The 132,569-nt window shown below is 48.5% G+C and overlaps 6 protein-coding genes across 11 annotated transcripts; 5 read left to right on the forward strand and 1 right to left on the reverse strand.

Moving 5' to 3' along the window:
- Nucleotides 1-14,395: 14,395 nt before the first annotated feature.
- Nucleotides 14,396-26,844, forward strand: ZNF689 (zinc finger protein 689; the record flags this gene model as incomplete). Its single annotated transcript, XM_082644518.1, has 8 exons — nt 14,396-14,588; nt 14,703-15,017; nt 15,229-15,342; nt 16,886-16,907; nt 21,099-21,294; nt 21,337-21,823; nt 22,026-22,139; nt 23,928-26,844. The coding sequence occupies 8 exons, from the start codon at nt 14,396-14,398 to the stop codon at nt 25,109-25,111; spliced, it is 2,625 nt and encodes an 874-aa protein (XP_082500644.1). The 3' UTR covers nt 25,112-26,844.
- Nucleotides 26,845-40,596: 13,752 nt separating this feature from the next.
- Nucleotides 40,597-43,928, forward strand: ZNF688 (zinc finger protein 688). Of its 2 annotated transcripts, XM_082644401.1 has the most exons (3): nt 40,811-41,215; nt 41,524-41,637; nt 42,790-43,926. In XM_082644401.1, exons 1-3 carry the CDS (start codon nt 40,990-40,992, stop codon nt 43,308-43,310), a joined length of 861 nt encoding a protein of 286 aa, XP_082500527.1. In that variant the 5' UTR covers nt 40,811-40,989; the 3' UTR covers nt 43,311-43,926. The 2 variants fall into 2 exon arrangements, with proteins under 2 accessions (XP_082500528.1, XP_082500527.1); XM_082644402.1 differs by lacking the exon at nt 41,524-41,637 and having other exon boundaries at nt 40,597-41,215; nt 42,790-43,928.
- Nucleotides 43,929-48,599: 4,671 nt separating this feature from the next.
- LOC309816642 (zinc finger protein 764-like) lies at nt 48,600-57,656 on the forward strand. Of its 3 annotated transcripts, none has more exons than XM_082644399.1 (3): nt 48,600-49,377; nt 53,576-53,689; nt 54,484-57,656. In XM_082644399.1, exons 1-3 carry the CDS (start codon nt 49,341-49,343, stop codon nt 55,398-55,400), a joined length of 1,068 nt encoding a protein of 355 aa, XP_082500525.1. In that variant the 5' UTR covers nt 48,600-49,340; the 3' UTR covers nt 55,401-57,656. The 3 variants fall into 3 exon arrangements, with proteins under 3 accessions (XP_082500525.1, XP_082500523.1, XP_082500524.1); XM_082644397.1 differs by lacking the exon at nt 48,600-49,377 and adding an exon at nt 53,201-53,427; XM_082644398.1 differs by lacking the exon at nt 48,600-49,377 and adding an exon at nt 53,201-53,427 and having other exon boundaries at nt 54,487-57,656.
- A 2,787-nt stretch (nt 57,657-60,443) lies between these two features.
- ZNF768 (zinc finger protein 768) lies at nt 60,444-63,875 on the forward strand. The gene is made up of 2 exons (XM_082645876.1): nt 60,444-61,460; nt 61,752-63,875. The coding sequence occupies exons 1-2, from the start codon at nt 61,373-61,375 to the stop codon at nt 63,347-63,349; spliced, it is 1,686 nt and encodes a 561-aa protein (XP_082502002.1). The 5' UTR covers nt 60,444-61,372; the 3' UTR covers nt 63,350-63,875.
- A 4,854-nt stretch (nt 63,876-68,729) lies between these two features.
- ITGAL (integrin subunit alpha L) lies at nt 68,730-109,539 on the reverse strand. 3 transcript variants are annotated; one of them, XM_082643920.1, is made up of 31 exons: nt 109,444-109,539; nt 108,264-108,366; nt 107,549-107,643; nt 107,372-107,439; nt 105,265-105,382; nt 105,010-105,140; nt 103,673-103,818; nt 100,264-100,396; nt 99,954-100,104; nt 96,466-96,539; nt 96,252-96,384; nt 91,969-92,120; nt 91,496-91,633; nt 90,903-91,100; nt 90,629-90,759; nt 88,725-88,885; nt 88,468-88,619; nt 86,541-86,630; nt 84,138-84,191; nt 83,972-84,042; nt 83,502-83,643; nt 81,712-81,822; nt 81,226-81,305; nt 81,013-81,099; nt 79,403-79,478; nt 74,432-74,545; nt 74,136-74,192; nt 73,942-74,040; nt 73,430-73,525; nt 72,298-72,408; nt 68,730-70,284 (listed from the first exon to the last, which is right to left on the reverse strand). In XM_082643920.1, the coding sequence occupies exons 1-31, from the start codon at nt 109,496-109,498 to the stop codon at nt 70,111-70,113; spliced, it is 3,501 nt and encodes a 1,166-aa protein (XP_082500046.1). In that variant the 5' UTR covers nt 109,499-109,539; the 3' UTR covers nt 68,730-70,110. The 3 variants fall into 3 exon arrangements, with proteins under 3 accessions (XP_082500046.1, XP_082500045.1, XP_082500047.1); XM_082643919.1 differs by having other exon boundaries at nt 84,138-84,194; XM_082643921.1 differs by lacking the exons at nt 68,730-70,284; nt 72,298-72,408 and adding an exon at nt 72,839-73,232 and having other exon boundaries at nt 84,138-84,194.
- An 18,689-nt stretch (nt 109,540-128,228) lies between these two features.
- On the forward strand, nt 128,229-130,494 carry SEPHS2 (selenophosphate synthetase 2). The gene has a single exon (XM_082643432.1). The coding sequence runs from the start codon at nt 128,391-128,393 to the stop codon at nt 129,744-129,746; it is 1,356 nt and encodes a 451-aa protein (XP_082499558.1). The 5' UTR covers nt 128,229-128,390; the 3' UTR covers nt 129,747-130,494.
- Nucleotides 130,495-132,569: the final 2,075 nt, after the last annotated feature.

Consider the following 132,569-nt stretch of genomic DNA (forward strand, 5'->3'; position numbering starts at 1 on the left):
CTCTCACGGTGTCCTGGAGAGACTGGGCTCAGTCAAAGCGGTGAAGAGGGTGGGGCATTGAGCTTCACTTTACCCGAGTGTTGTGTATCTCTTCCTGGAGGAGCGGGGTTTCTATAGAGGGCTCAGTACAGAGGCGTCATTGCAGGAGACCAGTAACCACCTTGGCGTGCTTGATGGGTCCGCTTTTCTCTGGGGCTCCCACGAGCCCTCTTTCAAGAGGGGCCTGGCTGATGTGGTGTGTAAATAGTCCTTAGTAGTAGGGGATCGGGGATGGAATCCTACTGCTTAGAGAGGCTGCGTCACGGAACTTTTATACCAGGAGCCTGCTGTTGGTGGGGAGGTAGTGGGCATGTACTGGCTTCTTGTACTGTGAAGGCGCCCTCACTGCCTAACCAAAGCCCATGCCTCCACTAGTTCTCCTTCCCCAGGATTCCCTGGTCCAAACTAGTACTCTTCTTTTTTTTCTTTATTTAAAAAAATTTTTTATTTTGGGCCACGCTCCCAGGGCATGCGGGATCTTAATTCCCCGACCAGGGATCGAACCCCTGCCCCCTACAGTGGAAGCTGGGAGTCCTAACCACTAGACCGCCAGGGGATTCCCTTGTGTTTATTTTCTTGATAGAACAAAAAAGCCTGAAGCCTAGAATCCTGGGTCTGAGATGAAGGTGCAGAGTGACCTACTCAGCCCAGCATAATTCTCTTTTATGGGATTGAGTGATAAGATTAATGATCCAGAAAGGAAGATATGGAAAGAACAGCATCGGTAAGAGTTGGTGTGGAAAATGAAGACTCCCCACTGAAACCAAGGACTCATCCAGATAGGTCTCTGGGACTACTACAGTGATCCTCTGTAGCACAGGCCTGCTGGGTCCTCTGGAAATGCATGGTGAGACTTCTGGTGCGAATAAGCAGCAACTCTTCCAACTAGAAGTGTTCTCTCTCCCCCTTGGAGCAGGGCTGGCTACACAGGTGCCTGAGGATGTTCCCTGCTGGTATGGTGATGCTTCCAGCTGTGAGTAGAGAGCCCTCTCAACTTTGGTGAGTTGAGAGGGCCCCTGTAGGCTTTCACTTTCCTGCTTAAATACACAGGTGTTTCCCAGACTCCAGGGCAATGAAAACCTTTCACGGGCCGAGCAAGCCTGATCTGAGTTTTGAGGGCAAAGGAAGTAGCCTAAAGAAAGGGCCTGAGAATCTGGCGGGGAGGGCCCAGCCCTACGACCCTAACTTGGGGTGCTGGAGCTCATCAAATTGAATAAGGTAGGCTGCAGTTTCTTGGCCCTCAGCCCAGGCCAGCAGTGATGAGCCTTCACACCCTCACGGCCTTGCCTCTGGAAATAACCCTAGAGGGAGGATTTCCAGTCACCTCTTTGTGACTACCATTTCAAAAACTCTTACCTTATCCACCACCTGTGTACACACCCCAGGCATGGCCAATGTGTGCTGATCCAGTGGCAAAAGGCCTCATCCAGCCTCCTACGGGACAGGTGATGTGGCTGGAGATTGGCACATCCATGTATCTATTCTTCAGAAACTCTGGACCCCTTTAGGCTCTGGGCTCACATCTGCTTAACTGTTCCTGGCCTTAGTGGTCTCATTTGTAAAATGGGAACAATAAACCCTGTCGTGCCTGCCTCAAAATAGAAGATCAAGTGAGAAGGCACATCTGAAAGCGCCTGATAAGTAAGTTAAGTCTCAGGCTGCAGGTAAAAAGAGGAGGATGAAAACTGCCTCTGTCTCTCAGACTGCTCTATCCCTTCTGGTCCTCAAGCCAGCTACTCTGTTCAGTATCTTTCTCTGTAGAAGCCTCTAGCCTGAGCTCTAGATCAGCCAGGGAGGATTGGGTTGGGTTGTGGCTGCAGGGTGTTGAGATGGAGGGATGTTCAGTTATAGCCCTTTGCCAAGAACCACCCCTGAGAAATGACAGGAAGTCTTGGGTTTGGGTTGCTACTCTGGTTCGCATCAACCATTCAACAAAATTTCATTACCTGTGTGCCATGCTGTGGGAACAGACGGGTGCCTGTCCCTAGGAGTTTGGAGTTTATATGCCTGTGTACAAGGTTGCCGTTGCCTCTGCTGCTTCCCTCAGCCTCAGTCCCCTCCACCCTGAAGTATTTAGTCCACCAGGTGCCAGCACACTCCTGTCCAATTTAGTTCCCCTGGTGAGGAGCTTTCAAGACCACCTCTGGGGGCTCTTCCACTCTGGTCAGCTACTTGCTAGAATTTTTATTTATCTGGGGAAACTGGTCCTGCCCATGGTCTAACTCGTCTTCCCCAGTCTAGAACCATCTGCCACCACTACTATCCTCACCTCCTTTTTTTTTTTTTTTTTTTTTTTAGGTGGGTATGATAAGCAGGTGTCAAGTTTGGAGGAACTGAATGGTAAAGTGATAGGGCCTGGACTTCCCTGGCAGTCCAGTGGTTAAGACTCCGCACTTCCCGTGCAGGGGGCACGGGTTCAATCCCTGGTCAGGGAACTAAGATGCCACTTACCCCACAGTGCGGCCAGAAAAAAAGTGATAGGGCTTGGGCTTCCCTGGTGGCGCAGTGGTTGAGGGTCTGCCTGCTGATGCAGGGGACACGGGTTCGTGCCCCGGTCCGGGAAGATCCCACATACCGCGGAGCGGCTAGGCCCGTGAGCCATGGCCGCTGAGCCTGCGCGTCCAGAGCCTGTGGCCGGGAGAGGCCACAACAGTGAGAGGCCCGCGTACAGCAAAAAAAAAAAAAGTGATAAGGCTTATGGTGAGGATGTTAGGGGGAGGAAGAACGTTGGGAGGATTAGAGAGAGAGTCAAGAAGTGTAAAGGGAGCTACCTATTAGTATCTGAAACAGATGTATGTCACTGTGCCAGTTATTCATTTATTACCTCTTGGAAAAAAAAATCATTATTTTTGCCTGCTCTGTGAAAATGGATCTGGGCCGTTTAACTACTTTTTCTTTGCCAGCTGGCACAATTAATGTTTTGTCAGTAGAGAGCTGGGGAGACATTGCAGGATGGAAGGACTTTGCTTCCTGGTTCCCGTGAGCCCTATTGGCAGGCTCCTGAAGTACGTAGTGGCCAGCGGCACCCAAATGCCAGCAGCTTCCCCTGGTACACCCATTGGACAGTTTAGTGGTAGAGTGCCTCTGGTGAGACACCTTCCCATGAACAGTTTTCCCTGGCACCCTAGAGGGAAGATTTCCAGCACGTTCCACCAGAGTAGCACTCCAGTGACTTCTGTGTTCTCCCCCCAAAATTCTGGATCTCAGCCCCAGGGAGGCCCAGGTAGAGGCTCTTTCTTAGGTGCAGTATCTCCAGCTGAGGGGTAGTGGCTGCTCTTATAGCTGCTACTCCTGCATTCTTTAGAATTCTCTTTACTTCTTACTATCTATAGCAGGCAGAATTGTGTCCCTCAGAATTGTGTCCCAGTTCCTGTGACTGTGACCTTATTTGGAAATAGAGTCTTGCAGACATAATCATTGAAATCATACTGTATTTGGTTGGGCCTCAATCCAATGACTGGTGTCCTTGTAAGAAGAAGGAAATTTGGACACAGACTCATGGAAAGGAGAAGGCCATGTGAAGACATGCAAAGAGATACGCAGGAAGAATGCCATGTGGTAACAGAGGCAGATTAGAGTGATGCATCTACAAATCTAAGGAATGCCAGAGATCACCAGCAAACCACCAGAAGCTAGGAAGAGGCAAGGAAAGATTCCCCCTAGGGTCTCAAAGGGAGTATGGCCCTGCTGATGCCTTGATTTCAGGATTCTAGTCTCCAGAACTATGAGAGAATAGATTTACGTTGTCTTAAGGCACCCAATTTGTGGTAATTTGTCATGGCAGCCCTAGGAAACTAATACACAATCCAATCCCTCATTTCTCTAATTCCCTTTTATAGTTGATCATTCTTTTTTTTAAGTATTTTAAAATTTTATTTATTTATTTATTTGGCTGAATCAGGTCCTAGTCATGGCACACAGGATCTTCGTTGCAGTGCGTGGGCTTTTCTCTAGTTGTGGTGCATGGGCTCCAGAGCATAGAGGCTTGGTTGTTCCAGAGTGCAGGGGCTTAGTTGCCCCGTGGCATGTGGGATCCCAGTTCCCCAACCAGAGGCTGAACCTGTGTCCCCTGCATTGGGAGGCAGATTCTTAACCACTGGACCACCCGGAAAGTCCCAATAATTCTTTTTTTTTTTTTGGCTGCGCCGCATGGCTTGCGGGATCTCAGTTCCCTGACCAGGGATTGAATCTGGGCCACAGCAGTGAAAGCCCAGAATCCTAACCACTAGGCCACCCCAATTATTGGGAACTCCCAATAATTCTGTTTAATAAACTTCTGCTTGTTTAAATTGCTATGTGGATTCTCCCAATTGCACCCACACTTATACCATCACCAACAAAAATACTAGTGTTTTAGCACTAAAGAAAATGGAATATCCAAATCTTGAAAGTTCCTACTGCAATTACTATGCAGATATTTCAGAGAGTAGGCCATTTTTGAGAGAGGTTTAAAATCTGCATTGCAGACATATTCCTTAAATGCATTTTGAATGCTCCTATCGCACCTGAGAAAAAAATAATAAATGAGAGCAGATGGTGCCTGTGAGGACAGCTGGCTCAACCAAAGCGGAGAAAGTTGGGCTAGACAGCTGCCATGTTATCTAAAGGCCATTCCTGACATCCTGTGGTTTCAGGTGGAGGCCAGCTCTAGACAACACTCAGAAAACAAGTCCAGGTAGAGGCTTCTAGAAATGACTGTACCTGATACTATAGGCTGAGAAGGCAGAGGGACAGTGGTATCAGTGGCAATGCTGGGGCAGGGAGGTCCATGATACACACAAAACACATTCACCTGGCTATGACCTTTCCTCCAGAGAAAGAGGCCTAGACATGGGAGACAAGGGCCCTGGCTGGTCAAGAACGCTCTAGGACTTCCCTGGTGGCGCAGTGGTTAAGAATCTGCCTGCCAAGGCAGGGGTCATGGGTTCGAGCCCTGGCCCGGGAGAATCCCACATGCTGCGGAGCAACTGGGCCCACGCGCCACAACTGCTAAGCCTGCACTCTAGAACCCACGAGCCACAACTACTGAAGCCTGTGCTCCTAGAGCCCATGCTCCACAACAAGAGAAGCCACCGCAATGAGAAGCCCACACACTGCAACTAGAGAAAAGCTGTGCACAGCAAAGAAGACCCAACGCAGCCAAAAATAAATAAATAAGGCTATAAATATGCGATGACATGTCCATTTATTTGCTCAACACATTTTTAAAACTCAAACCACATGCCAGACACAAAAAATATTATGGTGAGCAAGACAGTGAGAGTCCTTGTCCACAGAGAGGCAAATAAACAGACCAGGGCATAGTGAGATAAATGCTAAATTCAGCTTATATGCAGGTTCCCAAAAGAGCACATAAGCAGAGCTAGAGAAACCTCAGAGAAGGTGATGAATCATCTAAGAACTGAGGGAAAGGGGGTCGGTGGGGAGACTGCATGGGTCATCACAACTGTGCAAAGGACCACAGGACAAAACTCAGGAGGCTGCAAATAATTGGGTGTCAGCCTCTCAGAACTAATGCATGCCTTTTAGAATAAATATGTTGGGGCTTCCCTGATGGCGCAGTGGTTAAGAATCCGCCTGCCGATGCTGGGGACATGGGTTCGAGCCCTGGTCCGGGAAGATCCCACATGCTGCAGAGCAGCTGGGCCCATGCACCACAGCTACTGAGCCTGCACTCTAGAGCCTGCGAGCCACAACTGCTGAGGCCCATGTGCCTAGAGCCCGTGCTCCGCAACAAGAGAAGCCACCGCCATGAGAAGCCGGCACACTGCAATGAAGAGGTTGGATGCCTGATGCAGCCAAAAATAAATAAATTAATTAGTAGAATAAATATGTTGAATGCTCCTTTTATTACAATGAAATAAATAAATAGAGAAATAAGCCATCTACAGTCCTACTTTTTGAAAATCACTATAACCCTTACTATAATTTAAAGGACAAATAAAGTCATTTAAAAAAATGTGTATCCAATGGTAACCTATAAGTAACTTGGAATAAAAATTACAACTATAGGCAACAATATGAGTGAATTTTAGACGCAAAAGAAGACGGGCACCAAAAAATGTGTGTATATATATACAGTGATTCCATTTGTATTATGTTCAAAAAGAGGCAAAACTAATCTGTAATGTTAGAACTTGGACTAGTGGTTATCTTTGGGAAGGGTGGTGACTGGAAGGTGCATGACGGGTATCTAGGGTTAGGGTGCTGGAAATGTTTTGGTTTCTGCATCTGGGTACTGGTTATGTGGGTGTGTTCACTTTATGAAAATTCATTGAGCTGATACTTAAGATTTGTGCACTTTCATATATTATTCTTTAAAAAAAAAGTAATGTATATCTCAATATGTAAATGCTTGGGCAGGGCTTTGCCAAAGGATTTAGTGAAGCAATCATATGGAAATATGCTTGCACTACATATAGGATTTCTATGAACACAGCAGCTACAAACTCAGGCTGTCACAGATGGGTTGTGTTGCTGATTCAAATTCAAGTGTGGCCATCTGTGTAATGATTTTTCAAAATGGCAAATAATTCTTGGCAAAGTTCCAAACAAAACAAAATACAGTCTTTCCTCCGTTTATACAGGCCTTTCTGGAAAAGTCAGGATTAAAACTGTACTTGTAAGTTTGTGCTTCTATATAAAATAAATATAGGTTCTGTACTCAGATAATTACAAACCTGTTTTCACCTACACGCATGTCCACGGGGCATTTTGAGCATGGTAGAGGACAAGGGACACTTTTTCACTGAGCGGGGCTGGCTGGTTTTGAGCAAGACAGCTGATACCCCTGGGCCCACCCATTAAACCGAAGGATCCCTTATCTATGTCGATTAGAAATTGTCCATTCTCCCACTTTGGAAGGTAAGCTCCTTGAGGAGAGAACCTTTGCCTGTTTTTTCCCCATGGATTTGTCCTAAACTACTGGTACATAATAGACTCGGGACTGGCATGGGAAAACCATGAGAAGGAAGGACTCGGGTAACAGGATTTTAGGTCATATGCTAGCAACAGGAGTAAAGTGTAGTTGAATAGTCAACTAAAATATCTAGAAAAAAATAAGCTCTCGGCTCAACAACCACGTGAAAATGTTTAGCAGCCAGTTAGATGTGCAGGCCTAGAGGGGGGTTTCTCAATCGCAGCACTACTACTATTAATATTTTGAGTCAGGGAATTCTTTGTTGTGAGGCGCTGTCCTGTGCCTGGTAGGATGGTTTGTGGAAGCATCCCTAGCCTCTACCCACTAGATGTCAGTAGCGCACACATACCCCTCCCCGGACCCTCCCTTCCCCCGCCTCCACCCCCATGCTGGACAACCAAAAAATGTCTCTATACATTGCCAAACACCCCCTGAGGGGTGGGGTAGTGGGGAGTCACCCCCCCCAAGTGGGGAATCACTGGCCTAGAGGATATAATGACAGTTGGAACCAAGGGAAAGAGGTTGGATGCCTGAACCTTGGGAAAATGTACTTTTTATTTAAATTAAAAAAATTATTTTTGGCTGCGTTGGGTCTTCGTTGCTGCGCGCGGGCATTCTTTAGTTGCGGCGAGCGGGGGCTACTCTTCGTTGCGGCGCACGGGCTTCTCCTTGCGGTGGCTTCTCCTGTTGCGGAGCACGGGCTCTAGGCGCGCAGGCTCAGGAGTTGTGGCGCACGGGCTTAGTTGCTCTGTGGCACGTGGGGATCTTCGGCACTGGCAGTCGGATTCTAAGCACTGCGCCACCAGGGAAGTCCCCGGGAAAATGTACTTTAAAAATGGGGGATGTAACAAAGAAGACAAAGATGAGCCAAAAAAACAAAACAAAAAGGGATTCAGAAGCCACTGGAAGAAAGTAGCAGAGAGTTTTAACAAGGAGGTTAGCAGGTCTTGGAGAGAATTGTTTCAGCGGAACAGCAGGACAAGAGCCTGGTTGGCATGGGTTTAGGTGTGTGTGTGTGCACACGTACATGTCCTAGGTGGGACAGGTGATGAAAATGTAGATGCAGTCCAGTAGCCAGTAAAAACGGGAAAGCAAAGAAAACTTTTTTTCATTAGTTCAATATTTTTGAAAAATTGCTCTGCCAGCTGTAGCTGTATAGCACAATGGTTAGGATACATGGGCTTCAAAGTCAGATACATTGGGGGCTTCCCTGGTGGCGCAGTGGTTGAGAGTCCGCCTGCCGGTGCACGGGGCGCGGGTTCGTGCCCCGGTCCGGGAGGATCCCGCGTGCCGCGGAGCGGCTGGGCCCGTGAGCCATGGCCGCTGGGCCTGCGCGTCCGGAGCCTGTGCTCCGCGACGGGAGAGGCCGCGGCGGTGAGAGGCCCACGTAACGCCAAAAAAAAAAAAAAAAAAGTCAGATACATTGGATTCTATTGCTGGCTCCTTAATTTAGCGGTGTTCATGTTACAGCGGAGAGCTTCTTACTGGATTGAGCCTGAGCACCCCCATTCGGAAAGTGAGATGATCAGCCTCATGGGGTTGTTTCAAGGATTAAATGAGACAATGTATTTGAAGTGTTTCACACCGTTCCTGGCCCATGGTGTGGGTTGTTGTTTTTTTTGTTACACTACAGTTATTAGATGCTTAGCAGCAACAGAGAATAAAATTATGACGTTGCCCACTCAGCCCTCAGAGCGATGGAGAAAAGGGAAGAGGGTGCTTCTGTAAGTCACTGAAATCCAGCTGGTGGTCAGGGACTCTATGCCAGGAGTGTGTGTGAGCTGGTTACGTGCCAAGATGGCTCAGAAGGAAAAGCCCTAGTGATTAGGTTAGAAAGACCACTGGACTTGGAGCCAGAGAGACCTGGGTACCAGCCACCCAGTCTCAGTGTTCTTATTCTCCCCCCGCAACCCCGCAATGTTCTTATTCTTAAACTCCCTACCCTCACATGGAGCGTTGATCAGGGTTAGATGATTCTAAGAAGGTTGTTGTGCACCTGGGGCAATGTAGAAATTCCACAAAGGTGCTCAGCTCCCTACTGGCTTCTCTCAGGACAGGAACCCAGTTAATTTTGCGGCCAGGACGCACTCTCCGAGGCCTTGTGGGTCAGCAGAACAGAAGGAGCTGAGGTGGAATAGCCCAGAGGACGCTGACCAATGCGGGCTCGCTACATGGTAATCTCCAGGGACTCCGATTCTGTGCTCGCGAACCCGGCCTCCTGTCAGGCGTTACCTAGCAACAGCGTCCTAGAGTCTGGCCCAAGAGGCCAATCAGCACGTACTTAGTTATTTCAGTGATGGGAACAGTCCAGTCACCGGGCGCTGTCAAAAGCCACCTCCTCAAGCTAATCTCCGCAAGCACCAATGAGGGGTTAGGAATTTTAAGAGCTGGAGCTGAGTATTCGGAGCTGGCTCTTATTTGATAAGACCAACTGGGGGGAAAGAATGACCAGCTTCCGACTGCATCTGAATGATGGTTGTGAAGGCAGGTCGCCGCCATATTCTCTTAGGGCGTTTTCCGGTACCGTTGTCCACTCTGAGTACCAGAGTGACCCATGACGTTGTGATTCCTCTGTTTGGGCCGCAGCTTGGCCCCACGCAAAGCCAAATCCGGGCTGGCTCAGACACCGGGTCTAGCAGGGCAGTGTCTCCTTGGTCCGGAAAAGAGAGTGGCCCTTGGATTGGGGCATCTAGGACCTGGGGACTGGAAGAATTCAAGCGCCGCCCTAGTCCCGTTCCCCATCTGCAGCCCGGAGCCTGGATCCGAGCCGAGGAGGCTGTGAGCTGTGTAGCTTTGCCGCGTGGCGGAGTATTTCTTCTTGGAGAAGTGAAATCCGAGGCGCAGAAGGCCCTTTACCGAAAGTGATACTAGAGACCTATGGCCACCTGAGGGCGCTCCGTGAGGCCCTTTCGTGGTCTCCTCCATTTGCCCATTTTTGCTCACTCTTTATTCATCTATTCACGATGTACGTAAGCCAGTTCTTGGGCTAGAACTGCAGATGCGGACTACTCAGGGCAAAATGCCTGGAGCTGAGGGGAACAGAGGGGATAGTGGGCTGAGGCTTGGGGAGGGGCTGTCCTAGAGTGTCTCTTGAAAGCCTTCTTTTTTCTTTTTTTAAATAATTTACTATGACCATCTTGCTGTGTCTATGACTACAAAATAGTTTTTTTTTAAACGGCTTTATTGAAATGTTATTCACATACCATGTAATTCACCCATTTAAAGTGTAAAATTCAACGTTCTTTAGTACATTTAGAGTTATGAAACCATCACCACAATCAACTAAACACATTGTCATCACTCCAGAAAGAAACTCCCCAGCCATCACTCCCCATTCTCCTCTCCTCCAGCCCCTGGCAACCACTGATCTACTTTATCTCTCTGTAGATTTGCCTTTTCTGGACATTTCATGTAAATGGAATCATAAGACATGTGGTCTTTTTTTTTTTTTTTTTGGCGATACGCGGACCTCTCACTGCTGTGGCCTCTCCCGTTGCGGAGCACAGGCTCCGGACGCGCAGGCTCAGCGGCCATGGCTCACGGGCCCAGCCGCTCCGCAGCATGTGGGATCCTCCCGGACCGGGGCACGAACCCGTGTCCCCTGCATTGGCAGGCGGACTCTCAACCACTGCACCACCAGGGAAGCCCCATGTGGTCTTTTTTTATCTGGCTTATTTCACTTGGCATGTTTTTAAAGTTCATCCGTGTTATAACATGAATCATTATTTAGAATTTTTTAAATAGATTTTATTTTTAGAGTAGTTTATAGAGTTCACAGTAGAATTGAGCTGAATGTACAGAGTTCCCATATTCCTCTGCCCTCCCCCCAGCCTCCCCCACTATCAACAACCCATACCAGAGTGGCACATTTGTTACAATCTATGAACCTACATTGACTCATCATTATCACTCAAAGTCCATAGTTTACATTAGGATTCACTTTTGGTGTTGTACTTCTATGACTTTTGACAAATGCATAATGATGTGTATCCACCATTATTATAGTATCATGTGCAATAGTTTCATTACCCTAAAAATCCTCTGTGCTCCAACTATTCATTCCTCCTTTTCCCAACCCCTGGAAACCACCGATCTTTTTATTGTCTCCATGGTTTTGCCTTTTCCAGAATGTCATATAGTTGGAATCATACAATAATCACAAATATGCATTTGAGGTCTCTGTATATCTTTTCATGGCCTGATAGCTCATTACTTTTTAGCGCTAATATTTCACTGTATGGATGTACCACAGTTTATTTATCCATTCACTTACTGAAGGGCATCTTGGTTGCTTCCAAGCTTTGGCAATTATGAATACAGTTGCTGTAAACATCCGTGTGCAGGTTTTTGTGTGGATGTAAGTTATCAACTCCTTTGGGTAAATACCAAGAAGCATAATTGCTGGATCATATAATAAGAGTATGTTTATTTTTCTAAGGAATTGACAGTCTTACAAAATGGCTGTACTAATTTTTTTCAATGAATTCCTTAGGAGTTTGTATATCATGTCACCTACATATAGCAAGAGTTTTACATCTCTCCAATCTGCATGGCTTTTATTTCGTATTCTTGTCTAATTGTTCTGCCTAGAACAGTATAATGTAACAGAATAAAATGGAAGTGATGAGAAAAATATACATATATTATAGTATGTAATAATGAGAATAATATTGGTGAATAGAATAGAAATGAAAAGAGTGGGCCTCCTTATCTTGTTCTTGATCTTATGGGAAAAGCATTCAGTCTTTCATCAAGTTGAGGACTTTCCTTTTTATTTCTAGTTGTTGAGTGTTTTTATTATGAAGGGGTGTTGGATGTTGTGAAGTTCTTTTTTCATATCTGTTAAGATGATCCTGTGGTTTTTGTCCTTATTTTATTGACATATGATGTATTACATGAATTGATTTTCAGATGTTAAACCAAGCTTGCACGCCTGGGCTAACTCCCATCCAATCATGCTATATAACCCTTTCTGTGTGTTGCTGGATTTGGTCTTCTCTTGTATTTTGTTAGGTATTGGTTTTTATTTTTATTTGTGGTAAAATTCACACAACATAATATTTACCATCTTAACCATTTTTAAGTGTACAGTTCAGTAGTGTTAAGAATACTCACACTGTTGTGCAACCAATCTCCAGACCTTTCTCATCCTGCAAAACTGGAACTCTGTATGTAATAAGGAAGAACCTTTTGTGTTCTATCACAAGTTAATCACTAAAGAGATGTTGCCTCTAAGCTTACATTATACATAATGGCCCATCTCTGGGAACCCTGCTTCCCAGGTAATGGGCATTAATCTAAATACCTTTGTTTAGCTCACAGGAAACATCCTGACCAGGCCTACCTGTGAATGACTGTGGGAGGAAGAAATTAACACATCCCCTCTGGAGGCAGATAGGAATCAGGAAGTGTTTTGCTTTACTCCCTCCCATTTTTGTATAAAAGGAGCCTGAGTTCTAACTCAGGCAAGATGGTTCTTTGGGCACAAACCCACCATCTTCTCGGTCAGCTGGCTTTCTGAATAAAGTCGTTATTCCTTGCCCCAGCAACTCCTCTCTCGATTATTGGCCTCTCCTGTGGTGAGCAGTATGAGCTTAGCCTCAGTAACATATACTCATTAAAAAACTCCCCATATTCCCCCCTCCTCAGTCCATGGTAATCACCCAACCACCATTCTACTTTCTGTTTCTATGAAATTGGCTACTTTAGACACCTCATATAAGTGGAATCATACGTATTTATCATTTTGTGACTGGCTTATTTCACTTAATGTCCTCAAGTTTCCTCCAAGTTGTAGTACGTGTCATGTTTCCTAACTTTTCATGGCTGGATAATATTCAATTGTATGTAAACACCACATTTTCTTTATCCATTCATTGGTCCATGGACACCGGGGTTGCTTCCACCTCTTGACTATTGTGAATAATGCTGCCATAAACGTGTGTGCATCAATATCTCCTCAAGACACTGCTTTGAATTCTTTGGGGTATATACCCAAAGTGGAATTTTTGGATCATAAAGTAATTCTATTTTTAATTTTTTGATGAACCACTATAATGTTTTCCAGAGCAACTGCACCATTTTACATTCCCACCAACAGTGCACAAGAATACCAGTTACTCCACATCCTCACCTGCACTTGTTCTTTTTTTTTTTATAATAGTAGCCATCTTAATGTGTGTGAGGACAGTAGAGTCTTTTGAATATTGAAGACAGGCTTATCTAATCATCTGTTTTAAACACCTGCTTTTTAGTGCAATTTCTCTAGCTCTTTATGTTTCAGCCAGCTTTTTTCCCTTTCTTCTTTTTAAAATTAATTAATTATTTTATTTATTAATTTATTTTTGCCTGTGTTGGGTCTTTGTTTCAGGCTTTCTCTAGTTGTGACGAGCTGGGGCTACTCTTCGTTGCGGTGTGCGGGCTTCTCATTGTGGTGGCTTCTCTTGTTGTAGCTCACAGGCTCTAGAGCGCAGGCTCAGTAGTTGTGGCACATGGGCTTAGTTGCTCTGCGGCATGTGGAATCTTCCTGGACCAGGGCTGGAACCCGTGTCTCCTGCATTGGCAGGCAGATTCTTAACCACTGCGCCACCAGGGAAGTCCTCGCTTTCTTCTTAATTGTTTCACAATGGTTATCTTTTTCTGTGCTCAACTCGGAGGTGAGAGATTATCTTATTCCCTGGGGTGTGTCACTGTGCCCTTCTCATGGTAGATTCCATATAAATCTTAACAGGTAAATACATTGGAAATACGACCATCATCTGAGGTGAAATATGCAAGAGGCCTACTGTCATACTCTCAGATGCTTATAGGAGACACTACTAAGCTAGAAGTGAAGTCTGTGCTGCAGTATGATGCCTTTACTACCTGGGGACTGCTGGCTCCACTGGGGGCTTTTCCAGTGCCTTAGGCAACTAGACCTGTGTATTTGTGTCTCCCTCAGTAGGTTGTAAGCACCACTGGGAGAAGGCACCCTTAGAGCCACCTCTTTCTGGTCCCAAGCATTATATTTGGAGATGCCATGTTAAATCACTTCAGACATGGAGAGCCTCAGGTGCTCCAGAACTAAACCTTGAATCAAGTCCAGTGGAGACCTGAGCATCTGGAAGGCTGTGGAGAGGAATGTAACCTCCACGGCCGAGCCCACTTTGAGTAGCTCCCTGCTCTCTACCCAGCGCCTACAACTGTGCTCAACCCAGTGGGTGCTCAATAAATGTTTGACCATCGTCCAAGTCTGTGTGTAAAGGAGGCAGGGAATCCTACTAGAGCAACGCAGACGAGGCTCTGGCGAGAGCGGGGCCGAGCACCGGGCCAGGGAGGAGGCCGGTGCTGTGAGCTCTTGGGCAGCAGGGCTGCGCCGCTGTCCCTTGGCACGTACACCCAACACAGCGCCTGGCGCCGAGCAGGTGCTGAAAAGTGGCTGGCTGGGGCTCCAGGAAGATGGCCTGCCCTCAACGCTATTGCTGGCTTCCTTCCAACCGGAACGACTCTCTCAGACCCAATCAGGACGCTGGCTCTTTGCCTTCTGCCGGACACCACCCAATCACAGTGCGCGGGCGGGAGAAGGGCGTGAAGTTCAGCAGCGCCATGACACTTCAGGGCGAAGAGTTTAGGGCCCCGGCGCCGCCTAGCGGTAGGTGAGATTCAGCCGCGCTTCCACTGTGCCCGAAGGCATCTTCCCAGGCTCTAACCCCGGTCCTTGCAGGACCCGTGAGAATAATATCGGAGGGGGTTTCACTGGCTCCAGGAGAGGCTGGTCGCGGAGCCTTTCGGGCCTCCTCGGCGGCGCTTTGCGTCCGAGCAGAGGCCGGCGTCAGCCCCGCTGCGTCCAGAACCCGGCGCCCAGCGGCGAACCCGGGGAAAAGCGCTGGACCCACGGCGCCGCCCCCGGACCCGCTCCCTGCCGGCGGGCAGGGGGAGGCCCGGCCCGGGCGAGGGAGGCCGGGCGCCGTGAGCTTCGCGGACGTGGCCGTGTACTTCTTCCCGGAGGAGTGGGGGTGTCTGCGGCCAGCGCAGAGGGCCCTGTATCGGGACGTGATGCGGGAGACCTGCGGCCACCTGGGCGCGCTCTGAGGCCCGGCCCTCCCGTTTAACCTTTTTCTTGTGACCGGGGGACCCTTAGGCTTCGGTCCGGGCGCTCCTGAGAGTGTGTCTGTTGTTGGGAAGGGTCTTCTCTCCGAGTGATCGGGAGGCTGCACCCCACCCCTGCAGAGGAAGCACCTTCTCTAGGCTCCATCCTCTCACCCTGTCCGCTGTTCGCCCTTCTCCCCTAGGATTTGCAGGCCCCAAACCGGCCCTCATCTCCTGGATGGAGGGAAGGAAGGAGGCATGGAGCTCGGAGGCCAAGGATCCCGAGGAGGGGCCGAGGGGCCCAGGATCTGGGATAGGTGAGGAAAACTGAGCTGAGCTGGAAGTCAGCCTCTCTTGGGAGTGAGCCGGGCGGCCCTTTCTCCCAGGAGCCCCTCCCCCTACCTTCCCCAGCCCTTCTCTTTAAAGACCCCAGTTAGTACGAATCCAGTGAACCCTCTCTTCCCAAGTTCTCTTTACCACACCTGGCGTCCTCCTTGCCTTCAAGGGAAGCTGGTCCCACTGGTCCGCACTGTGGGTTTGGGGTGAGGCAGCTCTGTTGGGGATTGAGATCTTTTGCCTTCTTTCTGCTTAGAGTACTTAGAGCATTGCTGTCCAACAGAGCTTTCTACAGTTATGAGGATGTGCTGTATCTATGCTGTCCAACATAGAAGCCACTATCCACATGTGGCTATTTAGAACTTAAAATGTGGCTAGTGTGCCTGAGGAAGGGAATTTTAACTTTTAGCTAATTTAAGCCTAGACGCCGCCATATTTCTGATTGGCCTTGCAGAGGGGCCAGTTCACTTGGTCAGGTTTCTTGGCCCGCCTTTGGCTCTAAGGAAGTACCCTGCCATTTGAAGCTGCCTAGACCCCTCAATATAAGTAATTTAATGACTTGCCACCTTCCAATTAAGATGGCAACAAGTGTTTTTGTGTGCTTAAAAGGCACTGAGGGGCTTCCCTGGTGGCGCAGTGGTTGAGAGTCTGCCTGCCAATGCAGGGGACACGGGTTCGTGCCCCGGTCCGGGAAGATCCCACATGCCGCGGAGCGGCTGGGCCCGTGAGCCGTGGCTGCTGGGCCTGCGCGTCCGGAGTCTGTGCTCCGCAACGGGAGAGGCCACAACAATGAGAGGCCCACGTACCACCAAAAAAAAAAAAAAAAAAAAAAAAAAGGCACTGAGGTCTCAGTTTGAGAAATGTTTTCACTGAAATGCTCACATCTAAGGTCTTTAACCAGGGAGAGGTGTTAGCTTCCCTATGAAAAGAATTCAGCACTTTCTTATGAGAACACTATACAGTTTTGGAGGCCCTGAGTGAGGAAGAAGGGATGGTACTTTTTCTGAAAAGGGGAAACTTGTGCCTGAGGCAGGTGGGGTATCTCTGGATGAGGGGGTCACACTCAGACCCCTGTGCCTCGGATGAATGGGTACTCAGTCTCATGTGCTGCTCCATCTCCATACACAACTGCCTGCTTCCCAGAGAGAGAGAGAGCTATGTGGTTCACAGCACCCTGCAATCTTCCCCTGGCTCCAGTGTAGCTGTTGCTTTTGAATAATTAGGGCACTGGCCACCCACAGAAGGAGAAGTCCTATTCATGTCTGGACTGTGGGCAGCTCTTTGCCTTCCCCACACCGTTAGACGCAGGTAGGTCCACTCTGGTTACCGTTCCCATGGTTATGGTCATGTGGCATCCACTTTTCCCAGAGGGCTCACCTAGGCTAGCACCAGCTGCTCCACGCAGGACACACCTGTGCCCTATGACCGCCACTTCCACCCGAGCAGGTCCTCTGTATCCACAAGTGCAGACGTACTTGCACAGACTGTGGGTGCCGCTTTGCATACGCCCATCCCCCCCCCCAGCCAACATGGGCTCGTGCATTGGGTAAGCACCGCCACTACTGCCTACAAAGTGCTCGCCAGGAAAACGTGCTCTGGAACCAGCTCACCCACACGGGAAAGAAGCCCTGCTGGTGTTGTGACTGGGGGCGGTGCTTCTGCCAGAGGCTTCCTTGGGCATTTACAGCCAGGCGCACACACAGGCGAGAAGCGTTCTCCCTGCAGTTGGCATCTGCTTCTACTCCTCCCTCCTGCTCAGCCAAGGGCGCATCCACTCTGCTGAGAGGCCTTTTCCCTGCACTGAGAGTGGGGAAAGATTCAAGAGAAAGTATGCCCTGAAAGCCAACCAGTGGATCCATCAGACAAACAGGAAGAGGCAAAGGTGTGGGAGAGCTGGGTAGTCCCTGTGTCAGGCTCCATCCCTGGGGATCAGGCCCCCCCAGTTCAAATCCACTATTTCTCAGACAGATTCCAGGAGTATGGGGGACCTGGGTCACATGCTGTGAAGGCTTATGATGGAAGATATCTCTTTTCATCCGAGTGTTGGCCATGCAGGGTGAGCAGAGGCATGAGAGGGGGAAAAAAAGGGGGAGATGTACTAAGTGATAAGGTGTGTGCCTGCCTTCAAGTCCCCCTTCAGAGAGCAGGATATAGAATTAATCAGGAAGGTGCCTGTGAATTACTTTACTTAGAAAGGGACAGGTTGGGGACTTCCCTGGTGGCGCACTGGTTAAGAATCCGCCTGCCAATGCAGGGGACATGGGTTCTAGTCCTGGTCCAGGAAGATCCCACATGCTGCCAAGCAACTAAGCCTGTGCGCCACAACTAAGCCTGCGCTCTAGAGCCCACGAGCCACAACTACTGAGCCTGCGTGCTGCAACTACTGAAGCCTGCGAGCCTAGAGCCCGTGCTCCGCACCAAGAGAAGCCACCACAGTGAGAAGCCTGCGCACGACGAAGAGTAGCCCCCACTCTCTGCAACTAGAGAAAGCCCGCGCAGCAACGAAGACCCAACACAGCCAAAAATAAAATAAATAATTTAAAAAAAAAAAAAGTGGGGGCTTCCCTGGTGGCGCAGTGGTTGAGAGTCCGCCTGCCAATGCAGGGGATGCGGGTTCATGTCCCGGTCCGGGAGGATCCCACATGCCATGGAGCGGCTGGGCCCGTAGGCCTGCGCATCTGGAGCCTGTGCTCCGCAACCGGAGAGGCCGCAGCGGTGAGAGGCCTGAGAGGCCCACGTACCGCAAAAAAAAAAAAAAAAAAAGGACAGGTTGGAACTAGCCTACATGAATCTGTTAAGTCCTTCAGGACTCATTACCCTCTCCCAGGATTAAGTACACTGCTTGCTCGAGTCTTGGGTTTATGGTGCAATGACATCTTAGGCAAAGGTGAGGTTTGTCAGTCTATAAGGTGAAGTCCACGTGTACTAACTATAATTGGAAGTTGTACTTTCAGGCATTGCCTCTCACTGAGCATGAAACAAGGAGAAATTAACTCGAAGACTTTCAAAACCCAATTTAGAGCTGCCAGTGCAACACAGGGGACATTCCAGGTTCAAATCTCATCCCTGCCTTTACTAACAGGTTCTGGGCAAGCTGCTCAACCTTCTGAAATGTCCTCATAATGACTCTGGAAGGATAATCATCCTCATAGGGACTCTGAAGATGAGTTTCAACTGAGATTATTTATATCAATTTCAACCATGCCATTTTTAAAAATAAATTTATATTTTTATTTTTGGCTGCATTGGGTCTTCGTTGCTGTGTGCGGGCTTTCTCTAGTTGTGGCAAGCGGGGGCTACTCTTTGTTGCGGTCTGTGGGCTTCTCATTGCGGTGGCTTCTCTTGTTGCGGAGCACGGGCTCTAGGTGCACAGGCTTCAGTAGTTGTGGCACGCGGGCCCAGTAGTTGTGGCTCGCGGGCTCTAGAGCGCAGGCTCAGTAGTTGTGGTGCACGAGCTTAGTTGCTCTGCAGCATGTGGGATCTTCCTGGACCAGGGCTCGAATCCGTGTCCCCTGCATTGGCAGCTGGATTCTTAACCACTGCACCACCAGGGAAGTACCTCAACCATGCCATTTTAAGTCTTCTGTCACTTATAGACATTGTTTTACTCTGATGCTTTTATAAAATGAAGATCTTCAAGGAGATTCATAAAAAGGACTTTTTGACAAATAAGACTTTTGATGACTTTTAGATCTTACCACTGAACTGGATAAAAAATTACAAAACTCTTAACAGGAAACCTGATGGCTTCTTCCAGATTAACAGGAATTAATTACATGGGACTGAATGAACTGATAAATATGATTTATAATTTTATGACTTTTTGTCTAAAATATTACTGGCTGGCTTTTAATCTCTGTTTTCCAGAAAACCTTTCCTCTTATGCTATGACCTACAACAAGTTGATAAAGTATACCTCTGTATTGTAAATGAAGATGAAACATTGCTCTTTTTCTCTCTGCCTGATCCCTCCAGGATTTGGCTTCTCTAGCTAGCTCCCCTCTGGACTTGATGGCTTCTTGCGACCAGGTTACAACTAGTTATACTAATCATTGAAATTTGTTCTCTTTTTGTTGTTCTCAAATTGCTTATGCTTTGTGTCTCTCTCTGCTGTACTATGACCTTATTAATGTTACTAGCTATATTACTTATATCCTGTCTATTTTATAAGATTGTTACCTCTTGCATTACCTAATGTATCATCAGGCCTCCAACAAAATTAATGATGGCTAAATGTCTTGAGGCAATTGATCATATATATAACTCTATGTAAAATAATTTTAACAGTGAGACTCTAGATATGGAGAAGCAAAAAGGGAAAACATTTCCTGGATTATAGGAATAGACTAGTAAAACACACGATCCAGAGAATTTTAGGTTATTAACAGAGCCTAATCCAAAAATAATACATTGGGGGACCTCCCTGGTGGCACAGTGGTTAAGACTCTGTGTTCCCAATGCAGGGAGCCTGGGTTCAACCCCTGGTCAGGGAACTAAGATCCCACATGCATGCCGCAACTAAGAGTTCGCATGCCACAACTAAGGAGCCGGTGAGCCGCAACTAAGGAGCACATCTGCCCCAACTGGCACAACCAAATAAAATTTTTTTAAATTAAAAAAAAAATAAACAGAAACAGCACATTGGGTGGCTGATCAATGAAATCTTCCTCTGACCTAGGAATGAGAATTCCATGACAAATTGACCATGAAATGCCTCCCAAACCTTGGTCGAATTTATGACCAAGAGGGGCCCCTGTGTGGGAGCTCCCTGGTGGCCTAGTGGTTAGGATTCCGGGCTTTCACTGCCATGGCTTGGGTTCAATCCTTGGTCAGGGAACTGAGATCACACAAGCCGCTGGGCGTGGCCAAAAAAAAAAAAAAATAGAGGGGGCCCTGTGGAAAGGGAACCTTGCCTGACATTTGGTAAACAACAAATGCTGCCGGCCATCAAGTTATCAGCCACTGCAGCCACCAGGCCCTCCTACTCCCTACCAAGGTGTGCCTTGAGGGAAATTCAAGATGGAAAAATTCAGGAAACATTCTGTGCTCTGGATACTGGCTAGATAGTTAAGTTGCATATATAAAGAACAATTTCAACAAGCCCAGACTCTTGCATCTTCCCATATATAGAAAAGCCCTAAAATCATTAATTTGAAATGTCTGTTTTTTTGTAATTAGCAATAATGTTTTGATGTTCAAATATATATATATTTTTTTTTCCAGCAAAAACTGCTATATATCCTGGCTCCTCCCTTACCTCTTTGGAGCAGTTCCTCAGAGCTGAGAGGATAGTCCTCAGTAAGGTCCTGGAATAAAACTCAACTCGCAACTTTTAGGTTGTACGTTTTCTTCCGTTGGACAAAATGTTTGTTCTTCTCCTTACTAGCAAGTACCCTCTGAGATTTTCCTCATCAGTAGAACCAGGATGATAATCATCATTTCACACATGGTAGCAAAAAATAAATACGTTGAACGTGTAATATGTTGGGCATGGTACCTGCGCACAGGAAACGCTAACGTTAATTCCCTTCCCCAAAGTGCAAGGAGGGAGTTACCCACTATCGCAAGCGAAGGCTCCTCTGAGAAAGCCAGGAAAGGAGACCCAGGGATATTCCAGCCCCGGGTTGGCCAGAGTGGCTCCGTCGCTCAAATCCTTCCCTCCCTCGGCTAGGCTGCGCCTCCAAGAAACAGAGGATCATTACTGATCCCAGGCGGGGTCGTCCCTTCCCGCCTCCAGACTCCCGGGCAGTCACCCGACACCGAGGGTCCAGTTTTCTGCCCTTACGCTTCCGTTGGCTTCGTTCAAACAGGCCGCTTTTGGCAACACCCAATCAGAATACTCGATCTTGGGCCACCGCCCAATGACCGTGTGGAATAGGGGGGAAAAGGGCGTGAAGCCCAATCGCAGCGCCATCACACTTGAGGGCAAAGAGGTTAGGGAGCCGGCATGGCGCTCCGGTCAATAAAATCGATAGCTGGAAGCTGCCTGTGTTTCAGGCAAAGGCGGTGCAGTGGCGGCGCCGCCATTTTCCCCGAAGGCATCTTCCGGTGCCTTTCACCCAAGTTCGGGCAGGAGTTTCCTGAATAACAGCGAAAGGTTTCCGTTAGCCCCGCCGGCGGCCGATTCCTGTTCCCTCCTGATCTCCCCAGGCACGCTCCGCCCGGGTCCGGCTTGGGCTCCCAAATCCCGGGGCCCGCCAGCGCCCAGCGGCCAAGGCCGGGACCGGGAAAGCCGTGGCGCCGGCTTGTCGGGTCCAATGGCGCGGCCTTCGGCTCCGCTCCCCGCGCGGGGACCAGGAGAGGCCGGACCCGGCCGGAGAAGGGGAAGGAGGCCGAGGGCGGTGAAGTTCGGGGACGTGGCCGTGTACTTCTCCCCGGAGGAGTGGGAGTGTCTGCGGCCCGCGCAGAGGGCCCTGTACCGGGACGTGATGCAGGAGACCTACGGCCACCTGGGCGCGCTCGGTGAGGCCCGCCCCAATCCGCTTCCGCGGGACCCGAAGGGATGGAGGAACTGGGGGTGGGAGTCCAGAGCGTCCAGAGTCCTGGCCTGCGAAGAGGTTGTGTCGGGCGGGAGGACAGGGGCTTGGCAGGAGATGCCACCGGGTAGATAAGTCTACCCAGCGTTATGTACGAGCTGGGCCTCTGACTGATTCTCCTTCCCCAGGGTGCGCAGGTCCCAAACCAGCCCTCATCTCCTGGTTGGAACGAAATACCAATGATTGGGAACCGGCTGCTCTGGATCCACAGGAGTGCCCAAGGGGGGTAACAGTCCAAAGAAGTAAGTGAAAAATGCCTCGGAGGGCTTGCAGCCTCTAATGACTCAGTCCAGAGTTTCCGTGGCTAGGGGTACCTATGACCCACGCTCCATTTACCATGTTCGTTTTTACAACTTCAGGGTTCCTGTCTCTTTCATGGTGTCGAGTCCCTCTACCAGATTCACTTGTCAGTTTGTAAACTGACCACCTGCAGTTGTCTGTTGTGTAAATGGATCAGTGAGCTTTTCAAAAGAGCTACAACCCTCCTTCCTCCTTCCCAGGACTCTGTCTCCAGCATGCTTTGAATTGGGTTCTGACTGAGAGAGCCTATACCTCTGAGTTTTCCAGGTTTTGGTTGAAGGGATCTTACGGGGAACAGTGGCCTGGGGTGCAGGGGCCTCTTATTGCCCTTCTGGCAGAATGACCCCGATCAGTGCAGGAATCTGCAAGTCTCCTCAGAATCAAGCAAGGCTCTGATTAAGGCCCGAGGGGCCCCCCAGATCCACCTACAGGGGCAGATGCAACTGTCTGGGCTGGAGTTTCTGTGCCAGATTCTCTAAGAGCAGGGCTATCTTTCTAAGATTCAGATCGGACATGATATTTCCTTGCTTAAAACCTTTCATTTTTTGCCAAGGCAGGTTGTCAAATGGCTGTCAGTTATATCTAAGACACTTGGGGAACTTGGTGAAAATACAGATTCCTGGACCCCATCCCAGAACGACTCATTTACTCTTATGGATGTCTATGAACATATACATATTTTAATAGCCTCAGTTGATTCGGATGTACGTTTAGGTTTGGTTCTCACAGTGTGGTCCTCAGACCAGCAGCAGCAGGAGCAGCAGCAGCAGCATCACTCGGGAATGTATTAGAAAATGCAAATTCCTGGACCCCATCCTAGACATGTTGAATCTAAAACTGGGGGTAGGGCCCAGCAGTCTGTGTCATTAAACCCTCCAAATGATTCGGATAACAATAAAATTTGAGAAGCATTGGCTTAAAGGGCCTTATGACCTAGTCAATGCCAAATCATACCTCATTTGTTTCCACTTCCTGCCTTATACTTAACCTCTTCAAAAACTTAAAAAAAAATTTTTTTTAATTTTAATTTTTTTATTTTATTCATTTGTTTATTTTTGGCCACATTATGCGGCATGCGGGATCTTAGTTCCTGGACCAGGGATCGAATCCATACCCCCTGCAGTGGAAGTGCTGACCTCCAGGGAAGTCCCCAAAACTCTTTTTTTAATTAATTAATTAATTTATTTTTGGCTGAGTTGGGTCTTTTGCTGCACGCAGGCTTTCTCTAGTTGTGGCGAGCGGGGCTACTCTTCCTTGCAGTGCATGGGCTTCTCACTGCAGTGGCTTCTTTTGTTGCAGAGCTGGGGCACTAGACGTGCGGGCTTCAGTAGTTGAGGCTCACGGGCTCTAGAACGCAGGCTCAGTAGTTGTGGCGCACGGGCTTAGTTGCTCCGCAGCATGTGGGATCTTCCCGGTCCAGGACTCGAATCCGTGTCCCCTGCATTGGCAGGAGGATTCTTAACCACTGCGCCACCAGGGAAGCCCCCAAAACCTTTTTAAAGTCAGCTTAATCTCCTCCAAGAAACCTTCCCTGATTTCTCCAAGCTGGATTAGGGGCTCCTGTAATACCCTCCATATTTCCATAGCTGTATGTCACACCTGGTTGGCTGTCTTTGTCACTAACATTCCTTGAAGATGGGCCGAGTCTGTTTTATAACCTGTAACACTGTAATAGGAAAGAGTAGGAGCCCAGTGTTTGTTAAATTAATTTCTCCTTTGTGTTCCTGTAGAAACCAGAACCAGAAAGAAGAATGAAGAGAAGGAAGTATTCCCGCCTAAGGAGGCACCTCGAAAGGGGAAGCGAGGCCGCCGGCCCAGCAAACCCCGCCTGATCCCCAGGCAGACATCCGGAGGTCCCATCTGCCCTGACTGTGGTTGTACCTTTCCCGATCACCCGGCCCTGCAGAGCCACAAGTGTGCCCAGAATCTGAAAAAGCCTTACCCTTGCCCAGACTGTGGGCGCCGCTTTTCCTACCCGTCCCTGCTGGTCAGTCACCGGCGGGCACACTCTGGGGAGTGTCCCTACGTTTGTGACCAGTGTGGCAAGCGGTTCTCCCAGCGCAAGAATCTCTCCCAGCACCAGGTTATCCACACAGGCGAGAAGCCCTACCATTGTCCTGACTGTGGCCGCTGCTTCCGGAGGAGCAGGTCCTTGGCCAATCACCGGACCACACACACGGGTGAAAAACCCCACCAGTGCCCCAGCTGCGGGCGTCGCTTCGCCTACCCCTCCCTGCTCGCCATCCACCAGCGCACACACACCGGAGAGAAGCCCTATACCTGCCTGGAATGCAGCCGGCGCTTCCGCCAGCGCACTGCCCTGGTCATCCACCAGCGCATCCACACGGGCGAGAAGCCCTACCCGTGCCCGGACTGCGAGCGGCGCTTCTCCTCCTCCTCTCGCCTGGTCAGTCACCGGCGGGTGCACTCCGGAGAGCGTCCCTATGCCTGCGAGCACTGCGAGGCCCGCTTCTCCCAGCGCAGCACGCTGCTCCAGCACCAGCTCTTGCACACGGGAGAGAAGCCCTATCCCTGCCCGGACTGCGGACGTGCCTTCCGGCGGAGCGGTTCCCTCGCCATACACCGCAGCACGCACACCGAGGAGAAACTGCACGCGTGTGATGACTGTGGCCGCCGCTTTGCCTACCCCTCACTGCTGGCCAGTCACCGGCGCGTCCACTCGGGTGAGCGGCCCTATGCCTGCGACCTGTGCTCCAAGCGGTTCGCCCAGTGGAGCCACCTGGCTCAGCACCAGCTCCTGCACACTGGGGAGAAGCCCTTCCCCTGCCTCGAGTGTGGCCGTTGCTTCCGCCAGAGGTGGTCTCTGGCCGTCCACAAGTGTAGCCCCAGGGTCCAGAACTGTAGCCCTAGATCTGCTATAGGGGCGCCTAGCCAGAAAGGCAACGCCCTTTAGAATGGGAAGTACTGTGTAAGTTCTTTTCGCGGAGGGGCCCAGAAAAGGGAAGGAGCCCCCGGTCATACAGGGCAGAGTCAGAACTAAAACCCAGGTCTCTTGCTACACAGAGCTGAACTTTATTCTTCCACGCTGGCTGCCTTAATACATGTGTCTAGAACAGACAGTCCCAGTAGGAGAAGTGACATCATTTGGTTAAAGTTTTCCAAGCTACCCTATCCTAAAAGAATTTCTGTGTGTGGATATTGGGCTAAAAGTTCTCCCCATCTAATTTACGGGCTTTGTGTTTTCTAGTTTGTGCATGCAGGGATTACCTGTCCCCTTGCATGCAGTCAGGAGGATCCCGTTTATGGGGAGCAAGATCTCCTCCTCCTCTGCCTCTTCCTCCATGCCAGGTTTAAACAAACCTGGTTTAGCCCCCTTTTGACGATATTCCTGCCAAGTGGTCTTCTACCCTTTAAAACCTCCCTTGACAGGGAGCTCACTACCTCACAAGGCAGGTCATTTCACTGGGGGACAGCTCTGACAATTAGAAGGCCCTTAAGAACAACATTCTCCTTCCCTGGAAGCCTTGCCCAGAATATGTTTAAAACTTGATCTACATGGCAGCCTTTCAGAAAACTTAACCACAAATACTCTGCCCCCATGTTTTCAGGTTAATTAGCATTAATTTGGTCAGTCATTCCTTAAAGATAGGTTTTCAAGTCCCACACATGATCTCTCCCCAAACAGGTGCTGGTTTTTCAATGTCCTTTTTAAAGGATCATACAAAAGAAGCCAGCATCACAGTACACACTGTACCTCCTTGGTCTGTACTTGTTTTAACAGCTCTAGGTTGCATTGGATTTGGGGGTGGTAGCAGTGTACCAGGAATTTATTGGGTTTCAGACACCTAAATACCTAAGCTTTTTCTTTTGTTCTAAAACCACACGCTGTGAAGTAAGTTATCTGCATCCTGTGTTTGGAAAGTTGGTTCAAGGTGGGTCTGGGACGTAAGCGCAGTGAGCTTTGGGAGAAGATTAATTTTAAGGAAAAACAGGGGAGCTGTGGTCTAGGCAGCAAGAAGTAGAACCAGGACCAGCTTGTACTTTATCTGGTGGATTTGGATTCGTTCCAGGCAGCCAGTAGCTGGAAAACTCTTGAGACCTGGGTCTCACTCCTCCCCGAGGCTCATCAGAATCAGGAGACAGTAGCACGGAGCCTCCCGTGAGTCCCTCTGTGAACAGTTTGCACGAACTGAAGCGAGGCCATTCCAGGAGGTTAAAGAGTTAGGTCACTGAAGACAAAGCAGGAAGAGTCTAGTCATCAGGTTGTGTTCCTGCCCTGCCTCCCGAATAAAAGCTCCAGACAGCAGCAGCAGCAGCAATGTGTTTTAATCTTGCTACGCCTCCATGGCACCCATTCCTAAGTAGGTGCGCAGTAAAGCTTTACGGAATTAAGTAAACAAGGCCTACCACTTTGCCTTGGGTAGCTGCACCAAATTGGAATTTCTAAACGTGACATATCGCACATTCCAACAGCTGGTGTGGGTCATCCTCCTACCCCTGTTGCTTCTTCCCTCAGTCCGCCTGATATCAGCCCCGGGGGGGTGTAGCTGGGGCACAGGGTATTTGTAATTACCTGTTCTCATATTTTGCAAGTTGCATTGTAACTGTTTGTTTCTCCTTGGATTGATGGGCTACCCCAAAAGCAGGGGTCATACCAGATTGGGTTTCATTAAAATGTCTGATGAATGATTGTGTTCTGTGTGGAATTACTGTTTATAAAATGTAAATCTAGTTCCTTGACTAAGTAGACATTTTTACAGTTCTGATGGAAACCTGCCCTTTCCTAGCAGAAACCTATTAGAATTCTGCCTAACCTCCTGTTTTAGAACTGCCTCTTTGCCCTACCTCTATCACCAGGCTGACCCAACTACTTACTTACCTAGGAATTTTAGAAATTTCTTTGGGCCTGGATTGTAACTCATAAACTTGGGAGCCGTTGGTAGGCAAGTCCCAGTATGTGGTCTGTGGAGGGCCGAGATGACAGACAAGTTCTTAAGTTTCCTAATGCACTTCAGTCCCAGGATCCCTTTGACAATTAACTGTAGTCAGTGGGAGATCCCAGTATTCTTCCAAGTAATTCTCCCTTCTGCTTCAGGTAGTTTAAGGTGAGTTTCTGCTACTTGCAACCAAAAGAATTAACTAATCCACAGCCCCAACATGGGTATATCTCCCATCTGTCTTCATGCCTATATGTGAGCTATGAAGAAAAAAAAATCACAGTGCTGCTGAGAGGGGCTAGCCTTTCCACTCCATCCTCAGCTGAACCTTCAACATTGTTTATGTCTTTTATAGCCCCGAACCAGTGACTGCCTTCCCCTTCACCAAGAAAACACAGGATGTCAAATAGGACTCTCTTAACATTCCACTCCCTGCTGTGACTCCATATTTACCAGTGTGACCACTTGTACTTGCTTCCCCACCTCATGGGAAGTCCCTCATACGCAGAGCTTGTCAGTATAGGTGTGCCTGGATTTCATCTACTTATGCCCTCTCAGGGACTTTGCTCCATCTATTATTCTCTCTTAGTTTTATGGTTTCAGAGTCCCTCTCTTGCCTGGAATATATACATGCCAACCTATAAACATGGTAAAATCTGTCTTTGAAAACAAATTTCCCTTTGGCTTCTGTCCCCATCTCCTATTTTCAGCTAAGTTTTTTAAAACAACAGTAGCCTACATTCACTACATCCGCTCCGTTTATTCTTTGGCCTACTGCAATAGTATTCTAGCTATTTTGTTGAGCATTTATGATGTGCCATGTACCGTGGCATTAAGCATTTTATATACATGCCAATCTATAGTTGGTACGAGAACCCCATAAAGTCAATGTTAGGAGATGCTCCTCCATGGGTCTCTCATGTTGCTACACACCTTGCTGAGTATGCCAAAAAACACAAGGCTCTGCCCTCAGCAAATTCTCAGACTTGAGCCAATTCCAGACCTAGAGACCCTTGAATAAGGGAAGGTTGGGTCCCCTCGATGAAGGACCATGTTACATTGGCAAAACACTGTAAAACTTCTTCCTACCCTTTTCCAAATGTACCTACAGCCATCTACCAGGGTGGCTGGGCATGGGAGAAGGGAAGTAACTAGAGTTTTCAGGGATTCTAATTCTTAGAGATCCAAATGAGAGAAATGTATTAAATAAGACAAAATGTTCTTCCAGAAATAAACCCTTGTATTTATGATCAACTGATTTGCAACAAAGGTGCCAAGACACTACAAGGAAAGAAAGTCTTTTCAACAAGTGGTTCTGCGACATGAAAAAGAATGAAGCTGGGGACTTCCCTGGTGGTCCAGTCTGAACCTGCCTTAAGAATCTGCCTTCCAGTGCAGGGGGCGTGGGTTTGATCCCTGCTTGGGGAACTAAGATCTCACATGCCGCGCGGCCAAAAAAAAAAAGTAAAAAAGAGTAAAATAACTCAGGAAGGACATAAGAAACTGGTAACAGAAATTGCCTCTAGGGAGGGGAAAGGGACTAGAGGAGAGACTTTTTGTAAAAACTTGAAGCATAATACACAAATAAGTTCACATATCACAAGTGTATGGCTCAATTTTCACAAACTGAACACATCTGAGTAACCAGCACCTAGAACAGGAATCAGAATCTCATCAGCACCCTAGAAGCAAAAAAGGTAACCCTCTATCCCGCTTCTTAATAGCTTGCATTAGTTTTGCCTGTTTTTATACATTATATGAATAGAATCATGTATACTATTTTGTGTCTGGCTTCTTTTGCTCAACATTTGTCTATAAGATTCATCCATATTATGCATGTGGTTGTAGATGATTCATTCTCATTCCTGAATGGTATTCCATTTAGTGAATATCCCACTTTGATTATTCATTCTCCTGTTGTGGATAGTTTCCAGTTTTGAACTATTGAAACTCGTGTTGCTGTGAGCATATGTCTTTCAGTAAACATACATATTCATTTCTGTTGGGTATACACCTAGGAATGAAATTACTAGGTCATAGGGTATGGCATATTTTCAGCTTTAGTATATACTGCCAGCTTTCCAGAGTGACTGTACCAAGTGACACTCCACCAGTAGTATAAGAGTTCAACACTTGTGAAACTTACTTTTGACTATATATTCCTTTGCATTTGGTTATATTATGAAATAAAATGCAGGGACTTCCCTGGTGGTGCAGTGGTTAAGAATCCACCTGCCAATGCAGGGGACATGGGTTTGAGCCCTGGTCCAGGAAGATGGCATATGCCGTGGAGCAACTAAGCCCGTGCACCACAACTACTGAGCTTACGCTCTAGAGCCTGCGAGCCACAACTACTGAGCCTGCATGCCGCAACTACTGAAGCCCATGCTCCTAGAGTCCGTGCTCCGCAACGAGAAGCCACCGCAATGAGAAGCCCGCGCGCTGCAAGGAAGAGTAGCCCCTGCTCGCCACAACTAGATAAAGGTCGCGTGCAGCAGCGAAGACCCAAAGCAGCCAAAAAATAAATTAAATAAAAATTTAAAAATTCATGTGAATTTGCATTTTCTTTCTTTTTTAAAAAAATTTATTTATTTTTTGGCTGCTCGTGGCCTTTCTCTAGTTGCAGCGAGCAGGGGCTACTATTCCTTGTGGTGCACGGGCTTCTCATTGCAGTGGCTTCTCTTGTTGCGGAGCACAGGCTCTAGGAGCGCGGGCTTCAGTAGTTGTGGCCCACGAGCTCTAGAGCGCAGGCTCACTAGTTGTGGTGCACGGGCTTAGTTGCTCCGCGGCATGTGGGAACACTGTGCCACCAGGGAAGCCCCACGTGAATTTTAAAGGTAGATTTTCAAAGTGGTTTCACTGTGGGGATGGAGAGCTTTTTGTTACATCTCTAGAACTTTCCTTCCTTGATTTGTATGAATATTTTGTTGGAAAAGTTTGAAAATAGTCTTTAACTTTTGACATTTTAATTATGTGTCTTTGGTGTGGGTCTCTTTGGGTACATCTTTTTTGGGACTCAGTGCTTCCTGGACTTGGCTGTCTGGTTCCTTTGCCAGGTTAAGGAACTTTTCAGCCATTATTTCTTCAAATAGGTTTTCTGTCCCCTTCTCCCTCTCCTCCTTCTGGGACCCTACAATGCAAATGTTAGTCTGCTTGATGTCCTCTCAGTGGCCCCTTAAACTATCTTCATTTTTGTTTTGTTTTCTTTTCTTTCATAATTGAGATTTTATTGGTTGTTTTGAGGATCAGTACACAGGCATTTCAATTTGTACACAATTCATTTTTTTAAATAAATTAATTTAATTTATTTGTTTTTGGCTGTGTTGGGTCTTCGTTGCTGCGCGCGGGCTTTCTCTAGTTGCGGCAAGCGGGGGCTACTCTTCGTTGCAGTGCACGGGCTTCTCACTGCAGAGGCTTCTCTCATTGTGGAGCACGGGCTCCAGGCGCGCAGGCTTCAGTAGTTGCAGCACGTGGGCTCAGTAGTTGTGGCTCATGGGCTCTAGAGCACAGGCTCAGTAGTTGTGGTGCACGGGCTTAGTTGCTCCACGGCATGTGGGATCTTCCTGGACCACGGATCGAACCCATGTCCCCTGCATTGGCAGGCGGATTCTCAACCACTGCGCCACCAGGGAAGCTCTGTACACAATTCTTAACATACATACCAAAAACCTAAAAAATTATGTAGATGTGATTCTTTTTTTTTTTTTTTGGCTGCGCTGTGCAGCTTGTGGGATCTTAGTTCCCCAGCCAGGGATCGAACCTGTGCCCCCTACAGTGGAAGGACAGAGTCCTAACCGACTGGACAGCCAGGAAATTCCCATGATTCTTTTCTTTTCTTTTTTTAAGTTTATTAATTAATTTACTTAGGCTGCACCAGGGCTTAGTTGTGACATGTGGGATCTTTAGTTGCAGCATGAGGGCTTCTTAGTTGAGGCATGTGGACTCTTAGTTGTGGCATGAGGACTTCTTAGTTGCGGCATGTATGCAGGATCTAGTTCCCTCCCCAGGAATCGAACCCAGGCCCCCTGCATTGGGAGCGCAGTCTTACCCACTGGACCACCAGGGAAGTCCCCCATGATTGTTTTCTGAACAGTTATTCCAGTGCCTTTCCAGCTTAAAATTTGGAGGCAAATTTTCCTTAACAGGATATCAAGTACCCATATCTTCAAATGTTGATATGCTGTTACATCCTAAGTCCCACTAAATTCACAATTTAATATCGTATACACTACATACTCAAGTTTTCAATCATTCACAGCACATTAACAAGGTTATTAGGAAAACTGGACTACCAGGACCAAAGATGTTACACATCTTTGAGTGCACAAAATTCTGACCAGGAGAGCCAAGATCAAGGAGTGGTTTACTTTAGGAAACAATTCTACCAAAAACAACAAGGGAAGAGAAGTAATTTAAAGTGTTCAAGGGACCTCTCTGGTGGTCCAGTGGTAAATAATCCGCCTTCCAACGCAGGGGATGTGGGTTAGATTCCTGGTCGGGGAACTAAGATCCCACATGCCATGGGGCAAATAATCCCACATGCCACAACTACTGAGCTCTTGCGCCTCAACTAGAGAGCCTGCGTGCCACAAACTACAGGGCCCACATGCCCTGGAGCCCACTCTCCACAACTAGAGAGAGAAAACCCACATGCCACAACTAGAGAGAAGCCTAAGTAGACCACACGCTGTAACGAGAAAGATCCTGCATGCCTCAACAAAGATCCCGTGTGCCACAACTAAGACCCAACGCAGCCAACAAAAAAGGTAAATAAAATAAAATAAATATTTAAAAGAAAGTGTTCAAGACATTAAGTGTACAACTGACTCCAAATTGCCATTTAGTATGCTTTGTATTATAGGATAGAAAAGCTACCCCATATGGAATGTTAGGCTGACACCCAAGACAATCAGAACCTCCCATATTCAATATCCCACTACTTTCTGGTTGTACCAAAAAATAAACAACCAGCAAATGACTTCACCTCTTTAAAAAAAGCATTTACAGGGCTTCCCTGGTGGCGCAGTGGTTGAGAGTCCGCCTGCCGATGCAGGGGACGTGGGTTCGTGCCCCGGTCCGGGAGGATCCCGCATGCCGCGGAGCGGCTGGGCCCGTGAGCCATGGCCGCTGAGCCTGCGCGTCCAGATCCTGTGCTCCGCAACGGGAGAGGCCACAGCAGTGAGAGGCCCGCGTACAGCAAAAAAAAAAAAAAATTTACAGCAGCAACATGGATGGACCTACAGACTATCATACTGAGTGAAGTAAATCAGACAGAAACACAAATATCATATGATAGCACTTATATATGGAATCTAAAAAAATGGTACAAATGAACTTATTTACAAAACAGAAATAGAGTCACAGATGTAGAAAACAAACTTATGGTTACCAGGGGGAATGGGGGGGAGGGATAAATTGGGAGATTGGGATGGACATATACACACTATTATACATAAAATAGGTAACTAATAAGGACCTACTCTATAGCACAGGGAACTCTACTCAATACTCTGTAATGGCCTATATGGGAAAAGGATCTAAAAAAGAGTAAATAGGGACTTCTCTGGTGTGCCAGCCAGACTGCCAAGAGCCTTCTCGAAGCTGGGCCGCCTGGCTGCTGTCACTCTCCCCTGCACTGGAGCTGCTGGGACCTGCGGTGGGGACCCTATTGTTGTTTTTTGGGGATTCTTTTTTTTTTTTTTTTAATATTTATTTATTTATTTATTTGGCTGCTCCGGGTCTTAGTTGCAGCATGCAGGATCTAGCTCCCTGACCAGGGATTGAACCTGGACCCCCTACATTGGGAGCGCAGAGTCTTAACCAGCGAAGTCCCCCTTTTTGCTGTTCTGATCGGGCAACTTCCATTTGTCTTCTGGATCACTGGTCTGTTTTGGTTTTTTTGCATTCTCTGATTTCCTGCTGCTTTCCACTAGTGTATTTTTCATTTCAGTTAATAAATTCAAAAGTTCTAAATCTTTGTTTTTCATATCTTCTAGCCCTTTGATGATTTCCTCACAGATTACCTCTCCGGATTCATCCACTCTTCTCCTGAGTTTGATGAGCATTTTTATGACTGTTACTTTGAATTCTTTATCTGATAAACTGCTTGTCTCCACTTTGTTTAGTTCTTTTTCTGAGGTTTTGTCTTGTTCTTCCCTTCTGAAGATATTCTGTAGTTTCTTCATTTTGCCTAACCCTCTGTGTTCATTTCTACGTAAATCAGCTTCATCTCCCAGTCTTGAAAGAGTGGCCTTACGTAGGAGGTGTCCTGTGGGCTCAGTAGTGCAATCTCCCCTGATCAACAGAGCCAGGTGCTCCAGGGGTATCCCCTGTGTGGGCTGCATGTGCCCTCCTGTTGCGGTTGGGCAGCAAATGTTGCAGGTGTGCTGGTGGGTGCGGTTGGTCCCCTGGGTCCTCAGGGGAAAGCAGGGGCAGGGTGCGTGGTGTTAGCTAGGCTGATGGAGAGTGATAGAAATAGTGCTCACCAGCACCAGGCCAGCTACGTGGAAAGAAAGTAAAAACAAATGACGTCTGCCAGTGCTTCCATCCCCAGAGAAAATTCCACCAGACCCCTGCCCCTCCGGTGCATGCCCTGAAGTTAGTCAATGATCTCCTTCTTGTATGACCCAGGCGCTTTTCAAGCTGCTGCCTCTGTGCTAGGACTTGGAGCAAGTGAGTTTCTGCGAGAGTCCTTTAATAATTGAGTGTCTTCCCTTTCCCACGGCCCTCGGGCTCTCCCAGATGTAAGCCCTGCTGGTTTTCAAAGCCAGATGTTTTGGGGGCTTGGCTTCCCGGTGCAGGTCTCCCAGGTTGAGGAGCCTGATGTGGGACTTGGATCCCTTGCTCCTCAGGGGGAACCTTTGCGGTTGTGATATCCCTCCTGCTTGTGGATTGCCCCAGGGGAGTGGGGGAGGTTCTCACTAGACCAGGACTCTGCCCTTCCTACCTTTCTCGATGTGGCCTTTTCCTTATATCCTTAGTTGTAGAAAAACTGTTGTGCTAGTCTTCAGGTCAGTTCTCAGAGATAGTTGTTCTATATGTAGTTGTAGTTTTGGTGTGTCTGGAAGGAGGTGAGCTCAGGACCTTCCCACTCCACCACCTTGATCCAGAATTGAAAAAAATCTTAAGAGATGATCTGACTCATTCCTCAGTGTTATTACTCATTTATGAGCTGTAATTTGAACACAGGTTTTCTGATTGAGGCAGGGTCCAGATAGTGTTATAATTACAATAACAACTATAAGCTCCTATTTATTGAGTACTTTGTGCAAGGCGCTACCCTAAGCACTTAGCTGAACCTAACTAAGTTCAACCGAAACGGGAGCCAGAAGATGACTCTGAATCCGGCTCTGCTACCCCGTGAGCAGTCACCTGCCCCGTCACTCAGTTTCAGCGTCTGTAAAAGGGGAGACATCTGTGACCTTGGAGCACGGGCCAGATCAAATACTGGGTAGGAACCCATTTCCACAGCCCACGGGGCTAGCCCTGCCCGAGTACCAGAACTCACTCCCTTACCTCCAGAACCCGCCTCAGTCTTGCCCTTGGGCTTTTACTCACCTCCAAGCCCCGGACCTGCCCATAAGAGGTCTCATGTGAGTAGCAGAAATGAGTACCTTTACTCCGTTAGAACCTCTCTCTTAGATGCCAGACCCAGAAAAGCCAGATCAAGAGAAATCCTGCACCGCCGGCCACTTTCGGATATGCAGCTACTTCACTCTCGGCCTTTCAAACAGACCGCTCCGTAAAGACCAATCAGAGCCTTCCTTCTTCCCCCAGCGACCGGCGCTGTCCAATCAACGCACGCTATCTCTCCACGGTTACGCCGTGGAGTCCAACCTCCCTTCCGGTTTGCCCCTTGGCATGGAAGGGCAGATAAGAAAGGAGAGGGATGTTGAGGCCGGAGGGGCACCATCTTAGTTAAGGGCAGGACTGTGGACCTTCAGGACGTTTTCCAAGGAAGGGCGGAAACAGGTAAATTGCGTTTCCACATTTTCCGGAAGCCTCTCTGCTTAGCACAGAAGGGTTTCCCACGGCGCCGCCCCCGGTCCGGTTCCCGGTGGCGGATGTGCCCGGGGAGGCCGGGACCGGGCGGACGAGGGAAAGCAGCCCAGGCGCCGTGAGGTTCGTCGGATGTGGCCGTGTACTTCTCCCCGGAGGAGAGGGTGTGTCTGCGGCCCGCGCAGAGGGCCCTGAACCGGGACGTGACGCGGGAGACCTATGGCTTCCTGGGCGCGCTCGGTGAGGCCCGGCGGCCCAGCCAGGACCCAGTAATCTGTGGGAAGCGGGGACTGATGCGCCCAGCGGCGATGGGCTGGAAGTGTGGAGCATCGAGCAAGCGCCCTCAGTTCTCTTCTCGGGTTCTCAGCCGAGTCCAGTGTTTTCCTTTGTGAGGATTTTCAGGCCCCAAACCCGTGTTTATCTTTTAGGTGGAAAGAGAGGTGGAGGCGTGGAGCCCAGAGGCCCAGGATCCAGATCTCTGCAGCTGTGAGCAGAAACGAGGGAAAGGTCCTTCACTTCAAACCCCAGGTTGTGACCTTTGAGAACCTCCTCACCCACTCGGAGCCTCAGCACACACTGCCCACTTCAGAGCCCCTCCGTGTCTCCCTGCACCTCATCTGCAGAAAGGGCTCAACAGAACAGCTCAATTGAGACTGGTAGCACTCTTGGGGCCGCGTTGCCACCATCTCTTAGGAAGGCACGTTCCAGTTCTGGTTCTGGTGCACCTTCAGCCACCCTCAACTAGTGTTCAGTTCTCGGGCTGAGGCTCCTGGTCCCTCTTCCAAGTCCCACTTGAGGTTACTTCACTGAAAACCATTCACCTAACTGGCTTTTCTTTCTGGATTATTTTCTCCCTTAGTGCATTCTGTTTTCTGGACTGTATCTCTCCCGCTCCTCAGAGACGGAGTACCCTCGATGCAAGAGCCTATTAAAGGAGCTGGTGCTCCCTGGAATAGAGGGCACGCTTTGGGCCTGTCCACACTGGGGAAGCTCATCCAAGGATTCTGTCTTTTAGCCAGAGCAGGTCAAGTAGCTAGCAGGGACACACATGTGGTGTCAAGCCTCTGTTGGCATTGTTTGGTCTTGAAGACTAAGAGGTGGCCTTAAAGAGGACAGTGGCTTCAGGTGAGGAACTCTCCTGCCCCACACTTGCTCTGCACATAGTACACAAAGGTATCAAACTTAGTGAGCTTAAAGGGTTTTTTCTCCAAATTTTTATGAACTAGTAATTGCAGTGTGCTTTTTTTTCTTCCAGATATTTGCATGTTTCCTGGATTTTGCATCTTTTTTTTTTTTTGCAGTACGCGGGCCTCTCACTGTTGTGGCCTCTCCCGTTGCGGAGCACAGGCTCTGGACGTGCAGGCTCAGCGGCAATGGCTCACGGGCCGAGCCGCTCCGCGGCATGTGGGATCTTCCCGGACCGGGGCACAAACCCGTGTCCCCTGCATCGGCAGGCGGACTCTCCACCACTGCGCCACCAGGGAAGCCCTGGATTTTGCATCTTTTGAGTAAAGATGTATTCTTGGGCCACAGCAGCTGGAAATATGATGCTGGGGATTTTTTTTTTTTTTTTTTAAAGAAGGAGTATACTACTTGTGATTAGAGTCGAAATCAAGGCATAGTTATCTTCCGTCTTAATTTTTACTGTAATGTTTGTATGTGTCAACAGTTGAGAGGTCTTTCTGACCTATTTAGATTTGCTAGCCCTACTTTAGAACAGGAAACTCTTGAAGGAATAAAAGCAAGGAGGTGGGGGGGACTAAGCATGTCTGCATGTCAGGAGTGGTGCTAGGTGGCTCAAATATCTCTTGACCAAAAGACTGCTTCTTCAAATACCTGGATTCCAAAGATGATTATTAATGGGAACTGAGGGTTATTTTTACTTCACCACATAGCCTCTCCTGAATTGGTAGACCTGGATTCCAGGTTCAGCTCAGTCCCCACTAACTGTGTGGCCTTAAGCATATTATATTATTACATTATTCAGATGTAAACTGAGAAGTAAAATTTATGAACTATAATGACCTCCTGCGTGTTTCCTAACTTCTCATAATTATCTGATCAAGATTCTTCAACAAACATTTACAGTTTGGTGGGCAATAAAACAATTTGAAAGCATTTTTGTATTTTTATAACGATTGGCAGGAAAAACATGACACCAACCACTTACGAGCAAACAGGTTTAGTCTTGAACGTTGCAATCTGATGGTTAACAGCTAAGTGTACTGTACTTAGCTCCATCTTCTTAAGTTTTCTCCATCCCTAGTGCAAAGAGAAATGATTTACAACATAGTACCTGAATAAACAGAAGTATTTTTTTGGTCCAAGTGAAATGCTTTACTGCTTCTCTTTACATAAAGTTGATTCCCTGTTTTGTTTTTTTTTAAATAAATTTATTTATTTTTGGCTGCATTGGGTCTTTGTTGCTGTGCACGGGCTTCCTCTCATTGCGGCGAGCAGGGGCTACTCTTCATTGCAGTGCACGGGCTTCTCATTGTGGTGGCCTCTCTTGTTGCAGAGCACAGGCTCTAGGCACGCGAGCTTCAGTAGTTGTGGCACACGGGCTTAGTTGCTCCACGGCATGTGGGATCTTCCCAGACCAGGGCTCAAACCCATGTGCCCTGCATTGACAGGCAGATTCTTAACCACTGCACCACCAGGGAAGCCCCTGATTCCTTGTTTAAAAGGAGACTTATTTCTGAGGATCTGTTTTTTTCCTTACTCCATTTCTACACTGTTCATACAGTGAAGTACCTCCAGAACTCAAAAAGTTTTTAAATTAGCACATAATTGTTGAGGCAAAATCAGCAGAAGTCAGACTTAAAGCCAGAAAGTATTTCCGGTGAAAAACAGCAAGGACAAGGCCAGAAAATATAAAGACCGAAAAGGCACTAGCATGATCAGCAAAGAACATTTCTGAACACAAAGGGGAGATTCGGCATGTAGGGCAGGCAGGAGGGCAAGCAAGGAATTGTTCCAAGACCAGGCTGTGGGCTGCTGCCAACAGAGACCTGGTAGATCTCATCCGTCTGTTATCTCCAGTGACCGGCCCCACGCTTAGCAACTAGAGTCTGCATCCTACCTGACTGCAGAAATATTCCAAAGGTGGGAGTGAAAACATCTAGCACCTGTAGTCAGTCCAATGCAAGCCATTAAGATGACCCGTCTCAACTCAAAAATAGGAAGACACTGAGTCTAGGAAGCAGAGGATACAACCCAAGGGCAGGAGGGAAGACCCTGGATGACAGCTGAGGCCCAGTCTGTTTTGGAGAGAGGGCTGAGGGCCCAAGGAGGGAGATTTCCCAGGAAAAAAAAAAAGGGGATTTGAGATTTGATGCTCTTCTTGGTAATTTGCAACAACTTAAAGAAGAGCAGATAACACAAGGAGAAAAGACAATTATAAAATTGAAGAAAAGCAAACAGTTGACAAGAAAGGAAGTATAATAATAGCATATATAGGAAATGTTATTTACAATAATTTATTGCAATGGGCTTCCCTGGTGGCGCAGTGGTTAAGAATCCGCCTGCCAATGCAGGGAACACGGGTTCGAGCCCTGGTCTGGGAAGATTCCCACATGCCGCGGAGTAACTAAGCCTGTGTGCCACAACTACTGAAACTGTGCTCTAGAGCCTGCGAGGCACAACTACTGAGCCCACGTGCCACAACTACTGAAGCCCGCGCGCCTAGAGCCCGTGCTCCGCAACAAAAGCAGCCACTGCAATGAGAAGCCCACGCACCGCAATGAAGAGTAGCACCTGCTCGCCACAACTAGAGAAAGCCCGCATGCAGCAACAAAGACCCAACACAGCCATAAATAAATAAATAAATAAATATTTTATTGCATTAAGTATGTTGGGAAAAGAGGTCGAGGGAATGGGGCTAGAAATTAAGTATCAAGTATCATAGCAGGATGCCCATAGTGTCTAAAATGAGTATACCAAGAAAAAGCAAATTTTTAAAAAAAGTGTATTTTTAAATGAAAGCTCCAGAAGAAATGGCTAAGAGTGAAGTGTATTGAATCAGTTTAGGAAGATGAAAAATTTCCGGAATGGATGGTGGTGATGGTTGCATAACACTGTGAATGTACTTAATACCACTGAACTTAAAAATGGTTAAAATATTTTTTAAAAGAGATTAAAATAACTTTTATGTTATGTATATTTTATCACAATTTTTAAGAAAAGGGGGCTTCCCTGGTGGCGCAGTGGTTGAGAGTCCGCCTGCCGATGCAGGGGACACGGGTTCGTGCCCCGGTCTGGGAAGATCCCACATGCCGCGGAGCGGCTCGGCTTGTGAGCCATGGGCGCTGGGCCTGCGCGTCCGGAGCCTGTGCTCCACAACGGGAGAGGCCACAACAGTGAGAGGCCCGCGTACCGCAAAAAAAAAAGAAAAAAAAAAAGAAAAGGAATGATGTTCAGATACACATTACAACATGGATGAACCTTGGAAACATTATGTTAAGTGAAATAAGCCAAACACAAAAAGAGGAATAACTGTATGATTGATTCCACTTTTATGAGGTACCAAGAATAGTAAATTCCAAGAGAAAATGTAGATTGGAAGTTACCAGGGGTGGGGAGGGGGCTGGGGGTTGTGTGGGGGGGGAAGGAATGGGGAAGGACTGTTTAACGGGTTCCAGGTTTTCTTTTGTGAGGATGAAAATCATGTTTTGGAAAATGACACTGGTGATGGTCGCACAACATTGTGAATGTAATTAATGCTACTGAATTGAAAACTTAAAAATGGTTAAAATTTTGCCATATATCACAATAACAAAGTATGTATTGATTGGAAAGGAAACATTCAGGAAACATTGTCCTACATCTTGTTTTGGGTGATAGCGTACATTTGTCAAAGCTCGACGGATTTCACACGGAAGATCCGTGCATTTTACTGTATGTACAACATAAAGTTAATAAAAAGTTTAAAGTAGTTGTCTCTAGGGAACATGGGGAATGGGTAGGGAGGCTGCCTTTTTCATTACAAACCTTTTGTATTACTTTTTAAAAATCACGTACGTTAATTATTTTGGAAAAACTAAAAAGTAATTTAAAACTTCTCCACTCCAATTCCAGCCTCACCAAGCACCTTCCTTCGCCGGCGGCTCCAGTCCAGAAAATGAGCGAGCGGAACAGCCGGTGCAAGGAGTCGGGTCGGCTCCGCAGCTGTGCACCCGAGTGTAAACGTGTACCTGATCTCTACCTCGGCTGCCCCCAGGGTTTGGCCAGGTGTGTGCATCTTCCCGCAGGGGCCAGAGACCGGCTTGCGGATCCCGCTGCCGGGAGGCGCAGAGGCAGACCATCGAGTTCGAAGTCCCGAGCTCCACAAACGCCGAGATCGTTGGTGAGTTCCAGATCCCGCCTACAGAGACTTCCGGGCGAAAACGCCCCGCCAGTCCCGCCTCGCGGCACAGCCGCTTCCTGCTGTCGCGGCCAATCACCGGCGTGCAACGCGGCCTGCGGGAGTGCTGGAAGCCGCGGGACGTCCATCTTTCTTGATGGCAGGAAAGCTCCCCTAGACTCCCACCCGTTAAAACTCACCTGCACGGCCATTGTATTTAAGGGCAAGTGGACAATGAGAAGCCAGACCGGCGCCATCTTTGATACGGTCAAGGGACGGCGCCCTTAAGAGCAGCCAGTAACAACTGAAGCCCGGATGTCGCCATATTTTCTGAAGGCACCTTACGTGGGGCGGTGGTGGTGGTGGTGGTCCCTTAACCCGGAAGTGACTAAACGCCGAGGGTGTTTATTTGTCCCCATCAGAATCCCGAATCCCAAACAGCCAACCCTGCTACTTCGGTTCCCTCGGCTGAGGTCGGAGGCCAAGACTGGGCGGGGCCCCGGGCTCTGGAGCCCTTCCTGTGAACGACGAGTGCTGAGGCCAGACGAGGGGAGCATGCGGCCGCTGCTCCGGGCTGGAGGCCCCATGGCGCCGCCCTCGGCCCCGCTCCTGGTGCTGAGACCGAGGGAGACTGCACCTGGTTGCAAGAAGCCTACGGCCGTGAGCTTCGCGGATGTGGCCGTGTACTTCTCCCCGGAGGAGTGGGGGTGTCTGGGGCCCGCTCAGAGGGCCCTGTACCGGGACGTGATGCGGGAGACCTACGGCCACCTGGACGCGCTCGGTGAGGCCCCGGGTCAGAGTCCGCCTGCTCCTTCACTGGGGTTCACAGGGGAGATGACATAAGGACCCAGAGGATTGTGAGGCCTAATCCCGCACTATTCCACCAAGGACACCAGCCACCTCCCATCCCCAGCGCTTAAGGTACCTTCTCGGTAGCCCATCTCGCTTCCGCTTCCTTCAGGCAGGAGTACTGCAGACGCTGTCCAGGTTGAGCCTAAATTCTGAGGAGGTGACCTCACCCTGACAGGGGGATGCCATCTTCCCAGGGCAGCCTCTCAGGCCAGCACTGTGATCCCTGTTCTCTCCCAGGATTCCCAGGCCCCAAACCAGCCCTCATCTCTTGGATGGAACAGGAGAGTGAGGCTTGGAGCCCCGCCGCCCAGGATCCTGAGGAGGGGGAAAGCCTGGGAGGAGCTCTGAGAGGTGAGGGATGGTCCCAAGTTTCCTCCAACCCCAGTATTCCAGGGCTTCCTGTCTAGCAGTGTTTTCTTTCAGATCGCCACCTCCAGCATCCCTAAAGGAATGAAAGAGTCAACAGATGTTGGATACGGGAGAAGGAAAAGAGGCAGACCTGATACAAATTTTTCAGAATTTGGTACAGTAGTCAAGTTGAGACCAGAGTAAGATAATCAGGAGCCCAAGTCTGAGACTCCCTCTGGTAGAAGCGTTGTTCATTCTCCCCTTTTCAGGAACAACTAAAATCCCCTAAGAATGAAAGCAGCTTCAGGTCTGCCTTTCACATTCTCAAACACGGCAAAGCAGTAATTGGCCAGTAATTGACAACTTGGTTCTTCTCCTTTCACCATCCCTCAGCAGAGTGATCTTGAGCAAATACCTTTACTCCTCTGTAAATGTCTTAACCCTGCAAAAAATTGAGAATCCACAATAATAATAGCTACTGCTTGCTTATTTATTTATTTATTTATTTATTTATTTGCTTATTTATTTATTTATTTATTTATTTAGGCTGCATTGGGTTTTAATTGCTGCGCGCGGGCTTTCTCTAGTTGCAGCCAGCGGGGGCTACTTTTCCTTGCGGTGCGTGGGCTTCTCATTGCTGTGGCTTCTCTTGTTGCGGAGCAGGGGCTCTAGGTGTGCGGGCTTCAGTAGCTGGGCCACGTGGGCTCAGTAGTTGCGGCTTGCGGGCTCTAGCGCGCAGGCTTGGTAGTTGTAGTGCACAGGCTTAGTTGCTCCGGCATGTGGGATCTTCCCGGACCAGGGATGGAACCCGTGTCCCCTGCATTGACAGGCGGATTCTTAACCACTGCGCCACCAGGGAACTCCTGCTATTGCTTACTGAGCATTTACTAAGTACTTAAGATGCTTTTACTCATTTAATCCTCCCAAGAAACTTGTGAACTAAAGAAACCATTATGATTCCCATTTGACACATGAGGAAGCAAGGCCCAGATAAGTCACTCTTAAGAGATTTGAACCCTGTTTACCATCCTTTAGAGCCTGTGTGTTAATCACTGGGCAGTACTTTTCTGGCACTTCCTTAAGTAAAAGCATCCTATAACCTGAAATGATATAAGCGAATGTGTTTTAAAATGTAACTTGATTCCTGTTTCTTAGGAGATGCCCCAAACAAAAAGGAAGAGGAACCCGAGACAGGGCCAGGAGCCAAAGGATCCCAAAAGACTCCTAGGAAGGAGAGGCCTGAAGAGCTGGTTAAAAACAACCTTGACTCAACCATCAGCAAAACCTCGGCAAGTGCAGAGCCACCCAGGAAAGCTGCCTGTGACCAGAGCGCAGGTGCGCAGCCCCCGGTCCTGGTGCCCAGCGTAGATGCTCAGGCCAGCCAGCGGCGCCACGTGTGTGCAGACTGCGGCCGCCGCTTCACCTATCCCTCGCTGCTGGTCAGCCACCGGCGCATGCATTCGGGTGAGCGGCCCTTCCCCTGCCCCGAGTGTGGCATGCGTTTCAAGAGGAAGTTTGCCGTGGAAGCGCACCAGTGGATCCACCGCTCCTGCTCTGGGGGCCGGCGGGGCCGGAGGCCCGGAATCCGGGCTGTGCCTCGGGCCCCAGTCCGAGGTGACCGGGACCCGCCGGTGCTGTTCCGGCACTACCCAGACATCTTTAAAGAGTGCGGGTGAGCGGCTCTCATTGGCTGGGCTTGAGCCTGACCTCAGCGCTAAGGACAAACTGGGCCCTGAGGGAGGCTCCTGAGTCAGGGATTTGGGACCCAAAATTCATCCCTTGGTTTTCCCTCAAGGATCCCTCGAGTTTCCAAACTTGTAAAAATAAAAGTGCCTGTAAAGATTCAAAGAGATTAAACTTGACACCTCCTCTCCCTATTTTTTCTAAAAAAATGAAGAGAGTGAGATGCTGGACTTTTCTCAAAGTGTTATCTCAGTAGCAGGTGCAACCAAGATCATGTGCAAACAGTGTCTCCAAAAAAAATCCCCACTGCTTATCTGCAGCAGAGGTAAATGCTATGGGGGACTAAGGCCGAGGAGGAGGCCTCAGATGTAGGGCATGGTCTAGCCCCGGGTAAATGACACCAACAGGAGGCTCAGGCAGTGAAGTGGGTGGAAAGAATACAGAAGCACCGGGTGCAGACCTAGTCTCTGCAACTTGCCCCCAAGGCGTAGCTGGTAAGTCACATGCTTTCCCTGAGCCTCAGCTCCTTCATCTGTAAAATGAGGATCAATAATATCTACCTCAAAGGGTTAGTGTGAAGACTGACATTGTAACAAGATAATCTGTATGACACAATAAATGTGCAATAAACATTTGTTGAAACACAATTGAAAATGATAGTCGATATTTTACACTTCAGACCATGAAAAGAAGTCTGCCAAGGAGGCAGGAATGGATAGCAACAGCTGTGTTTCACAGATGAGTAAACTGAGGATCAAAGTTTCACCACTGCAAAGCAGCAAAGCTGGAAACTGGCACTGTGCCCACACATTATCTACTACTTCTATGAGCAGTCAGATCTGGGCAGAACAGGGGTTGGGCTCAGGTGAGGGTGAAGTGTGGGAGCCAGTCTCTCCTGTCTGGGGGAGTCTCAACAGGAAAATGAGAGCCCTGCCACGGCCAGAGACCTTTGGCAGTCAACATTCAGTGACCATATATTGAGTGGCTTCTGTTGGAGAGAATGCCAGGTGATAAGGGAATCCCAAGATGAGGAAGGCTAATTTCCTTTATTCAGCAAACACCGTCTGAAGACTCTGGGGTTTTGTGCAGGGCACCAGGGACACACTGACTCAAGTCCAATGTTCAAGACAGTGATTTGGGCTGTGATGGAGGAAGTCCAGAGGCACCACTTAACCCATCCTGGTTGGTGACATGCCAGGAAGTTTAGCTTGGAGAAGGAGGTGGTTGTGCTTCCCATAGTATTAAGAGGAATTGGTATGTAGTGAGATTTTCAGGCAGGGGAAGCAGCGAAGGAGCCTTATTTCCTAAAAAGGATAAAAGAGGGACACAGCATGGAGTAAACGTTAAGGGCATGGGTTCTGGAGTCAGACTGTCTGGGTTCAGATCCTGACTCAATTGCTTTATAGTCGTGGGCAAATCACTTCTTGCTCCAAGTTACCTCTCTCTGCCTTAGTTTCTTCATCTATAAAACCCGGATAATAATAGCACCTACCTCATAAGACTGACATAACGATTAAATGAGATAACACAGAAGATAACACAGAATGGTGCCTTGCATATTAGTGTTTAATAAACATTGGTTATTGTTATTATTCAAATACAACACAAAATAATATGTGAGGAGGACCAAGAGGAGACCAAGGAAGGTTTTCTGGAGGAGGTGGTTCAAACTAGCCTTGAAGGATGAGAAAGATTTCAGCCAGGATGGGCATGTATAGGGAATGGTTGGCAGTTCCACTTTATTGAAACATAAAGATTGAAAGTAAAGAATAATGGATGACAGATGCAGCCAGAGAAGTGGGACCAATCTGGGAGGACCAAAGATCCCAGCGGGGTCCTTGAAGTTCACCCTGTAGGCACTGAGGAGCCATAGAAAATCCCTGAGCAGTAGCAAGGCTGTTTGACAGGTCCCATCAGATGTCTTTGCCGGGACTTCCCTGGTGGTCCAGTGGTTAAGAATCCATCTTGCAATGCAGGGGACGCCGGTTTGATCCCTGGCCAGGGAACTAAGCTCCCGCGTGCTGTGGGGCAACTAAGCCCACGCGCCACAACTAGAGAGCCTGTGTACCACAAAGAAGAGCCTGCGTGCCGCAACTAAGACCCAATGAAGCCAATAAGTAAATATTTAAAAAAAGAAAGATTCTTAAAAAAAAAAAAATGATGTCTTTGTCAAACAGTGTGGAGTGTGTTCCGTGGGAAGAGCCTGGACAGAGATCTGTTTGGCGTTTGCCTCCAGGTAGAAGCGATCAGGAGTGGGACAAAGCTAGAAAGCAAGATTCTTTCTTGCAGTTGCTCTTGTTTGCTGACCTTGGAATTGGGAAGAAAGATACTCCTGAGAGGCTTCTGCCATAGAATTTGCATGGCTCAGTGAATGAACAACATGAGCTGTGAACAGGTAAGCAAGGGCCCTGGGCACTGGGCAAGGGGCAATCAGGAGTGGGAGGGTGTGATGGTCCAGGGGTGACCAGTACTGGAGGGGGCGGGTCAAAGAGGAGGGGGAGCTGGACAGTGGAGGAGCCACCAAGGAGGGGGGAGCAGAACCAGTCACAGTGTGTCAAGCAGAGCTGTCTCAGCACAGGGCACATGCTGTCTGCTCTTTCTCGTTTATCCAGTTAACAAATATCTACAGGGACTTCCCTGGTGGCACAGTGGTTAAGAACCCGCCTGCCAATGCAGGGGACACGGGTTCCATCCTGGTTCAGGAAGATCCCACATGCCGTGGAGCAACTAAGCCCGTGCGCCACAACTACTGAAGCTGGTGTGCCCTAGAGCCCGTGCACCGCAGCTACTGAACCTACATGCTGCAACTACTGAAGCCCACGTGCCTAGAGCCCGTGCTCCGCGACGAAGAGTAGCCCCTGCTCACCACAACTAGAGAAAGCCCACACCCAGCAACGAAGACCCAACGCAGCCAAAAAAAACAGAAAAAAGAAAAACCAACCAAACAAACAAAACAACAACAACAACAAAATATCTACTAAGCATTTACCATGTACTAGGTACTATTCTAAGTGCCAAGGTATAGCAAGGAAAATAGGCATAGGCATCCTCTTGGACTTTACATTCGGGTAGGGTGGGGAGAGACAAGTGATAAGCCAGTACATAAATAAGACAAGGTACAGTAATTGCAAATAACAAGCACTACAAAGGAACTAAAACAGAGGACATACTGGAAGTGCCTGTTGCGGGGGGATACCTAGGTCGGGCCTTGGTGAGGAGACGCTTGAGCTGAGATCCAAAGGATGAGAAGGAACCAAAGGGCCACTCAGCGTGGCCAGAAAAAAAAAAAAAAAGCCAAGGGGAACTCGGTAGGGTCACAGGATGTGGGAGTGGGGGAGGGCAAGGTTTCAGAGGCGGGGGTGGGTGAGTGCCGGGGCAGGGGGGCTGCTGGGGGCAGGGTGTGGGAGAGAGGGGTTTCTAAATGGACCAGCAAGTGCCAAGTTCTGAGGTAGGGATGAGTTTGGGTGAGGTGCCGAAAATGAGTTTGGAGGCAGGGGAAGGAGGGTGGGGAGTGGGAAAGGGGCAGGTCACAGAGCTCTTGCTTGCCATGATGCGAAGTTTGGATCTGATTCTAAATATACTGGGAAGCCACTGGATCATTTCTGTTTTTGTTTTGTGGTAAAATATATGTAACAAAATTTACCATTTTAAATATTTTTAAGTGTACAGTTTAGTGGCATTAACATTGCCCAACACTGCTCAACATTCACGATGTTGGGCAACCATCACCCCTGTCCCTCTCCAGAACTTTTTCATCTTCCCCAACTGAAACTCTGTACCCCTTAAACAATAATGCTCTATTCCCCCTTCCCCCAGCAACCACCATTCTACTTTCTGTCTTTGTGAATTTGACTACTTTAGGAACCTCATATAAACCACTCGGGGCTTTTAAGCAGAGTGTCAAGGGTCAAGGTAATCCGGTTTGCATTTTAAAAACCCACTCTGGGCTTCCCTGGTGGCGCAGCGGTTGAGAGTCCGCCTGCCGATGCAGGGGACGCGGGTTCGTGCCCCGGTCCGGGCGGATCCCACATGCCGCGGAGCAGCTGGGCCCGTGAGCTATGGCCGCTGAGCCTGCGCGTCCGGAGCCTGTGCTCCGCAACGGGAGAGGCCACAACAGTGAGGCCCGCGTACCGCAAACAAAACAAAACAAAACAAAAGCACTTAGAGTCTGGCATGCAATAAGTGATCGATCAAGATAAGCTAATATTATTAATGTCTTAGTCACATCACAGAACCAACTGCAGCTCTTGCATAGTCGGCCAGTGTTCTGTTAGGGGAGCTTGGAAATGGAAGCACATTCAGATGGAGCATGAAAGCAAACGAGTCCTGTCCTCCAGTAACTCATCTAACTTTTTTCTTTTTTTTAACATTTTTTTTTGGCTACACCCAACAGCATGTGGAACTTCCCCAACCAGGGATTGAACCTGTGCCCCCTGAATTGGAAGGTGAAGTCTTAACCACTGGACCATGAGGGAAGTCCTTAACCTTTTTTTTTTTTAAATAAGTTTATTTTAAAATTTTTATTTAGTTTTGGCTGCATTGGGTCTTCGTTGCTGTGCGCGGGTTTTTCTCTAGTTGTGGCGAGCTGGGGCTACGCTTCGTTGCGGTACGCGGGCTTCTCATTGTCGTGGCTTCTCTTGTTGCAGAGCACAGGCTCCAGGCACCCGGGCTTCAGTAGTTGTGGCACGTGGGCTCGGAAGTTGTGGCTCGTGGGCTCTAGAGCGCAGGCTCAGTAGTTGTGGCACACGGGCTTAGTTGCTCCGCGGCATGTGGGATCTTCCCGGACCAGGGATCGAACCCGTGTTCCCTGCATTGGCAGGCGGATTCTTAATCACTGCACCACCAGGGAAGTCCCTCGTCTAACTTTTTATACTACAATAATGACTTAATAACGAGAATCCAGTTTGTTTCACAATGTCAACAGGGGCCAGTAAATTTGAAGCGTTCATGTTACTTTTCTAGGAGCCTGGAGGAGGCAGCGCCAGGAGGCGGTGGAAAGGCTCGCATTAGGAGTCTGAAAACCCCGAGTCACTAATGGGCTGCCTGACCTTGGGTCATAACTGGGTTTCAGTTCCCTTCTGTAAAATGACTGAACTCTAAGGGACTGAGAGGCATTCGGCCCAGTGTCCTCAGTGAGAGCTAGTAAATGTGTGGAAGTACTATAGACAAACAGACTGACTATAAGGCACAATCACTGTAGGGATATTTAAGAAACTATTAGAGGAATGGTGGGGGGCTGGGGGAGAGGACATTCACTGAATATTCTTATGTACCTTGTAAATGAAAACACAAAAAACCAAAAACCTGAGGAATGAATTAGTTTGCCAATAATAGAAACATATATTTTAATGACCGGGTCACTGAGTGGGCCTTCTTGCGGGGATTGGGAAGAAGACATTTGGCCGGACAGCCCCTCACTCCAAGCCCGGCGTCCCCGTCTCCCCAACCCCTCGCCGCCGCCAGCCCTCCCTCACCCGCGCCCGCACCCGCGCCTCACCTTTCACCCACCCGACCTGAGCGCGGACGCCGAAGCGGCTGCGGCCATCTTAACTACGGGCAAGAGGCCCTTGCAAGGCCACTAGCGGAACAGCAAGAGAAGACAACTCGAGGGGGGAATATACCAGATCATCAATGCCAGGCCGACACAGAAGCTGTTACATGCCTTTCGCTAAAGTAGAAGGACGGTAGAGTGTCACCATCTCTTCTGAGGGCTTCTTCATTTCCCGGCCCTGGGACCAACGAGTTCGCGTAACGGGCCGTTTCCCGCCATCCTAGAGTGGCCCCACCCAAAGCTACTTCCGGTCGTCTGGGCCCGGAGGGACCCACCCCCACCCAGCACCGCAGGCTGAATCACCAGCGTCCCAACCCGAGGATATGGGGGTGAGCCCAAGACTCCGACCCCGGCCCTGCTCTGGGATCCCTGCGCAGGTGCCGGTGAAGGCCGGGTGGGAAGGAGCTGGAAGAAGGCCGAGGGCCACGGGCTTCGTGAAGGTGGCCCTGTATTTCTTCCCCGAGGAGTGGGGATGTCTGCGGTGGCATACCTTAACCTGGCCGTGCTCGGTGAGATCCAGCGTCCCGGATCTCTGAAAAGGGAAGGGGGTGGGTGGGACGAACAGGGCCAGGTGCCTGAATCCACTGAGCCTGACTCCAACAGAGTCAGGGTGACTCTGTTTCCCGGCATCCTCGCCAGATCAGCCTAAATTCATAAGTGACCCTCTCCGGTCAGATTTCAACACTGCAAAAACTTCTAAAAAAAAGTTCAGAACCTGTACCGGCCTTAAAGGCGCATGGCACACTAACCTCCACGGACTCAAACCAGATCTTTCCCTACAGGCAAGCCATCTCCTTGACTCCAGCTAAGTAGAATCTTTGTTCTTTGGACATGCTTCTAGCTTAATGAGCCTTTGTTCTTGCTATTCTGCTGTGTTATATATTGACCTCCAACTCTAACACCCTTCAATGCCCTTCTCAAATGCCATCTTCAAGAAATGGGTGGAGGGATAAATTGGGAAATTGAGATTGACATATATACACTACTATATATAAAATAGATAACTAATAAGGACCCAGTATATAGCAAAGGGAACTCTACTCAATACTCTGTAATGGCCTATATGGGAGAAGAATCTAAAAAAGAGTGGATATATGTATGTGTGTAACTGATTCACTGTACACCTGAAACTAACACAACACTGGAAATCAACTATACTCTAATAAAAATTAGAAAGAAAGAAAAGAGAGAGAGGGAGGGAGGGAGGAAGGAAGAAAAAGAAAGAAAGAAAAAGAAAGAAAAAAAGAAAAGAAATGAAATTCCTCCTGGAGCTCTTCTGCCCTGTGCTGGAAGTCTCCTCTAAACTGCAGCTCTGTGTCCATCTCTATAGCCCTGAGCACAATCTGCCCAAAGGTCCTCTCTGCACCTGTGCCAGCAAAGCTCCTACCTGGTATCTCTCTTAGAGCAGGTACTTTATCTTGGTTCACCAATGTCTCCAATACCTGGAACATCTAGAACAATGCCTGGCACACATGAGGTGCCCAGTACATTTTCATTAAATGAATGCGTAGGTAGTCTTAAGAACTGTTTATTGGATGATTAGGGTTCTTCTCCAGTTTTGCCAGACCCCAAACCAGCCCTCATCAAATGGGTGGAGCAGGAGACCCAACTGTGGGGTACAGGTGCTCAGGATCCCCTGGAGGAGGAAGCCTGAGAGAAAGCCAGAAAGATGGGAAGTGGAGGTGATGTCCCAGTGTCAGCTGTAAGGGAAAACGTTTGTTGAGCAAGAAACACCACCTATGTGCTCTTGACTGCTTACTAATTTTCGCTGACCTGAACTTATGACACCCACTGGAGATTGCAATCTTGACCTTCTCTTTCTCACTTAATTGGCTTTGAGGCATCCAAGTGGTCACATGATTAGGTCACACTGTATGAATCATCCAGACCATAGGTCAGTGGCAGTGTGTGAATTCAAGTTTAGGATGGAGGCAGTTCATCTGTCTTCCAGGTCCCTGGTTCCTATAACAGCTGCCCTTCTGGTTGAGAGTATCTCTTCTGGTTGGCCCTGGAGTGGGTGGGAATGTCCCTGACTTGGGAGCCCTCAACTGGCCAATTCAGTCTAGAAGGGGGCTTCCAGGGCTGGGTACCCATCTGAATGCTTCTGTCATTGTGAAGGTTGATTCTATCAGCTGAACATATGTAGGCCTTGGAGAGTTAACAGGAAAAAAGGTAAGTTTTGAATCTGCTATGTTTCCCAGCACTCACTCAGAAAAATGATACGTTTGGAAGGGGTGAGCAGAAGTCTATCTGGAAGTTGTCATGAGGCTCTGGGGCCAGAGACACTGACGTGGCCTTGGAGCCTGTGGCCAAGGCTCCCTGTAGTCAGGACTTTCCTAGGCCCTCAGTGTGTGCCCAGCTTCAACACCTGGCACTCACACTACACCTCATCCCCACCCCAAGTGCAGTCATGCTTTACCTTTACCTTCAACTTGGCCCAGTGCACTCTGTTTTGTGTTTTTTTCTTTTTTCTTTTTTGACCACACCATGCAGCATGCAGGATCCTAGTTCCCCAACCAGGGATCAAACCTGTACCCCCTGCAGTGGAAGCACAGAGTCCCAATCACTGGACCTCCAGGGAAGTCCTGGCCCAGTGCACTCTGGAGAGGGACCCTTTACTTGCAGCTTGTGCAGTACCTCTCATGCTACTTGCTGACTCACACAGGCAAGCAGGCCTACTACTGTCCCCACAGTGGGAGGTGCTTCAGCCAGAGGCCACTAGTAGACCCACCAGATTGGTACCATGGCCCTCAGGGTCTGACCCAGGGGTGCAGACTCTGCCCAAGGTTCTTCTCCAGGAGAGTCCAGACCCCCCTGCCAGCTTTCAGCACTACCCAGGGCTCTTCCAGTGTGTGATAGGGATGGGCACTGACAGGTGACAAAAAGCCATCACTCTTAATGGAAATTTTCTAGTTTCTTTTGTGTCCTTCAGGGGGCCTGAGAGGCTAAGAGAACTTGCTGGGTTTGAGCCCCTGGGCAACTCTGCACCCTTAGTCCTTACCCTCCACGGACCACCCTACAACAAGCCTCTCTCCCTGGCCAGGCTAACCCCTCCCAAGTTTATGTCTTCCCCTTCCCTCCTGCTGAGATCAACTCTTTACTTGCCCAGCTCCCCTAGGGAGAAGCAGCCACTGGATACAGGGTGTCAGGCGGAAGCCTCAGGGGGGCCTTTGGAAGGAGGCAAACAGACAAGAGCTCCAGAGTAAACCCCAGAGCTGCTGAAGATGTGAAGTGCATGTCCATGAAGTGTGTGAAATGCTGTGACTGATTTAAGTGGCCAAAGGAAAAATATCAAGGCTTCTTAGGGCAGGGTATTTATGAAGGCTTGTGGGAAGCACAGACTAGACAGTCCATAAATGTGTCCGGTGAGAGAGAGGGTTTGGAGGTAGAAATGATGGAGAGAGTTGGTGCCATTTGCTAAGACAAAGACCCCAGGAGGGGCAGGTTAAGGGAAGAAAGGGATGAGTTCAGTTTGAGCCATGCAGAGTCCGAGGTGCTTGTGGGCCATCCATGCCGGGGCAAGGTGGCAGGTGGCTCTGTGATCAGGAGCTCAGGAGGTAAATAGATGTCCGGGAGACGTCCTGTAGGGCATGTCGGGGGAGCGTAAGCTTACAGAAAGAGGGTCCTTCCGACCTTTCTCAGACCTCACCCTACTCTTCCCCAGTCGCCCCTACGATCTCCTGAAACAGAAGCTCCCATAATTTCAGGCTCTATCAAGCTTCCAGTAGAGAAGGTTCTTTTACCCGCTCCATTTTTTTTACCCTCAACATGGGGGGAAGCCTGCTGTCACCCAGTGATGGCCAGCGACGAAATTGAACGTCTGAATTAACAGCGCGGAGCGGCCTGGGGTCTGGGCTGGAGGTCGCTGTTCCAAACCTGGGCGGGGCCGCGGCTGCGCCTCCAGCGCGACGGGCGCGGGGACCCGGCGGGGAAGCCGGGCCGCAGCGCCTCCGGGGCCGGGCGCCAAGCTCTGGGGAACGCCGCCTCCGGGCTGGTGGCAGCGCCTCCTCGGGCGCCTGTAGCCGCCGCGGCCATGTTGGCTGAGGGCTCGAAGACAAAGCCACCTGGAGACACCGGGGCGGCGTCATCTGGGCACGATGGCGCGGGAGCGAAGTCCGTGGGGCCGCGTTGCCGCCATCTCTTAGGAAGGCATCTTCCAGTTCTGGTTCTCGGTGCACCTTCAGTCACCCGCTCTTCGTGTTCAGCCACCCCCGTGGGCCCTCGAGGGGCCGTCCCTGGTCTCCCGGCCTCACGACGGCGACCCGACCCTCGGGCCCGGCCACGGAGCGTTCTGGATCGCGGAGGCTCCGCGGACCCCGGCGGGTAGGGGTGGCGCTGGCCCGCTGCCGGGGTGGCACTTACGATGGCGCCGCCCACGGCCCCGCTCCCCGCGCGGGGACCTAACGGGGCCGGGCGCCAGGGGGGGACACCCGAGCCCCCGAGCTTCGCGGACGTGGCCGTGTACTTCTCCCCGGAGGAGTGGGGGTGTCTGCGGCCCGCGCAGAGGGCCCTGTACCGGGACGTGATGCGGGAGACCTACGGCCACCTGGGCGCGCTCGGTGAGGCTCCACCTGCTCGCCTGCGCCCACAACCCCGTCCACCCCACCCAACCTCTGGGTCCTGCACGTGGAGTGGGAGGCCCCAGAAAGTCGCGACCCTGGGCGGCGGCCTCCCCCGCAGCGTGGGCTTTGCGTTCTTCTCCCCCAGGCTTCCGAGGCACCAAGCCAGCCCTCATCTCCTGGGTGGAGGAAGAGGCCGAACTGTGGGGTCCAGATGCCCGGGATCCTGAGACGGGAGAGTGTCTTAGAGAAGCAGACACAGGTGAAGTAGTGGGTACTTTGTCCCATGGGGACTTCCTCTGGGTCTGACCCATCCTGCTACCCTCTGCCAACTCCTTACCTGCTCATCAGTTTCCCCCCTGAATTGCTTTCCCAGCTAAGGTTGTTATGCCTGGTCCCTGCCTAGCTCTGGATTCAGCCTAGAAAGGGGCTGTGAGTGTAACCCAGGCATACCTGCCTCACCACTCCCAGGTCCGCGGTATCTGAGCCCCTCACATCTAGTTGGTCTCTAAGCTCCTTGGAGCTCCGCATCACCCCGTCTGCTGTTTGCCTGCTCTCTAGCTCCTCTGCCACCTCCTCTGTTTTAATTTACTTTCTTTTTGTTGTATTTTTGTAGCAGCCTCCTTTCTCTTGGCTTGCACGGTTTTCTTCCTCCACTTCATCCTGTCCACCTGTTGCACAGTGCCCAGCCCCTCTGAACTTGTCAATGCCAGTCACCTTCATGCCTCTCTTTGTGCTGCATCCTTACCATCCACTCATCCTCCGTGATCCAGCTAAATTGTTATCCCTCTGACCCCCATTTCCCCAGCCCGGAGGTAGAATGTACTGTGCCCCTGTTCCTTCCCTCTCTCTCTGTCTCTGCAGCTTTTCTTACCATCCTCTGCAGCTGAGGAAAAGGTGTCACTCCTAGCTTCCCTGCCTGTACCAAGCTGAGTCCCAGAGGCAGCTGTGGGTCCAGAAGGTGCTCGTATCTAAGAGGCTTCTCTGTCCCCATATGGGCTGTGGGTATCAGGGACCAGGATAAGCCAGGGTCTGAGCTCTCCCCTTATCTCCCAGCAGGTTCCAGAGACAAGGAAGAGAAAGGACAAAGAGAAGGGACCGAGGCACTGGGGAAGATTCTTTCTGTGGACGCTCAGCCTCCCGGGCTGACGGCTCTCAAACCCTTTTCTGCTGGGTTTTCTTATGGCTGGGAGCAGCCATCGAAGGTGCCTCGCCGGGGTCGCCCACCACTCTGTGCCCATCCCCCGGTCCCCAGGGCAGACCAGAGGCACGGTTGCTACATGTGCGGGAAGAGTTTCGCTTGGCGCTCCACCCTGGTGGAGCATCTGTACACCCACACGGGCGAGAAGCCCTTCAGTTGCCCTGACTGTGGCAAGGGCTTCAGCCAGGCCTCCTCTCTGAGCAAGCACCGGGCCATCCACCGAGGGGAGCGGCCCCACCGCTGCCCGGACTGTGGCCGGGCCTTCACCCAGCGCTCCGCCCTCACCACCCACCTCCGGGTCCACACGGGCGAGAAGCCCTACAGCTGTGCTGACTGCGGCCGCTGCTTCAGCCAGAGCTCCGCCCTCTACCAGCACCAGCGGGTCCACAGCGGCGAGACCCCCTTCCCGTGCCCAGACTGTGGCCGTGCCTTCGCCCACGCCTCAGACCTCCGGCGCCACGTGCGCACCCACACGGGCGAGAAGCCCTATCCATGCCCAGATTGCGGGCGCTGCTTCCGGCAGAGCTCCGAGATGGCAGCCCACCGGCGCACCCACAGCGGCGAGCGCCCCTACGCCTGTCCGCAATGCGGCAGGTGCTTCGGCCAGAAGTCAGCCATGGCCAAGCACCAGTGGGTCCATCGGCCCGGGGCAGGGCGGCGCAGGGGCCGGGGTGCCAGTGGGTTGCCTGTGCCCCTGGCCTCTGGCCGAGGGGACCTGGACCCACCCGTGGGCTTCCAGCACTACCCAGAGATATTCCAGGAGTGTGGGTGATGGCCTCAACGGTGACAAGGCAAAGGGTGAAGATCTAGACATTGTCTGAGGCCCAGGGTGGCCTCAGGGGCCTGAAACTCTGGCAGCTCTGGGGAAGCCACAGAATTCCCAGCCAGAGCTGGACCTGGGGGAGGAAGACTGTTTCATCTTAGGCCCTCATGAGCTTCATCTGCTGATACCTTGTTCCCTACTGTCCCAGACTCTAGAAGACCCCTTTGCTGAGTTAGGGCTGAGGTTAGAACCCCCACTAGACTTTCACTGTGGGGAAGAAAAGGCTGTTTCTAAGAGGATTGAGGTGGAGAACTTTGTTTTACCCACTGACTTTACTGCAGAAGTTAAAAACTGATGGCCGGGTACTGAATGTGGTCACATTCAGGACTGAATGTGGTCTGTAGCAGCCTTTAAATTTTTTTTTTTTTTAGCCCAGCCAGCATTTTTAAATGTTACGAATTATTGGTTAAGATTTAAAAATCAGGATATTTCACACAAAAAACCAGGTTTCCGGCCTCTCTTGAAAAATCCGAAGATTTGGCCACTCCACCTGAGCTCCCACAAAGCCACAGTTGGTGGGAGCTGAGGGGCAGTTGCCCCTTTGGATGGAGACCAGGCTCTCCAGTTCAGCATGCCCGCCACTCCTTATCACCTCCTGACCAGTGTCAGCTGGCACTCATCATGGCTCGCCAACATCTCTGGCAAAGCAGGCCCTCTCCATCTGGCATTTTTCTACTCATTTACATGACCTGTTGGGATTCTGTAGTCATTTGAGTTTGCAAACTGTAGTCTACAGCATTCAATTGTTCTTGAACAGGGATTCAGGTAGAGAGCATATTTGTATAAGGGTGGCAGGAGAGAAGTAAAAGGAGGCTTTACGTTAGATCTTGGCTCGTATTGCATTTTATGGTTTACAAAGTACTGTCTTGTCCATCAACTCATTTCACCCTCATAATTGCATATGGAAGGAAGCATCTTGCTTGGAGAGGACAGCCCATCAGGAAGAGGCAGTCAGGACTGAATTTTTTGCCCCAAATGGAGTGGTGTCTCCACCTCAGCACCACTCAGCTGACCTGCACTTCCTGTTTTTGAAGGGGAGGGGCCTGAGAGACCCCTCTAGTACTCCTTGGGCCTCCCTGGGAGAGCCCTATGGCTCAGGCTTTGCTATTCTAGGCCCAGCCAGGAGGGCCTCATCACATTTTTGAACTGGAAGAGATCTTAGCTTTTCCATCCTTTTGCATTTGGGGACACTGAGACTGGGGAAAGCTGAGCAACCTGTCCAAGGTCACACACGGAGTGAGATGCTAGGATTCTTTGTTTCCTGCTGTCTTTACCATACCACTCCTGAGTTCCTTGCCAGTGTCTCAGCCAGGGTTCTGGAAGCATCTTCCCACTCCCTGAGATGACACCCAGGCACTGACCTAGACTAGGGACAGAGCAGCCCAGTGTTAGTGAAGCCCAGGTACAAGATGACTGACAAAACAGCCACATAGCCAACAAGGTAAGGGAGAAACCAGCCTTAGATGAGAGTTCCAGGGCCAACAAAATCAAAGCTTGCATCTTCACTCTCTTTAGGACCTCCATCACCAACAAAAGGGGACAAGGCCAGGAACATTTGGGGTTAGTAGCCAGAGGGAACTGTACTATTCTATATTCCCAAGCTCTGCACAGAATCCCTCCCCCATCACCCTGTGACTCCATCATCCATCTACCACTCATTCCTTTGTGGTCAGAGTCCAGCCTTGTCCAGGTGATGGAAGCAGCCAGCCATGTGCAGACCCTTTCTTGCCTCTGGTCAGGATGACCCTTCCCCTCAAGTAGGAGTAGCAAGGACTTATGTCCTCAGTGGCCTGTGTGCACTTCCCTTTTGAGAACTCAGCCCTATGTCTGGCCTTAGGAAGAAACCAGATTTGTCAACCTAAAGAAACTTCTAAAGGAAGAGGTACAAAACTTGGGGAAAGACACTGTTCAGGTAAAGTGATGGACTGACTTGATTCCAACCTAATCTTCCAATCTGACCCCACCAAGGTCTCTCTTAGACTAAACTTCACCAGGAAGATTGGCTCATATGCCGCCTGTCACAGGGGGAATGTGGGAGTGAGGAGAGGCACCTTGGCAGTAGTAGCTACCTTTGTACCAGCTTTTATTCCCCTAGAGAAGCCAGTGTCCAACCCATCCTTCCCCTGCCCCTCAGCACTGCCTAGGGAAAGCACAGCCTGCGATACCACTTCTCAGGTCAGCCTCAAAGCCAGGTCTGGACCCTGTCTGAGCTTGCCAATTAAAGGTATAACTACTACTGTCTCTGAGTGCTCTGAGGTTTTCAAGACTTGCGTAGGTCCCCCAAACCAGAACCAACTCCTCTGCTTCCTGCCCTCGTGACCCAATTTTCCCCCCACTTAACATTTGAGTATCATGGAACGCTTAAGCCTCAGCCTCGGCCCCTTTTTAGCTCCTTACTCCTTGGCACGGATACTTCCCCTAATGGTAAGGCTCCCTTTTCTCTCCACTACCACAGGTTTTTGAGGCTCAGCCCCTGAAGCAACTTAAGCCAGGAAGAGGGTTTTCCTAGGGCTTCATTGGTGCATCAGGAGAAATGCTTGTCTACACCAGTGAAAACATGAGCCCCATCCACATGGCCAGAGTGAGAGGTCAAGGCCATGACCATGTACATGGCCCCTTCCTAGTTTGTCCAAGCCATGTAAAGGATAAGTATTGATTTGAGCTCCAAAGACCCCTAAATTTGGGGGGAGTATTTGTTTATGTGTATCTTTCTAGGAACAGTACATGCAAAGACGTTTATGACTCAGAAGCTAAAACCCGCTCTAGGCCAATATTTTTCAAAGTAAGGCCTTTCTGCCACAGAATCACATGCAGTTATCTCTTCAAAATGCAGCTAGCTCCCTGGGCCCTGTCCCTAGTCTATTGTATCTCCAGTGATGGAATCTTATGGCTGCTAAAGTTTGAGAGAACCACTGCTCTGAACGTAAAAATGTTATTTTCTAGCTGCTCTTAGCGTTGCAAGAGTAGGGGTTGGTGTCAGGGCCTGTTCTAAATGTGTCAGGCCAGCTGATAACTTCGCCATACACAAAGACTCCCATTTCCTTTGTTCTTCACAAAGGGGCCTGTGTCATGATTGGTCTCTTTCTGGGTACCTCAAAGCTTCTTGAATTTACCTGGGCATCTCTCGTAGCATCTGACAGAAGCCCACTTAGAGGGCTTGTCCTTTGCATGCAGGGAAGAAGCAGATCACACAGAAGCCCCTCTCACACAGAACCTTCGTCAGGACTCTCTTGGGTGTGGGCCAAGTTGTTTGGACCATAAACTGTGGCTGCACACTGAATAGCTCTGCCCCAGTGCTGCTGCACACCGAGGGATGATGCTGTGGACAAAGTGGCTGCCCAACTCAGGACATGCACTTGGTCAAGTTGGAACCCTCATCAGAGTCTTCCCTGTGCTTAGAGCCTATCCCTGCTATGGGCATGTGGCCAGCAGAGGCTGGCTGCCTCTCGAAGTTCCATTGCATAGAGAGGACAGGTGCTGGAGGAGCTGCCTGGAAGTCGGCCAGGTACTAGTGAGACTGAATTTCCACATGGAAATACTGGTGCCAGAGCAGACTGAAGCCCTGGCCCAACTTCTGCTAGTCGTGGGGCTTGTGGCCCATGCTATGATGAGTCCCAGCAGGGACCATGTCAGAGCTGGGGCTAGAGGACTCACCACATACTTTGCAGGGGACGGCTGCTCTCCTGTGGGAATTTTCTGGTGGGTAAGCAGGTTGGAGGTCAGAGAAAAGTGGCTCATGAAGGAGACTTTTATCTCTCATTTGTGTGCTTTGGGGATGACCAGGAGGTGGCCCAGGTCCAGCTCTTCCCATAATCACTGCACTTGTAGGGTGTTCTGCCTGTGTGGGCCCTCTAGTGCTGGACCCTGTGAGCCATTCTTCATGAAGGCTTTAGGACAGACAGTGGGATGGGAGAGAGGCATGGAGCTGGAAGCTGATCCTCTGGAGGGCAGAAAAGGACTCCTGCTTTATTTGTAGGATGGTATCTCTATCTGTGATTCTGTCTGTAAGCCTCTACTGAGAACTGAGATCGCGTCTCTCCAGCCTTCTCTCATTTGGAATTCTCCAAATTCTTGTTCTCATCTCCTTTCAGGAGAATGGAAGATGCCATCTTTCCTCCTAAGCAGTTTCCTCCTTTCCTTTGTCTGCTAAGGCAACAAGAAAACACAATCTATGGCTCCTGCATCACTCCCACAGAGAGAATTTGGTTCATTAATTGTCAAGAACACTACCAACTAGTTTCAGCAGCAAGAGTAGAAGAAGGACAAGAACTGGATCCTATTAAATTGTCTTTCCAGGGTCACTTTTCCTTTGATTCAAAGCTGCATCTAGGGCAGTGTTTCTCAGGTTCCCTTCCTCTACAAGCCTTTATCCAAGTCAGACAGGACTGGAGAGTGGTTCTCTCCTATCCACTTCCACTCCTGAGAAAATCCAGGAACCAGGGACAAAGGCTCCAAGGGATTGAGTTAAACTCAGTCTTTGGGGAAGGTGGAGGGGAGAGGCAGGGTAACAGAAAAGGAAACAACCTTCTTTCTGCGGCAGGATCCCCCGCGACTGGCCACTTCGGCACCTGGAACCTGTGGGAAGAAGGAAAGTGCTGGGAAAGAGAGTGTGAGAAGAGACCGGGGAGTCAAGGGTGTCTGTCCTCAGATGCCTTGTCTTTCATTCTTCAGAAAGATAAAACCTAATGAAGGGTAAATGGGGGCGGGAAAATGTCTGAAAGCACTGGCTCGACAAGAAGGGAGACGCCGGGACCTCCCTCCCACTCCTCCCGCTAGCACTTCTGAAGCACAGAAGAGGTGGAACCGGCCTGCGCACCCTGCAACCAATCAGAAAGGTGCCTCGCGTTCCCTGGCGACCATTGACGCCTAGCAGTTGGTGTAGTGGGAGGAGGCGGGACGGTGAAAGCACGCGCTGCACCGACCAATCGGTGAGCTCCCTGGGAGGGAGGGGCGGTGCCTCTGGAAACTGGAGGCAGGCCTGTTTCCTTGGCAACGATCCTAGCCCTCCCTGAAGGGTGAAGGGTGGAGATTAGGAGAAGCAGCGAGCGGAGGGGGCCAGGAGGACTAGGGGTGGGCGCGCCGGTGTGGGGGAGTGGAGTTCGAGGAGGGGGGTTCCAGACTCAGGAGCCTCGATGAGCCTAAGTGGCGGGGTGGGGTTCCGAGGCGCGGCCAGAGCTGACCCCAAGGCCCGGGAGGGGAGGGGAGCTAGACACCGCCCCCGCTGGCACCGGGAAGCGTCGCTCCTTCTCGCTGACCTTGGTCTCGCTTGTTGCCTCGCCCTTGGCCACAGGCACTGACGGACGCAGGGCCGGGAGACGGACATATAGGCCCCCGGGCGGACAGGACCTAGGACATAGGCACACAAACTGCCCCAGCTTCTCCCGCCGGCTCCAGGGCGCCCAGTCCTCGCCTACCTCGACGCCGGGGCCATCCAGCCCAGGGTTAATGCCAACGAGTTTCCACCTCCAGTCGCTCCTAGAGAGGCCGCGGCGCTAGCCAGCGGGGGAAACTGGCCGCGGACGGACACTTCCTGTGCGGAGGGGAGGGGTACGGCCAGCCGCAGCCCACCCGGGGACTGGGAGGCCAGACGTCGGGGTCTCGGGCGGGGAGCGGTATCCGGGGGCGGCAAGGCAAGTCGTGAAGCCTCTCATCTCCGAGGTCACGACGTGTGGGGGCCTGTGAGGACCCCAGGGCAAGCCGAGACCTTGTGGGTGGGGGCGGGGCCGCGGATAGGGGAGGGGCCCAGCGGGCCGTAGAGGCCCAGGGTCAAGACGTCCGGCCTCAGGGGCCGGGGCTGGACAGCCGGGTCCCCTGGGTGGCGCTAAGCGGGCGGGCGGCGAGGGCCCGGGTCTCGGGGCACTCAGACCGGGTCGCAAGATCGTCCGCCATCGCCGCTGCCGCCGCACTGGGAGCCGGCGGGGATGGAACGGGAGGCGTCGCCGTGGGGCCTCGAGCCCCGGGATGTGCAAAGTCCTGACGAAATGGGGAGCCCCGAAGGGTCACTCAAAGGTGAGGGAGGGAGCGCCCCTCCGAGGAGCGTGACTGGGAGCGGGAGAGGGGGCTGTAGTGGGTGGGAGGGGAAGAGAGCCGGGGGCTTGGACACCTGGGACTTGGAGGAAGCGGGGGCGGGGACCCGGTGTCCTGGGTTTGCTGAGGGGGAGGTGAGAATTTCAGCACTTGCCCGAGGGCCAGCGACCCTGCTTGAGGAGGAGGGAAAGATTTGTGGCAACTAATGGTGGGACCCAGTGACCTTCCAGGCCCCACACAATCTGGGTTTTCTGTAATTCTCTGATCCTGCAGGCAACATGAGTGAGAATGAGGAAGAGGAAATTTCTCAGCAAGAAGGCACTGGGGACTATGAGGTGGAAGAGATACCTTTTGGGCTTGAACCCCAGAGCCCTGGGTTTGGGCCACAAAGCCCAGAGTTTGAACCCCAAAGCCCCAGGTTTGAGCCTGAGAGTCCAGGTTTTGAGTCCCGAAGCCCTGGTTTTGTGCCCCCAAGCCCTGAGTTTGCACCCAGAAGCCCTGAATCAGATTCTCAGAGCCCTGAGTTTGAGCCCCAAAGCCCTAGGTATGAGCCCCAAAGCCCTGGGTATGAACCCAAGAGCCCTGGATATGAACCCCGGAGCCCTGGGTATGAACCCCGGAGCCCTGGATATGAATCTCAGAGCTCCAGGTATGAATCCCAGAGCCCAGGGTATGAACCGCAGAACCCTGGATTTGAACCCCAGAATCCTGAGTTCAAAACCCAGAGCCCTGAATTTGAAGCTCAAAGTTCCAAATTCCAGGAAGGTGCAGAGATTCTTCTGAATCCTGAGGAAAAGAATCCCTTGAGCATCCCCTTGGGAGTCCACCCTTTGGACTCTTTCACCCAGGGGTTTGGGGAGCAGCCCACTGGGGGCCTGCCCCTAGGGCCCCCTTTTGAGATGCCCACAGGGACCCTGCTGGCTACACCCCAGTTTGAGATGCTCCAGAATCCCCTGGGCCTGACGGGGACCCTTCGTGGTCCAGGCCGACGGGGTGGCCGGGCCAGGGGTGGGCAGGGCCCGAGGCCTAACATCTGCGGCATCTGTGGGAAGAGTTTTGGGCGGGGCTCCACCCTGATCCAGCACCAGCGCATCCACACAGGTGAAAAACCCTATAAATGTGAGGTCTGTAGCAAGGCCTTCTCCCAGAGCTCTGACCTCATCAAACACCAGCGCACGCACACGGGCGAGCGGCCCTACAAGTGTCCCCGTTGCGGCAAGGCCTTCGCTGACAGCTCTTACCTGCTTCGCCACCAGCGCACGCACTCTGGTCAGAAGCCCTACAAGTGCCCACACTGCGGCAAGGCCTTTGGCGACAGCTCCTACCTCCTGCGGCACCAGCGCACCCACAGCCATGAGCGGCCCTACAGCTGCCCCGAGTGTGGCAAGTGCTACAGCCAGAACTCATCCTTGCGTAGTCACCAGAGGGTGCACACCGGGCAGAGGCCCTTCAGCTGTGGCATCTGTGGCAAGAGCTTCTCCCAGCGCTCGGCACTTATCCCCCACGCCCGCAGCCATGCCCGCGAGAAGCCCTTCAAGTGCCCTGAGTGCGGCAAGCGCTTTGGCCAGAGCTCGGTGCTGGCCATCCACGCCCGTACCCACCTGCCGGGTCGCACCTACAGCTGCCCCGACTGCGGCAAGACCTTCAATCGCTCCTCCACGCTGATTCAGCACCAGCGCTCCCACACGGGCGAGCGGCCCTACAGGTGCGCCGTGTGTGGCAAGGGCTTCTGCCGCTCCTCCACGCTGCTGCAGCATCACCGGGTCCACAGCGGGGAGCGGCCCTACAAGTGCGATGACTGTGGAAAGGCCTTCTCTCAGAGCTCCGACCTCATCCGCCACCAGCGGACCCACGCGGCCGGCCGGCGCTGACCTGGGGCCCCGTTGGGGTGGGGAGGTGGTGGGCAGAAGAGAAGGGGACAGGGAGCTAGAGAAACCTTGAGAGAGAATAGGGGAAACGCTGGAGGAAGGAGGAGTCGAGGGTTCTAGGAGGAGAGGGGGCCAGGATGGAGGAAGCGACATGGCACGGAGACTTATGGGAAATGGGCTATGGAGGGGTTGGAGGGAGGCCAAGCTGGCAGCCGGAGGCTCTGGGAAAGATCCAGAAAGAGGTCAGCAGAGAGCTGGCCTCAGCAGCAACATGCCCCTTGGTGGAAGCCTGGCTTGGCAAAGTGCTAGGTGGGGGTGGGGGGAGGGGGGGTTGGGTTACTTAATTAGAGTGGGTAGCTTAGATTGGTAGCTACTGAGACCCTCGTTGAGTCAGGAAGGGGTGAGGGTAGGCGGGGCGGGGAGTGGGGCCCCGAAGCTTGGCCTGGCTTCTGAGTGCAAACCCCAGCCTCCCTTGTCTTCCTCAGGCTTTGGAGCCCTTGAATTTGAGTTCAATAAAAACCTTTATGTGGTAAAAGAGACTTGTCCTTAAAATGTGTGCATGGATAGTGCCCTGGACTACAGCCAGTGAAGCTGTAAGCCCTTGTCTGGGAAGTGCTTTTATATTAAGTGTTTCACTGGAATCTTATAAACTGAGGCTCAGGAGACATGACTTGCCCATATCTGCGCAAGTTCACGTCCTGTGCTTTGAAAGCTGCACAAACACAAAGGGGGTCCAGTGTAGGTGTGAGAAAACCCTCAGCCTTGTGGAGGTCCCTATTCCCAAACACGGAGGATCTGTCCTTGGGCCAGAAAACAGACCCTGCTTCTCATATCCAGGCCTAGTGCCTGCGTTCCAGCTCTCTCAGGCTCCCAGCAGCCAGCTGGGCTGTCCCCTCCCCGCTGCCAGCTGGAACCTGTAGCCACCCCTCTGTGCACACTGTGACTGACCGGAATTACAGAGATTGTCTGCAGTTCCAACCCCACCCATAGGGGGAGCATACTGGACCCAGTACGAAGGTTGGACATCAGCCTTTAAGACCCACTAGGCTGGTCCTTTTTAGGACCATGTTGTTACCACCCCATCTCTATCCTACTTTCCTTTCACATCTGAGCCTCAGCCTCCTAACACTTGGCTCCTCAGGAAATGATGGGGAGTTGGTGCCATCAGTGAGTCTGGGGGAATTCTGGAGTGTGGCCTGTCGTGAACTTAGCTAAGGACAGGCCACACCTCAGGGAATTACTCAGCTGCAGGGCACATCTTGAGATGAACATCTGCTAAGCTCCCTATGAAGGAGACGTTCAGACCATGTCTGCCTGGCTCCACCTGCCCCCAGCAGCTCAGCCTCACGGGTGGGGAGTCATCGCTCCATAAGGCCTCTTGGGCCTAAGGATCCTGACATCACCCTCGGCCCCACGCCCATCCCCAGGCCTTATAAATTGTCAAGGGCAAATAACCTCTCTAAGCACATTTCAATCCAACCTCTCATGATCTACCACCTCCGGAAAGGGGCCCTAGAGATCATGTAGTTCAGTACAGTTTGGTGTGTTTAGTGGTTTTCAAAGATTAAATTATTTTGAATGTAGAACATTACTTTTCAAGGGAAATCTCACAGTCTTTTATTAAAGACCTTTGTAAACTTTATGCACATTTTTGTACAGCCACCCAGCACACATAATTTCAAATAGTAAAATACTCCAACTCCCACATTTAATATAGTTCATATATGTAACTATATATGTCGAACAGAACTGCATTTGATTACCTGACATATTACATTTGTAGACATTTACTACAACATTTATTTCAATTATACAATTTAATCTCCTTATTTTGTTTTTCAGAATTTATTTTATTTATTTATTTTTGGCTGTGTTGGGTCTTCACTGCTGTGTGTGGGCTTTTTTAGTTGCAGTGAGCAGGGGCTAGTCTTCCTTGCAGTGCATGGGCTTCTCATTGCGGTGGCTTCTCTTGTTGCAGAGCACAGGCTCTAGGTGCGTGGGCTTCAGTAGTTGTGGCTCTTGGGCTCTAGATCACAGACTCAGTAGTTGCGGTGCATGGGCTTAGTTGCTCCGAGGCACGTGGGATCTTCCCGGACCAGGGCTCGAACCCGTGTCCCCTGCATTGGCAGACGGATTCTTAACCACTGGGCCACCGGGGAAGTCCTAATCTCCTTATTTTGGAGTTGAAATTTTCTTCGGCTTCCAACTGTAGGCACTTGAAAGCTAGAAGGACCTGGGTACAGTGCCTGTGGTGCTTAATTGATAAAGTAGCCTTGATATTTGTTTTTTTTTTTTTTAATTAATTAATTTATTTATTTATTTATTTATTGTTGGCTGTGTTGGGTCTTCATTTCTGTGCGAGGGCTTTCTCTAGTTGCGGCAAGCGGGGGCCACTCTTCATTGCGGTGCGCAGGCCTCTCACTATCGCGGCCTCTCTTGCTGCGGAGCACAGGCTCCAGACGTGCAGGCTCAGTAGTTGTGGCTCACGGGCCCATTTGCTCCGCGGCATGTGGGATCTTCCCAGACCAGGGCTCGAACCCGTGTCCCCTGCTTTGGCAGGCAGATTCTCAACCACTGCGCCACCAGGGAAGCCCGGTATTTGGTTTTTTTTGGCCACACCATGTGGCTTGCAGGATCTTAGTTCCCTGACCAGGGATTGAACCCACGTTCTCAGCAGCGAAAGCACAGAGTCCTAACTACTGGACCGCCAGGGAATTCCCAATAGTCTTGGTATTTAATATTGGTTCAAATGAGGGTGGGAACTTAGCTGCTCAGCCTCTACCCCTCTCTTCATGACAGCTCCTGAGGTACCTTCAGATGCCAGGTGGAGCAGACCAAACCCAGAAAGGACATGTGTGTTCCCCAAGGTCAAGGTGGAAGGGCTAATGGAAGAGCTCCAGCACCAAGCCTCTTGACTTGTGGTCAGCCTGCTGCTTTTGCTACACCCTCCTCCTGCACAATAGACCAATCATTTCTGTCCACCACCATTAGCGCTTATACGCTAGGAAGAATGCTAAGCAGTTTACACGTGTTATTTAACGCTCAGAGCAGCTCTGAGGTATAGACTGCTATTATTCCTGTTTAACAGATGAAGAAATGAAACCCAGAGAGGATAAAGAAATTGCCCCACATGACACAGCTAGGAAGCAGCAGAGCCTGGATTCCATCCTAAGGCTGACTGGGTTTTGACCATTTTCCTAACGATACTAAGATGTTATTTACTTTTTTTCACTCTGTTTCTCCCATAAAGAACTGTTTTCTAGAAGCTGCATGACATGTGATGACATATGTCATCACTCTGATGGCTTGCGTGGTATGTAGGCATGGATGTTCTTATGTTTTAAGTTTTTCTCCAGTTTAATTTCTAATTGGAAAAAACCAATAGATTTAAAACATATACATTTAGGGCCGCTGAATCAAACATTTATTGAACAATACCTTTGTGCCAGCCCTGGTGAGGGGTCGGTGTTGGTAATGCACGTGAGGCCTGAGGCCTGCCTTCCAGAATCTCCTAGTCTTGAGAGAGGGGCCTACAGAGTCAGCGTCACATGCCTCAATGAGCCGTAAACAAAGTGGTGATGAATTGGGTCCTTTGTCCAGGAACCAAGGGGATGAGAAAAGCTTTGAAGTATCAATACTTTGAAGTAGAAAGATTTTAAAGGATAGAAAACAGGTGGAAACAGCAAGGACCTACTGTATAGCATAGGGAACTATATTTGATATCCTGTAATAAACCATAATGGAGAAGAGTTCAAAAGAAAAGAAAACAGGTGGAGTTGGACAGGCTGGCAAGGGGAACAGCACGTGTGAAGGCACAGAGGCAGGAAGGATACCTAGGTGTTTGCAGACAGTGCTCTTGTTTTTTTCTTCTTCTCTTTTTTCTTTTTTTGGCTGCACCGTGCGGCATGCAGGATCTTAGTTCCCCGACCAGGATCGAACCTGTGCCCCCTGCAGTGGAAGCGTGGAGTCCTAACCACTGGACCACGAGGGAACTACCACAAAGACAGTACTCTTGAGCGAGTTGGAGAGAGATTCCTTGGCGTGATGACAGCAGGTCTGTTCCTGAAATGGACCTCCCAGATTTTCTGTGTTTTGTTGCCAGCCTTGATGAAAATATTCACTTTTTCCTCGTGTCACAGAATCTCGCTTCCTCAGAGAGACTTTCCCGACCACCTATGCAAAAGGGCCCTCTCCATCACCACCTACCCCTTGTCTCGCTTCACTTTCTTTACGGCCCTATCACTACCTGGAATCACATTTCTACTTTTTCACTCTGTTTTCCCACTGAAGTGAAGCTTCCCGAGGCCAGGGACTTGTCTGTCATGTTCACAAGCAGGTCCTCAGACTCAGCACAGGGCCTGACACAGAGTGCTCAAGAAATCCTGCAGGAATGAATAGAACCCAACTTATGCTTCATGAGGCTTACAGATCATTTCATGTACTTTTAGCAGTCCAGTGATACTCCTGATGGTCAAAACACTTTTTTCCCCTCTCTAGGAAAATAAGCCTCTCTTCTTCCTTCCTGATGTCTTGCTTTGGAGCCAGCCCCATGGTTCCTTGGAGGCTGGACCAGAAGGGGGTGATGAGGTTGGAGAGGCCGGTAGGCTTTGAAAGCCTGTGTGCCCAGCTCAGGAATGTCCACTTACTCCGCTGTAGGCAGAAGGGAGCCATCAAAGGTCACTGCTTGGGGGACCAAATGTTGCTTCTCACCTCCCACTGCTGGACAGGAGCTGACCTTAGAGTTACTCAATATTCCCCCGGTGTCCTACTGACCACAAGAGGGCAGCAGTGACTAGTCCCCTCTGTTCCTTCTAAGGCAGGGGCAGGGGGGAAGGCGGTTTCAGGGTCAAGGCCCAACAACCATTTCTTTAAAAAAAGGGGGAGGGCATATATCGACTATACCTCAATTTAAAAAAAAATTTAAAGCGGGGGTATCAGAGAAGGTCTATTCTCACAGCTTAATAAATTGTCAATGCCTCCCTAACGTTTCCTCACTTTCTGTGCCTCTCTCACTGCTTCTTTTGAATGAACTGACAACGTCCTGCACATGTCAGTTTCCGAGGGTCATCACAGCAAATAAAAAAAGGAGAAGCGCTTCCCTGGTGGTGCAGTGGTTGAGAGTCCGCCTGCCGATGCAGAGGACACGGGTTCGTGCCCTGGTCCGGGAAGATCCCACATGCCGCGGAGCAGCTGGGCCCGTGAGCCATGGCCGCTGAGCCTGCACGTCTGGAGCCTGTGCTCCACAAAGGGAGAGGCCACAACGGTGAGAGGCCCGAAGGAGAAGGGAGAAAGGAAAGAAAAAAAGATTTGACTGTTTTGGTCCCACTTAGTGGGAGGGTTGAGAAGGAAATGTTCTTTCTTTTTTGGACACGCCACGTGGCTTGTGGGATCTTAGCTCCCCGATCAGGGATTGAACCCGGATCCTTGGCAGTGAAAGCTCCAATTTCTAACCACTGGAATTCCCATTTAATTCCAGGAAATTTTCATTTAATTGAGCCAGGCTGGAATGTTGCACCAGCACAAAAACATCACAAAATTGGGCAGAATTTCACATTTATTTGGTAAATATGTACAGGCGCTGTGCTTGGCACTGGGAGCCAGGTAAACGGACATAGTTTCCATCTGTGAGCTCACAATCTCATGGTGGGGGCCACAGTGGGATGTGATGGAGTCCCAGGGTGGGGCTGTGGAGGGAGGGGGCAGACGCCTGGTGCAGACTGAGACTTATCAGATGGGGTTGCCATGGGGCCCATCCAAACTTTTTTCTCTATCTTCCCACAGGCACCCTCACAATTCAGAGAAATTGTCTCAAGCACCTACTATGTGTCTGGCTCTGTGATACCAGCAGGGGTCCCAAGGTGAACAAGAAAGGTATGAATGATCCTTAGGCCCCTGGAGTCCACTGTTTAATTTAAGTAGATCACTTAACAATTAATGAATATGATCAGTGCTATGCAGGACAAGTGCAGGCTAGTGTAAGCGTGTATAATATGGGAACCAAACTGAGTTGGGGTTGGGGAGTTGCCCTGCGGAAGTTATGTGTGAACTGAGATCGGGTTAGGCAGGAAAAGGAGGCAGGAGGAATGTTCCAGGAAGTGAGAAGAGTCTGGGTGAAGGCAGTAAGCCAGGAAGGAGCTGGGCAAGTGAAAAGGCTGATTAACTGGCGCTTAGAAAGGGAGGCAGGATGTCTCTAGAAGAGGCTGTGAAGGAAACAGCCCAGTTTTGCAGATTTTGGAAGGCCTATTAAGGAATCTGACTGTTAGCCAAAGGGAAAGGGGTTTGCAGGAGCAATGTAGTGACACAGATGAGATTTGCTCTCTGGTAGGAGAATTGAAAGCTGACTGGATTCCAGGCAGGAGAGGATGCAAGGCGAGGTTCTGGGAGCTTGAGGCCTCTGTGGACATCCAAGGGCAGGTGGGTATGAGGGCCTGGAGTGTCGCTAGGTCCTGAGATTACCGTTTCTCCAAATTTAGATCAGATGTTCTCTTCCAGGGAAGGAAACTAACAGGGGCTGGTGGGAGCCAGGACCACGTGATAATTACAAGGCTTCACCTCTGTGGCCTTCCTGGCCCATCCCTCAAAGGATCCTCACCATAAGCCTGCAAAGGAGGCAAGCAGGAATGGGCCCATGTTCAAGATAGGGAAACTGAGGCTCACAGAGGGGCAGTGACTTGCCCAAGGACACATGGTGAAATTCAGGTAGAGGCAGGCTGGCACCAGGCATCCCGAGTCCAGTCCTGGGCCTTCTGCATCCAGCCTGCACCTCAGTCCCTGCCACCTCCGTCCCGGGCCGCCTCCTCTTGGAGGGGCTCCAGGCAGCCCAGGTCCTTGGCTTCTTCCCCAGACACCGGCTGCCCAGCGTCTTCTCCAGTGATTTCATTTGAAGCATCTTCGGTCGCGTCCATCCTCTCCTTCAGGTTCCGTTTGAAGAAACCAACCTGTAGGAAGACAAGACTTGAGTAAACAAGGAGTCCACAGAGCCCTTTGGACCCTTCGGCCCCGGCAAAATATGAAAGTACCGTTTATAGGGATAAGTCACACATGCCACAGACAGGTGGCATCTGCTCTGGGGAAGGGGCAAGGGGATCTGCCATACCTGCTTCTTGGCAATATGTTAAAAAGCTGTACGTTTAATAGTTAATTCCTGAGGCTCCTCAAAATGTCATGTACCATTGTTGCGGGTGGGTGATTTGACAATATTTAGTAATACTAACAGCAAGAGCCTGCACTTATATAGGGCTTATTAGTAGGGGCCATGCACTCTCTGGTGAAAGCTCAAAAGATACATATTCTTTGGCTCAGTAATACCAGCTCTAGGAATTGATTCTAAAACACATCTGGACAAGTGTGCAAAGATGTTGGTAACAAGAGCCTTTTGGGACTTCCCTGGTGGCATAGTGGTTAAGAATCCGCCTGTCAATGCAGGGGACACGGGTTCGAGCCCTGGTCCGGGAAGATCCCACATGCCACGGAGCAACTAAGCCCGTGCGCCACAACTACTGAGCCCGCGTGCCACAACTACTGAAGCCCGTGCGCCTAGAGCCCGTGATCCACAACAAGAGAAGCCACCACAATAAGCAGCCCGTGCACCGCAACGGAGAGTAGCCCCTGCTCGCCGCAACTAGAGAAAGCCAGTGCACAGCAATGAAGACACAACGCAGCCAAATAATAATAATAATAATAATAATAATAATAATAATAATTTAAAAAGCGCCTTTTGGCACACAGTTTGAAAAAAAAACGTCAATTCCAAACAATCTAAACGTTCGTCAATAAGGATCTTGTTAAATAAAAGGTGAGGCATCCAGACAGTAGAAAACCACCCGGGTTAAAAAGCAAGAGGCAGGGACTTCCCTGGTGGTGCAGTGGTTAAGAATCTGTCTGCCAGTGCAGGAGACATGGGTTTGAGCCCTGGTCCAGGAAGATTCCACATGCCGTGGTGCAACTAAGCCCATGGGCCACAACTACTGAGCCTGAGCGCCTAGAGCCCGTGCTCCCCAACATGAGAAGCCACTGCAATGAGAAGCACGTGCACCGTAGCAGAGTAACCCCAGCTCGCTGCAACTAGAGAAAGCCCATGCGCAGCAATGAAGACCCAACGCAGCCAAAAAAATAAATACGTTTTTTTAAAAAATTAAAAAAACAAAACTAAAGAGCAAGAGGCAAATCTGATTGTGCTCAGACAGAAAGACATCAAGATATAATATCCAGGGGGAAATACAAGCTCCCAAGCAGTATATACAGTAATGTTTTGTACACATACACACATCCACTGGCTTTTCTCTTTCTCTCTCTCATGCTCACACATTCACATATACTTTAACAATAAAATTAGAACATGGAGGAATATAAACAAAGTGGTTGTTAATGACAACCCTCTGGGGTTGCAATAGGGAGAAACTTTGATTTTCTATGTTTTCTTTTCTGGAATATTTGAGTTTTTCACGTGGAACAGCTGCCCTCCAGCACTCTTCATCTGGCTAACTTCTACTCATCCTTCAAATCCCAACTCAAAGGCCACCTCTCTTGAGAGGCCTTCCTGGACTCCCCCCAACCTCAGTTAGGTCCCTGTGTCATAGGCCCAGAGCACATAGTACAGCCCCCATCATGTTGGCGTCTGTCTCCCCCATGGACTGTGAGCATCTCAAAGGCATGGACTGTGTGTGTGTTCTGTGCCTCCGTATCCCAGTGCCCGGCCCTCGATATGTGGGACATTCCTTCTCCTTCCTCTCCCTGGGTACCCAGGTCTGGCTCTGCCAGTGCTTGTTGAGGGATGCGGGTAAAGTCTTGCTTGCCCTTTGGGCCTCAGTAGCCTTATCTGTAGAAGGAGGAGTAGGCTGAGGCCCCTTCTAGCTTTAAAGCCCCCTCATCTTGGTATTCTGCTCCCTGACTCCTGCCAGTTCCACTCTCCCCAGCCTGGCTGGATGCCCGCTCCTCGCAGAAGCTCCTACCTTGTACAGAGCTAAGAAAATCAGTAGCAGCAACAAGAGTCCCCCGATACTGCTCAGCACGTAGAGATAGATCATTTCCTTCTCATATACAACGTCGACCTTCATGATGACCTGGGGGGAGAGGAGAGGTGGGGAGTGCAGGGAAGAAGCCGTTCCCACCCCTGACATTTCTTGTGAAACTGGCCTCAATCCCTAGGTCTCCGCATTTCCCATCTGGACTGTGTCACGCATGGCATGGGGCTTGGGCCAGACCCCCTCTCCAGTACACCTTGCACTGCAGCCACCATAATGAACAGGCAAATATGCACCACGGCCCCCTTAAACCCTTAAGAGGCTACCCTTAGCCCCAGGATGAAATGCCAGAACCCCAGCTCAGCACGCAATGCCTTTCAGAATCTGGCTTCTGCTTACTTTTTCAGCTGCCCCTTCCCTTCTCCTGCTCTGAGCTCCCTGCTCTTAAACCCGTCTCGCCCACTCTCTCAACGCCAGGCTCTGCACGTGCTGGGCCCCTCCTGTCATGCCCTGCGTGTGGGGTGGGGGCCCCTTGGCTGAGTTGCCATCAAACCCATTTTGACCTTGTGGTCTGCTTGTGCCAAGGCTGATGGCTCTGGCTGTGGGGAGGTTCTTTTTTCTTTCCTTCTTTTTAATTAATTTATTTTTGGCTGCACTGTGTCTTCGTGGCTGCACGTGGGCTTTCTCTAGTTGCAACCAGCGGGGGCTACTCTTCATTGCGGTGTGCGGGCTTCTCATTGTGGTGGCTTCTCCTGTGGCGGAGCACGGGCTCTAGGTGCACGGGCTTCAGTAGTTGTGGCATGCGGGCTTCAGTAGTTGTGGCTCGCGGGCTCTAGAGCGCAGGCTCAGTAGTCGTGGCGCACGGGCTTAGCTGCTCTGCGGCATGTGGGATCTTCCCGGACCAGGGCTCGAACCCATGTTCCCTGCATTGGCAGGCGGATTCTTAACCACTGCGCCGCCAGGGAAGCCCTGTGGGGAGGTTCTTACTGCACTAAAGCCCAAACCTTCTCCTCTGTGGCTGCCCACCCTCCCAGCTCCAGCTCTCCTAGCTCTGCCCTGGGTTCCTCCTGTTCCTCTGCTGCCCTCTGTTCCCGGGTCTTCTGAGGAGGTAGAGAGATACCTGGGCCAGGGAGGCATTGCTGCCATAGAGGTGAAAGTGCTTGCTGCTGTTGAAGGAGATGGAGAGGGAGCTGCAGAGGCTGAACATGGAGGAGGCCTGTGGGAGGGAGGGGCAGGGGTGGGGCATCAGGCCAGAGGGAACAAGGACCCAGAACCCACTGACTTCTGCCCCCCAGTGCAACTCAAGGGGCAGAGGCAGAGGAAAATGGGTCCTAGTGGGTGCGCCATCTCTACCCCATTCTCTCCTGGAGCATTAGCATTCTAACGTGCCGTTTGCCATTGTTGGGAGGACACTTTTCCTATAAAGAACACCTAGGAATTATCTGTAGGCCCCTGAAAACAGTCCTTCAAATTTTAAACAAATCATGGTCCTCTTTCATCTGCAACTGTGTAAACGTTGGGGCTATTTCCTCAAAACAGAACAAAAAATTCAGGGAGGCTCTCTGTGAGGGAAGCCTACCCTCCACCCCTCGAGGCTCCCCCCAGAACCACTTGGAGTCTGTTGCCAGCTACCTTGATCTCCCCCACCAGCTCCACCGTTCCGATCACTTGGACGAGGATCTCCTGCCTGAAGACCACTGGGCAGCGGAACTCGGCTCCAAGTGAGCAAGGCTGCGGGAAGAAGGAAAGCCGGGGGTCAGGGAGGTCTCCTCCCACCTGCCCTCTGGCCAGCCCCCACCCCAGTTTCTGAGGTCACGGGCCCACACCTCAGCCACATCAGATGGACTCTCCAGATCCTCACGGTGGCAGGTGACAGGAGGCTCCTGGGAAGGATGAGGCGAGGTCTTCAGTTAGTCCAGAGCTGAGAGGGGATGCCAGCCCCTTGAGGCCAGACCTGGCATTCTTCCCCACTCTCAGATACCACCTTGCATCCCAGTTCTCCCCCACTGGCCCCTGGCAGATTCAATCCTGCTCACTCCTGTCCCCACACATCTCCCCCCAACCCCACGTCATGCTCACCCCCAGAGACCTGCGCGCCCTTCCCTCCGCGGCCCACACTCACCATCTGCACGCTCCACTTGTGCATGATGGGCCCCTCACCGTGAGGCTGTGTTACCCTAACCAAGGCCTCCAGGGCGGGCACATTGTGGTCATAGACAGAAGGCTGGATCCTCACCTGGTACGGAGGACAAGGGGCTGCAGAGCCCTGAATGCCACCCCAATGGCCACCCCAGATCCAATCCTCCTTGGCTGGGACCCAAGGGCCCGCTCTTCGTTAGGCAGCGGGCAATGGTCAACCATACCCTTACAGCATATGGGTTCCACGCACTTCTCTGCTTCCTCCATGTGGCTAACCCTTGCCCATCCTGCAAGGTACTGCTCAAACATCATCCCTGAAGGTTTGGCTGACTCTCCCACAGCACCCTCGTTTCCCAGCAAGATGGCAAAGCATCTGCTTGTGTGCGTTTATCCCCCCTAGACTGTGAGCTGTGAGAGGGCAGGAGCTGTGGCCCATTTCACCTGCAATTCCCTACGGCCTTGACACACTACCCAGCACATAACCAGCCTCGCAAAAGTAGTTTTTTGAATGAGTGAAAGAAGGAAGGACATTTAACAAGGATAGACGCAAAAATTATTTGGGAAAAATATTTTGGCAAGTGCACTGAATTTATCTAAGAGACATTTCCTGGGGGTTCCCTGGTAGCTTACTGGTTATGATTCTGGGCTTTCACTGCTGTGGCCTGGGTTCAATCCCTGGTTGTGGAACTGAAATCACACAAGCTGTGCGGCGCAGCCAAGATTTTTTTAAAAAAAGCATTTCCTAAGTGCCTTTTATAAAAAAGACCTGTCTGTGCTAGGGCTGGAAGACCCAGAAATGTAGAAGAAAGTGACACAGGAGTAGCACCAATGAATTGCAGGGAGGTCAAGCAGGGAAATACATATCCAGTTTGTGGGGTTCTATCATTTATTCATTCAACAAACATTTGTGGACACTTTAAAAGTGTCAGTTAAGTTAAATTTAAATGGCCTAATGTTAAAGGCAGCATTTGAATTTAGCTGTAAAAGGTAGAGAGGGGATTAACAGATAAAGATGGGGGAAGCCAGCGAGAAGAGAAAATGCAGGGAATTAGGAGAGCACCAGGTGAGTGTGATGTGGCCAGAGGGTAGGGTGCCTGGGAAGGAGAGATAGGAGATAAAACTGTAAAGGAGACTTGGGATGAGATTCTGGTGTCCAGAGGCTGGAGGGCCAGAAGTCAGGGGACCAACGACTAAGCAATGGGCAGTCCTGGAAGGCAGCCAAGGGGAAGATGGCTCCAGGGGGTTGCACCCACTGCAGGCATGGAATGGAAAGAAGTTGGGAGCCTGTGCCATAGTCCAGCTGCAAGAAGATGAGGAACTCAGTCTAAGCAGTAGTGAGGTCAGAAGAGAGAAGAGGATATAGACAACAGGACCTGAGGAGGCAGTGGAACCAAGTACAGAGGAAGGAGACATTCACCCAGACTTGGAAGTTTTGCTTGAGGAAAAGGTGGTGCTTTTAAAGGATTCTAAGCAAACCAAAGGAGATGCTGGCTTACAGGAAGATGATAAATTTGGTTTTGAACATCCTGAGACCAAAGCTTCAAGAGGAGAAACTGTACTCCTAGTTATATATCCAGGAGAAACAAAACATATGTCCACACAAAAACCTGTACAGGAATGTTTTAGCAGCATTATCCATAATAGCCCAAAATGGAAATAACCCAAATGTCCATAGACTGAAGAATGGATAAATCAAGTATGGCCTGTCTTACAAAGGAATATTATTTCGCAAAAAAAAAAAAAGAATGAAATACTGACCCATGCTACAACATGGATGAACATTGAAAATAGTATGCTAAGTGAAAGAATCCAGTAACAAAAGACCACATGTTGTATGATTCCTTTTATATGTAATGTCCGGGATAGGCAAATCTATAGAGACAAAAGTAGTGGCTGCCAGGTGCTGGGGGAGGGAGGAAGGGGGTGTGACTGCAAATAGGTACTGGGTTTCTTTTTGGAGTAATAAAAATGTTCTAAGATTAGATATGGTGATGGTTGCACAATTTTGTGAATATACTAAAAGCCATTGAATTGTACACTTTAAATGGGTAAATTGTTATGTGAATTCTATCTCAATAAAGCCATTAAAAGACAACAACAACAACAAAAGATGCTAGGAAGACATCCCAGGGGAGATCAGTGACCAGCTGCAGGCACAGGTGCATTGGAGGAGCAAGAGGGACACAATTCAGAGTTGTCACTTGGAAGAGGGACACTGACCCTGGAAGTGAGACACACCTAGTGGAAACAGACACAACAGAACAATCAGCGCAAGCCCAGAGCCTCGAATCTGCTGGGAGGCAATGGCAATGGTGACAAAGCAGAGGGCGGAGGGTTAGAACATGTAGGTGGTAACAATTCCCGCTTGATGAACACTTAGCATGCTAGGCCTCGTCTGAGTCTCACTAAATGCATGATCTCATTTAGTTCTTTCAATATTCCTATGTGGTGGGCAGTACTATCATCCCCATTTTACAGATGAGAGAACTGAGGCTCAGGGAGCTTCACTAATTTGTCTGAAGCTATCAAATAGTAGAGCTGGCATTTTAACCCAGGCTGTGACTCCAGAGACTGGAACCACTCAGTTCTATCACCTTCCTTGGATGATGGGGAAAATAACAATGCTAAAAACAGCCAATGTTGACTGATAACCATTTGTGTCAGCACTGTGCTAAGTTCTTAAACTGCATTTTCTGGGAATTCCCTGGTGGTCCATTGGTTAGGACTCTGCGCTTTCACTGTCGAGGGCACAGGTCCATGGCCAAAAAAAAAAAAAATTAAATTAAATTGCATTTTCTCATTTGTGCCTCCTGACAACCCCATAAGGTAGGTGTTATTATCCCCGTTTTACCGAGGCTCAGAGAGGTTAAGTAAGCTGCCTAAGGTCACACAGCTTTAAGTGGCAGAGCTTCAAAAAGATCTCAGGTCTGGCTGAAGCCTATGTTCCTAACCAGCCAGGGGAGCAGAAGACCACAAGGAAGGAGATCCGGTGGCCCAGCTGGCCAGCTCTCACTGGGTTTCCATGCCTGTTTAGCCCACAGTAAACCTTAGTTATTAGAGCTGACCTCCTTGAGGCAAACAGGGCCTGACTAATGGGACAGTTTCAGGAAGGAGGGACAGGATCACCCATGACCCATGCCGTGTTGGATTTAGCTAAAACGGAGACCATTAGGGTCTTTAGCAAGAGTGGCTGCTTGGCAAGCCAGGCAGTAGCGAGGCAAATGCATGGCTGTAGATGCTGGAGGCATCTAGCTCTGGTGACTAATCAGAGGCGGAGAGAGAGAGAGAGACAGCGTGCTTAGGGGTTGAGCTGGTTCCAGGCCGAGTGAGGCAAGAATGTAAGGTTTCCAAGTAGCTGGGAGGGCCAGGGCTGCAGCACGACACCCACCTCACCCCTGTAGCGACCTCCACGTCCCCAGGCACTGCGCCAAGCGCTCTAGATGAAGCAGGTGACCCATTTAAACCTCACGACCACCTGTGAAGTTCTTATCCCAAACCTCACTTGTCACAGTGGGGAACTGAGGCATGAACAGGTGAATCCTTGGCCCAAGGTCATACAGAGCGCAAGCGACAGAGTTGGGGTTTGTCGGACTCTTTCCCGCTCTTCTGGTGGTAAAAGGACTGGCCTGGTCGACCCCCGTAGGGAGCCCAGAGCCATCCCAGTGAAAGACACTGGAAGCCAACTCCACTGGTCACTCAGAACGTTCTATTTCAATGCAAATGGGCATCTGACCTTCCCAAAGTCCCCTCCTCTCCTGACATCGAGGTGTCAAGGTGAGATGTCTCCCACCTTTGTTCCGAAGGGGCTTGAACTTCCCGGGGTCCTTCCCTGCTGGCTACTGCCCAGTCGGCCCTGACTTCAGTGCAGCCTCGGGGAAGATGGCGCCTCTTTGGGGCCTCAGTTTCTCCCACGGTAAAATGAAAATGCTCTTGGCTTGTTCAGAGCCTGCTCCTCTCTGAGGTTACCTCAAGAAAGCCCTAGACGCCTCAAGGTTTAGACTCAGGGGGCGGCCTCCCTCTTCTGAGTTCCCATAATGAAGACTCTACTACAGCACCGAGCATTGCAGGAGAAATGAGGACCACTAACTTAAACACATGGATTTTGTATACAAGTAAGTGCTTGAATCTGACCTGTTCCCCTTACTAGCTGGGTAACCAGGGCAAGTTGCTTGACCTGTCTATGCTTCAGATTTTTCATCTGTAAAATGGGAATGACACTGCCTGTCTTACAAGCTCTCATGGTTGGGTGTGAATTACAGGGCTTGCATGTATAGAGGTCCAGGCTCAGAACTTGGGTTTGGTGAGTGGTCGTGGACCCTGTTTTATTTATTGATGCCCCACCACCTAAAAAAGTACCTAAACTAGAATGGTAGCTCATTAAATGTTTGAATAAAAACTAGGTTCTCAGGAATGCCCTGGCAGTCCAGTAGTTAGGACTTGGCACTTTCACTGCTGGCCCGAGTTCGATCCTTGGTTGGGGAACTAAGATCCTAAAAGCCTCACAGTACAGAAAAAAAAACAAACTAGGTTCTCTCCAGAAAACATGAATCTGATTCTGTACCTAACTGAGAACGCAATTAGGATATCAAATGTCTGTATAATTGAATCCTAAAATAAATGGGAACTTTCTACTTCAAAAAACAAAAACAACCCACGACACTGTAAATCAACTATACTTCAATAAAATAAAACAACAACAATCCCACAACTATGTTCTCTCTCAGAGCCCTTCTGGCTCTCAAGTTCTGTGATTCCAGAAATAATTTATCCAGAGTTGGAAAGGAGCCGGTGAGTATGCACCCCTGGGAGCATTTCAGGGAAAGGATCACAGAACGAGGTGGAGGGCTGGGCCCGTTGAGGATGGGACTGGGTCTAGTTGGTCTCTGCATCCTTGGTCTTCAGGATGGGGCTGAACGTGAAACCTCTAAGGACCTTTTCACATTGAGGTTCATACCTGGTAGATGTGCTTGACATGGTGGATCTTGGGACCCTTGGGGATGAAACTGATATAGAGCGTGGAGTTTTCCTGGCTGTGGAGAGAGAGGAGCAGCTGAAGAAGCTGGAGAAGACAGCAACCCAGTCACCCAGGGGGCCCTGGGCCAGGGGAAGCCTCGGAGTTGCCCGCCACTGTGCTAGAGACGGCACAGGCATGATCTCATATCATCCTGACATCGCTCTTCTCTTGCCCTTTGGAAACTAGGGCTCACTGAAGGGGTCAGTCTTGCCCAGAGTCCTGCAGTGGGAGACAAGGACTGGAACACAAGTGGATGGCTTTTGGAGCTGTGTTCTCCCCACTAGACACCACCTCACCGGGGCCTCCACTGTCCTTGGTCCCCACTGCTCATCTCCTCGGGAAGTGCACCAGCCTCTGGCTCACTCTCCCACCCATCCGTCTAATGACCTTCCTAATATCACTCTCTGATCCTGCCACGCTCCTCCTCCGAATCCATCAATGGCTCCCTGCTGCCCTCAAGGGTCAGGTCCAAAGCTCCCCCATATCCAGACCTGCCCGCTTCCGAGTCTGCCTGCCCACTGCTCCCCACAAACACCTACCATCTTCTGGGCCTGCCCACTCCCTGCTCCCTGGATCTGCCCCACTGTTTGCCGCCCCCATGCCTTCCCCTTTGCTAGTCTCTCTGATGAGAATGGCTGCCTTCCTTCCTAGCCCTTATCTGAACCTCCTCATCCTCGAGACCCCAGTTCAAGCCCCTATTCTGCATGACTCCTTTCAAGTCTCCTCCAACTCACATCATCTTTCCTGGCTCGAATTTCATATCACACCTCAGACAATATTGTGTTTGGCATTTATGTTCAAAAGCACCGGGGACCCTGGCTCAGACACGGTCCCGCCCTTATCTCACTGAGCCGACTTAAAAATGCCACTTCCCTTTTCTGGCTTCATCCTCTTTTCTGTAAATGAGAAAACCCAACTAGTGATCTCCATGGGTCCTTCCTGCCACAGCATTCTGAGACACTCACTCTGTGTGTTTGGGTTCTCCAACCTGACCATAAACTCTCTGTGGGCAAGGGTCATTGTGAAAACTTTTCTATCTCTTCCAGCACTCTTGGTCCCGGGGAAGAGGGAATCTAGCACGGCTGGAAATGTTCAAGAGCTTGGCTGGAGTTTGGGGTCAGACAGACTTAAGTTCAGATCCTGGTGTCAGTACTTCCTAGCTGTACTACTCTGGGCAGATTCCTCCCTTCTCTGAGCCTCGTTGTTCATCAGTAAATCAGAGAGAGGCAAGGTGCCTCGCGAGGTGTCGAAAGCTCCAGGGGAAGCCCTCAGCTGCGCAGTGCAGCTGGAGCAGAAGCTCACATCAGGTCAGCATTCAGTCACATTTTCTTCTGTCAGTAAGTATTGATCTGACTCAGAGCTCTTCAAGGGCCTCCACTCTACTGAGTGTTGAAAACTGCTGAGATTGTAGCTAGAATCAGTTCTAATCACCCTGGGGCTCTAAGAAAGAGGTGAGGGGGGCTTTGAGGGGTAGCCCTGGGAGGAAGGCTGGGGCCCTGGGTGGGGAGGCTGAGGTAGGAGGAGACGGGGGACCGCTGCTCAGGACTCACTCCTTGGTGAGGATGTTGATGGGGTACATGACTGGGATGCTGGTGGTGGCCGAGTTGTCCTCCAGGAGGCCTGAGTCCTCATTGTTGCTGCAGGGGGCAAGGTAGAGGGCAGTGTTAGGAGACGGCTTGGCCAGGACTGTGTGACAGTCTGAGGCCAGGGCAGGCGGGGATGCTGGCAGGGGCCTGCATGGGGCCTGCTCGGGGCCTGCTCACCAGCTCACATTGGCGTGCACCTCGACAAAGTCCCCCCAGGAGCCGTTCAGCAGCGTATGAAACATCACCTGGATGTCAACCTGTCAGGGGAGGAGAGGGGAATGAAGAAGGAAGGTGCCTGGCCCTCAGGGGGCCACCTTAGCCCCTCACAGCCCCCATGCCCCCACTGCCATAGTCACAGTGACAGCTTATCTCAAGCCCTGGGCTGGGTGTTTTATCCCCATTGTAGAGATGAGGATACTGAGGTTCTGAGTAGTTAAGTCATGTGTGTAAGGTCACAAAATGAATGACCTAACCCTGGGTTTCTCTGATTCCAAAGTCCAGGCTCTCAAACACGACACAGGACACCTCTGCACACATTCTCTTGGGGTAGGGATAAGCCCTGCCTTTCCAATCACCTTCACCTTCCCCAGAGCCAGGAGCTCCCTCCCCTCCTGAGCTTACAGCCCCTTGGCTGCTTGACTCCTGGGGGCTGGAAGCACTCACCAAGCTGCCTGCTTTGAAGATGGGAGAGCTCACGTTGCAAGAGAGGGCCCTGTTCTGAAGCTTGTTCTCCTCAGGAAGCTCCTCGCAGCTCACAGGTATCTGGCTGTGGGGCTGGGGGTGAGAAGAGAGAGAAGGAGCGTTTTAGTGGGCAAGGCTAAGGGCTCCCCAGAGGCCACCAACCCTCAGGCCCCCTCCCCCCGGCCAGGGCACATTTGCAGAAAGGTGGGGCCGAAGAGTCAGGGGTTCAGCCAGGGGTTCAGTACAAAGATGTTCACTGCAATCCTGTTTATCACAGGGAAAAACTGGAAGTGATCAAACAATCCAAAGAGGTGGGAATGGTTCAGTGAATCGTGGTACAATCACAGGAGAGAGTTAAAATGCTGCTACATCCACACATTCAGCAACCATTTACAAAATAAACTTGATCCTGGGCTAAAGAGGACAAAACCCTTCATCTTCATCACTGTCTGGAAGTGACAGATTTCAGTTCAGATTGGGAAGAAAGTTAGGTAAGGAAATAGAGGCTCAGAGTAGTCAAGAGACTTCCCCCCAGTCTCACAACTGGGTAACCCGGCAGGGATCTGGTAGGAACTTGAAATACAGGTCTGTTTGACCCCAGATCTCAAGTTCTCAATCTCTCTACTAGATGCCCCTTAAGAAAGCATTTAGTGTTGCTGTATAAGAATAATTCAAGGATCCATCGACAGATGAATGAATAAGCAAAATGTGGTATATCCATGTGATGGAATACTAGCCTTAAAAAGGAATGAAATTCATACCTGCTATCACAGGGATAAACCTCAAAAACATAACGCTAAGGTGAAGAACATCATGCTAAGTGATGTAAGACAGACACAAAAAGACAAATATTGTATGGCTCAACATTTTTTTTAATTCAAAATTAAAAAAACATGGAGGAAAAATAACCATATGGAGAGCAAAATGCCAATTAGTTAAAACAGAGAATAAATATACAATGTATCAATAATTTATACCTATGTGTATAGATAAACAGAAGGATAAACACCAAACTTTTAAAAGTCATAATTGTGGGTTGTATAAGTACGGGTGTTTGTCTTCTTTAAACGTCTCTGTAATTTCCACGTTTCTGCGGTGATCATGTATCACATGCGCTGCACAGCTGTGCGATTTTGTAACAATAATTTAAAAAATAAAAGTTGTACTTAAAATAACCCAGCTCAAGAGAGTAAGTCCTAGGAGTTCTCATCACACACAAAAATGTTTTTTCTGTTTCTTTAATTTTGTATCCGTATGAGATGATGCATATGCATTAAACTTACTGTGATGATCATTTCATGATATATGTAAGTTCAATCATTATGCTGTACACCTTCCACTTATACAGTGCTGTATGTCAATTATATCTCAATAAAATTAGAAGAAAAAATAAAATAAAATAATAAAACAACCCAGGCCATCCCTCAAAGACAAGTTGGTCACCTTTAGGAGGAAGGTAGCTCAGTCTCCCTGAACCTGTGCACACCTTCTTGGTCACCAGGTCTATGAGCCTCTGTCACACTCTCCATTTCATGCGACCCTCTAACCCTGTGATGTCCCCAGCCTCAGTTCTTGGTCGCGAATCCAAGGCTCACAGAGGATGAACCTTGTATCTCAGCTCACACAGCTCGAGCGTGGCCATCAGGCTGAGAACCCAGAGGTGGTCCGAAGACTTCCACCCACATCTTCAGGCTGTCCTGACCGCCTGGGGCTCCAAGAGGCAGGACAAGCCTGGCACGTGGTCTGCGGACAGACCCCACCCTCTCGCTCACCTTGAGTGTCTCCACTTTGCGGAAGGAGAGTCCCCGAGGGAAGCTCAGGCTGAGGTGGACCCAGTAAGCATCTTCTCCCAAGTTACTCAGTGTCAGCTCCACAGAGAGGCTGGTGGAGGGGGTCAGATGCAGGACTCTGGATCTGGGGGGAGGATCAGGGCAAAGTTATGGAGGCTAACAAAGGAAGCAGGATCAGAGGTGGGGACTTTCAGAACTGAGGGATCCGGTAGGCCAGAAAAAAGAAATACACAAAAATAAGCTCCTATGCACAGGCTTTAAGTTTTGCGATCTCATCTATTCCTGATAGGAGAGCTGCAAGGCACCAGCATTTCTCAGAGCGGGAAACTAAAGGCCCAGACGACAAACGGAGTCAGTGACCGTGGGGGTCTTCCGACCTAAAGTCCTATGTTCTTTCTATATACAGGAGCTGCCTCGGGAAAACATCAAGTGAAATAGGAGGCCTTACAGACCTTGCAGTGGAGGTCAGCCTCAGGTCAGCCTCACACTTCTTGTCCTCTCCGCAGTTCTTCTCAAAAGGGATCTGAAAGGCCAAGAAGAAAGGACCAGGAGGCTCAGATCCCCACACCCAGGAGGACTGGACCTTGGTCTCTCTGTCTGCCTCTCTTCCCCTCTTACCTCCTTGGTCTCCGAGTGTGGTGAGGGTCTCAGGATGGGCTGGATGTCCTTGCCCTGCTGAGCACGGAGGAGAGGGAGACAGGGGAGAATAGTTGAGGCAGCAGAACTGATGGAGGAGAGCTGGAGGGGCTCAGAGCTTGGTGCTCAGCTGGGCTGGCTGTGGTCAGGGCCCTCTCAGGAGCCAACGCCTTCCCGGGGCAGGCCCCAACCTCCCGACTCAGCCCAAGGCTGTCTGTGCCACACTCCTCTGGTGGCAGTTCCTTGAGGGAGGCTCAGGGTGTCCACTTCCTGTCCTGGCCACGAGATCTGGGCCTTGACCGAGCAGCTCCCCCAGGTTCTCCCAGCCTCTGCTGGGAGCAACACCTGGCCGCACAGCCTCTAGACTCACCTGCCTGGGACTAGCTCCTCCTGTGGTTCTCCTCTGTGAACCCCAGCTCTCCATCTCTTATCAGATCAAGGCCAGTTTTTTCAACATTTGCAGAATTTCTGCTCTGGGCCAGACCCCCCCCCCACCAGAGATCAAAACAGACACACTGCCCGTCCTCCCAGGCTGGTGGGAGAAACGGCCCGGCATCCTCAAGTGTGAGGATGGGACAAGTACAGGGTATGTTTAGAGGATGTAGAAGGGGATCCTATCCTACGCTTGGAGATCAGGGAAGCTTCCTGAAGGGATGGCATCTCAACTGAAATCCACAGGGTGAGAAGGAGGGAGCCAGGTGAAGAGAATGGAAAGAGACGGAGAAAGAACAGTTTACGGGAAGGCCAAGGCAAGAGAGATTGTGCCTGTGTAAGGAGCAGGAAGATGCTCAGACTGGCAGGAGTGCCGCGTGTCAGGAGGGGCAGGAGGGGGAAGCAGGGTCCAGATTCCCCCCGGCCTTGCAAGCCATATTAGGCAGTTGAGGGTAATGGTGACACAGGATTGTTTTATGGGTGATCAGCTGTATGTTCTCGAGAGACTCCAGCCTCCTCCACTTCCAGGCCATCTGGCAAGCAGCCTCCAGACCCTCCCCTAAGGGCGGGGCTCCGGGCAGCTCCTGCTGACTGCTCACAGCCACCCCAACATTCCCACACAGATTTCCCACCACCCACCAGACCACAGCCTGTCCCTAAAGGGGCATCCCGGGCCTCTGTCTTGCTCAGTTGTCCTGCCAGACGCTAATCCCACCTCCCCATTTCCCCTGAACTTAAAATCGTGCCTCCTCTCTCAACCTACCCAAAATCTACTCATTCTGCGAGATCCGGAACCAATGACACTTCCCCCAGGAAGACTTTTTCACAACTGTGACCTCAGGTCTCTCTCTTTCTTTTTTTAAATTAGCCGTTAATTGGTTTATTATTATTATTATTATTTTTTGGCCGGGCGACACACCTTGCGGGATCTTAGCTCCCCAAACAGGGATCGAATTCATGCCCCTTGTAGTGGAAGCTTGGAGTCCTAACCACTGGACCACCAGGGAATTCCCAGGTCTCTTCTTAAGCCTGAGTTGCTGCACCACACAGTTTGACTTTTTTTTTTTTTTTTTTAATTAGTGCCAATGGGAGAAACTGCTGGTTGTCCCTATACATCCTGAGTGGGTGGCAGGTTGCGGGGCAGGGCACTCAGTGCAAGCTGTCAAAAACCACAAGAAGGAATGTGCTTATCAGTCACCATGCTCCGGCTCCGAAAGGGGCCTCAGAACGTTGCGACTCATTTCAGAGATGCAGAAACAGTCCCAAAGAAATACAGACCTGCTTGTGCCAGAAAAAAAAAAATCTACATCTTCAGGCTTCCAGGCCCAGGTTCTTTCCATCAGACCCTGCTGCCTTCCGACAGAAGCCAAACCACCAGCTGAGTGTCAAGGATTTCAGAAGAGGAAATTAGGCTTTTGGCACTGGGTAGGGAGCGTGTGATCCAGGAAACTAGGATAGAGAGTGTTTTCCTCTTCTTTTACATAACAAGGGCACCCCAATTAGGCTTTGAGGGAACTACCTGCCCTCAACGGAATACCCTTGGGTGAGAAGGCTAGCTAGGATACCCCGTCCTTCCACAGATAAGCGATGGTCCTAGGCTTTCTGGTGTTCTCTCTCTGTAATTTGCATCTGTTAGTATTCGCCCCAGGTTAGAAGCCTAATGAGGTCTGAAGCTGATGCACAGAGGGATGCACGGAAGGGGCCGTGCCCTGGGAAGTCCATCCATTATTTCTTCCTCTTGAGAGCCCCCAGAGCCTCCACCCACCCTGGTCCTCCATCTTCCCAATCCCAGTTTTCCAAATTTCTCTTAAATACAAACTCCCATAGACTCCTTTCTGCTTAAGTAAGCATATTTCATTTCTATTGCTTGAAGCCAATGTAATACAGTCCTGCTAAATTGAATTTCTATTCTCCCTTATTTCTTATCAGTTTCTCCAGCTGATCTCTTCTTACCGCCCTTTGGTCCCTCGGTGTCCCTTCTTCCTCCCAGAGAGAGTAATTTAGGGAGACATTGATGGGAGAGATGAGGTCTTGAGTGCACACCTGAGGGCAATAAGAATACAACCTATGTCATGAGTTTAACCTTTACCACACTTCCAATTAAAGGCACAACTTGTCCATACTTTATAAAGGATGAAATTCCAGTAGCTAGTTGTCTGAGACCTTACCAGGAGTGGAAATATGTTTACTATACATCAGGTGTTTATAATATGCCCAGCTTGCTTCTCAGTACGAGTGCTCATCCCTCAGCCCCAATCCCAAGGCAGACATCAGTCATCAACCATGGCACTTTTCCCCACTGAGTCCTAACAGAAGTCCCTGAATCTCTGTCAAACTCCTCTAGGCAACCATTATCAAAGTTTGCACAAGAAAAGAATACTCTAGAATAAGTAGAATATCCCAGTTCCTTGAGAAGAGGGGTGGGTCTCAGTCTTTTATGTTATTACCAGCGCCGGACACTTTGGAGACGCTCGCTTTGGAGGGCTTTTTGTCCTCACCTAAAATTTCCCCCAATTCGAAGAGGTAGGCATTATTATCCCCACATTAGAGATGAGGAAAGTGAGGTGTAAAAAGGTGACACAATTTTCCTAAGGACTAGAACTAGGAAGTGAACCCAGACCTGTCCAACTCCCAAGTCTAAAGTCTTTCCATCATGTCACAGTGCCTCTTCTCTGGCAAATTTATGTTTAATATTTCCAAATCTTGTAATGCGGGTTATGGGTGTGAGGAGGCAGAGAGTCTCTGAATGAAATGAGATCGTGAGCTGAAAATTGTTGAAAATGGGTGATGGCTGTTTGGCGGTTCATTAAACTCTTTTTCTACTTTTGTATGTCTGAAATTCCCCATAATAAAAACTTGAAAACAAACTTCAAAATCTTATACTGAGTATACCAATCACATATTCAGTCTCTTATGAAATATTTGAGGCCAGAATAAAATTCAGTATCAATCTTATTTCATACAGAACAGGTATAAGCAAACGGAATTTGGGTATTTTGGCAGTTATCTAAACTAACAAGAACTTAAAAAACTTCTTTCTGGGATGGATTTTTTAAAAATACATTTATTTATTTATTTCTGGCTGCATTGGGTCCCCGTGGCTGCGTGCAGGCTTTCTCTAGGTGTGGCAAGCGGGGGGCTACTCTTTGTGTGGTGCGTGGGCTTCTCATTGCGGTGGCTTCTCTTGTTGCAGAGCACAGGCTCTAGGCACTCGGGCTTCAGCAGTTGTGGCACTCGGGCTCAGTAGTTGTGGTGCACAGGCTTAGTTGCTCCGCGGCATGTGGGATCTTCCTGGACCAGGGCTCGAACCCATGTCCCCTGCATTGGCAGGTGGATTCTTAACCACTGCACCACCAGGGAAGCCCTGGGATGGATGTTAATAATAAAACACCCACACGGCAAACGAAGATACCGAGTGCCGCAACTAAGACCTGGTGCAGCCAAATAAATAAATAAATATTTTAATAATAATAATAATAATAATAATAAGTGACCACATGTACCTGGCAAATAGTGACACACCACCGTGCCTGAATATTCCATAGGACCGAATATTCTGTGGCCATTAAAAATAATCTGAAAGCTGAGCTGCAGCATTAATATATGATGCGTGAAAAGAGTAGGGAAAAAATGGTAAGCACTTTACAATTGTAATCATGTTTAAAACGCCTATGGATGTGGATTAAGGACTAGAAGAAAATATGCTGAAGGTATTGTTACTACTGTGATACAGAAGAGGAAACGGTAGGACCAGGAGATCAAGGTGACCTGTGACCTGTGCTGGACAGCGATGGAGCCGAGCCTGGCACTGGGGCTGCCTCCCGCTGCGGTCAGCTCGTCCACCCCTTCCCTCCCCTGAGCAGCCTTGCTGGCTCCTTACCGGGAAGTGGAACCAGAACCCAGTGCAGGACTTGACTGAGGTGACAGCTGTGTTCCTGTTGAGCTCATGTTTCCCTTCTGGGAACAACCCCCGGCTTCTGGTCCGATGGCCATCCAGCTGCAGAGTGTAAGTGAGGTTGGCAACCAGGTGCCCTGGGCAGGGTGGAAAGGCAAGAGTTGAATGATGGCGGATCCTGGGGCCATGAGCCTGGATTTGGGGCAGGCAGCTGCGCTGGGAAGCAGGAAGACAGCACTGACCTTTGAACTGGGAGATGAGAGACTTGACCTGGAAACAGACTGTGATGTTAACGCCTTCCTTCTTCTTGTCGCTGGTGGAATACGAGCACTCGACTTCATGCACTGGGATCTCGGCCGGGGAGAAGGACATGGTTGTGATGATATCCACCACAGGCCGGGAGCTTCAGGGAAGGAAACAACCAACGCTCTCCCTCGGCCTCAACTGCCATCCCCAGCCAGACCTGGGGCTCCAGCTAGCAGAGTCCAGAGGACTCCCCTTCCCTGAAGCAGACCTCAATGTCACTGTCTCTTTGCAACAAAAATAATAATGATAATTCATTAGGGCTCCCCATAATGATAATTCTTCCTAGCAGCCTTCTGACCCATTTCTCACACAGAAGAATGAGCTTTTAAAAAGGAAAGTCGGGACTTCCCTGGTGGTACAGTGGTTAAGAATCCGCCTGCCAATGCAGGGGACACGGGTTCGAGCCCTGGTCTGGGAAGATTCCACATGCTGCAGAGCAACTAAGCCCGTGTGCCACAACTACTGAGCCCACGTGCCACAACTACTGAGCCCGCATGCCTAGAGCCTGTGCTCCGCAACAAGAGGAGCCACCGCAATGAGAAGCCCACGTGCCTCAACGAAGAGTAGCCTCCGCTCGTCACAACTAAAGACAGCTGACACACAGCAACGAAGACACAACGCAGCTAAAAATAAAAATGAATGAATGAATGAATGAATAAATTTATAAAAAGAAAAGTCAGGGAATTCCCTGGTGGTCTAGTGGTTAGGTCTCCGAGCTTTCATTGCCGATGGCCCAGGTTCGATCCCTGGTCAGGGAACAAAGATATTGAGCTTCCATGCCAGTAACCTTTCAAGGATGTCCCATCATATTCAGAATAAAATCTAAACTTTTCACTGTCTGTGCCATACCACCTGCCTCTCCAGTCTTTTTTTTTTTTTGGCTGCGCTGCTTCTTAGTTGTGGCACGTGGGATCTTCAGTGCCACATGCGGGGGTATCTTTAGCTGAGGCTTGTGGGATCTAGTTCCCCTCCAGGGACTGAACCCAGGCCCCCTGCATTGGGAGCACAGAGTCTTACCCACTGGACAACCAGGGAAGTCCCTCTTCTCCAGTCTCATCTCCTACCACACTGATCCTATTTCCGTGCCTTGAACAAGTCACACTTTGGCCTGCCTTACCGCCTTGGCACCTCCTGGGATTTCGACAAAGAAAGCTCTTGCCCCAGATTTCTGCAAGCCTGGCTCTTTCTCATCTTTCAAGTCCCAGTTCCTCAGAAAGGTCTTTCTTGGCCACCCAGTCTACAGTAGTCTCCCCTGCTATTCTGTCTCACAGAACCCTGTTCATGCCCCTCACGGCACTTATCACAATTGTAATGATCTATTTATTTGTTTTACTTCTTTATTATATGTTTCCCCACATATACACTGTAGCCAATGCCTTGTTCCGTATTGAAGACAGTATCTAGTCACTAGATGATGTTACATGAGTCTTCCAGTGACTCTAAGATCTGAGTCAGGCAGGAAATGCCATCACCATTTCAAAGATGAAGAAACTGAGGTCTTGAGAAGCGAAGTGACTGGGGTAAGATCACCCAAGAAGTCAACGGCAGAGCTTCGACTTGAATCCAGGTCACCAGGTTCTAAAGACATCCCTCGTCTCTCTAGGAGGTTTTAGTGTTAGATAGGCCTGGGTTCAAATCCCAGTCTGTCACTGAATAGCAGCTGTTTAACCTGGAGCCAGACACAAAGCCATGCAAAAGGAAAACCAAACTCACGGGGTTGAGCCGAGGACCAAATGCGCCCATGTCGATAAGCATTTAGCACGATGCCTAGTACATCGTAACTGCTGAAAGGATGAGGACTGAAATCATCCCCAGGTAGGACTCAGGAGTCCCATCTTACCTCAGCATGATCACCTGGCTCTCAGCCCCTACAGCCACATCTACCAGGCCGTCCCCGCCAAGGTCCTTCACCCCATGGATGGAGCGTCCAAACCATCGAATTCCTGGGAGCATCCGGGTCCCTTCTATCCGCTGAGACCAAGAGAGAAATTCATGCTAAGCTGGGGAGAGGACAGGCGGAAGGGCGGGAAGAGTCGGGCTGAGGAGTGGGGTTGGGGCTTGGTGGCTGCCAGGTGCCTGGGAATGGGTTCTGATTGGCAGGCGGGGTACCTCACCTGACTGGGCCAGGGGCTCAGCCCCGCTTGCTGCCCATTGAAGATGTACACAGCCCCCTGCTCTTCCAGAGGGGCTCCCACGGCCACGTCTGTCAGCTCATCCCCATTGATGTCCGTCAGGGCAGCGATGACTGCTCCAAATCGCCCAAGGGGGTAGCCAGGATCCCCGTGCAGCTCTGAGACCATGTCGAACCCCAGCTAGGAAGGAGCAAGGCGACAGGTCCCAGCTCAGTCACTCAGCACTAACCACTGGACCGCCAGGGAATTCCCCACCTTTGTTATCTGTGTGACTTTGTGCCTTTGGAAAGTTGCCCAGCCTTGCTGAGCTGCGACGTTCCCATTTGTAAAATAAAGCTCATAGTATCCCAGAAGGTGATTATGAGAATCAAACGAGGTATCCTATATATAAAAAGTTTGGCACTGGGCCTTGCACACATTTTACCCACCTCCACATATTTGCTATTGTTTGTCGTTGTTCTAAAGGTCTGATTAACACAGGATCAGGCAGGGAAAGGCTTTCAGAATAACTGAGACCTGAGAAGGCACGGGAGTCTCCTTCTCCCACATTCTCCACGCATTGTCCTGGTCCCCACCTTTTTTCTCTGGTAGACGAACACCCGGCCTCCTCTCTGCTCGCCATAGAACAGGGGGGCTCCAACCAGCAGCAGCTCTGTCTCCCCATCTTGGTCCATGTCAACGCCACACAGCTCGCCACCAAAATAAGAGCCAACCTGCAGGGAGAGGAAGACGTTTGAGGAAGAAACCTAGAGCAGGACACCTCCCTCCCCATCAAGTGCACCACATCCATCCTACTCTAAGCCTTCAAATGAAGGTCCAAGTCCTGGATCCCACTTAGAGCCCGTATGAATTCAGACAAGTTGGGATCTTAAGTTGGCAAGTGGGGATGACAAGGCTAACCTCAGAGGCTTTGCAGGGGAACAAATGTGACAGTGCTCGGCACAGGGCGTATGCTCAGCAAGTGGATGCATGTTCGGAAGACAGCAGGAAGCATAACTAGTGTCACTCCAACCCCCTCTTGGGCGGACGCCCCTGCAATCACGCTCACCTGGATCCCATCTATTTTCTGGATTTGGCTCCAAGGTTCTCCGCCCTTTGGCTCTTGGAACAGCAACACCCGCCCCACGTGCTGGTATCGGGGGGCTCCAGCTGCCAGCAGCGACGTGGTCCGTCGGGAGGGCAGCCAGGTCACCGTGTAGCCTGAGGAGAGAGCGAGCGCGGGGCTTGGAGTTAGGAACACAATGGCTGCTGAACGAAGGTAAAACCCAGGGGAAAAGGCGGCAGAGATGGTGGGAAGCTGGGTTAGCAGCAAAGATGCATGGAGACGGCCAGAAGACCTTCTCCCGAGAAGAGCAGCCATGTGCTCCGAGGAGTACAAATCCTGCCGTCAGGGTCCAAGACTGCATTTCTCGAACTGTGGACAACACGCATGCACAGGACGAAGCAGCCGCGTACTGAAGGGTAAACATCTTCCTGAGGCTCAGTTCACCTAAGGGTTTATAAAGGAGACTACCTTCTTTTTAAAGAGTAAAATGAAATTGAATATATTAGTAAGAAGAAGGCAAAGTTTGCACGAAGATTAAAAATAAAGCAGCAGATGCCTCAAGACTGCCAGCCTGCCCTGTTTCAGACTTGGCAGCCCCTACATTGCATGACCCAACTTCTTAAAACCAATCTCTTTATAGATGATAGCTAGCTAGCTAGATAGATAGATAGGAAAAGAGAGAAAAAGAATTATGTATCTATATAGAGATACAGATACAGATATACATATAGATATATCCTATGGGCTTTGTTTCTCTGGAGAATCCTTACTGATAAAATAATATATACATATGTATGTTATTCTTTACATATATATGTGTATATATATATAAAGAGAGATAAGCAAATATGGCAAATGTTAACAACTGATAAACCTAGGTGAAGGGTATATGGATATTCATTGTACTATTAACTTTTCTCAAAGTGTGAAAAGTTTTGCAGAAAAATTTGGTAGAAAAGATTAAAGATACGTTTCAATGAAAAAGTTTGGTAAGGCAGTACAACTCAGTCAGCATGGAGACACAGCCTAATAAAAATACTGAAATTTAAACATGAGGAGTGGTGGACTTCCCTGGTGGCGCGGTGGTTAAGAATCCACCTGCCAATGTAGGCAACACGGACGGGTTTGAGCCCTGGTCCAGGAAGATCCCACATGCTGAGGAGTAACTAAGCCCATGCACCACAACTACTGAGCCCACATGCCACAACTACTGAGCCCGTGCACCTGGAGCCCATGCTCTGCAACAAGGGAAGCCACCGCAATGAGAAGCCCGCACACCACAACGAAGAGTAGACCCCGCTCGCCGCAACTAGAGAAAGCCCATGCGCAGCAACAAAGACCCAACGCAGCCAGAAATTAATTAATTAAATAAAAAACCCATAAGGAGTGGTGATTGTACAGCACAGAGAATATAGCCAATATTTTATAATAACTATAAATGGAGCATAATATATAAAACTTTTGAACGACTATCTTGTACACCTGAAACAAATATGTTATTGTAAATCTACTATACCTCAAGAAAAAAAAAAGCAGGAGACTTGAAAACATCTCTGCTTCAAGATATCACTGAGGTTATCTACATACTTCACAACTCCTGTGGTTGAGGTTCCCTGCCCTCTGTTCCTACACTGATGAAACGCTGGAGGAAATGCTGCAGGAAATTGGACCAGGGATTGGGTGGGAGCCAGGAGCCACCTCGCAGGAATGCTCTGAAGATGACTCATTGACCCAATTTGACCTTTTTGTTTATTTTTTTTGAATTAATTTTTATTGGAGTACAGTTGATTTGCAATGTTAGGTTAGTTTGTACTGTACAGCAAAATGAATCAGTTATACATATACATATATCCACTTTTTTAGATTCTTTTCCCATATAGGTCATTACAGAGTACTGAGTAGAGTTCCCTGTGCTATACAATAGGTTTTTATTCGTTACCTATTTTATGTATAGTAGTGTGTGTATGTCGGTCCCAATCTCCCAATTTATCCCTCCTCCGCATGACCTTCTTTGCTCAGAGCAGTTGAAAGTGAATGAGCAAAACAGATGTCCAAGACTCTATAGCCCATGAGAGGAAGGATGAAGAGGCTGAATCACTCTCCTGTTTCTTCATGTATATTCCTGAAGTACAAGGGTTAAGAAATTGCCCTTTGAAATCAGAGAGACAAGGTTTTAATCCGAGTATTACTTCTTCCTGGCTGTGTAATCTTGAGTAAATTACTTCATGTGTCTGAGCCTCAGTCTTCTCGTCTAAAAAAAAACTGGGACAATACCAACCTTATAGGGGGGTTTTGAGGATTAAATAAGACCGTGGATGTAAAATGCTTAGCACCATGTTAGTGAGATCTAAACTAAGATCTGAATGATAGTAGCATAGTAGGCAATCAAGATTATATTTACTTCTACATGTACACAACACACACATACCTCTGTGTGTGTGTATATAGTGGTATGGGTGCCTAACTAGAGATTCAGCTTTGGGTTATTTCTTCTTATTCAGTGAGCAAATTTGCCAGCTATTTTGCAGTACAGTCATCATCTCTACATATCCGCAGGGGATTGGTTCCAGGACCTGCCCTGATACCAAAATCCACCACAGACGCTCAAAGTCCCACAATTGGCCCTTGGTATCCCTGGCTTCCAAATCTGGGGATTCAACCAACCACGGATCATAAACGTGGAACCCGCAGCTGCAGAGGGTCAACTGCTACTGAAGAACAGAAAACCACGCTGAAGGCAGTAGTGTAGGTGCTGCAGTGTAAGTGCAGTGGTTACGAAGCACAGATTTGGGGCTGGACTACCTGGGTTCCACCTACTAGTCTGTGACCCTGGGGGAAGTTATTTAAAGTCTCCTGGGCTCAGTTTCTTCATCTGTAAAATAGAGATGATAAAAATACCTACTTACAGGGTTGTTGGGAGGATAAAATGAGATAAAAATAAGTTAATATGTGCCATGCACTTAGAACAGTGCCTGGCACATAATACTTGCTCAGTAAAGAAAAAGAAAAGGAAAACAAGGAAAAAAATCAGAGGGCAGTCTCCCTTAGAAGGGTAAGGGTAGATGCACGATGAATAGCACCCATTTTCCCGAGGAAAGTATTTAATAAGATCTTGTGTTTTGAAAGTTTAATAATAATCTTTGTGTACTGAGCCCACCCCCAGCCAAGGGTCATGGGTGAGGCAGGGTGGAGGGTGGTGGTTCTAGATCTATGAGGAGGTAGAACCTGGAAGCACTCCTATCCCAGGGCTCTTGGAGTCAGTTCGTGCCTTGAGACAGGCTGACTCTTTGAATGTGAACTAGAAGAGCTATAACCCCAAGCGCAAGGGTGAAGCCATTCTGCTCCTGAGACTGGCATCGGCTTGGATGGACAGCATCCCCAGGACTGCGCAGGACAAGACACCACGAGGCAGAGAGAAGCAACAGCAGTTGTGGATTGACCAGCCTCATTTCCTCTGTGCTTGGTATCTGAGAACTCTTGAGACTGAATCAACCCTGGAGTTCCTGGACAATTCAAGGGGATGAAGCCTCATGGAGGAGGGGCTGGTCCTTCCACCGATGAGGCAGGTTGTTTTAAAATGGACTCGGGATTTAATTTATAGGTATAACTGAGTAACAGCACAGAGAAGTCACTGCCATTGAAAAAAGTTTATCACTCACAGCTCCCCAAAGCAGGCGCCACAGCAGGCCATGCAGGGCCAGATGGGAGAAGCCCCAGGGTGGAAGGAGCAAGGGGAGAATGGCCCAGAGCCATTACTGCAGTTTCGGTGGGAAGGAATGAGGGAGGCAAGGCAAGTTGGAGCAAGCTTAGGACTGGACAGTTTGAATAATGTTGGCAGGTTCTGGGCTATAGAGGTGGTCTTCAGTTATCTAGTACCTGGGCCTGGGGTGATTTACGTCAGGGTGGATACTGGCCTGGTGTGTGAAAGTTAGATAAAAGCGCGGTTGGGATGCAGTATCTGGATTGGCCAGTTGGCCTATGGAAGGCCTGCTCCCAGGCAAGTTGTTTCCTACCTGTAGGAATTAGCTGGCCCTGGGAGAAGCAGTCTCTCCAGGGTTAGCAAGGCCACAAGATGTCAAAGCATCATAAGGTACAGAAAATAAAAACATGATTAATACACAGGTGAAGGGTTAGTAAGGGAAAAATGAAGACTATTATAACCATATTTAAACTGAGTTTGTTCACATTGTTGCTTAATTGCTTTCATTATTATTTTGAAAGTCACTCTGAGTGACTCCCTGGTTCCCCAAAGCTGAAAGAACCCAGCAGAAAAGAGAAGTACTCACCCAAATATCCTGCCCTCACTTCTGGTGTCAATGGTTCATTCCCAACAAATGTATCACCCCGCAGGTCTGTCTTCAGATCGAGAAAGCCCCCAGCCCAGTCCTTGGCTCCAGCGGCCCCTACAATGCCATGGCCCTGCCCAGGGAGGGAGATGAGTGCGGGTCAGCTGCGTTCCCACCACATCCCTCAGCCGGTAGTGTCAGGCCCGCCACTCACCCTGATGAGATCTGCACTGATCCCGCTGGAGGACAGCTCCATGTTGAAGGATGTCAGGTCCTGTTTGCTTGTGCCTGAGGGACGAGGTAGGGAGAATGAGCCGAGACCCAAGGAGCAGTGAAAACAGTGATGCTCAAGAAAGGACTGAGGAAAAAAACACAGCATCTATCCGTAGGCAAGGTAGAAAGAGCATGAACTTTTTTTTGTTTTTGGCAGCTCTGTGCAGCTTATGGGATTTTAGTTCCCCGACCAGGGATCGAACCCGGGGCCCTGGCAGTGAGAGTGCCAAGTCCTAACAACTGGACTGCCAGGGACTTCCCAAGAGCATGAACCTTAGCGTTAGACGGGGAAGCGACTTATGCCCTGAGTCTCCCGTGACTCTCCACGCGCCCCAGGTGTGGCTATTCCCTTCCCCGACTCAGCTCGTCTAAGAGGCAGCTCCTGATTTCTGCTCCTACTCAGGCTTCCCCTCTTCAATGAATAGCACCCCACACCCACCTAGTGACTCACGCTAAAAGCGCCGGAAACAACCTTGATTCTTCCCTTTTCCCTCCATTCTACCTCCAACATATGACCAAATCATGATAGTTCTACCTACAAAACACATCTGCCCACTTCTGTGAATCGTCTGTATCACTGCCACACTGGCCCAAGCCATCCTCCTCTTGTGCCTGACTAAGGCAGGAGCTTGCTAATTTGGTCTCTTTGACTTCATTCTTTTCTTTTTTTTAAAATTAAATTTATTATTTTTTTGGCCGTGCTACACAGCACATGGGTTATTAGTTCCCTGACCAGGGATCAAACCCATGCCCGCTACAGTGGAAGTGCAGAGTCCTAACCACTGGACCGCCAGGGAAGCCCCTTTGACTTCATTCTTCCTCTTTCTATGCCATTTTTAACAGAGCAAGTTGTGTACTCTTTTTTAAAAATGTACATCAGATCTCATCTTTCCCTTTCTTAAAACCCTTCGTAACTTCTCATTGGTCTGAAGACTAAAATCCAAACTCATGAGGAGCTGGGAGGCCCCTGCTTTCCTCTCCAAACTTCTGTCTCCCTTACTCCCCACACTGCTATTACACTGACCTTTTTTCCTGTTCCTCCAGCACACTGAGCCCTGCCCCATCTCCTAGCCTTTGCACTTGATCTTCTCTCTGACTATAATGCCCTTTGCCCACACTTCTCCCATGGCTGTCTGATTCTCATCTTTCATGCCTCAGCTCAAAAGTTATCTCAGTGAATTTTACCTCACTTTAAAAAAAAGCACCTCACGGGATTTCCCTGGTGGTCTAGTGGTTAGGATTCTGGGCTTTCACTGCTGGCTCAGGTTCAATCCCTGGTCAGGGAACTGAGATCCCACAAGCTGCGCAGCGTGGCCAAAAAAAATTGCATCTCAGAAAGGCCTTCCTTGAAAAGCTTATTTAAAGTGGCTTCTTCCAATTAAATCTGTCATCACTTTACTCATTTTCTTTATAGCACTTACCACAATCTTGAATCATCCTGTTTGTTTACTGTCTTTCTTTATCCAACCTGAATATGAGTTCTATGTTGGCAATATCCCTGAGAGTCTGAGTCACAGTGCCTGCTCCATGGTTGTTGCCAGCATGAATAAATAAAATGAAAATAATACCACCAGCCTTGCAAGGATACTGAGAAGAACGGATTCAATGATATAGATAAAGTGCCTGTTACCTGTAAGCTTTCAAGAACCGTAGCAATTATTATGAAGATTTGTTCATTCACTGAAGAAACATTTAGAGTCACTAAGTATTTGGTGTCAGGGATACAGGGGTGGGAAAGCAGGCACAATACTTGTCACTAAACCTCTCAGTTTAGTGTGGGAGACAGACATCTAATAGAGAGCTCTTTTTTTTTTTTTTTTTTTTGACTGCGTCAGGTCTTAGCTGTGGCATGTGGGATCTTCCAAGCTTGGGCTTAGGTGCCCCGCAGCATGTGGGATCTTAGTTCCCTGACCAGGGATCGAAACCGCGTCCCCTGCATTGGAAGGCGGATTCTTAACCACTGGACCACCAGGGAAGTCCCCTAATAGAGAGTTCTAATACAATGTATGTCACAGGGGCTGTGAGAGGGAATGTATAGTGGTTAAAGCAGCACATGGGAACCCAGACTTGGGATCAGCGAGAACTTATCAGAGGGAATGACATCTAAACTACGATCTGAAGGATGAGTAAGGGCAGGGAAGGATAGAGGATAAGAGCTATGATTTATCAAGTGTCTACAAGGTACCAAGCACTTTGCTAAGCAGTCATTAGGCCTTGAATTGTGTTCCCTGAAGAAAAGATGTCTAAGTCCTAACCCCTAGTACCTCAGAATGTGACCTTATTTGGAAATAGGGTCTTTTCAGAGGTAATCAAGTTAAAATGAGGTCATTAGGGTGGGCCCTGATCCAATCTGACTGGTGTCCTTATTAAAAGGGGCAATTTGGACACAGAGGGACAGACACAGAGAGAAGATGATGGGTAAACACACAGGGAGAAGACGGCCAGGCGACCAGAGTGATGCAGCTACAAGTCAAGGAACACCAAGGACTGTTAGCAAACACCAGAAGTTAGAAGAGGCAGGGAAGGATTCTCTCCGAAACCATCACAAGGAGCATGGCCCTGTCAAACCTTTGATTTCTGACTTCTAGCTTCCAGAACTGCAAGACAACACATTTCTCTTGCTTTTTTATTTTATTTTATTTTTTTCATTTCTCTTGCTTTAAGCCACCTAGTTTTTGGTACTTTGTTACAGCAGTCCTACGAAATGAATACAGCAGTTAAACCTTACAACCCTCTGAGACTGGTATCACTATCCCCCTTTAACAGAGAACGATGAGGCTCGGAGAGGGAAAGTGACCTGGCTGAGGTCACACAGCACAGGCAGAGTGAATTCTTGAGCAGATCTGCCTGGTCCCATTAAATATAATCCATTGCCTCTGCAAGTGAACTGAACACCAAGGCTGTGTCCTAGTGAAGGGGCTTCCTGGGGGAATCAGGTACCTTTCAGCAGACTAAGCTACCTGGGAAAATACTCTCCCATAGGCAGTCCTCCATCTGGCGACTACAATCAAACCTTCTCTTATTCTGGGCCAAAGGAGAGGGCCTGTGGGCTCCTTGCACTTGGCCCCTGCCTGCTTGCCTGTCTTAAATAATTTGAGGCCCAGGACAAGTGACAATGAGGGAGCTGAGTGAGGAGAGGAAGGGATTATGGTCATTCTACAGGGCTCAGCTGATGTCTACAAGATATAGGTCAGCTCGGGGACCCATCCTGGACCAAGCTGAGCTTCAGGAGGAAGACAGACTTTCAGAGGGAAATAGAGGCTGCTCCTAAATCACCCTCCCCTAAGTTCCTACCGGAGAGCTCTTAACACAGTGGCAGATGCTCTGTAAGCTCCCGTGATTATTATTCCACGTGTCCTTAGTCTAATGTCCCAGGTGAGGTTCTGTGTACATCCCCTTGAACCCTCTCTTCCAGGGTCTGCCACTAACCTTCAATGACATAGATCTTTTTTTGCAGCTCGGTGAATAGATCTTTCAGCTTCTCAAATGTGTCCAGAATCTTTACAAACTCCTCCGCAGGTTTTGAGGCAAATTCATGGAGTGTCTCCTGACTTTCCTTGGTCTTAAAATACTTTCCAATCTGGAAGAAATGAAGAGTGAAGAGCTAGCATCCCCAGAATGGCAGACCCATTTTCTGTTATTTTCACAAGACCCTGGACCCAGGGAGAAAGGGAGTGGGGTTCAGGAATAGAAGAGGGAAGATGGGTCATAAGAAGAAGCAGGGACCTGGAGCCCGTACCCCAATGATGTAGCGGATGATGTCTTTGGCCACGTCAATGTTGGCTTTGTCAGTGGCTTCCCCATCAGTGATGATGATAAGCACTTTGGTGGCATCTGGCCGGGCCCCCAGCTCTTGCTGGAACACCTTGGTCCTGTGTCCAGGAAGGGGGAATGTGAGAGACTCCCCGCAAATCACCTGAGGTCTCTCCCTTACCCTGCTCATTAAGTCACTGTCCTGCTGATTATGCCAAATCCCTTCTCACAATTCCCAGACAGCTATTCCCAGCCTTCAGAGCTCTCTTCTGAACCTCCTTCCTCACCCTGGTTGCCATATCCCTCCTTCTGGACCAGTGGTCTTCAACTGAATCCTGGGCAGCCACGAGGTTGTCCCAGAGTCTGTGGGCAGTGAGGGGAAACTCTGGGCTTCCTACTCTTCATTTCAACCACTTGGCAACTGCCCTTTAATCAGTTAGATATGCTGGTGATCTAGGTGAGATTCCAGTGGAAGGATGGGCTCCACGGCAGAAGAAAATTGGAAAGCCACCCTTCTAGAGAAAGCTCATATAACACCTCCTTCTGCCTCCCCTACCATTGCCAGGCTACCTGTACATCTCTGCCGCAGCAAATCTCCTAGGTAATCAAAGAGACTTGTTTCTGTGTCAATTGTTCCCCAAACCAGATTTGCTGCTGCATCTCTGGCTCCTGACTCAGAGTAGGTGCTCAGTACACGTGATAGAAGAGAAAGAAGGAAGGACTGAATTCTGGACAGGCTGAGGCTCCAAATTCCTGCCCTGCCCACAGCCTCCTTCTGAAGCAAGACAGGCTGCCCACAGCTTCCACTGGGACAGCCGCTCTATTTGAACATCCTCCCCTCCTCACCCCACAGCTAACCAAAGATAGACAAGTAATCCAAGAGAAGCCAGTCCACAACCCCTGACTTATGGCATGACCTGTACTGGGAACAGAAGCTGAAAGTCACCTGAAGAGGCCACAGTGGAGGTGAAGAGATACAGAGAGGAGGGCGGGAGAGCTACTTGGAAGCTGCCAAAGACAGAGGAACCTGATGGGCGGGGTCAAAACCACATCTTGTTCTATCTCGGATGCAAATGTTTCCCCAACTTCCATCCACCTGAACATGGCCTATCATGGATCCTGTTTATGGATTTCCACCCTGGTTTAAACCAGTATCATCTCTCATCTGGATTTTTCAGTGTCTGCGAACTGGCATCCCTGTTTCCACCCTTGCCCCTTCCACAGTCTAATATCAACCCTGTAGCCAGGGGGATCCTTTTAAAAACATAAATCAGATTATCACTCCTTTGATCGAAACCACCAATGATTCTCATCTCACTCAGAGGAAAAGCCAAAGTCCTCACTAGGGCCTCATCCAGAATTCGATGATCTCTCTGACTTCATCTCCTACTACTTGAACTCATCACTTACTTACTTCCAGCCACACTGGTGTCCTGGTTCTTCTGTGAACATCCCAAGCATGGGATCAGGGCCTCTTCTGTTCCCTCTACCTGGAACGGTCTTCCTTCAGGTATCCACATGGCCTGCTTCCTCACCTCCAACAAGTCTTTGCTCAGATGTAATCTTCCCTGATCTTCCCATTGAACATTGCTTTATTTTTCTTTGTAAAACTTACATCTTCTACTATATGATCCAATTTACTTATTTATCCTATTTATTACATTTCTCTCCCCTACTAGAATGTTAAGCTCCAAGAGGGCAGAGACTTTTCTTTGTTTCGTTCACTGTTAATTCCTAGCACCTAGAAAATGGCAAACAAAAACCTGTAGACCAGAGCCAGCCCACAGCTCGTTTTTGTATGGTCTCTGGGCTAAAAATGATTTTTATATTTTTGTTTTTAAAGAGTTACAAAAACAAAGAAGAATATGCAACAGATAACTGTTATGTGGCCTCAAAAGTCTAAAATAGTACTATCTGGCCCTTTATAAAAACAAATCTGCCAAGTCCTGACCTGGAACACTGCCTGGCACACAGCCAGATGGTCAAGAATTATTTATGAAATACATTTCCATGACCGCTTCTTTTTGTTCCCACAGCTGACACCTTTTGGGGTATCTTCCCATCCTGTGGGGACCCAGTTCTCTAAGAACTGCCCCCTTCCCAATGGAGGTGGGACCCCTGAATCCATGTGACTCTATGCCATGAAGTAGAGCAAGGCCTTAGCTGGGTTGACCCATGGACACACAATCTAGGCTCAGCCAATCAGATTTCCTCTCCTGGAGGCTAGAATTCAGGTTGTTCACCTGAATTGAGGAACTGAGGCTGCCATTTTTTCAATGGACATTGTTTGATCATGTACCCACCAGAGCCATCTACAGAGAGAAGAATGAAGTAGACATGACAGGTCAAGTAAGCCCCAGAAGAAAAGAGCTGGAAACACATGCAGAGTTTTGAGATACGTCACATGCATGTTTAACTTATGCAAATCCAACTATACATGCTTGGCAAAGAAATATAAATGAAAAATACAAGTGTAATAGTACAGGAGATCCTTTCTGCTATTTCACTCAATCTGAGCATATGCCTCGGTGGAGCATGAGATAGAAGATGTAATTCTCTTATTCCCTAAAGTGGTCTCAGTTTCCATGGCCACTCTAATGTTTAAATACAGGTATTTAAAAAATACACAATATGGCCCTTTAACACAGTCCAACTACATTCATCTAGGCCTCAATTTAAACACAGTAATCTGATCCAACTCTGGGTTAGTAGGTTTAGAAAATCAGGATATGCTAGTTTCCAATATGGGACTTGGATATATTGACTCTGATGAACAATTCAAAGAATAATTCAAAAATATTTTGACTCTTTGAGATCTGTATTCATACAGTGACTTCAAAAGCTGATCCCCAACTAAGATGTGACTCTACCGTGGCTGCCATCATTCACAATCTCTTTTCAAGTTCTGGTTCTAATCCCTCATGAGGCCTGGAAATATTCTCTGTCCCAAAGGTTCATGAGCTATCCCTGCATCCTCTCATGAATTCCCCTTTGGGATTTAGTTGGTGTAGAGTCCTGTTATAATCAAAAGAACTCCGGAATTCCCTAGCGGTCCAGTGGTTAGGAGTCTGTGCTTTCACTGCCCAGGGCCCGGCTTCAATCCCTGGTCTGGGAACTAAGATCCCACAAGAAACGTGGTGTGGCCAAAAATAAATAAATAAATAAAAATAAAAAATAATCAAACGAACCTGGACTGTAACACAATATTGTAAATCAACTATATACTTCAATAATAATAATAATAAAGAACCTGGAATAAAATTGCTCCACTAGAATGTTTACAATAACCTGCCCCTTGCTGAACCCACCTGTTGAGTTCCTACACCTTGCAACTTGAAGAAGCTAGTACACAGAGAACAACCGACGGATGGGCTCTCTCACAAAAGGGAACTCACGCAACATAGTTGATGGCGCCAAAGGTGTTGGTCAACAGGCTCATGTGTTTGACTTTGGCAAGCAGAATATCAGGGTCCTTCCGTTTAACATAATCCAAGAAAGTAAATTCTGTTTTGTAGGTTGAGGAAAACTGAACAGCCGCAAACTAGAAAAAGGAAAGAAGATATAAAATGTCGTTACATAGTCCTTCCCACTCGTTTGCTCCAATCTCTACTTTTTTTTTATAAGTTTATTTTATTTTATAAATTTATTTATTTATTTTTGGCTGCGTTGGGTCTTCATTGCTGCGCTCAGACTTTCTCTACTTGTGGCAAGCAGGGGCTACTCTTGGTTGTGGTATGTGGGCTTCTCATTGTGGTGGCTTCTCCTGTTGCAGAGCACGGGCTCTAGGCATGCAGGCTTCAGTAGTTGTGGCATGCGGGCTCAGTAGTTGTGGCTTGTGGGCTCTAGAGCGCAGGCTCAGTAGTTGTGGTGCACGGACTTAGTTGCTCCACAGCATGTGGGATCCTCCCGGACTGGGGCACGAACCCGTGTCCCCTGCATTGGCAGGTGGATTCTCAACCACTGCGCCACCAGGGAAGCCCTCTACTTCTTATCCAGGACCTGGGCAACCCAACTCCACATTCCTGCCTTGAATCATTCTTTTGTTTTGTTTTGTTTTGTTTTTTCAGCCACACCTCTCAGCATGTGAGATCTTGGTTCCCTGACCAAGGATGGGACCCATGCCCCCTGCAGTGGAAGCATGGATTCACCAGGGAAGTCCCTCGAATCATTCTTTTGAAAATGAAGCTGTATATAAACAAACACAGAAATAAATCAATCTGGAACTCCTTATGGAGTGCTGTCTGCTGGGCTATGGTTCTCTGGGTTCTGCCTACCTCATCAATAGAGATGGTTCCCAGCAACCATATTTCTGCTGAGTGACCCTGCTAAACAGGATACAGTTGGCTGAGACTGAGGTGAGGCCAGTCAGAATCCCTTCTATGAGAAACTGGAATTTGCATAGGGAGGGGTTGCTTGAGAGGAAGATTGGAAAAACACAAAAACAAAAAAACCTGCTGAAACTTTAACATGTGAACTTGGGAGCTTTCCACAGGCCCAGGTGATCCAAAGAAGCTGAGAACCAGTCTACAGAGAGAAAGAGAAAGAGAGAAGGAAGCAAGAGCCAAAAAGAAACAGAAATGAGAATTAGGGAGAATCCTGGAAGCAGAGGTCCAGTAATAGCCATGCCCTTAGGTTCTAGAGACACCTTGTACTAAATTTTCCCTTTATGTCCTTAGCTAGCTCAGGTAGGCATCTATTGCCTACAGCCAGGAATCCTAACTAATATATTTACCTGGTAGGAAGAGTTGCTGAGTTTCTTCATCACGTCCTTCATGAAGTCCAGAATTTTCTGAAATTCATCTTGCTGCAAGCTCCTTGAGCCATCAAACAGAAATACCAAGTCTACGTTGCCCTTTATACATTCTACAGAGGCCAGACACAGAGGGACTTGGTAAAGGGTCTCTGGGGGTTGGCCTGCCCATGCCAGTTCCCATGTATGGGCAACCACTTGGAGGTATTTTTACCCACTGGATCCCCCATTCCTTACCCTGATAACCAGGGTGCCCTTGCAGCATCGGACCCCTCAGATTCTGGGGGAAGAGGTAACACAGGCCACTTAGATAGATGTTCTGGTCACATGTCCGAGACAGCCCAGGGTCACAGGCCTGAAGGAATCAAAGATTTTTAAAAAGGTTGGGGCTTCCTCTTGCTATGTGTCTTTAGGGCATCATCAACCAAGAACAAGAACCTTCAGGGTCATCATCCCCCGACCTCATTCCCATCATCCAACTGGTTACTAAGGCAAGGTAATTTGGCCTCCAGGTATCTTGTATCTGTCTCTCCATCCCCACTACCAATGTTATATGCCAACGGATGCTCGCTGCCTATAGGACGAAGTCTAAACTCCTTAGCTTGGCATTCATATAGTTTACAGTAGGCACTATCCTACATTTCCAAACCCATCCCCTTCTATTTCCAATTACACATTCTGTGTTTAAGTCAAATCAAATGACTCCCTATTCCCAGGATATACAATCATGTTTCTTTCATTTATGACTATCTTTCCTGCCAGACTGTAGTTTCTTGAAAGTCAGGGCTCATGTTATGGTCATCTTTGCATCTCACTCCCCTTGCCCCATCAGAACCCAGCACAATGCCAGGTATGTAAGAGTAGCTAAATAATCAAGCTCCAATTAAATACTGGATAAATACTTCACTCACTTAGCCTTCTATTTTTTATATACCTGTGTCAGAAGGATGCTGCTGGGATGAACTGTAAAGAGTAATGGACTTGTAATCAAATAGGAATTATATTCAAATCCTGGCTCTACCTCTTTAAAACCATGTGACCTTGACCAGGTCTTTTAACACCTTTGATCCTGTTTCCTCCTGTGTAAAATCTATATACTGATACCTATCTCACCTGAGTGTCTTGAGGATTAAAAGAGATAAGGCAGTGTTTCCCAAACTTTAGGTGTTTGTGTACCAGTTCACAATTTCTGTCGTATGGGCATATCATACACATTATTATTTACTTAATATTTTATTTAACTAAAATTTACTTTTTTAAAAAAATTGAAGTATGGTTGATTTACAATGTTGTGTTAGTTTTTGGAGTACAGCCAAGTGATTCAGCTATATATATATACATATATATATATACATTCTTTTTCATATTTTCTTTTCCATTATGGTTTATGACAGGATATTAAATATAGTTCCCTGTGCTATACTATAGGACCTTATTGGGGGAGAGAGGATGGAGAAGGGAAGGATTGGGAGTTTGGGATTAGCAGATGCAAACTATTATATATAGGATGGATAAACAACAAGGTCCTACTGTATGGCACAGGGAACTATATTCAATATCCTGTGATAAACCATAATGCAAAAGAATGTGAAAAAGAACATATGTATAACTGAATCACTATGCTGTATAGCAGAAATTGACACAACGTTGTAAATCAAGTATACTTCAATAAAATTAAAAAGCAAAAACAAAAAACAAAACCCAAGAGGAACTTGTTTAAAATTTACTGTTTTAAACTTTAGCCTCATCCTATGCAATGCAAGCCAAGAAATCATGAATTTAATGTACCTGTTGAATATTTTTTCTAATAAGCCATTAAATAAATATATGACTATTAAAACATTAAAACTTGTGTACCACCACAAATCACCTTGTATATTAACGGTCACAGATATTGTACATTTGGAAAAAACACTGAGATAACTAAGGTCTCAAAAATAGCTGACTGATAGATGGTTCTCAGTAAACACTGACTGAATCTGAGTCTTCTGATGCCTATAATCTTCTGTAGCACGGGTCCCCACCCCCACGCTCCGCTACTCTTCTGGGGCCTGTTAGGAACTGGGCCTCACAGCAGGAGGCGAGCGGTGGGGAGCAAGCAAGCAAACCTTCATCTGCCTCTCCCCATGGCTTCCCTTCACCGCCTGTACCATCCCCCACCCCACCCCCCCACCGCCCAGTCCGGTCAGTGGCAAAACTGTCTTCCACGAAACCAGTCCCTGGTGCCAAAAAGTTGGGGACTGCTGTTCTATAGGATGTTTAATCCATTTTTTTCTTTCCTTTGTCTCCCTTTCCTAGCATCAATCTTCACAGGCACTGATATCACACTGTACAGAACTCTTACCAAAAGGCTGTCACTTGTGGGGTCTGTCGCCAAGGTCATTCCCAAGTACTTGGAGGTATAGTTGGAACCTGCAGGCACCAGAAGATTGGTCTGGAGGAACTTAGGCAATCCAGGTGTGATGGGGTCAGCCTCGATTTCCTGATACCATTCCTCCCAGCTCCCAAATCAGTTACTCACTACTCAGTCTGACTGGCAGGCAGTGCCCAGTGCTTGGCTGGCACTCATAGAGGTTTCCCATGTTGTTCCCCTCACCTGGAGCTCCCACGACAACCCTGATGAGAAATCGCATCTGTGAGATGGAGTTGCCCAGGCCTTTACCCACCCACTCCTACCTATTAAGGGGGTTTGGACCCCCCACAAGATATCTCAAAGAAATTCAGCCACTCCTCTTCTGGGTGACTCCTCAGCCCCCATCTCGTCCCTATTGAATCTCAGATAAATAATCCAATATGACAGAATTCTAGAAAGTTAAGGATCTTTTCCATTTACAGTCCAGAAAAACAGAGGCCCAGAGAATGATCTGCTTGAACGTCACATTATGAGTTCATTTAATCAGCCAACAATTCAAAAGTCATTTATGGCTTACCTGCTATGTGCTAGGTTGTGGTATGTACTGGGGGGGTTGGGGATTAGAGAGAAAAACCAAATCTCTGCCATCAAGGAGCTCACTGTCTAGTCTGGGAAAGAGTCTGGAATCTAGGAAGTGTGGCAAAGTGTTTTAGGGATTGTGAAACATATCCCCTTCTATTAGGCACTTATAAGGTGCTTTAATGATGGATGGTCCTCATCCTACTCTCTGATGGCCTTGCTCCTGTTGTTTGGGTCCCACCACGGACTCCTCAAAACAGGAAGGTCCTGGCCAGGGCAGGGAGGACCTGCGGCGACTGCTCACCCGTTTCCAACCTGCAAGACGCGGTACCCAAAATGCCTCCCGGCGTGTGGGATGGAGAAGTTTTGCACGTGTCGCACATCCAGGTTGTAGCTCCAGGCTGGGGCTGAGGGAGACCAGGACCAGGTCAGCCACTTCCGACCAGGGACCCCCCACGACCACCCCAGAGCGGCGGGCGTTGATTGGCCGCAACCCACGTGCCCCCAGTGGGCGGGCTCACCCCCAAAGACCTCGCTTCCTTCTCCCCAGGCCACCCACACCCGGGGCAGGGCTGGCAGCCCATTTCCTGGACTCCAGGAAATGTGGAAGCAATTCCCTACTACCCAGAGCTCTGGCAGCGCCAGGGCCTGGGGAGGACACACAACTTCCCGATTGGCCCATCAGCAAAGAAGGAAGGATGAGAAGGCGGAGGCCCCTAAGAGAGGAGCAGTCCGAAGGGCCCCCCCAACCCGAGGCGGTGGGGATGCCCCAAGGCAGGGTGCATCTCCCCACACACACCCACTTCTCCCTTGGGCTTGGGGCCCCGTCTCCCTGAAAAATCAAATAATTAGCCTCAGGCTCCCTCCTCGTGAAAGTTCAAGATCCCCTGATCCTGTGAAGCTGCCTCCTCACTCATGTAATGCTCCCTCCCTCCCCACCCCACCATGGACCAGTCTCTGCCATAACCATTAGATCTCAAATTCCCCCATCACATCCCCCATCTAAGCCCCAAACTGTCCTTTTTGGCCTTGCTTTCCTTCCAGGCCTCGGGCTCATTTCACAGCATCTTAAGATGTCAGAGATGCTGGCCCTGCCATTTGTTCAGATGAAGAGACTGAGGCCCAGAAAGGGGGAAGGGACTTGCCTAAGATGGCAAAGAGAGGTCGAACCACGGGTAGGACCAGACCCTAGACCAGCTGTCCATACCCATTAACCATCCCCCCTTTTTAAGGGCCCACTGCCCCGTCTCTCACTGCTGCCACCTTTGTCTCCCTTTTCTGTCTTTTCCTTCAGACTTTGCCTATACTTTGGACTCTGACTTTCTTTCTTTCCCCCCTTCTGCCTCCAGAATTCCTGGGCCCCACGTTACCTATGGCCAATCCCACACTTAAAACAGCTGCTCATTTACTCTGGTTCCACAAAGCCCAGCAGTTTCCCTGGTCACAGACACATGTCCCCTCCCCTCCCCACCTCTCTTGCCTACCAAAGAGAAAAGGCCCAGACAGCAGCAGCCTCATCACCATGATGCAGGAATTCATCTTTCAAGGGGCTGGAGGGACCCAACCCAGGTGCAGTCTCAGAGGGCTCCTGGGATTTACTGGCAACCTAGACAGGGTGAAAGAGGGAAATGATAATGTCCGGGGGCCTCTTGCAGTGGAACTTTCTCACAGAGGCGCCAGGCTGGTGACACTGCACTGGGGAAGAGACGGCTGTGCCTGGAGGGGTTGTGAAACCGCATGGGTTCGGAGAGGAAGTGTAAGCAGGTTAAAGACACTTCCTGTGCCTGCTTGCATTTTCTTATCATCCAGGGGCAGGCAGCACAGTAGTACTGCCCGAGAGCTGCTGTGTCTCAGTCCTTCACCTCAGTCCTAAGCACACAAACTTAAGATTCGTTAAAGCTCAGTGGAGGATTGGTCAGATGAACTGTGGTACAACTGTAATGGAATGCTATGTAGCTACAAAAAAGAAGGAGGATTGAAAAAAAATAAGACGGGGGGGAAGAATGATATAGCTTTCTCTTGACGTTGAAAGATGCCCATGATACACTCACCATCGAAGAAAAAAAACAAGTTACAGACAGTATATTTAATAATTCGTTTTGAGTCTAAAACACAAACAAAAAATAATAATTTCCACAGAATGGGAGATATATGATTTGCAAGTCATCTGATACAGGACTTGTAACCAGAATATATAAAGAACTCTTGTGGGACTTCCCTGGTGGTCCCGTGGTTAAGACTCTGCACTTCCCTATAGGGGTCCCGGGTTCCATCCCTGGTCAGGAAACTAAGATCCCACATGCCATGCAGCACTGCCAAAAAAGGAAAAAAAACAACAATGACAAAACAAAACAGAATATATAAAGAACTCCTGTAACTCAATGGTAAAAAGAGAACCCAGTTTTCAAGTGGGCAAAGAATTTGAATAGGGCTTCCCTGGTGGCGCAGTGGTTGAGAGTCCGCCTGCTGATGCAGGGGACACGGGTTCGTGCCCCGGTCCGGGAGGGTCCCAGATTCCTTGGAGCAGCTGGGCCCGTGAGCCATGGCCGCTGGGCCTATGTGTCCGGAGCCTCTGCTCTGCAACGGAAGAGGCCACAACAGTGAGAGACCCACATACGGCAAAAAAAAAAAAAAAAAAAAAAAAAAAAGAATTTGAATAGACATTTCTCCAAAGACAGTATATAAAATGGCCACTCAATACACGAAAATGTTCAACATTATTAGTCATTAGAGAAATACAAATCAAAACCAAAAGATACCACTTCCCACCCACGAGGATGGCTAGAAAAAAAAAGAAAGAAACTAAGTGTTCGTGAGAATGTGGAGAAATGGGAACTCTTGTACTTTGCCAGTGGGAATTTAATCTGGTGCAGCTACTGTGGAAAACAGTTTGACAGTTCCTCAAAAAAGTTAAACGTAGTTTCCATGTGACCTAGCGATTCCTAAGTCTAGACCCAAAAGAATTGAAAATATGTTCACAAAAAAACTTATACACGAGTGCTCAATAACAGAATTATTCATATTAGCCAAAAACTGGAAACAATGCAAATGTCTACCAACTGATGAATGGATAAACAAAATGTGGTCTATTCATACAGTGGAATATTATTCAGTCATTAAAAAAAGAATGGAGTATTGGTACATTCTACAATGTTTGTCCATGGACAAACCTTGAAAACCATGATAAGTGAAACAAGTCAGGCACAAAAGGTCAGATATTGTATGATTGCATTTACATGAAATGTCCAGAATAGGCAAATCTATAGAGACAGAAAATAGATGAGTGGTTGTCAGGATGGGGGGAGTGGAGAATGTGGAGTGACTGCTCTTGGGTATAGAGATTTTTTTTGGAGTGATGAAATGTTCTGGAATTAGATAGTGGTGATGGTTGCACAACTTTCTGAATATATTTTTAAAAAACACTAAATGGTATGTGATTTATATCTGGAAAAAAAAGAAAGAAAAATGGAAGTTGAAATTATGGGTGTGTTTGTAAAAAAAAAAAATCTGAAAGGACACACAACCAAACTCCAAATAGTGATTACCTCTGCAGAATACGAATTACACATTTCTGCATTATCTGGAAGAGGGTGTATAACTTGGGTAATTAAAAATATATATATATTAAAAATACAACAGAATAGAGGAAGTGTATTTGTTTATGGGAAAGCAATACTGATACACTTCATATTCTCTCTGTTGTGAGGAAATCCTGCTCAACCTGCAAGGCCACTTCCAGTGTCACCGCCCTGGAGAAGGCTTTTGCAGTCAGATTACCCATAATCTACTGCCAGGCAGTTACAACTTGACAAGCTGACTCTTGATAATTAGATGATATTAAACAGTCTTTTTCAAATTCAGTTAAAATCAGGTAAGTCAGACTGATTTCTTTGATTCTCCGTACAGAAGTTTCAATTTAGAGCTAACCAAATTCTTTTGTTTTGTTCTAAAATTTAAAAAAGAATATACATTTTTTAAAATTTAATTTAATTTAATTTTTTTATTAGTTTCTGCTTTATAACAAAGTGAATCCGTTATACATAAACATCTGTTCCCTTCCCTCTAAAAGAATATACATTTTAAAATTCAAACATCACAGAAGTGTATAAAGTAAAAGGATAAAAACTCTAGAATAACCACGGTTACCAGTTTGGAGCCATACGTTCTTCATGACAAAAAATTATTAGTTCTAGTAGTTAACCATACAGGTTTTATCTGTTTGGAAAAATTATAATTCTCCTCTCACCACGGAACATCTAATCCAGAATTAATAGTCAAATTAGCCATCTCCAGTGTGAAGGTTTTCCTTTACACCAGCTTCAAATTTTAGATGCTTGAGTTAGGGCTTAAGTTTATAGGAACTTTAAGTGTATCAGTAGCAACGAATAGAACACCTGGGATGAAAGGATTCAGGAAACAATCTCAGAGTCTCCATTGCTTGCATTATATTAGTTTATGTGTATGTTTCAGCAGGTGGGTATACTCATTTGTGTATTTATCATGTTCTGGTTTTCAGTTTAAAAAAACAAAAGAATTATACATATATATAATATATATATATTTTTTTTCCCCACTTCTTTTCAAGGTTTATAAGGCTGAGGAACTATAAAGTACAAGTAAGCTCCAAAGAGTCTAGGAAGTCAGGGGCCCAATGCAGGAGAGAGCAGGTGATTCTCCTGAAGAGCTGGGCTGCAAAGATCTCAGGCTGGGACCACATGGGGAAGGCCTGAGGGGCAGGATGCACCTTACACACACACACACACACACACACACACACACACACACACACACACACACACACCTTCTTCCCTAGTCATGTTCGCCAGCTGCCTTCATCATAACTGAGACTGTCAGTTCTCTGAGGGCCCAGATCCTCTGAACTGTCCCTCCATTCCATCCCTTCTGTTAGAAACTCCATCAGTTTTCACCTGAACAATTTATTGCCACTGCAGCTCTTCTTTCCCTCAGTCCCCTCCCCCTAGAGAACCCTCAGTCCCCTCCCCCTAGAGAAGGTTCTACCTCCCAGGTACTACCACAGTAGCCTTGAGAAACCTGAGCACGTCTCTCTCACGCTTTTAAACCCCTGAGGATTCCCCTTTTGCACACACAAGATCGAGTCCGAGTTCCTTGGTATGGCTTTCAGGGGCCTTGTTGCCTCTCTGTGCCCCATGGTCTAACCTACCGAATGTCTCCTCAGTGGGCAAACAGAACAAGCATCTAGAGAAAAGTTTATGAAACACAAAGTGCTGGCCATACTCACACCCCTTTCTGAGGAAAGCAGCTTCAGTAGGTGGTTTTTGTATGACGTCGTATTGGCTGCATCAGATGAACAGTGTGAAACAGATTCTGTTGGTGTGGTGATGGCTGACTGGACCTGAGGTGATGCCTGGGGCAAAGATGGCCACGGATAGACTGGCCCCAACACATGCAGCTCTCTCCAGGATGGCTTGGTTGTTCCACTTATGAATTATTCCACACAGGGTCATGAAAATGGACTCAAACATATCACGTCACAGAGGAGTGACAAATGAGATCTCAGATTGGGAAGTTCCAGATTACACACAACCCATGCAACTAAGACTGAGCCAGTGGGCTGGATGCCTCAAGTCTGTGTGTCCTCTGTGGGGTAAAATGATCTTAATGATGTCTTATTTTTCCGTAGGTTCATCTGAAAACGATGAGAGAGAATTTTCTCTTGCTCCACTCAAGAGAGCAAACAGGACTTTGTATCACACTTTTTTGTATCTTCATCACTGCTCATTCCATGGTCCAAGCCATCACCATCTTGTGCCCAGATTTTTTTTTTTTTGCATCAGATTACTTTATATTTTTTATAAATATATCAATGCAAATAATACTGTAATCCATGTTCCCTTCTCCTCGTGCCCTAGAAGCAATAATTACAATTGTTTGAGTGTAATGATGTTTTTATATTTTAGTATGTATAAGTATCACAATATATATATCTATATATGTGTGATATTTATGACTTTTAATTGACATAAAATGATTTCAAAACTGTATAAAATGTTCTGCACTTTGGTAACTCAATATTATGTCTATGAGATCAATCAAAGTGAATATATATAATTCTGGTTTATTCATTTTGATAGCTGTATAATATTCCATTGTTTGGATATGCTCATATGCGGTCTTCCTTTTCTGATAGATGTTGAGTTGCAATGTTTCAGTAAAAATCCTAGTATATGTCTTTTTGTATATTCTTTATAAATTCCCTTATGGTATACCCCCAAGGATAAATTTTAAGTCATAAGGCATACACATCTTCAAAGACAATATATAATAATACCTGATAATAAATTGTCTTTCAGAGTAGTTATGGCAATTCTACCAATTCTCCTTTTCTTTATTTGTCAATATCTCACTTTTTTTTCCCTTGATGATGTTGTTGACTGAAAAAACACTGCACACAGTAAAAGCAGTGAGTTTTAGTTTTTGGGGTTTTAAAATTTTATTTATTTATTTATTTAGGCTGTGTTGGTCTTCGTTTCTGTGTGTGGGCTTTCTCTAGTTGCGGCGAGCGGGGTTACTCTTCATCGCGGTGCGTGGGCCTCTCACTGTCACGGCCTCTCTTGTCGCGGAGCACAGGCTCCAGACGCGCAGCCTCAGTAGTTGTGGCACGGCACACGGGCCTAGTTACTCCGCGGCATGTGGGATCTTCCCAGACCAGGGCTCGAACCCATGTCCCCTGCATTGGCAGGCAGATTCTCAACCACTGTGCCACCAGGGAAGCCCAAGTTTCAGTTTTATTGGCGGATCTTATTGAGAACTATGGCCCAGGAGACAGTCTTTCAGATTGCTCTGAAGAGGTAGGGGAGGAGCCAGTATATATGTGAATTTTTTGCCTGGGAAAGACATGTAGTCAAGCATACATCTTGGTAAAAGATTACTAATCTAATCATAAAACCCAGATATCTCAAGTTAATGATCTTAGTATTTTCTATGTCTGGGAAGATGCAAGAATCTGGGGTCACTGACATTCTCCCTTAGATATGCATCTTAATTATCTATATCCAAAACACAGAAAGCTCCACCTTACTTTTCTCCTTCTGGAATTCCCTTCCAGGTGCACTGTCTGTGGGCAACTGCAGTGGGTTGCAACTTAACCCTTATAGAACTGGAATGGTGGGGGGCAACATTCTTTGTTTACCTTGTAATGTCCAGTTTTGTCTATTAAGCCATATATGTAAATATATATATATATGTCTTATTAACTTAATTTCCCTTCTCTGATAGACCTAGTGGCAGGGCAGGAATAAAGATGCAGATGTAGAGAATGGACTTGAGGACAAGGGGGGGAAGGGGAGGCTGGGATGTAGTGAGAGAGCGGCATGGACATATACACACTACCAAATGTAAAATAGATAGCTAGTGGGAAGCTGCTGCAAAGCACAGAGAGATCAGCTCGATGTATTGTGACCACCTAGAGGGGTGGGATAGGGAGGGTGGGAGGGAGGCTCAAGAAGGAGAGGATATGGGGATATATGTATACATATAGCTGATTCACTTTGTTGTACAGCAGAAACTAACACAACATTGTAAAGCAATTATACTCCAATAAAGATGTATAAAAAAATTTCCCTTCTTTTACAAAGTTATAACAGATGATAAAGTAGGAGATTTAGATCACTGGCTTATTATAAAAAGCTATAGTTCAGGAACAGTCAGATGGAAAAATTGCACAGGGGAGGGTATGAGGAGAGAGTTTCCCTGCCCTCTCCAGGCACCTCCACATGTTCACCAAACCAGAAGCCCCTTGTGCCCAGATTTTGTGGCAGTTTCCTAACTAATGGGTCCTGCTTCCAACCTTGCCTCTGCTACAGTCAGAGGGGTCCTTTAAAAATATGTCAGATCACGTCACTTTCTTGCTCAAAACCTTCCAGTGGTTCTTCATGTCACTCAAAATACCAGCCAAAGTTCTCACCATGTCCCACAAAGGCTTAACTCATCAGACATCTCATCATCTGTTTGAGTTCGTCCCCCTCCAGCTTACTCCTTTCCGGCCTCACTGCTGTCCCGGCCCTTTGATCATCCATCACTCCTTTGCCTCAGGGCACTTGTTCTCCTGCAGGCTCCTTCCCTCATCTCCTTTGCACTTATAAACTGCTTCTACTATCTAATTTCCTTATTCATCCAGTTTATTGTCCATCTTCCCTACTGGAATGTAAACTCCACTTAGGCTGTTGTTGTTTACTGCTGTATGCCCAGTACCTAGAACAGTGCTTGGAGCAGAGTGGATAAATATTGAATCAGTAAATGTTTACTGAATGAATGAATGCTCGGGGCTGCCCTTGTCCCTAAGGATAGTTAAGAGGCTTTTGCTTTCCAAGGTCTAGGCTCTCAGAAGCAAAAAGCTGTATCATCCAAAACAGAGAGCTTGAAGGAGTTGAAAGAAGAGGGCTGGGGGCTTTCCTGGTGGCACAGTGGTTAAGAATCTGCCTGCCAATGAAGGGGACATGGGTTCGAGCCCTGGTCCGGGAAGATCCCACATGCCACGGAGCAACTAGGCCCGTGTGCCACAACTACTGAGCCTGTGCTCTAGAGCCCAAGAGCCACAACTACTGAGCCCCCACGCTTAGAGCCCATGCTCTGCAACAAGAGAAGCCACCGCAATGAGAAGCCTGCGCACTGCAGCAAGAGTAGCCCCCGCTCACTACAACTAGAGAAAGCCCATGGACAGCAACGGAAAACCAACACAGCCAAAAATAAATAAATAAAATAAATAAATAGGTTTCAAAAAATCTATTTGTTTTCATTTCAGGATGTTAATATCTATTTTTAAAAAAGAAAGAAGAGGGCTTCCCTGGTGGCACAGTGGTTGAGAGTCCGCCTGCCGATGCAGGGGACACGGGTTCGTGCCCCGGTCCGGGAAGATCCCACATGCCACGGAGCGGCTGGGCCCGTGAGCCATGGCCACTGAGCCTGCGCGTCCGGAGCCTGTGCTCCACAACAGGAGGGGCCACAGCAGTGAGAAGCCCGTGTACCACCACCACAACAACAACAACAATAAAAAACCAAACAAACAAAAAGAGGGCTGAGTTCCCAGAGCCAGGAATTTATTTAATGACTATATAGAATGACATAATACACTGGGGGCAGGTAAGCAATCTGTTGGCTCCTTCCAAACTGTGAACTGGAGAACAGAGAGAGAATTGGCCAGTTATAAGAGAGGGGAGGGCAGTTCAGACATTCATAGAAATATGTGTCATGAGAGATATAAATATGAGCTCCGTGAATGAGGAACAGCGATAACTTGGAGGGCGGCATCCATTCCTAATGGCCTCTCTAGCCCCAGTCCACATGGACTCTCACGCTGAAACTTTTCTCTCCTGTGGCTCTTGGATGAATAAAATATTGACTAGGCAAGGGTGTGGCAGCAGGAAGCTTCTGGGCGCTCAGGGACCAGCGGGCCTCTGGCTGATGTAATTGGCATCAGGAAATACAGGCTGGGGCCTCCCAGCCTCCCACATGAATCCACCAGGCCCAACTGCCTCGAAACCCAAGACAAATCAGGGCAAAGTTCTCTTTTCAGATTCACACAGAAGATCCGCTGGTGCAAATGCTGCTGGCTGCCATCAGCTGCTGTCTCCCGGCCCAGGCTCCTCACCCACGACTTCCTCTTGGGTGTATCAACACAAGCTGCTTTGGTCAGGATGGTTCTGACACAAGTATCTGGGTCACCGCAGGGCTCTTTCCCCTTCTTCCCACCTGCCAGGAGGTTAGGAGGAGAAACTCTCCAGAGGACGAGTTGAAGCCTCAGGGGAGAGGAGGTCACTAAGGCCACCACCCTATTCCAAGGCCCTTATGATCTCATGGCTAGGTGGGAAGGCCACCACCCTATTCCAAGGCCCTTATGATCTCATGGCTAACCTCATTCTAAGGTTCTAGAAACTCTACCTGGGTTTTCCCTTTACCTGGAGGGAGGGTTGAGCTGAACACACCACAGGTAGGGATCTTCTAAGGATGGCACCCCTTGGACATTCACCTGTAGTCCATGGGGCCCCCCATTGTCCCTGATTGACCTCACTTCGAAGGCTCCATTTCCAGCATCTGGGTGTGGGGTTCATTTTTGTGGCCAACAGAGCATGCAGTTCAGGGCCAGCAATCTGGGAATCAGTTCTGGGCCGTATTGTCTTGCTACGTTGTGCCAGTGAATCTCTTCACCTCTCTGGGCCTTGGTTCCTTCTTCTGTACATCGCCCAGACTTCCATGGGACTCACCAATCTGTGAGCTCAAATAGGATCATATTCATCTTCATACCCCCATGTTGTTGCTCTATGACCCCCACCTGCTAGTACAAGGTCTCCAGCTTCCTGCAAATCTTCTGTGCTATTTCAGAAAGTCTCATTCCCTGGCGTGTAAGCTGCTCCAGGCTTCATACCTTGGCTGCTATAACCTAGATAATAGCCACTGTGTATAAGAAGGATCTCTACTCCCCTCTGACAGCTAAGACTTCATTCCTGGGTCAAGCTCATTGGTGTATGAGTCTCCCCCCACCTTCAGGAAGCTCCTCTGTTCCCTCTTGAAAAGGTCTTCTATAGGGTCACCTCGGAAATTTTCCAGGCATGCCCGGTCATTCTTGAACTTCCAAAGTGGCCACAACCCAAGTTTGGCCTGTTTTGTGTACAATGAAGATATCAGTAACGCCTGCCTGATAAAATTTTTTCCAACAAGGAAAAATTTGTTAAAACAAGGAAAATGACTCCCTGCCATCACTATACCTCAGTGGGAAAAAAGAAAACTTTTCCCATCTTCTCACTGGGTAGCTTGAGTCCATCTAGAAAATAGGTCAAGAGAATTCCCTGGTGGTACAGTGGTTAGGACTCCGCGCCTTCACTCCTGGGGGTCCAGGTTTGATCTCTGGTCGGGGAACTAAGATCCCACAAGCCGTGCCGCATGGCCAAAAAAAAAAAGAAAAAAGAAAAACAGAACCTGGAAGACTGGTTATTGTAGGATGTGTTTGCACTGTCTGAAGTGTTTGGGGGAATATCTAAATCATCAGGAAGGCCTCCTCCCAGGTCTCACGATCAATCGGACTCTCCTCAACCCCTTCTGCCGCCCCTCCTCCAGGGAATATTCCTGAAGCTCCTTCAGAAACTATGGGCAACTCCCTTCAAGGCTTCGGATGACTCCCTATGAATTTGGAGGGTCTCGGCTAAATCTCACATTGTGGTAAGTAATAGGAGCCCACTTGAACTGGCTAAAATTAAAAGAATAAATTTGTTTAAAGAATATCACAAAACCCTTAGGGGAATCCCCCAAAACAACTGGGTCTTCTGGGTGGCTGGAGAGGGCACCCCATCTTCCCCCATTCTTCCCTTCCTCTCTGCAGGCCACCATTCTCCGCATCTTCAACAAAGCTCGAAAAAGTTTGCCCTTTATTGACCAGCTCATCCCAACTTTATATGTAGTTAATCGAAAAGACCATGGGGGCTAAGGTCTCTGAATTTCCACGCTCTTAGGAGGATGAATCTGATTGACCCAGCTAGAGTCAAATGTCAACCCCACAGTAACCAGCTGAGGCCAAGGGAACAGAGTCACATCCTAAATATAAACCAGCATCTGGCCACCTCCTCCTCAATCCCTGGGTGGGGAAGTAGTCCTCAAGCAGAGGTTGTGGGGCTAGGGTGAGGCAGAAACGCCGAAAGTTCTTTGTTTCTTGGGGTAAATTTCAGTCTTACAACATAATTGGCTCAAACTTTCTTTAGCCTCATGTCCCACTTTTTCTTCCTCTATCTCTCATCAGCCTATCCCACTTGCCTGAAATGTGCATTCCCCATCACCACGTGTCAAAATCTGCCCAAGATCTTCTCTAAGGCTTTAAAATAAATAAATAAATAAATTTGGGCTTCCCTGGTGGCGCAGCGTTTGAGAGTCCGCCTGCGGATGCAGGGGACACGGGTTCATGCCCCGGTCCGGGAAGATCCCACATGCCGCGGAGCGGCTAGGCCCGTGAACCGTGGCCGCTGAGCCTGCGCGTCCGGAGCCTGTGCTCCGCAACGGGAGAGGCCACAACAATGAGAGGCCCGCGTACCGCAAAATAAATAAATAAATAAATTTATTTATTTATTTTTGGCTGTGTTGGGTCTCCGTTGCTGCGCACAGGTTTTCTCTAGTTGAGGCCAGCGGAGGCTACTCTTCATTGTGGTGCGCGGGCTTCTCATTGCGGTGGCTTCTCTTTGTTGTGGAGCACGGGCTCTAGGCGTGCGGGTTTCAGTAGTTGTGGCTCGCAGTCTCTAGAGCGCAGGCTCAGTAGTTGTGGCGCATGACAGGTTTAGTTGCTCTGCAGCATGTGGGATCTTCCCAGATCAGGGCTCAAACCTGTGTCCCCTGCATTGGCAGGCAGATTCTTACCCACTGCACCACCAGGGACGCCTTTCTCTAAGGCTTCATGCCAACTTCTCCATGCCACACTTTATGATAGTTTCCACTAGAAGTGTAGTGAAAACAATTTCAGATTTGAAAGATCTCCTGAATATCACCTAATTCAACCCTCCCTCGCCTCACACAAGTCCCTTATGTATTACCTCCCACTAAATCTTCAACCAGGCCCCGCTCACACACCTCCAGAGCTGGGGTGCTCACGACTTCTCAAAGAGATCCATTGTGTCTCCGGCGTCTCTGCCTGTAGGAAAACGCTTTCTTGTATTACATGCCAATTTGCCTTCCTGTGACTTCCATGCTTTAGACTTGGTTCTGCCCTGTGGAAATGCCTAGGACTCATCTTTTCACCTTTCCACCCGGAAAGCCCTCAGAAATTTGGATATGGCTCATGTCAACCCTTAGTCTTCTCTCTTCCAGGCTGAACATCCTCAGTTATGTCCAATATTCCCCATAAAACAGTCTCAAGTCCTCTGACCATTCCAGGAGGAGCACATTTCAACTACCCTCCTAAAATCTGGTGCCTCAAAATAAATACAACAGGGATATTCAAGGAAATCTTTAAATTAAAAAAAAGGAAGAAAATAAATTAAATCTCCAACATAATAAGAATTTGGTTATATCGATTAAACAAATCGATTTTAAACAATACTATGCAGCCTTTATCAAAATACGGTAGATTTACATATACTAGCATAGAAAGATTGTCACGGTAGGAAAAGAGCAAGTTATAGAGCAGTGTGTGTTACAGCTTATTTGTCTGCTAGGCAGGAAGTCTGTCTTTCTCGGCTTCTCTCTCCCCCATCTCTCTGCCTCTTAAACATCTCTTTTTTTCGTGTATATATGAAACAAATTGGGGGGAAGATAATGACTGAACTCTGCATAGTTATTTCTAAATTCTAGAGATGTCTTGAGTTATTTCTAGAATATAGAGGACAAGGGATCTTTCATGCTATGATTGCTATGTCTGTAATGGTTTTCTATTTTTCGTTTTGTAAAGAACACATATTACTTTCATAACCAGAAATCAACAACAACACTAATAAAGGACCTGCAATGCCTTGGTGAGCTCTGAATATCAGGGTGTTGACCTATTTCCTCCTTCACATTCTTTTCATTTATTCATTCAACCAACGCTCTCTAAGGCCTTCTCTGTGCCAGACCTGGTGCTGGGCCTTGGGCTCTTAGAGGCTAGTGATGTGTGATTCCACCTGTGAGAAGCTCACAGATGTCAGAGAAAACCTAGCATGATAAATGCTAGGACAGAGGAAATCACAGAGCTGAGGGATCAGAGTGGGGGGACTTCCTGGAGTCTTGAAGATAATAGTGTTTGTTGGCCATAAAGGGCTTTTGGGTGATTGAGAGCAGCCTTGCAAAGGCCTGGAGGCAGGGAGAGCTGTGCTGTCGTCCGTCCACCCCCTCCACCTTCTTCCCTCTAGTCCAAGCCACCACCATCCCTCACCATCCTCTGCAGCATTCTTCCCCTCCAGTCTATTTTCAACCTAGCAGCCAGAGTGATCTTTCAAAAACACAAAGGCAACCATGTCATCCCCCTGCTCAAAACTAATCTTGTGGCTTCCTCTTTCTATTAGGAGAAAAAGTCCAAAAATCCTCCACATGACCCATCAGATCTTGCACTCAAGCCATCAGGAAATCTGTTGGTTTCAAAACATACCTTGGCTCTGACTGCCTCTTACCATCTTCACTGTAGCCACTGGTGCAAACCACCATTGTCTCTCTCCTGGGAATGACCTGCAGGAGCCTTCTCACTGTCCCTCTGATTCCACCTCCCGAGCCCATCTGCCCTCACCTTAGGCAGAGTCATCATGTCAGTCCTCCAGTCTAAACCTTCCAGTGGCTCCTATCTCACCCAGAGCCAAAGCTAAAGGCCTTATAGTGGCCCACGGGCCCTGCATATCAGGCGTTTCATTGCCCCTCTGACATCACCTCTTCCAGCCCTTCTCTCGCCCAGCCACTGGCCTCCTTACTCTTTCGCCATCACATCAGGCGTGCTGTGTCTTGGGGCCTTTGCTCTGGGTGTTTCTCTGTTTGGAATGCTGTTCCCCCAGATGATCACATGACTCCCTCCCTCCTCATCTTCAAAACAGCTCTGGTGATCTCTATCTCTGCTTCAGAATCCTCCATTCCCCAAGTTCTGCCCTCACCCCGAGTCTCTTTCTCTCTCTGGGTCTTATGGCAGGAGTTCACTCACTAGGGTTTCTCACATTTGCCCCAGATACAAAGATGAAACCTCCTGGCATTTGGGATGGTGAAAGGTGGTTAAGAGTGTGAGAGCTGTGGCCATGAGTGTCATTTCTCAAGTCTTCTGAGGCAGAGCCTGTTGCTAGAAATCCCATGAGGCAAGTCCAGGAGAGGTGGGAGTTGGGAACTAGGGCTGAACCTGGCCTGGGTCAGGTCCAAGGCAGGGACCACCAATGGGGACACTGACCTGGGTGTCAGGCCAGAGCGGTGGGGACTCAGGCCGACAGGAAAAGTTTTGAACCTTTGGGGTTTGACTGCAGACTAAAAACCATAAGAAAGATAGATTATGTCAATCCTACAATGACCTGTGAAGCACTATGTCCTGTGCTACCTCCTCCTTACCCTGTGCCACATCTGTCTGACTTCATTACCTTTAACACTCCCTACTCACTATGCAGCAGTCACCCTGACCACCTTGTTGTTCCTAGACCACCCCAGGCACACTCCTTCCTGCCCCAGGACCTTTGAACTTGCCAGTCTCTCTGTCTGAAACACTCTTTCCCAAATATCTGCATCCTTAGTCCTATCTTCAGTCAGGCCTTTATTTCAAAGTCACCTTCTCAGTGAGGCCTTCCCTGACCACAATCACACAATACACACTCACATACAAGAATTCTTACCTCCTTCTCTCCAGACTTTATTTTTTCTCCTTAATATCTATCCCTAACCAACAAAGGATTGCTCTTATCTAGTGCTATCTCTCTCTTCATTAACACGTCAGCTCCACGAGGACAGGGATTGCTGTCTGTTGTGTCCACTGATATAGCTCCAATATCCAGTGCAGTGGCTACCACAAAGGAGGTCTTCTATACATATTTGTGAATGAACCCAGGGAGAGTCTCCAGCATCTATTACATGCCAGATATTTTTCAGCCATTATTTTATTTCTTACTAGAAATAAATGCGATGATCCCATTTTTGTTAAAAAAAAAAAAAAAGGTGTATATAATACACAGAGCACACACTATGTCGCTCCATACAGCCTGGAGGGAATGGCTGGGCGCCCCCTGGGGCCCATTGTGAGGTGGTGGCCCTCCATATAGCATGGGAAGAAAAATGTCTGAACTTAGCCCTGCTCCACTAAGGTGTCAGTAGCAATTCTCTCCAGGAGGAGGGATTTCAAGTGATTTTAACTTTTTTCCTTTTTACGAAGTTGCATTTTGTGATTTTTCTACAATGACAAGACAATGATTTTGTAACAAGAAAAAATTTTAATGGAGAGTGTACTGAGACTACTGAAGTATTTTCAGTGTACTGAAAATGCACTAAATGTATATTTTCAGGAATTCTCTGGTGGTCCGGTTGTTAGGACTCCGTGCTTCCACTGCAGGGGGCGCAGGTTCTGTTCCTGGTCGGGGAACTAAGATCCCACATGCCTCGAGGTGCGGGGCAGGCCCCCTCCCCAAAAAAGTGTACTGAACCCTAAAGTGTAGTGTTATAATTCTGAATGATTATCATAATGGAAAAAAGCCCCAAGGCTTTTGTTGTATGTGAAAATCAAATGGGGGTGGGTGAGGGGTGAGATAGGAGTAGGTGATTAAGAGGTACAAACTACTATGTATAAAATAAGTAAGCTACAGGATGTATTGTACAGCACAGGGAATATAGCCAATATTTTATAATAACTTTATTTTTTAAATTATTTATTTATTTATTTATTTTCGCTGCACCGGGTCTTAGTTGTGGCACACTGGATATTTGTAGCGGCGTGCAGGATCTTTAGTTGCGGCATGTGGACTCTTAGGTGCAGCATGCGTGAAGTATCTATTTCCTTGACCAGGGATTGAACCTGGGTCCCCTGCATTGGGAGCACCGAGTCTTAGCCACTGCACCACCAAGGAAGTCCCAAAAATAACTTTAAATGGAGTAAATCTATGAAAGTTTTGAATCACAATGCTGTACACTTGAAACTAATATATTGTAAATCAACTATACCTCAGATTCTCTTATTCTTTCTCCCGTTGCGGAGCACAGGCTCCGGACGCGCAGGCTCAGCGGCCGTGGCTCATGGGCCCAGCCGCTCCGTGGCATATGGGATCTTCCCGGACCGGGGCACGAACCCGCGTCCCCTGCATCGGCAGGCGGACTCTCAGCCACTGCGCCACCAGGGAAGCCCTCTCTTATTCTTTAAAACCCTCTTTCTTCTCCTTTGCCTGCTCTCCCAACCCCACCTCCAGGCTTTTACCTTTGCAATCTTTGACCCAAATGGTAAATGTAGTTCAATGAATCTCTCAGTGAAAAAATAAGAAAAAGATAAAAAGGATGCTTTCGAAAGCTCATGATGCGGTCACAAGGATCCACCCAGGTGGATGGCCTGCACAAAGGCAGTTGAACTTGTCTTTCTGGCCCAGTAGGTTGGTCACTGGCCAAGGCAAATTCATGACTTTTTTTGCACTGGCCCGGGTGAACATTGCTCCCAGGTAGAAGTGACAGGGAGGGATATGGATGCAAATCTTCCCCCAAAAGAGTCCTGCTTCCTTGAGGGGCGTGGTAAGGGTTGTTAGTATTATCAAGGGGACCCCCGGAATGAGGGGTAGAGCACCAGCCTTCAGGTCACACAGACTTGGGTTTGCAGTTCTCACTAGGTTGATTCCCAGCTGGTGCAAGACTCCTAACCTATCAGGGACCTCAGTTTCTGCATCTGTAAAATGCAGATAAGAAAACCAATTTCCTGGGGCTGCTCTGAGGAGGAAATGAGGAGATAAATGAATGCAAAATGCTCAGCACCATCATATGGCTCATCATATGTGCTCAGCAAACTGTATTGTATAAAATGATGTATTCATTCAACAAATGTTATTGCCATGTAAAGTGCTAGGGTGGATGAAACAGAGCAGCCCCTGCTCTGTGGAGCTTACAGACTAGTGGAACAGATAGTCATGGTGTAATCACACGCATAAAGAATTACAATTGCGCTAAATACTGAGAAGGAAAAGTCCAAAGAACTAAGAGAGCATATAACCAGGGGCAACTGATCTAGCCACTTTTTAACCCAGAAGAGGTGACTACAGACAAACTAGAATGTTTTTGTTTTTCCCTTAATGATAAGAGAATCCTTCACATGTACAATATGCTGAACGTTTTGCAAAGAACTTTTCGTAGATGAGATTTTCATATGATCCAAAGCAGAGATGATGACCCTCATTTTACAGAAGTGGAAACTAAGGTGTAGAGAGGTTATATAACTTCCTTAAGGCCAGACAGCTCATTGATAGCACACGCAGAGATCAGACAAAACCCAGAAGTCCTTTGCTTCCACATCTATTGCTTTTTCAGTATATCATTTTTTTAAAATTCTGAAATACAGCATACTTTCTTCTTTTTAAAATGTTGAAATATAGTTTACTTACAAAAAGCATGGGGAAATATATGTGTATGGTTTAAGGAATACCTATGTAACTACCACCCAGCCCAAGGAGCAGAATTTAACATAGCTCAGAAGTCCCCTTATATACCCTTCCCCAGAAGTAACTCCTATGCTAAATTTTGTTAATCATTCATTCTCTTACCTTTTAAAAGAGTTTTTATCGGGGCTTCCCTGGTGGCGCAGTGGTTGGGAGTCCGCCTGCCGATGCAAGGGACGCGGGTTCGTGCCCGGGAGGGTCCCACCTGCCGCGGAGTGGCTGGGCCCCTGAGCCATGGCCACTGAGCCTGCGCGTCCAGAACCTGTGCTCCGTAGCGGGAGAGGCCACAGCGGCGGAAGACCCGCGTACCACAAAAAAAAAAAAAAAGAGTTTTTATCATTTATGCATCTCAGTGATATATTATTGCTATTTATAAATGGCATCTTAGTTTATGTTTTCTATAGCTCGCTTCTTACTCCCAATGTTTTGTTTTTGAGATTATTCATGTTGATGATGCCTATATCTCATTTTTACAAATAAATAATATTCCATTGTGTGATTACACCACAATTTATTTGTGCACTCCCCTGCTAACAGACATTTGGATCATTTCCAGTGTTTTACCATTATAGATAGCTCTTCTTTTTCCTTTGGGAGATAAATGAATTTGTTTTTATAAAAAACTTTTGAAGATGTTATACGTTTTGTGAATTTAAAGTCCAGTCCCTACACCCACATTATCAGTACTGTATGATAGTAGGTTCTATCATTTATTTTGAGTTTACCATCAGCCAGGAACTGTGTTAGGAGATTTACACACATTTTAAAAATTTAATTCTCTTAACATTCTTATTTGATATATATTATTATCTTCAGGTGAAAGGACTGTTTGTTTTTTGTTTTTTTGCGGTACACGGGCCTCTCACTGTTGTGGCCTCTCCCGTTGCGGAGCACAGGCTCCGGACGCACAGGCTCAGCGGCCATGGCTCACGGGCCCAGCTGCTCCGTGGCATGTGGGATCTTCCCGGACCGGGACACGAACCCGTGTCCCCTGCATCGGCAGGCGGACTCTCAACCACTGCGCCACCAGGGAAGCCCTAAAAAAATTATTTTAAGTTCCAATGTTAAAAGAACAAAAAGACAATACAATGAAAAAATCTCCTGTCCCCTAACCACCTCATTCTCTTCCCAGAGGCAATCAAAATTACTTATTACTTATATAATAATTATTATAAGGTCTTTATGAGAATTAAATTAGTTAATATATGTAAAGTATTTAGAATCCTGCCTATTAGAACTGTAACTACTATCAGGATAATCACATCGATGTTTTCTCATTCTTTTTTACAGTTGCCTGATAGTCTATTATATAAATGTATCACTATTTTAATCATAGTTGATAAACATTTAAGTTGTTCCTGTATGTTTATAGCACAGCAGTAAATAACTATTATTTCCCACTCACATAGGTGAGTACATCTAAAGGATAAAGTTCTGCAACTGGAACTGCTGGGTCAAAGGTATTTAACACAGTTATAATTTTAATAGATATTGGCAAACTGCCCTTCATGAATACATCACAGATTCTCATATATATTAACTTAAAGAGATAGAAACTTTGGAATAGAATAAACCTAGGTAAGCTACTTTGTTGTTCAGATGAGTCAGCTGATGCACGGGAGAGGGAAAATGACTGGCACAGGCAGTTAGTAGTGGAAACAGCACCAGAACCCATGCAGATGTCTGGACTTCGGGTCTTAAATGCTTTAAAGTCCATGTTACCATTTCATTATTATTATTATTATTTTTAACATTTCATTATTTTGATGCTGCAGCTTGCTTATATAATAGTAGTAACTTAATAATTAATTTCTCACTATTCTTTCCGATTTTTCCCTGGGCTATTTTCCTACCCTGGATTGATCATGCGCGCTGTCTTGGACAATTCTGACCGGCTTGAGGTTTGCCAAGTGACCCATCTGCCCTCGTCTTCGAAAATGCTGGATTTGGTAAACTGCGCCTAGGGAAACAGAGCTCCGCCAGCCACTCCCAAGAGATCATTTAAATTACATCAAGGGAAATGAACCAAGGTATTTGTTCTGTAATGTCTCCGAGGTCAATTTCCCAAGCTGGTGGTTGATTAGTAATACATCTTTTAGACCAAAGGAAGCCCGCCTCTCGAGGGCAAAGTCATCATTGGTTGGTACGGCTGTCAATCACCAGGGGTATAAATAAGGGTTGCCGGCGGCTCCTCCTCCCGGACGGCCAGGAGCGCGTGGAGTGACGGCAGTCAGGCTGCGCGAGTCGTGCCGGGGAGGCGCTTTGCGGTAATATCTGACTGTTACTACTTAATAACTGGAGTGGAAAGTAAAAAGGACCTCTGCTCCTCTCTCCTCTTTTCCCCTCCCTGCCGGGCAGGCGTGATGGCGGAAGCCGCGGCGACGGTTGCCGGCGGAGAGGCGATGGCGGCGGTGGCGGCGGGGGAAGGCTCCTCGGGCCCGACAGGCTTGCCTCTAGGCCGGGGCTTCTCGAGCTACCGGCCCTTCGAGCCCCAGGCGTTGGGCCTCAGCCCGAGCTGGCGGCTGACCGGCTTCTCCGGCATGAAGGGCTGAGGCTGCAAGGTCCCGCAGGAGACGCTGCTCAAACTCCTGGCGGGACTGACGCGGCTGGAGGTGCGGCCTCCGCCGGGCCGGGGCCTGGTCGGAGGCCGTGAGGAGACGGCCCAGGAACCCGGCCTGCCGGTTAGGGCGGAACCCAGCCCAACCTTACCAACCCTCGGCATTGGGATGGACTCCTGCGTCATACCCCTGAGGCACGGAGGCTTGTCCCTGGTGCAGACCACCGACTTCTTTTACCCCTTGGTGGAAGATCCCTACATGACGGGGCGCATAGCTTGTGCCAATGTGCTGAGTGATCTCTACGCCATGGGCATTACTGAATGTGACAACATGTTGATGCTACTCAGCGTCAGCCAGAGTATGACTGAGGAGGAACGAGAAAAGATAACACCACTCATGATCAAAGGCTTTCGGGATGCTGCAGAGGAAGGAGGGACTGCAGTGACTGGTGGGCAAACGGTGGTAAACCCTTGGATTATCGTCGGTGGAGTTGCCACTGTGGTGTGTCAACCAAATGAATTCATAATGCCTGACAGTGCCGTTGTTGGGGATGTGCTTGTGTTAACCAAACCCTTAGGAACCCAAGTTGCTGTCAATGCCCACCAATGGCTGGATAATCCTGAAAGATGGAATAAAATAAAGATGGTGGTCTCCAGAGAAGAGGTAGAGCTGGCCTATCAGGAAGCCATGTTCAACATGGCTACCCTAAATAGAATTGCTGCTGGATTAATGCACACGTTTAATGCCCATGCAGCCACAGATATCACAGGCTTTGGCATTCTGGGTCACTCTCAGAACCTTGCAAAACAACAAAGAAATGAGGTGTCCTTTGTCATTCATAATCTGCCAATCATTGCCAAGATGGCTGCCATCAGCAAGGCCAGCGGGCGCTTCGGGCTCCTTCAAGGAACCTCAGCAGAAACTTCTGGGGGGTTACTGATTTGTCTGCCAAGAGAACAGGCAGCTCGCTTTTGTTCGGAAATCAAATCTTCAAAGTATGGAGAGGGCCACCAAGCCTGGATTGTTGGCATTGTGGAAAAGGGAAACCGGACAGCCCGGATCATTGACAAGCCTCGAGTTATTGAGGTCCTGCCTCGAGGATCCTCTGCTACCGCTCTTGCTCCTGAGAATTCCAGTACCTCCTCTGAGCCTAGCTTGTGAGATGGAATAGGGGAAGTTGTTTGGACTGTAGAGCCTTTGTATAGAATCATGGACAATTCTCAAGAGTTGATTTTAGGAAATTTCCAAAGAAGGCTGCCTGCATAATAGTTCCAGCTGCCCTTTGTAGGTGATTTGAATCAGCCCATCAAAAGCTTCACATTCCAAGGCCAGAAGTAACATTTTGGACTTTCGGGGGGGGGTAGGTTTGTTAATCTCTTGAGTGGAAAAAGAGCAGAAAACCCTCTGTTTCCTCTTTCCAAGAGCAAGATGAGGCTACTCAGGTTTGAGAGATTTTTCTCAGCACAGGGTTCATTGATTTCTGCCCAGGGAGTGAGATTATTTAAAATTACATAGACACCAAAAATAAGTTGCAAGAAGAAAAACATTTAGATCAGAAGCAAATAAGTTTGGACCAGTACTGTTGATAAACCTAAATTGTTAAGGGAGATGAAAATGCAATGTCAAATTCTTTTTAGATTACTCTGAAATACTGGCTCTTTCCTACTCTGGACAAGAATTGAGCAGCTTGTCCAATGACTGGGAAAGGAGGACCTCCAACCACCTTACTTGGTCTCTGTTAATGACGTCTCTCCCTCTAAACCCCTTTAAGGACTGGGAGAGGCAGAGCAAGCCCCAGAGCCCAGGCCTTGGTGGACATTAAGATGTTAAATTCTTGTGCTGAAAATTCCTGGTGATTTAATCAATAAAGTGATTTCTAGTGAAATAAAGAGGATTTGGTTGAAAAATTCTTCTGGCTAATGTTTGTATCCTTGGAATTCTGAATGTTTTACAGTCTTATAAAATGAACCAACTGATACATTTAGCGTTGACAGTAAAGGACTCAAGAACAGGCATAAATCCCAAGGACTAGAGGGTGGGAAAGGAAATAGGTAAAGAAAGGTGTCAACAAATCTTGGAACATGGAAAGTAGGTGGAAGAGGGGTAACTGACTTAGAAGAACAGAGGAAGCCGAAGTATAAATGCCTTCAGAGTTGGGGAACACTAACAGGAAGCAAGGAGATACGCTCCGAATGTACTAAGGAAGGTGGGGTCAAAGGGTGGGGATGAAAACGGAGATACTGGTTAAAAATTTATGCACAGGGCAATTAGATCTTTGCAGTTCTCAATCTTCTCCCCTGTGTCATACAACCAGGTGACTGCCTCTCACCTGTGTAGGTAAACGGAGGTTTGTTTTCTGGAAAATGTGAATTTAAAAAATACTGTAAAGTCAGGGGCACCAGGCAGAGCAGAGGACAGGGAGCCTCACCAAAAACAAGAATAAAGACAAAAATGAGATTGCCCAGCCCCCTCCCTCAGCTTAGCTATTAGAAACACTGTCCAGGAAGCTTATACCGCCCCTGCCTGGAGCAGGTGGAATATACTCTGGAGAATATAAACCTGCCCAGAAAAAAGACCTATAAATACAAACATTTAGGGAGTCCCTGGTGAAAATTCCTGTACTGGGAAGCCTCCCAGTTGAAAAGCTTCACTCAAGCACATTCTTTTTAATGCCTCATTCTCAAATATGAGCAGGCAAGGATCACCAGATATTTGAGGCAAGCCTCCAACTTGAAAGAAGTCAAAGCAAACAAACTCAAGAAAGAGACAATACAGGGAGCAAAAGAATAAAAAGCAGAAATAAAAGAAGATAAAGTATCCATTAAAATATAATAAGAGAGCAAAGCACTTAGAATATAAAAATATAGCTACGATCTTAAAATTCAGTAGATTTAGAAGGTAAAGTTGACATTTATCAGAAAGGAGACAAACAAAAAGATGCACGATAGAAGGGAAAAAAAGTAGGAAAATCAGAGATGAGCCAGGAGGTTCAACATCTGAGAAGAGTCCCAGAAAGAGGTAATAAAGCAGATGGAAGAAAGAAAACGATCAAAAAATAATACAAGAAAGTTTTCTAAAGTCTAAAATTGAGACTGTCACATGCCTTTTGAATTCCCAGCATTGTGAGTGGAAAAAGGCCTACACTCATTTTATTGTTAAATTTTAAAATGCCAGGGATAAAGAGACCCTAATAATAACAATAGCAAATTCTTACCTGGTACATAGTCTTTGCCAGGCACTGTTCTAAGTGCTTTTATATGTATTAACTCCTGTAAATTTCCAACCACCCCATTTTGCAAATAAGGAAGCTGAGGTGCACGGGAGATTGAGAAATTTATCCAAGGTTGCCCTGGCAGTCTCCTAAACAGCCTGGTTCCAAAGTCCATGCTTCTAATCATTGTGCTCTCCTAAATCTTCTGGGGGGAGGGGGAGATCACAAACAAAGGTTTGGTATCAGACTTCTCAACAGTGAATTGGAGGCTAAAAGACAATAAAGCGATGCTTTCAAAATTTTGAGGGTAAATGATCTTCTCTGTGTAATTCTATATTTAGCTACATTTTTCAAACAAATAGTATAAGGATATTTTTTAGACATGGAAGGTATCAAAGTGGTTTCATCCCATTCACTCTTTCTCAAGAAACTACTGGAAGATGTGCTCCAGAAAAACAAGGGAGCAAACGGAGAAAGAGAAAAACATGGGGTCCAGGAAATCCAACCCAGCACAGGTGGAAGGTGAAGGGAGCTCTCAAGGTAATAGCGGTCCAGCAGGCATAGGGAAGAACCAGCCCATGCTGGAGCAGAAGCCTGGAAGGCTTCCAGGAAAAGGAAAATGGAACTGATAGAGGACTGGTATGTTTAATTGTGTGATAAACTGTATTGGAAGGTTATCAGAAGATGTAAATAGAATTAGTGATAATTACATAGAAAATTAGCCCCCAAAAAAGAATGAGGCAGTTATCGACTCCAGCCAAAAATAAAACCTT

Source organism: Mesoplodon mirus, assembly GCF_964341445.2.
Source record: "Mesoplodon mirus genome assembly, chromosome: 15".
In the NCBI taxonomy this organism is placed as follows: Eukaryota; Metazoa; Chordata; class Mammalia; order Artiodactyla; family Ziphiidae; genus Mesoplodon; species Mesoplodon mirus.

What these genes read in the sequence shown, in the direction of transcription:
- ZNF688 (XM_082644402.1), top strand. Translation starts at nt 40,750, where the DNA reads ATGTCGCCATATTTTCTGAAGGCACCTTACGTGGGGCGGTGGTGGTGG. An exon ending in CGGCCACCTGGACGCGCTCG is followed by an intron (nt 41,216 to 42,789) that starts GTGAGGCCCCGG and finishes CCTGTTTCTTAG; the next exon opens with GAGATGCCCCAAACAAAAAG.
- LOC309816642 (XM_082644397.1), top strand. Translation starts at nt 53,232, where the DNA reads ATGGCGCCGCCCACGGCCCCGCTCCCCGCGCGGGGACCTAACGGGGCC. An exon ending in CGGCCACCTGGGCGCGCTCG is followed by an intron (nt 53,428 to 53,575) that starts GTGAGGCTCCAC and finishes CTTCTCCCCCAG; the next exon opens with GCTTCCGAGGCACCAAGCCA. An exon ending in TCTTAGAGAAGCAGACACAG is followed by an intron (nt 53,690 to 54,483) that starts GTGAAGTAGTGG and finishes CTTATCTCCCAG; the next exon opens with CAGGTTCCAGAGACAAGGAA.
- ZNF768 (XM_082645876.1), top strand. Translation starts at nt 61,373, where the DNA reads ATGGAACGGGAGGCGTCGCCGTGGGGCCTCGAGCCCCGGGATGTGCAA. An exon ending in CCCCGAAGGGTCACTCAAAG is followed by an intron (nt 61,461 to 61,751) that starts GTGAGGGAGGGA and finishes CTGATCCTGCAG; the next exon opens with GCAACATGAGTGAGAATGAG.
- ITGAL (XM_082643919.1), bottom strand. Translation starts at nt 109,498, where the DNA reads ATGAATTCCTGCATCATGGTGATGAGGCTGCTGCTGTCTGGGCCTTTT. An exon ending in AGGCTGACCTCCACTGCAAG is followed by an intron (nt 83,644 to 83,971) that starts GTCTGTAAGGCC and finishes TCCTCCCCCCAG; the next exon opens with ATCCAGAGTCCTGCATCTGA. An exon ending in TTTTCTTAGCTCTGTACAAG is followed by an intron (nt 70,285 to 72,297) that starts GTAGGAGCTTCT and finishes GTCTTCCTACAG; the next exon opens with GTTGGTTTCTTCAAACGGAA.